General features: G+C 47.2%; 2 protein-coding genes, 1 non-coding gene and 2 pseudogenes across 4 annotated transcripts; 3 read left to right on the forward strand and 2 right to left on the reverse strand.

Annotated features, from left to right (window-relative positions):
- Positions 1–472: 472 nt before the first annotated feature.
- Positions 473–6,948, reverse strand: LOC142440236 (cyclin-Q-like; annotated as a pseudogene).
- Positions 6,949–16,074: 9,126 nt separating this feature from the next.
- LOC142440237 (large ribosomal subunit protein uL13-like) lies at positions 16,075–16,664 on the forward strand (annotated as a pseudogene).
- Positions 16,665–36,575: 19,911 nt separating this feature from the next.
- Positions 36,576–85,336, forward strand: ZNF346 (zinc finger protein 346). Its single transcript, XM_075542010.1, has 7 exons — positions 36,576–36,799; positions 55,665–55,768; positions 56,311–56,403; positions 58,572–58,716; positions 62,349–62,534; positions 78,102–78,195; positions 81,577–85,336. Exons 1-7 carry the CDS (start codon positions 36,625–36,627, stop codon positions 81,662–81,664), a joined length of 885 nt encoding a protein of 294 aa, XP_075398125.1. The 5' UTR covers positions 36,576–36,624; the 3' UTR covers positions 81,665–85,336.
- On the reverse strand, positions 45,963–46,069 carry LOC142441951 (U6 spliceosomal RNA). The gene has a single exon (XR_012783227.1). It is a non-coding gene; the product is annotated as a U6 spliceosomal RNA (small nuclear RNA).
- A 15,324-nt stretch (positions 85,337–100,660) lies between the features above and the next one.
- Positions 100,661–110,577, forward strand: FGFR4 (fibroblast growth factor receptor 4). Of its 2 annotated transcripts, XM_075542012.1 has the most exons (19): positions 100,661–100,795; positions 101,285–101,425; positions 103,050–103,180; positions 103,790–104,053; positions 104,138–104,209; positions 104,304–104,470; positions 104,952–105,075; positions 105,600–105,790; positions 105,895–106,033; positions 106,314–106,507; positions 106,602–106,747; positions 106,852–106,973; positions 108,038–108,148; positions 108,279–108,469; positions 108,825–108,947; positions 109,046–109,116; positions 109,377–109,514; positions 109,752–109,857; positions 109,963–110,577. In XM_075542012.1, the coding sequence occupies exons 3-19, from the start codon at positions 103,090–103,092 to the stop codon at positions 110,107–110,109; spliced, it is 2,397 nt and encodes a 798-aa protein (XP_075398127.1). In that variant the 5' UTR covers positions 100,661–100,795; positions 101,285–101,425; positions 103,050–103,089; the 3' UTR covers positions 110,110–110,577. The 2 variants fall into 2 exon arrangements, with proteins under 2 accessions (XP_075398127.1, XP_075398126.1); XM_075542011.1 differs by lacking the exon at positions 101,285–101,425.
- The last annotated feature ends 6,710 nt before the right edge of the window (positions 110,578–117,287 follow it).

Consider the following 117,287-nt stretch of genomic DNA (forward strand, 5'->3'; position numbering starts at 1 on the left):
TGGGCAGTCCAGTGGAAATTTCCTCCTCCTCCTCCTCCTCCTCCTCCTCCTCCTCCTCCTCCTCCTCCTCCTCCTCCTCCTCCTCCTCCTCTTCTTCTTCTTCTTCTTCTTCTTCTTCTTCTTCTTCTTCTTCTTCTTCCTGTGGTGGGGCGGGGGTAGTGCCTGCATCACTTTTCATTATACAAAATAGAATTTCCTCTTTGTAGAACAGAAGTGCCAGAGGGGCCTTTTCAAATAACTATTTCGATGTTCCTCCCTCTCTGAAGGCTTGCCTCAAGCCTTGCCAAGCCAGAGCCACACAAACATCCAGCACATGCCTGGGAGGGGCTGCCCAGCCTACGGGTCAAAATGCCACTTCCAGACTTACAATGCCACTGCTCCTAGCCAGTCCTCTGGGGATGAGCCTGCATGGCCTGGGGCAGAATTGTCCCAGCCCACCTGGCAAGTCCAGTCCACAGCCAACACTTCTGGCTCACTGTAGAAGCATTCTGAGATCAGACAAAAGGCTGTCAATGGTTGGCTTGGTTAGTTTATGACTAAACACCTGCCACCACAGCTTCTCAGCTTTGCCATCAGCTGGCCCCTCCATACCGCAGACCTGCAGGACCAGGTAGAGCACAGCCACCACTACGTGCTGCCCCCAGGAGCAGAGGCATAGCACCCTGGAGTAGCTGTCCTGCGACAGAGCCCAGGCGGCCATGGAGATGGGGGTCCGTGAGATGAGGGTCCGCTGCCAGCTGTAACCGTTCATCTAATTCTTGAGCAAGGTCAAGTAGTGGAGCAGGTATTTGTATTGGATGCTGGAAGGAGACCTGGAAGCGCAGGACCCAAGTATGAGCTGCTCACACTAGACATTGCATCTGGCTCCAGGGACACGCTTCCCAAGTTTAAGTACCTATTGGACACATTGATGATGTCCCGAATGCGCAGGTGCTGCTGCTCCACTCTACCAGCCAAGTAAATGGCAGACTTGGCGATGAGGCAGGGGTCGTAGGTGTTCAGGTACGATTCACAGAAAAACTTGTGGTAAATGGTACAAGCCGTGGCAATGGGAATGGACTGCAAGCACAGCCTGGCCCCTGCCTCCCTGATGAACCTTGCCACTTGTAAATGGACCCTCACCTGAGGCGTTGGTCACCCCTCTGAGAAGTCCCTGCAGCATCCTTGCTGTCCAACACGGGTTTACGCAATGCAATGTGTCGTTTGATCTCTTGACTTCCATGAGCATTGATTGTGTATCCAAGCAAGATAAAAACCCAGTTGTGAGGATTGTTTTTTTCTTTGCACTGAGTTGTCATCCACACTGAAGGCTGCAGTCCTTGATCTTCATCAGCAAGTGCTTCATGTCCGCTTCATTGTCAGCAAGCGAGGATTAGGGCAATGGAACCCTGCCTCATAAGTGTGCAGACCTTTATCTAATCAAGGCTTAAATGAATTTTTAGCAAAAACTTTGGATTTAACCTTTAGGAACAAAGTGGCATCTTGGCTGCAACTTAATCTCAAAAGCAAAAACAGCCTGTAACAAATGTGCAAAGTAAAATAGTCTGTAACAAATGTGCAAAGTAAATATAGTAAGCTATTAACACCTTTGGAATCTAAATAAAGTGTATATAGGAATTCTCTGTACTGTTTTTCCCCTCCCATCCCCTCTCTATACTATTCCAACAATTTTTTTTAATTTTATTCCAACAATTTTATAAGTCTGAAATCATCCTAAAATATGTAGCTGAAAGAAAATAAACAGAGTAAATTATTTAAATCTTATATACAAAACTTCATATCCCATAATACGTAACTCCAAATGTTTATCTTTATGTAACCTGTCTCATTGTCCGATGAAGTGATTTCCTAAGTGTTCTCACTTTGATCTTATTAAGTAACTGTTAATAAAATGCCACTTTCATTTGTCTCATATAATAGGGAAAGAGAAAAGGGTTCTACTGGTTAACAACGTAAACACTAATTTAGTTCAACTTTTAATTTCCAAGGCTGAGAAACAGAATCACAAGGAGGAAAAGTGACTAGGGACTTGCCTCAAAGTCACAGCGATAAGAGAGTAAGAAAAGGTCTTTGCATGAAAAAGAAAAGTCATTGCGTGAATAACGGGAACAAGGAAGCCAAAAATGTTCTAAAATTGTGTGGTAATGATTGTACAACTCTTCTTGATATGATTGAATTGTTGAATTGTGTGACTTGTGCATGAAGTACCAATAAAAGTGTTAAAACAAATTTTTTAAGAGTTACAGTCTCGCAAACCCTCAAGGGCAGTTTGACCCTGTCCTATACGGTTGCCATGAGCCAGAATTGACTTGATGGCAGTGAGTTTGAGAACAGTATCATTTTGAAAAGACGTTGTATAGATAGGGAATGGTGTGATACGGACTCTGTTCTCCTGAAGAGCCATCTTTCATTGAGGAAGCACATGATCCTCCTTTCCCTGTGCCCTCTGCACGTGTGCTGTCGCTGGGGCATCCGAAGGTCTTCACACGACCGACCACTTATGCAGCTGCTCCTCCCTGAGGATGGCCTAGGAGCGGAACTCTGGATGCACTCAGAATGCGCTGCTAGATGCCATCGAAGTTTCTCCAGAGGCCACTGCCGGATCAAAATTGCCTGCAGGGCACACTCCTACCAAATCATGTATCTTTAAGCTAAATGTGTAGGGTCTTCGTGGAAGGAGCTGATAAAGTATATGCAATCAAACCAAGAAAATCCCATTTCTATGTTTCTGGCCCAAACCAGACACTTAAAATCAAAAAGAAAAGTTGGGAATGTCAAACACACAGCATTGATTCACCAGAAAATGTGACCAGGAAATCACAGAAAGCAAACAAACCAGTTGCCGCCAATTCAATCCCAACTCATAGGGACCTCACGCATTTCAGATCGGACTGTGTTCAGTCCTTTTCAATAGCTGTGATCTTCCAGACACAGATGGTCCGGCCTCTCTGCTAAGCTGGCTTCAGGTGGACTCATCACAAATTTTAGTTAGTGGCTAAGTGCTTAATTAACATTTGTGCTAACCAGGGACTCCAGACAATCTAAAAACACTTGAAACAACAAAACAAACCAACAACAAAAACAAGCACTTGAAAATGTTTGCACTATCATAAGAAAACAAACCAACTAATGGTTACCAAGTCAATTCCAACGATAGGCCAGCGAAGAACTGCCCACTCTGGGTTTCTGAGATGGTAATTCTTTGCGGGAGTAGAAAGCGTCCTCTTTCTCCCATCACATTACAGAATACAAAATAAAAGTCCATAAATACACTTGTTAAATTAGGTAAAACAAGTAAAGCTGATAAAATGCAGTGCTAATACAATTGTTGGAAAATGAGAATATTTATGCATTTTTAGTACACTATAAACAAATGAAATCTTCCCAGGGAAAAATCTGGCAATAGCTGCCAGGAATCATAAAAATGATCACACTCTCAAACTAAGGAATGGCACTTTAGGGGAATACATCTTGAGGAGATCATTCAAAAGGGAAAACCTATCTGAACAAAAATGTTCAGAACCAAACAGTATATTATAGCTGAAAACTGGGGACAATCCAAATGCTCACCCATGGGAAAATGGCTCACTTGAAACACCCGATGATAGGGCAATACGCAATATGTGTCACCATGGATCCTATTAGTGAGAGGACTTGTACAAATATGCCAGCACTCTATCAAATAAGACGAATGAAGACAATAGAATCCCAAGAAACCTACATACAATCCTGATAGCTAATAAACAATTTTATGTAGTATCCGTCAACATTAGAGTTTGCTATTCGCCAATGACTCCTCCTGTATTTCTCTTATAAGGACTCTTGTTACATAAAACTCACTTCAATAATACAGACAATCTCATTTCAATATCCTTAACCTCACCTACCAAGCCACTTGACATATAAAGTAACATTCACAGGTTGCAGTCCCCACAATGCATCCATATTCTCCCTTTTCCTGCCTGTGTCCCCCATTTCCATTTGTCAAATTTCCCTTTCCCTTCCTGCTTTCTCACCTGTTGTTTTAGGCAAATGTTGCCCTTTTGGTCTCCTATAGTTGATTATTCCATGGAGCAAATTCTTCCTGATCTTAGTGCCGATTTGGCAGGTCTGGCTGTTGTTTCAGGAGTTCTGGTGGCACGGTGAGGTCCGTGTCAGACTGCTAACCACAGTCTTCTGTTTAAACCCACCCGTGGCTCCTTGGGAAAAAGAGGAGACCACTGCTCCCAGAAAGATGTGCAGGCTATAAAATCCTACACAGGTTCCCTATGCATCATAATAAAGGCAGGGTGCTTGGTTTGGGTTGGTCATCAATTGGCTGGTACTCTCTACTTTCACCAAAGATACATTTAGCATCAGCAGTGATGTGTCCCCTGTTCTACACCCTCTTCCAAATAAGGCTTGGATTTCTGGCAGCTCCCTTTCAATGTACTGTTGCAAACATTAATGACTTGTTTTTCTTTGTATGATGTCCTTGATGTCATCCCACAATTTGTCTGGTTTTTGGTCACTAATGTTCTATGCATCAAATCTATTGCAGATGGTCTCTAAAATTGAGTGATATACTCAAGGTATTACTTTGGCTCTCATGGATTTGTTTTAATTTTCTTCAGGAGCATTGTGATTACTCATTGGTAACTGCAAAGGCAGTGAGATAGCTAAATTTATTGTGCCAACCTGGCTGATAAACACATGTGGGGTTAATTGAAGGACAGAGAGATAGATGGCTCCGTGAGCCTCGCCTTTCTAATTCTTGGGTCTCTTGCTTTCTGATGGTTGGACCAGGGTGCAGCTGCCTTGGCCAGTTCCCTGCTTCAGCTGGCAAGGCTAGCTTCCTGAAAGACATCCCTGAGGAGAAGCCACATGGACCTACCCTGATGCAGCCCTGGGTGTTGCAGCAGCCGTGTGGCGACCCCTGTCAATGCTGAGATGCTTACACGCTCACTGATTTGGCTTTCCTCCTGCAATCAGCATCATTGTGTGTGTTTTGTGAGATTGAGGAGGACTTCGTAGATCAGTGTTGGACATATGGGCTAATGTTAGACTTATGGGCTTAAGCATCACTGGGTTGGATGCTTTCTTAATGTGCACTTACCCTTTATATAAAACTCTCTCTTATACATATGAGTTTCTGTGAATTTGTTTCCCTAGTTTACCCAGACTAACAAAGGCAGCAATTAAAAACCACCAGCTGCTCCTCAGGAAAAAGATGGACTTTCTACTCTCATAAGTAGTTATAGTTTTGGAAACTCACAAGGGCAATTCTACCCTGACCTATAGGGTCACTATGAGTCAGCTTCAACTTGATGGCAGTAAGTTTGGTTTTTCTTTTTTATTATTATTATTACTTTTATTAGGGGCTCTTACATCTCCCATCACAATGCATACATTGTGAATTATAATGTGCATTGTACATTCATCTATTGTGTCAAGCACATTTGCACATATGCTGCCATCAGCATTTTCCTTCTACTTGAGCCTTTGATATCAGTTCCTCATTTTCCCCCCTCCTCTCTCCCTTATGAACTCTTGATAAGTTATAGATTATTATTTTCATATATTACATCATCCTCTGTCACCCTTCACCCACTTTTCTGTTGTTCATCCCCTGGGAGGGAGTTATATGTCGATCCTGGTGATCAACTCCCCCTTTCTCCCTCCACCTTCCCCTTGTCCTCCTGGTATCTCTACTCTCATTGTTGGCCCTGAGAGGTTTATCTATCCTGGATTCCCTGTGTTTGGGGCTCTTATCTGTAGCAGTGTGCATGTTCTGGTCTAATCTGATTTGTAAAGTAGAATTGAGGTCATGATAAGTGGGGTTTTCAATTTGAACTTACATATGAGCAATTGATAGTCTATTCCACAGTTGGCCCTTGGCTTTATTCTGGCTGGTGATGTGCAACTTCTCCATCATCTTTTTCTACAAATGTAGTAGTTTTGGTTCCTGGGAATTCCATCAGGTGAGGTTTATGTGTATAGTTTTCATTTATTCTGTTAGAGAATTTGCAATAAATAAGTTGTTGGTCTTGCAAAACTCTATCATGTGCTCTGACACCAACTCCATAGTTCCAACTACCGAGCATTTTTCTTTGGTTCCAATTTTTGTATTCCAAAATTGATCAATTTCAAGCTGCAGACCTTGGTAAAAATCTTCAATTTCTTTATCTTTTGCAGTACTGGATGGTATGTAAATTTGAAGTATATTCTTATTACTTGTCCTTCCTCATCGGCATATGGCTATTTTACTATCACCGACAATGTTGTACTTGAGGGTAGATTTTGAAGTGCTTCTTTTTATAGTAAGTGTGAGTGTTTCTCTTCGTCGTTCCCAGCGTGGGAGACCTAATGACTGATTCAGCTCACTGATGCCGAGTACAGCCATCTTCAGGTGTCCTATTTCTTGTCTGATGACTTCCAACTTTCCTAGATTCATACATTCCATATTCTAATGATTAATGGGTTCTTCTAATTTTGGGGCCATGCCACGTCAGTAAATGAAGCCTCTCCACATGTTCTAAGACTGATTTTATTTTGAAGAAGGAATCCTGGTAACGCAATGGTTAAAGAACTCAGCTACGACCAGAAAGTCAGCAGTTCAAACCCACTTCCTCAAGAAAGAGATGTAGCAGCATATGCTCCCGCAAGATGTGCAGCTCTGGACAGGCCGCGGGGCAGTTCTACTCTGAGAGGGTCTTTACAAGTCAGCAGGGACTCACCAGCAGTGGGTGCGTCCACTTTGAGGCAGTAGCTTTTCCCCAATTGTATTTTGAATCTCTTCCAACTTGAGGGTTTCAACTGCCAGCAATATATCATACAAAAGTCCACTGCAATTTGTAAAGGTTTCACAGGGCAATTTCTTAGAAGCAGACAGACATACTCTTCTGCCCAGTTTGTCTTAATATGGAAGCTCTGCTGAAACTTGTCAATTGTGGGTGAACTTACCGGCATGTAGGTACCAGTGGTATAGCTGCCAGCAGGTACAACAAACCAAGTACAACAAACTAATGGAAGAGTGGTGGGAAGAACACTAGAAAGAGTGTGACGGAGGTAAATAAGTGAAAACTGACCATTTGAAGCAGGAATAATAATAACATCCTGTGGGAACTAAAATATGTTGAAATAAACTATATGAGAACAATAGCACGGAAGTTAGGACTTCGTTAAAATATTTTTAAGGTTCTAACATTGTTCGGGAAGTAGGAAAATTACTAAATTAGGTTAGACTGCAATAAGTCAAGGATGCATTTTATAATATCCAAGATAATCATCTAGACACTAATAACCTAATTGTTACATAATTAAATTAATAATTGATAAAATTAGAATGATTTAAAAAACTGTTTAACTCAAAAGAATGTAAGAAAAGAGGAATAAAGAGACAAAGAACAGATGGAACAACAGAACAATAAAAATAAACACATTCTATAGGGGATTAAATTAAATGACTCTTACTGCCTTAGAGTGAGATGACAATTCATAGCAACCCTAAAGGACAGGATAGAATTGCCTCTGTGAGTTTCTAAGACTCTAACTCTTTATGGGAGTAGAAAGCCCAGTCTTTCTCCTGAGGATCAGCTGGTGGTTTTGAATCTCTGGTCTTGCGTTTAGCAGCCCAATGAGTAACCACTACACCACCAGAGCTTTTTAAATTAAATGAAAATTGGCTAAATACTGAATATAAAAAGATTGTCAATGGGATTTTAAAAACGCATTTCCATGCTTTTTACCAGAGATAACATTTTAAATACAAAGTTATTGAGGTTAAGAAATCACATACTGCTAATACAAACAGAAGAAAGCTAGGGTAAATCAATTTCCAAAAGATAAACTTTAAGACATTATGTACTAATAGAAATAAATGGGCATTTCACACTGATAAAAGTGTTGACTTAGTTGGAAAATAAGATATTTTGATTATACATTTAGTAATTAAAGACCTCAAGCAAGAAGTAGCAGAACCTAAAAAAATGAATAGACAAATTCACAATCTTAGTTACAGATTTTTAAAAATCATTTTATTGGGGGCTCTTATACCTCTTATCACAATTCATGCATACATCATTGTGGCAAGCATATTTGTACATATGTTGTCATCATCATTTTCAAAACATTTTCTTTCTACTTGAGCTTACTTTGCCCCCTCCCGCACCCTCCCTCCCTCATGAACCCTTGATAATATGTAAAAAAAAATTTTCATGTCTTCTACTGACCACTGTCTCCCTTCACCCACTGTTGTCCATCCTCCTGGGAGGGGGTTATATGTAGATGATTGTGATCAATTCCCCCTTTCTCCCCCCACCTTCCCTCACCCTCTTGGTTTCACTACCCTCGTTACTGGTCCTGAGGGGGTTATGTGTCCTGGATTCCCTGTGTGTCCAGCTCGTATGTGCACTCATGTACGTGCTCTGGTCCAGCTGGGCTTGTAAGGTCATGGAAGGGGCAGGGGCAGCATTAAGGAATTAGAGGTGAGTTTTATGTTTCGTCGGTAAAATACTGCACCCTGGCTGGCTTGTCTCTTCTTTGTGGCCCTTCTGTAAGGGGATGCCCAATTGTCTACAGATGGGCTTTGCGTCTCCATTCACATTGATATGATTTTTTTTTGTTCTGGGTCTTTGGTGCCCGATACATGATCTCATCGACACCTCATGATCACAGTTGGTGTGCTTCTTCCATGTGGGCTTTGTTGCTTCTCAGCTAGATAGCCACTTGTTTATCTTTAAGCCTTTAAGACCCAAGATGCCATATGTTTTGAAAGCCAGACACCATCTGCTTTCTTCACCACATTTTCTTATGCACCCATTTTGTCTTCAGCAATCCTGTAAGGAAGGTGAGCATCACAGCTTGCTGGGTAACCAGGACAACGTGTTCTTGGGTTGAGGGAGTACTTGAGTAGAGGCCCAATGTCCATCTGCTACCTTAATCTTAGTTGCAGATTTTAACACCTCCTTCCTCAGCGACTGATCCAAACCAAAAACAAACCCGTTGTCACCAAATTAGTTCTGACACATAGTGACCAAGTATATTAGAGAGTAGAGATGCTCTGTGGGGTTTTCTTGTGTGTAATGTTTCATAAAAGTAGATTGCCAGGTCTGTCTTCTGCAGCATCTCTGGGTAGATTTGAATCACTGTACTAACCCCTTGGCTCATGGCTGTGTACACCACCCAGGGAGAACAGCATCTAGGTTTTGGAGGAGACATTTACACTTTTGTTGCTGGGTAAATGGGGAGGAGCAACTTCACATTGGGAAGAGACACTCAATAATTAAATAGATGCTGATGTGGAGAATAAACATCTGACTTACTTTCTATCCAACCCTCCATGACCCACACCATATGCTGTGTACTACAGTCCCTTAGACTGTCCTTTTGGGCAACACAACATCCCTGATAAACCACCCCAGAAGAACTCAACATGGAAACCCCACTGAACAAAAGAGGCTTTACCTCAAAATGACCTGCAGCCCCTGGACTCAAGAGCAGAGCTCCCTGGTGTGAGAAGCAGCAGATGGCTGTGGAACTGGAGGTTACTGAACCTTGGGTTAGCATTCCTTGCTTTGTGGGTGTCCAAGAAAAGGTGGCTCCAAACCACCATATATTTACTATTTTAATGTTCTCCTTGCTTTACCATGACATCTGATAGGCAAAGTTCTGCCTTTGAGAATGAATGTTAGTGGAAGTTTTCCCCTATCACAAACCCATGGTCAGTGTAAACAGAGGCTCAATCATTTAAGAGTGTGCAAATCAATAATTCATGGTTTGTGGTTTGGAGCTGGTCTCTACTTACATAACCTCCTTTTCTCAACAGTATGTTAATTTTTATGCCATTGGATAAATTAATAACTCCATCTCAATAGAACTACCGTATACCCCAGGAGGATGATTGATCATGTTCATTGTCATGGGATGATAATGAGGCCTCTAGAGTAAGCAAACATCCTCTTGGGACATAAGCTTCAATTGTAAATACCCAGTTGGTATGGAGTAGGCTATGGACAACAGTCAGAGCCCCAAGTTCATTAGCAGATCCTTACATAGATTAATCCTCTCATGGATTCCTTGACTGTGATAATCTTGATTAATTGATAATTAATCTAATGATTAATCTTTCCATCAAACAGATTATTATAAATTTGATTATGGCAGATTGAATTAGGTTATAATGTGGTACCTGGTCATTAGATCTCCCTCTTGACCCATTTTTAGTTTGTTCTAGTGTTCAATATTTCCTGCTTTTCTCTCAATAGAAGTGTTCTTTTTGGGGGGTGGGGAGGGTTATTTTTCAGTATATGAAAAACAGGATAGGATGGGGGGCTGTATAGAGACAATAATTGATGTATGATTTATTGGGGAGGGTGGGAAGTTGAAGGGAAATGAAGAGCAAATAATGAAGAGAGGAGCTGGGAGGATGCTCTCGAACCGCTGTGGTTGTGTATATACCACTCCTTTTTAAAATGACTGACCTATGGAAGTGTAGGATATGTGATATATCTCTCAATAAAATGACTGGGGGATTAAGATGAAACAGGAAAAGAAATAAAGGATAGAATAAAAAGGTCTAGCATACATCTATCTTATCCCATTTTACACCCATGAGATTAGCAGAAGATAAGAAGCCTGAGAATATCAAGTGTTGAAGAGAAAAAAAATCAATGAGAATTCTTATATTTGATGATGAGACTAAAAGTGGATACAACCACTTTGGAAAACAATATGCGGGAGGGGTGCGTTAAAATTGATATGGTAACGATTGTGCAATTCTTTATATGATTGGAAGACTGAACTGTTGAATTATATGATATGCAAAATACATGCCAATAAAACGGTTGTGAAAAAAAGAAAATATAGTATGCACTTACAAAGCATAACATTCGCATACCTATCAACATAACAACTCAATTCCTAGGTACGTACCCTAGAGAAAATCCTGCACATGTGCATCAAGAGATAAGAATAAGAATATTAACAGTAGTCCAGCTCATAATAACAAAAATTATAAACGTCTGAAATGCCCATCAATGTTGGAATATATTCATACCATAGAATATTATTACACAGTGAAAATGAACGGACTGCAGTGACTCGCAACAACATGGACATTAGAAACTTAATGGTGCGTGGAAAAGGGAAGTCATATAAAATTACAAACAGTATGATACGATGGCTATAAAGCTGAGGCGCAAACAAAATTAAACAATATACCATTTACAAAATTTTTAAATTCCTTTTATTGTAGAGGTATGCTGCTGGAGAGACCACATCTATTACAGAGTAGAATGGGCTATAATCTTAACAGAAGTAAATTGACATGCCTGTTTCTTCCAGGGTGCCGTGGATTCAAACGCCAGCTTTTCAGATACCAGCTACATACCACCCTAGGCAGGGCCTTTCCCATGTTATCTTCAAAGCAAGGATGTTACATACATCGATTGTATAAAGCACATCTGTATATTCTTTGCCCTCATCATTTTCAAAGCATTTGCTCTCCACTCAAGCCCTTTACATCAAGTCCTCTTTTTTCCCCTCTCTCCCTGCTCTCCCCTCTGCTCTCCCCTTCCTCATGAGTCCTTGATAATTTATAAATTATTATTTTGTCATATCTTGCCCTGTCTGGCATCTCCCTTCATCCCCTTCTCTGTTGTCCATCCCCCAAGGAGGAGGTCACATGTAGATCCTTGTAATCGGTTCCCTCTTTCCAACCCACTCTCTCTCTACCCTCCCAGTATCACCACTCACACCACTGGTCCTGAAGGTATCATCCGCCCTGGATTCCCTGTGCCTCCAGCTCCTATCTGCACCAGTGTACATCCTCTGTTCTATCTAGACTTCCAAGGTAGAATTCAGATCATGGTAGTTGGAGGGGAGGAAGCATTTAGGAACTGGAGGAAAGCTGTATTCTTCATCGGTGCTACATAGCACCCTAACTGACTCATATCCTCCCCTAGACCCCTCTGTAAGGGGTTCTCCAGTGGCCGACATATGGGCTTTGGGTCTCCACTCTGCACTTCCCCCTTCATTCACTGTGGTAAGATTTTTTTTTGATGATGCCTTATACCTGATCCCTTTGGCACCTCGTGATCGCACAGGCTGGTGTGCTTCTTCCATGTAGGCTTTGTTGCTTCTGAGCTAGATGGCCGCTTGTTTACCTTCAAGCCTTTAAGACCCCAGGCACTATCTCTTTGGATAGGCGGGCACCATCAGCTTCCTTCACCACATTTGCTTATGCACCAGTTTGTCCTCAGCGATCGTATCATGGAGGTGTGCAGCCAATGATATGATTTTTGTTCTTTGCTGCCTGATAACTGATCTCTTCGGAACCACGTGATCACACAGGCTGGGGTGTTCTTCCATGTGGGTTTTGTTGCTTCTGAGCTATATGGCCGCTTGTTTATCTTCAGGCCTTTAAGATCCCAGATGCTATCTCTTTTGATAGCCGGGCACCATCAGCTTTCTTTACCACATTTGCTTGTTTGCCCGCTTTGGCTTCAGCAGTTGTGTCAAGAGGGTGAGCATCATAGAATGCCAATTTAATAGAAGAAAGTATTCATGCATTGAGGGAGTGCTTGAGTAGAGGCCCAAGGTCCTTCTGCCACCTTAATACTAAACCTATAAATATATATAGGCACATAGATCTATTTTCCCAACCTCATATATATATTTGCATATGTACATGTCTTTGTTTAGACCTCTATAAATGCCCTTTGCCTCCTAGCTCTTTCCTCTATTTCCCTTGACTCTCCTCCTGTCCCACTATCATGCTCCCTCCCCACCTGGGTTACAGCTATACCTCTTAGTTACCTTACCCTTGATCATTCCCTTCCAGGCCTGCCACTCCCACCTCACCACCAATTTGGATCCCTTGTTGTTTCCTTTTCCCTGGGTTTGTTAACAACACTTCCTTACCCCCCATATCTCCCTATCCCAAGTCTCCCCGGAACTGTTGGTCCCATTGTTTTTCTTCCAGATAGTTCATCCAGCCTATCTTATTTAAACAGACCTGTGGAGATAATAACATGCACAAAAAGAGGACAGAGGAAAACAAAGCAACAGTATACAACAAGACAACAACAACAAACCACTGACAAAGAACAAAACAAAACACATAAAGAAAGAAAAGCTTGTAGTTAGTTCAAGGATTGTTTGTTGGCCCTCAGGAGTGTTTTCCAGTCCAGTCTGTTGGGCACCACACCCTGGCCCCAAAGTCCACTTTCAGCATTCCCTGGGGACCTTGCCACTCCATTCCCTTGCTGTTCCACTGCACTCCCCCAGTGCTTTGCCTCGGTGTGGTGGGATCAGGTTAGGCGCAATTCCCACACTGTGTCTCCGGCGCTGTCCCCTGCAGGGCCATGGGTCAATGAGGGGGCGTCATGTCTCATAGTGGACTGGCTGCTCTAATCAGGAACATCATCCTCACGGCCTGGTGGGCCAGGCTGTGCTCCACTCTTTCCTCCTCCCCCTTCATCTGCTCCTGTGTGCTCTGATCAGATATGTCCCTCTCCAGGAGCTGCAGATGCAATGCCATCATTTGAAACAAATTCTTCTGGGGGGATCATTCTATGTCTCCATGAACTTTTGAAGCCTCCCCACATCCCCATATGTCAAATGGACAAAGTGACTAGAGGCCGTGGGGACAGGACATCCAAAGGTAAAGAAGGGTAAAAAGGTGCCTGAGTGAAGAAACAAGCCACAGTGCTAAAGTTCAGTACGGCTAGAGCACAGGTACTTGGGAGCGTGTGTATCTAAGGAGGTGGTGGACAGGGAGTCATGCTCTAACAGAACTCTTACATCACAGTAGGGCACGTTACCTTTGTTCTGTACGCAATGGGAATGTGTAAAAGTAGTGTATATAAGTGCATAAGACATACAGTGCGGTCTACGTCAGGAACCGCTGCCATTAAGTGGAAGGAACTCTGGGGCTACAAATGGCTGAAAGGCTGACAGTTTGAACCCCACCAGCGGCTCTGCAGGACAAACACCTTGCCACCCAAGCAAACCCTGGGGAGTTGCACGTTGTCACACAGATTACTATTAGTCAGAATTTCCCTGAGAGCACCTAACAGCAAGAGGGATGTGTCTAGGAGTCCATGAAGATTATTTTGGTTAATCTTCATAACAACCCTATTTTGTGGCTATTTCCTCATGTTCAGATAAAGAGATAATCTTACAGAAGTTGAGCAATTTACTTCAGGTCACATTGGTCACGGTTGGAGAATGGAGCTGTTAGCTTTTTTCTCAGATTGCCGGGCTAGTCCCCACCAGTTTTCCTCATTTAGCTTCAGGGTGCAAGTCACCAGGGCCACCTATTGCAACTGGACTCTCATCCCATGTGGCTCTTCCCACAAGGATAATCTAGCAGAGCCCGAAGTCCTTGGAGGCCCATCATCACGATGGTAAAAAGTAGTAACTTTGTTTGCTCTAATGTGCTAACTAGACATGTTCCTTTTTTTCTTTTTAAAATCATTTTATTGGGGTCTCCAACAACTCATCACAATCCATCCATCCATCGTGTCAAGCACATTTGTACATTTGTTTTTTTAATTTTTTTATATCATTTTATTAGGAGCTCATACAACTCTTATCACAATCCATACTTACATCAATTGTGTAAAGCACATTTGTACATTCATTGCCCTCATAAGATTTGTACGTTTGTTGCCAGCATCATTCTCAAAACATTTTCTTACTACTTGAGCCCTTGGTATCAGTTCCTCATTTTCCCCTCACTTCCCTGCCCCTCCTCCCTCCTGAACCCTTGATGAATTATTATTTTGTCAAGTCGTACACTGTCTGATGGGACGTGTTCATTTTCTAAGTGAGCTGTGACGTAGGAAAAGTTGGTGAGCACTATGTGAATCGACTGCACTTGTCTGTCAATTTGGCGTGTTGTGTAGGGCTGGATGCTGGAAGCTACGTCACTGGCATTAAAACCATCAGGATCATCCAAGTGAACCAGCTGAAACGGAGCTTCTAAACTAAGACAGCGCTATGAAGAAGGACTCCGGGTGGCCACTGCAGAGCAATTAGCCGCTGAGACCGCAGTGATAGCAGCGCGACATTGTCTGGTACCGCAACGTCACGGATAGCGGCAGAACATTGTCAAAGTTAGTGCCAGAAGAGGAAACCCTCAAATCAAACTCCTGCCGTTAGGATGACTTCAACTTATAATGACATCCTAGGACAGGGTATAAAGCCTCCGTGGCTTTCCGAGACTCTCTAGGAGTGGAAAGCCTCATCTTTTTCCTGTGGAGCAGCTGGTGGTTTCAAACTGCTGAACTTGTGGTTAGCAGCCCAATCATACCAGAAAGATGTTTACTTGTGTTTTATTGATTATGCCAAGGCATTTGATTGTATAGACTGTAACAGATTATGGATAACCTTGAGAAGAATGGGAATTCCAAAACACTCCATTGTTTGCCTGAGCAACTTGTACCTGGATCCAGAGGTAGTTGAGCAAACAGGACAAAGGAATCCTACATGGTTTAAAATCAGGTTAGGTGCTGGTCAGGGTTATATCCTCTCACTAATTCAATCCGTATTCTGGACAAATAATCACAGAAGCTGGGTTATCTGGAGAAGAAGGTGGCCTCAGGATTGGAGGAAGGCTTATTAACAACCTAAGATATGCAGATGACACCGCCTTGCTTGCTGACTGTGACGAGGACTTGAAGCACTTTGTTACTGAAGATCAAGGATTGCAGTCTTTATGATGGATTACAGGTCAGTGTTGAGGAGACCAAATCCTCACTACTGGACCAGAAGGAAACATCGTGAAAAGCAGAGAAAAGATTGAAGATGTCAAGGATTTCGTCTTGCTTGGTGCTTATGGAGGCAGCAGTCAGGGATCAAATGGCACATTGCACTGGGCAAATGCGCTGCACAAGACCTCTTTACAGTGCTGAAAAGCAAGGTGGTTACTTCGAGGACTAAGATGAGCCTGGCCCAACCCATAGTATTTTTAACCATCTCCTGTGTATGTGAAAGTTGAACATGAATAAACAAGACAGAAGAAGAATCGTTGCATTTGAATGGCAAAGAATATTGAAAAACCATGGGCTCTTTCCCAGGCAGCTGCCAAAGATGGCGGAGGGGCAGGTCCTGGTGCTTGATGGCCGTGGCCATCTCCTGGGCTGTCTGGCGACCACTGTGGCCAAGCAAGTGCTGCTGGGCTGCAAGGTGGTGGCTCGCTGTGAGGGCATCACCATTTCTGGAAACTTCTACAGGAGCAAGTTGAAGTGCCTAGCCTTCCTCCGGAAGTGCATGAACGCCAACCCCTCCCGTGGCCCCTACCACTGCCGGGCCCCGAGCTGCATCTTCTGGCGAACCGTGCGAGGCATGCTGCCCACAAGAGCTGCCCTGGACCATGGGATCCCATCCCCTATGATAAGAAAAAGCAGACGGTGGTCTCTGCTGCCCTCAAGGTGGTGCGACTGAAGCCCACACGCAAGTTGGCCTACCTGGGCCGACTAGCCCATGAGGTGGGCTGGAGGAAGTTCCAGGCAGTGACAGCAGCCCTGGAGGAGAAGAGGAAGGGGAAGGCCAAGATCCATGACAGGAAGCAGCAGCAGCTCCTGAGGCTGCGGAAACAGGCCGAGAAGAACTTGGAGACAAAGATCAACAAGGACCCAGAGGTCCTAAAGACTCATGGACTCCGGGTCGGAGCCCAATAAACACTGAAAACAAAAACAGAAACCATGGGCTGCCAAAAGAACAAACAAATCTGTCTTGGATGAAATATAACCAGAATGCTTCGTGGAGGCCAGGGTGGGGGGTCTTTGTCTCATGTACTTTGTACTGAAGAAGGACGTCATGCTTGGAAAAGTAGCACATCAGCAAAAATGCGGACGGCCCTCAGTGTGGACTGGTACAGGGGCTGCCACATGGCTCAAACACAAGTGCGAGGAGGGCACAGGACCGGGCAGTGGTTCATTCTGTTGTTCATATGAGAACCAACTCGACCGCATCTAACACCACCAGCAACTTGAACCTAACTCGATATCCTTTCCCTCCTTCTCAAAATCCTCGGGAAATTCCAAGCTGCCGTCAGCAAACGCCCCTACACCTGTGACCAAACCTTAGAAAGTCTCTGAATGAAAAGCTCCGATCTTTTGAAGACACCGCTTCCCTATATCTCTGACCACACCCGCCGGAAGATGATCCCACCCACGCGGTAGACGAGGATTGCAGCAGAGGTGTTCCTCTCAGAAGCATTCTTCCGCCTTGCTCCTCAGGTGCGCCCTGCCATTGCCGATCCAACACCTATTCCTATCCTGTGTTCTCATTTTGCCCTGGCTAGGTGGCATCGAGTGGATTCCAACTGACAGTGCCTCTTGGGCAACAAGAAGAACCACTGTCCAGTCCGGTGCCACGCCGCCCTCACAACTGTTAGGTTTGAGCTCAGTGGAGAAGCCACTGTGCCAACCCATCAAGGGGCTTCCGCTTTTTGCTGACCCTCTACTTGACCAAGTCTGATGACCTTTTCCAGAGACTGTTCTCTCCTGGTAACATATATGTCCAGCGCATGTAAGACAAATCTTCACAATCCTTGCCGCTAAGGAACCTTCAGGCTGTTGTCTGTTCTTTTAGCAGTCTGTGGGAATTTCGACATTCTTTGCCAGCACCACAATTGAAATGCATCAGTTCTTCTTTGGTCTTCCTTAGTCGCTGTCCAACGTTCACATACAAATGAGATGACTGAAAATACCATGGCTGGCTTGGGTCAGATGCGCCTTAGGCCTCAGAGTAACCTTATTTTTCAACACTGTAAAGAGGTCTTGTGCAGCAGATTTACCTAATACAATTTATCAATTGATCTCTTGACTGCTGCTTCTGTGAGCACTGATTGTGGATCCAAGCAAGACCAAACCCTTATCGTCAATCTTTTCTCGGTTTATCACGTTATTATCTATTGGTCCTATTGTCAGGATGTGGGGTTTTTTTTACATTGAGTTGTCATCCACACTGAAGGCTACAATCCTTCATCTTCATCAGCGAGTATTCCAAAATCACCTCATTTTCAGAAGTCATCTGCATATTGAAAGTTGATTCCAAGCCTTCCTCCGATCCTGATACTGCATTCTTCTTCACAGATGTTGCTACTAGATGCTATCAAGTCCATTCTGACTCACAGAAAACCTGTGCACAACAGCAGGAAACACTGGCCCATCCTACACCGCACCGTCACCATTATCGCTGTGTTTGAGCCCGTTGTGCAGTCCTGTGTCGGTCCATCTCATTAAAGGTCTTCTTCTTTTTGTTGCTCCTCCTCTTTACCAAGCATGATATCCTTCTCCAAGGCTGGTTTCTCCCAATAATATGTCCAAAATATGTTAGAAGAAGCCACGCCATTCTCGTTTCCGATGAGCATTCTGGCTGTACTTCTTCCAAGGCAGGTTTGTTCTTTCTTTCTTTTGTTTTGGAGGCTCATAGTATTTTCAATATTCTTTGCCAGCACCATAATTCAAATGCATTGATTCTTCTTCAGTCTTCTTTTTTCAATGTCCACTTGTCACATGCATATTTTGTTATTGAAAATGCCATGCCTTTCATCAGGTATACCTCAGTCCTCAAAATAAAATCCTTACTCAACACTGGAAAGAGGTCTTGTGCAGCAGATTTGCTCCAGGCAAAATGTCATCTGATCTTCTGACTGCTGCTTCTCTAAGCATTGATTGTGGATCCAAGCAAGATAAAAGCCTTGACAACTTCACTCTTTTCTCCATTTATCATGATATAATCTATTGGTCAGATTGTGATGAGTTATGTTTTCTTTACATTGGATTGCATCATTGAACTCTAGTGACAGAAGACCTAACATAAAGTGGGGAGACATCAAGAACATCATACATGAGGAAAGCAACAGGTCATTAAGAAGACAGGAAAGAAAGGAAAATCAAAGTAGATGTTAGAAAAGACTCTGAAACTTGTTCTTGAACATAGCCAAAGCAAATAATGACGTAAAAGAACAGACTGGACCATGTCAAAGGGCGGCTCAACAAGACAAACTAAAGTATTGCAATGAGATGTGCAAAGGCCGAGGAAGAATACCCTCTGTGTATCAAGTTTTCATGAGAGAGCCTACAGGCGTCAAAGAATATGGACTACACAGGCGCTGTACCAAAGAGAACTGATTGACACTGAACCGTTTTAAGGGGTCGCATATGAGTAAGAGTGAATGGTACTGAGCTGCCCTGAAAGCATCAGTGAAAACAAGACTGTAGGAATGAACTGGATACCATCTGAAATGTTTCAACACACCGATTTAACACTGGAAATTGGGAAGGCAGCTACCCGGCTGACGAGAAGAGATCCACATTTGTGCCCATTCCAAAGAAAAGGTGTCCCTACAGAACACGGAAACTGTTCCCCTGGAGGCCTACAGGGCGCCACTGCTCCCGCTGCATGTCTCTAGTTAGTGACCCCCGAGAAGTTTCGGCACATTTGCAAATGCTCAACCCTAACATGTACGGACGGCAGACAATGACCTTTGCTATCATTACCATTAAGGATGTGTGGTGAAAATATGTCCATGTGGTGTTGTAAAAATGCAGACACCTACTTCACCAACACAGCAAGAGAGCTCACCGAGGAGGAGTGGCAGGGTGACCATCCTGCAGAATCCACACCAGTATAAGCTTCCAGACTGGTTCTCTGCACCTGGAGGAAACAAAGATGTGAGCCCCCAGAGGACTGCGCCATTTCTGGGTCTTATGGTCAAGGCCAACAACCTACCAAGACCACTGTTTGCCAAGGCTGGTGTGGATCCAGGAAAAAGAAAAAGTAAAGACTATCAACCTTTTCTATTGATGGTTTATATGCAAATAAGTGTGGAAACTATCAAACAACATTATTAATATCACGTGCGAGGGCAGTTTTGCTGAAGCAGTTGCAACTGTACATTGCAGAAGTTGCAATAGTCCATTGACAGGTAACTGCCAGAAATTCAACCCAAATTCACATCCTGCTATTAAACCGCGTCTGTGGCTACCTCGGGCAAGTCGAGACATGCTCCTAGAAGGGAAAAGTCGAAAGCCTCACACGGAGTAATCCAGAACCCATCCACCCATCCACAATGCAGGTTCGATGCCTCAGCCCGTCCACACTAGTCCTGATCATCACCTACATTATGGCAGCTAACACATATTCCTTGATATTTTTTTTAATCATTTCATTGGGACTCTTAGAGCTCTTATAATAATTCATTCATCCATTGTGTCAAGCACATTAGTACATATGTTGCCATCATCCTTTTCAAAACATTTTCTTTCTACTTGAGCCCTTGGTAACAGCTCCTCAATTTTTTCCCTTTCCCCCACCTTCCCATCTCTCATTAACCCTTGATTAATTATAAATTATTATTATTTTCATTTCTTACACCATCCACGGTCTCCCTTCACCCATGTTTCTGTTTGCCACCCTGGCCGGAGAGAGAGGGGTGGTTTAATATGTCAATCATTGTGATTGGTTCCCCTTTCTCTCCACACATTTCCTCTACCCTCATGGGATCGCTACTCCCATTATTGTTCCTGAGAGGTTTATCTGTCATGTATTCCATGTGTCAAGAGCTCTTATCTGTACCAGTGTACATTTTCCAGGCTAGCAGGATTTGGGATCATGATAGTGGGGGAAGGAAGCATTTAAAGAACTAGAGGAATGTTGCATGTTTTGTCAGTGCTATACTGCACACTGGCTGGCTCGTCCCTTCCTTGTGGCCCTTCTGTGTGGGGATGTCCAGTTGTCTAGATGGGCTTTGGGTCTCCACACACCGCCCCACCCCCATTCACATTGATATGATTGTTTATTTTGCTCTTCTGATGCCTGATACCCAATCCTGTCAATACCTCATGATCACACAGGCTGGTGTACTTCTTCCATATGGGCTTTGTTGCTTCTCAGCTAGATGGCCACTTATTTATCGTCAAGCCTTTAAGACCCCAAATGCTCTATCTTTTGATAGCTGGGCACTATCAGCTTTCTTCATCACACTTGCTTATGCACCCATTTTGTCTTCAGCAATCTTGTCAGGAAGATGAGTATCATGGAATGCCAGGTTATTAGAACATAATATTCTGATGCAAAGGGCTTAAGTGGAGAGCAAATGCTTTGAGAATGATTGAGGCAGGGAATGTATGGATGTGCTTTATACAATTGATGTATGTATATGTATGGATTGTGATAAGAGTTGTATGAGTCCCTAATAAAATGTAAAAAAATGATTAGGGCAAAGACTGTACAGATGTGCTTTATACAATTGATGTATGTATATGTATGGACTGTGATAAGAGTTGTATGAGCCCCTAATAAATTGTTTTTTTTTTAATTTTTTAAAAAGAACTGGGTAAAAAAAAAAACATAATATTCTTGCTTGGATTGAGGGAATACTTGAGTAGAGGCTCAATGTCCATCTGCTACCTTAATACTTAACATATAAATATATGTACATAGATCTATGTCCCTATCATTATATATAAATATATTTACAAATGTATATTCCTGTATTTATACCTCTATAAATGTCCTTTGCCTCCTAATTCTTTCCTCTATTTCCTTTTACTTTCCTCTTGTACCACTATCCTGTTCAACCTTCATTTGGCTTTCAGTAATTACTCTCAGCTACATTGCACTTGATCAAACCCCACTGGGCATTCTATACCCTCTTCACCATTGATTTTAGATCACTTGTTCCCTTGTCCCTGGATTTGTTGGCTCCTCCCTTCCTTTCCTCCACCTCCTCCTTTCCCCTGTCTCCAGGAACTGTCGGTCCCATTGTTTTCTCCTCTGGATTGTTTATCCTGCCTATCTTATATAGGTAAACATGAAAAAAAAATCCTATAAATAGTTCTAGGTCTGTCTGTTGACCTTTATGAATGTTTCCCAATTTGAGTCTGATGAGGTGCCAAGCCCTATCCCCCGAAGTCTATTTTTGGGATTCCTCAGGGACTTCATTGCTTTGCTCCCCTTGCTGCTCTGTTGCATGCCCTTTGTGTTTCTCCCGGGTGTGTATAGGGAGTGGGGTTGGGGATCCGATCAGGCACAATTCCCGCACTGTGTCTCCAGTGTTGTTCCTCATAGTGCTATGGGTCAGTGAGCGAACACCGTGTATCGTGGTGGGCCCGGCCCTATGGTCCTCTCTGTGCAATGGCTGCTCTGAGCAGGAATATTGTCCTTGGGGCTTGGTGGGCCAGGGTGTGATCTACTCTCTCTCCTTCACTCTTACTTTGCTCCCGTGTGCTCTGAGCAGACTCGCCCCTCGCCCAAAGCTGTATCTTTGGTACTGTCTGTAGCATATTTTTCTGGGGAGGGAGTCTATGTAGCTGGGATTGGGGCTGGCCCCAACAGTAATACCTATGCGAGGTGGACTCAGCTTTCCACCTCTGAGGATGCAGCATCATGCCAGTTTTCTATTGTGCTCTGTCAGTGGAAAACATTTTAGTTTGCCTTCAGACAGGTTTCTGCTTTACACGGGTTTTTAGTTTTTGTAAGTTTCACTGTATTGTTATCTAACCTCTTTGAGAATAGGAACTACATTTTAGAAAGCATGGTAACGTGAAATTTACACACACACACATATATGCATTTATGGTTATTCAATTGAAACTTTACTGAACTATAGCCAATTTCTGTCCCTTGGTGAAGCCATTTCCCTAGGATTGTTCATCTCCCATAGCAACAATACACAATAAAATGTGTTGGAAATACTTCTTGTTTCTTACCCCGAAGAAATATAAAGCCAACCCAATGAATACTTGCATCATCTGCCCTGCCAGGCCCAGCAAGGAGTCCAGGGCTGGGCCATTCTTTGTCAAAGCAGAACGCTGGTTAAAATGAGTGTTATTCAGACTCTCAGTGATCAATTTCAGGAGTCTGCGCCAGTGGCACAGGAGGGCTCTCAACGCCTGAGAGCACTCGTTGGAGAATACATACAAATTATTTTGAACTTCTAATTGGCCTGGGAGTGGAGGAAGGGAAATTATTTTTCAATAGTGCTTATAAGCTGTTAGGTTCTTGTTGTTGGGTTCCGACTCATAGTAGCCCTACGTACAACAAAACACTCCCCCGTCCTGCGCCATCCTACCAATTGTTCTTATGTTTGAGCCTACCAAATAATCCATTCCTAGAATTTGTTCCAGTATGTTTAAAAACAAAACCAAAAAAACACCATCATGGCTCCTGAGACTTAACAAAAAAGAGCTCTACCTCTTGGGATTTCTATGTGAATACTTTGTGCTCTTCAAATGCGGATACTTAGAACTCTTCTGTGAAATAATTGAGTAATGTATACTCACTGACATTCAGGCGGGTCGTTTAGCAAATGGGCATGAATTACAGATGAGAACCAATCTTCAATCAAGAGCTAGCTCGGTGGCCCTGCCTCCTCTGTCAACTGTGAACCCGTCCCTCACGGGAGAAGAAGTATGAGGACAGATGTAAATGCTATCTGGGAAGGGGCTTCGCAAACTGCAAGCTCTGCACAAACATCCGTCATCTGTTCTGCGGAAAGCTCTGAATCTGGCATGAGGCCTGACACAGGGGTGGTACTCAATATTTCTAGTATAAAGGAGTACGTACATTCCATTGACAGGCTGTGTGGTCTCACATAAGCAAATTGATGCGTCTCCCACTGGCCTCCTCTTTTTAAAAAAATGTTTTTAATCATACAACTCTTATCGCAATCCATACATACATCAATTGTGTAAAGCAAATTTGTACATTCATTGCCCTCATCATTCTCAAAACATTTGCTCTCCACCCAAGCCCCTGGCATCAGCTCCTCATTTCTTCCCTTCCCTCCCCCCTCTCCCCTCCCTCATGAACCCTTGATAATTTATAAATTATTATTGTGTCATATCTTGTCGACATCTCCCCTTACCCACTCTTCCATTGTCCTTCCCCCAGGGAGGAGGTCACATGTAAATCTGTGTAATCGGTTCCCCCTTTCCACCCCACCCTCCTCCTACCCTCCCAGTATTGCCACTCACACCACTGGTCCTGAAGGGATCATCTGCCCTGGATTACCTGAGTTTCGAGTTCCTATCTGTACCAGTGTACATCCTCTGGTCTAGCCAGATTTGTAAGGTAGAATTGGGATTATGATAGTGGGGGAGGAGGAAGCATTCAGGAACTAGAGGAAAGTTGTATGTTTCATCACTGCTACATCACACCCTGACTGGCTGGTCTCCTCCCCGAGACCCTCCTGTAAGGGGATGTCCAGTGGCCTACAAATGGGCTTTGGGTCTCTACTCCGCACCCACACCCCTCATTCACTATGATAACAGTTTTTGTTCTGATGATGCCTGATCCCTGATCTCTTCGACACCTCGTGGTCGCACATCATTGGCCTCCTCTCACAAAGCTTCTCCCCCTTTGTTCACTGGACTCCAGCCAGGCTGTTGTAGTTCCCGTGTCTTCATCACAAGTCTACTGCTGCCTCAGAACCTTTAGGCCTGCTGTTGTCTCTACCTAGGATTCTGTCCCAGCTCTTTGCAGGCAGTCCCCTGGGCTCAAATGTCTTCCTCCTCCCCCCCCCCCCCGCACCGCACCCCCCCCCAAGAATCTCCCCAATCACCCTATCTGATGTTCCACCCACATCATTCACCCAATTGTTATTCCTGTTTTATTTTCTCTCTAGTTTTACTTTACCCTTATTACTTTCTGAAATCATCTTGCCCATGAACTTGTTCAGTATACTCTCCTCTTCTCCACTCGAACAAAAAAAGCCTGCTAGAGCGTTCTTGAATGTTTTGTTTACTACTGTATTCTAATGCCCCAAATATCAATCCGTTACTAATGAATAACTGAATAAATGAATTTGAAGCAGCAGTTTATGTTTAAATGTTTGTTCATTCAACAAATATTGTATATGTGTTTACTATGGGCCAATTTAGCCATTTGAAAATACCTCTTTTCAACAATATACATTGTGACCATGGACTCACCAAGTGGAACATGCCAATGGAATAAAATAGACTGCAACTGTGATAAAAGACAATAGAGAAACTCAATATCATCAGTCAGAACGGGCTAGGGGCCAACTATAAAACAGGCTATCAATTACTCACACGCAAGTTCAAGTTAAAGCTGAAGATAATTAAAATAAGTCCCAAAGAACCAAAGTACAATTTTGAGTACATCCCATCTGAATTTAGAGACAATTTCAAGGATAGATTTGATGCACGGTACACTAATGACTGAAGACAAGAGGAGATTGGGGATGGCATCAAGGACATCGCATGATTATATGGAGAAAATTAAATACAGGGAAGAAACAGATAAAAAACAGATGTCGGAAGAAATTTGCTCTTGGACACAGAGTAGCTAAAGCCAGGAAGAGATGGTAAAGTAAAATAAATGAACAAATCTTAAAGGATGGCCAGAGAAGACAAAGTAAAGTATAATACTAAAACTGACAGACCTGGAGTTGGAAAACCAAAAGGTAAGTACACACTCAGCATTTCTCAAACGTAAAGAACTGAAGAAAAAATTCACGCCACTGTCGCATACTAACACGAGTCCTGATAACATAGTGGATGTGCTTTGGGTGCTAACCACAAGGTCAGCAGTTCAAAACGAGCAGCTGCTATGCAAGAGAAAGATGAGGCTTTCTATGTCCATAAAGAGGTACAGTCTTGGAAAACTACAGGGACAGCTCTACCTTGTCCTGTAGGGTCACTATGAGTCAGAATTGACAATTGCAGTGTGAGTGAATCACAGTACTGAAGAATTCTATGGACAAAAAAAATTGAACAACACACAAAGCATCAAAAAAAGATAGAAGTAACACAAAGTCACTGAACCAAAAATAATTAGTTGGCATTCAACCATTTCAGGACACAGTATTAATCAAGAACCAATGATTCTGAAGGAAGACGTTCCCGCTGCACTGAAGGCTCCAGGAATGATACACTACCAAGTGAGATACTTCAACAAATTGATGCAGCTGGAAGCATCCATTCATCCATCGCAGGAAATCTGAAAGATAGCCAGTCAACTGGAAGAGATCTATGTGTGTGCCTACTCCAAAGAAAGAGGCTCCAACAGAATGCAGAAATGATCGAACAACATCATTAATATCATACACAAGAAAAAGATTTGCTGAAGATAATGCAAAAGTGCTTGCAGCAACAAATCAACAGGTAACTGTCTGGAATCCAGGCTAATTCAAAAGAGGACGCTTAGTAAGCGATATCATTACTGGTGTCAGATGGATCTTGGCTTAAAGCACAGAATACCAGAAAGATGCTGTGTTAGACTGGGATAACTACAGAAACAAATCTAGTGGCATTCATATATATGTCTAAAAAAGAGCTTTGTATCAAGGAGCAATCATATATCAAGAAAGTGGCCCAGCCCAGTCCGAAAAGTTCATGTTCATAGTCCAATACTAGCCCATAGGTCCCTCTTCAGACTCATAGCCACAAGCAATGATGCAGATGCAGGAAGACCCCATGGGTGCAGAGTCAAGTGCATACAAGGTGGGTGGAAACATGGCAGGGCTCTGGCAGCTTCAAGGTCAGTGGCAGAGAGAGAGGGAGGTGACCAGGCCCTCCTTTCTTCTCTCTTTTTTAAAATAAAAACATTTTATTAGGGGCTCATAAAACTCTTATCACAATCCATACATACAGTGATTGTGTAAAGCACATTTGTACATTCATTGCCCTCATCATTCTCAAAACATTTGCTCTCCACCTAAGCCCCAAGCATCAGTTCCTCATTTTTCCCCTCCGGCCCCGCTCCCCTCTCATGAACCCTTGATAATTTATAAATTATTATTTTGTCATATCTTGCACCATTGATGTCTCCCCTTACCCACTCTTCCATTGTCCGTCCCCCAGGAAGGGGGTCACATGAGGATCTGTGTAATTGGTTCCCCCTTTCCAACATACCATCCCTCCATCCTCCCAGTATTGCCACTCACACCACTGGTCCTGAAGAGATCATCTGCCCTGGATTCCCTGTGTTTCCAGTTCCTATCTGTAGCAGTGTACATCATCTGGTTTAGCCAGATTTGTAAGGTAAAATTGGGATTATGATAGTGGGGGAGGAGGAAGCATTTAGGAACTAGAGGAAAGTTGTATGTTTTATCATTGCTACATTTCACCCTGACTGGCTGGTCTCCTCCCCGAGACCCTCCTGTAAGGGGATGTCCAGTGGCCTACAAATGGGCTTTGGGTCTCCACTCTATACTCCTCTCCTCATTCATAATGATGTTTTTTTTTTTGTTCTGATGATGCCTGATACCTGATCCCAATGACACCTCGTGATTGCACAGCTGTTGGGCTTCTTCCATGTGGGCTTTGTTGCTTCTGAGCTAGATGGCCGCTTGTTTGCTTACCTTCAAGCTTTTAAGACTCCAGACGCTATATCTTGTGATAGTCGGGCACCATCAGCTTTCTTCACATTTGCTTATGCACCCATTTGTCTTCAGCGATTGTATCAGGGAGGTGAGCATACAATGATATGTTTTTTTGTTCTTTGATGCCTGATAACTGATCCCTTCAGCACCTTGTGATCATGCAGGCTGGTGTGCCTCTTTCATGTGGGCTTTGTTGCTTCTGAGCTACATGGCCACTTGTTTACCTTCAAGCTTTTAATACCAAGATGCCATATCTTTTGATAGCCAGACACCATCAGCTTTCTTCACCACATTTGCTTATTCACCTGTTTTGTCTTCAGTAGTTGTGTCGGGGAAGGTGAGCATCATAGAATGCCAATTTAATAGAAGAAAGTATTCTTGCATTGAGGGAGTACTTGAGTGGAGGCCCAATGTCCATATGCTACCTTAATACTAAACCGATAAATATATGCACATAGACCTATTTACCCTTCCTCATATATAAATATGTTTACATTTATACATGTCTTTATCTAGACCTCTATATATGCCCTTTGCCCCCTAACTCTTTCCTCTATTTCCTTTGACTTTCCTCTTGTCCCACTATCATGCTCAGGCTTCATTTGGGTTTCAGTAATTCCTCTTGGTTACATTACCCTTGATCACACCCTACCAGGCCTCCTACACCCTCCTCACCACCGATTTGAATCACTTGTTGCTCCCTTGTCCCTGGGTTTGTTAACACAACTACTTTCCCCCCGCTTCCTCCTCTCCCATGTCCCCCCAGAACTGTCAGTCCTGTTGTTTTCTCCTCCAGACTGTTCATCCAGCCTATCTTTTTTAGACAGACCTGAGGAGATAATAACATGCACAAAAACAAGACAGAGCAAAACCGAGCAACAATATAAAACAACAAACCAATGACAAAAAACAAAAACACATCAAGAAAGAAAAGCTTATAGTTAGTTCAAGGACTGTTTGTTGGCCTTTAGGAGTGTTTTCCAGCCCAGTCTATTGGGGCACCAAACCCTGGCCCCAAAGTCTACCTTTGGCATTCCCTGGGGACGTCGCTGCTCTGTTCCCTTGCTGTTCTGTTGCACCCCCTTAGTGTTTTGCCTCGGTGTGGGATCAGATTGGATGCAATTCCTACACTATGTCTCCAGTGTTGTCCCCTGTAGGGCTATGGGTCAGTGAGGGACGTCGTGTCTCATAGTGGGCCCGGCCATGTGTTCCTCCCTGTAGACTGGCTGCTCTGAACGGGGATATCATCCTCAAAGCCTGGTGGGTCAGGATGTGCTCCACTCTCTCCTCCTCCCCCTTCATCTGCTCCCATGTGCTCCAATCAAACATGATCCTCTCCCAGAACTACAGATTCAGTTCTGTCCTCTGAAATAACTTCTTCTCGGGAGAGGGGCAGGTGTCCACATAGTTGAGATTGGGGCTGGCCCCTCAGACCTCTCCACTGGTTCCCTACTCTATGCCGGCATGTTGCATTCACATCTTGGAGGACTGGGTTGAAGTCTGGTCCCTCTTTCCCTGTGGAGATATAAACAATACCCTCCCCTTGGATGGGTTAGTGCCCTGTGCCCCCACTACCCATTTCTTTTTTTTTTCCTTTCCCCACCTCCTTTTTAGTTGGCTACCATATGTATCCCTGGATTGGGTCTGGCCCCTGCCATACTACCTGGTCCTCACCCCAGGAATGTTTATACACAGTAGCGTTTTCCCTATGCAGGCCCTTCTTTCTATGAGAAAGCCACACCCATAAAGTGTCACCATCAGGCTGTCACCTGTTTGACAGGTTGGATACCACCCCAGCACTTTTATGTATCTTCAAGTTGACATAAAATTATCTATCACAGACCACCTCTTGTCAACTTGACACCTTTACACAAATCTTTTTTTTTTAAGTTCATTTTATTGGGTATCTTTCAGTTTGTATTAAGCTTATTTGTACATAAGTTGCCAACATAATTTTCTAAACATTTACTTTCTATTTGAGCCTTTTGTATCAGCTCCTCTTTTTTCTCTCCAACCCTGACCCTTCCAACCTCGTAAACCCTTGATAAATTATAAATTATTATTGTTTTCATATCTTACACCAACCGCTGTCTCCCTTCAACCACATTTGTTTTTGCCCCCCTTTTGGGGGGGAAGTGGTTATGGGTCGATCCTTGCAATTGGTTCCCCCTTCCTGCCCCCACTTTTCCCCTACCCTCCTGGCATCGCTACTCACATTTCAGTTCCTAGCTGACCCGGATTCCATGTGTTGTGCGCTCTTATCTGTACCAGTACACATGCCCCAGTCTAGCCAGAACTGAAAGGCAGGACTGGGGTCATGATCGTGGGGGATGAGGAAGCCTCAAAGAATCAGAGGAAGATTGTGTGTTTCATTGTTACTATACTGCCCCCTGCTTGACTTATCCCTTCTGACCCTTCTGTGAGGGGATGTCCTATTGTCTACAGATGGGTTGGGATCTCTGCTCTGATCCCCTTTGTTCTCAACAATGTTTGTTTGTTTTTTCTTTGTCTTGTTTTGGGTCTTCTGACACCTGTAAAGAATAACATACCTATAAAGAAGAACATGGCATCAAGATGGGGGGAAGGCTCATTAGCAAGCTATTATATTCGGATTCCACCACCTTCCTTGCTGAAAGTGAAGATGTGAAGCACTGACAAGCAACATCATGATAAATGAAGAAAATATCATAGTTTTAAGGCATTTCATTTAATTGATTTACAATCTATTCTCATGACAGCAGCAATCAATAAATCATTGTACGAATTTGGACAAATCTGGTAGACATAGCCACATTAAACTGTTAAAAGTAAGTGTGTCATTTTGTGGAAAAGTTAAACTGACCCAAGTCATGGTATTTTTCAACCCCCTGAAAGTAAACAAAAGCTGAACAATGAATAAAGAAGACTGAAGAATTAGTGCTTTGGAATTATGGTGTTGGCAAGGAATATTAAGAATTCCATGGGTTACTAGAAGAACTGCCTCTTTTCTGTTCGCTTGTTGCACTGTGATGACGGCATGTGCACTGCTGTGCTGCTGGAAGCTATGTCACTGCTGCCTCTCCAGCGGGCCCCCAAAGTGAGCAGGTTTCAGCGGAGCTCCCGGACTGAGGCAGTTAGTTTATTGTGCCAACCTGGCCAATAAACACACGTAGGATTAAGTGAAAGGCAGAGGGATAAATGGTTCAGGGAGCCTCATCTTTCCAGTTTCGGTGAAACTGCCTTAGCGGTGCAGCTAAGGGTGAAGCTGCCTTAGTGGTTCCCTGCTCCAACTTGCAAGGCTGACTTCCTGCAAGATATTCCCAAGGAGAAGCCACATGGACCTACCCCGACGCAGCCCTGGGTGCTGGAGCAGCCATGTGGAGACTCCTGCCAGCACTGAGATGCTTACACATTCACTAATTCAGCTTTCCTCCTGCAGGCGGCATCATTGCATGTGTTTTGTGAGATGGAGGAGGACTTTGTGGATTGGTGTTGGACATATGGATTAATGGGTTCATGTTGAACTTGTGGGCTTGGGCAGCACTGGGTTGGGATGTTTTCTTGATGTGCACTTAACCTTTACATAAAACTCCCTCTTACACATGAGTTTCTGTGGATTTGTTTCTCTAAATTACCCAGACTAGCACACGAACTAAGAACAGACTACGAAGAAGGAATGCGCTGCCCACTTTGGAGGAAGTAGCCATCGAGAACCTTGTGCACAGCATCGAACATTGTCAGTGACTGAAGGCCAATGAATGGAGGTAGAACATTGTCAGAGATAGTGCCAAAAGATGACTGAGGAGAAGCTTCTTACTCAAAGTAGAGTCAACCATGCTGATGTGAATGGATTAAAAGCCTATTTGAGTAAAGTCTTCAGGATCTTCATTTGATGATGGAGTACAATTCAAGATGAAAGAAACAGTTGCAAAAATCTACTAGTAATCAAATTTGGTGTATGCGAAGTATGAATCTAGGAAATTTGGAAGGCATAAAAAACTAAATGCAACAAATAAAGATTGATACCCTAGGCATTAATGAGTTGAAATGAACTGAAAATGACCATTCTGAATCAGAAAATTATATAGTTTACTATGCCAGGAATAAAATAGTCATGAAGAATGGTGTATTCGTAGTCAAAAAGAGTATTTCAGGGTCTATCTTGAAGTACGTCATCTGTAATAGGATTATATCTATAAGCATCCAAGGAAATCCAATGAATACACTATTACTCAAAATTATACAACCAGCACAAAAAGTTAGTGGTGAAGAAATTGAAAAATTCTACTACCATCTTCATTTTGAAATTGTTCAAACATGCAATTAATATGCATTGATAACTTGCCAATTGGAATGCAAAAGTTGGGGAAAAAAGAGGAAGGAACAGTAGGTGGAAAATCTGGTCTTAGTGATAGAAATGAAGCTGGAGAGTTCATTTTAGAATTTTGCAAGACCAATAACTTGCTCATAGTGGATACTTGGTAAAGGAGAAGGGCAGTGAAAAAAAAAAAGGAAGGCCTTCAACAAGGTGGATTGACACACTGGCTGCGACAATTGACTCAAGCATAGGAACAATTGTGAGGATGGTGCAGGACAAGGCGCAGTTGCATTCTGTTGTGCACAGGGCCATTATTGGTCAGAACTGACTCAATGGCACCTAACAACAATAATCAGAAGAACAAACAAATCTGTCCTGGAAGAAATGCAGCTCAAATGCTAATTAGAAGCAAGCATGGCAAAACATCATCTCATTTTCCTTGGCTATCCCATCACAAAGAAATACATAATCTTGGTAGAGGGTCAGCAAATAAGAGGAAGATTGATTGACACCGGAGTCAGACTACTATGGTAGCTAACTAAAAAGGAGGGAAAAGGAAAAAAGACATGGGTAGCCAGGGGAACAGGGCACTAACCCACCCAAGGGGAAGGTGTTGTTTATATCTCCACAGGTAAAGAGGGAACAGACTTCATAGGTGCTCCAAGACAAGAACATAACACACCGGCATGAAGCAAGGAACCAATATAGGAGAGGCCTTAGGGGCTGACCCCACCACACTAAGGCGAAACACTAAGGGCGTGCAACAGAACAAACAGCAAGGGGAGCAGAGTAATGAAGTCCCCAGGGAACACCAAAAATAGACTGTGGGCCCAGGGCATGGTGCCCCATCAGACTCGCCTGGAAAACACTTGTAAAGGTCAACAAATAGACCTTGAACTACTTATAGGCTTTTTTGTTGGTGGTGGTGGAGTTATTGTTTTATTTTCTACTGTTGCTTTGTTTTGCTCAGTCTTGTGTTTGTGCAAATTATTATCTCTATATGTCTATCTAGATAAGATAGGTAGGATAAACAAGCCAGAGGAGAAAACAACAGGATGACAGTTTGGGGGGGGGACATGGGAGAGAGGGAGGCAGGGGAAAGGAAGTGGGTGTGAACAAACCCAGGGACAAGGGAACAACTAGTGACCAAAAATCAATGGTGAGAGGGTGTAGGAGGTCTGGTAGGGCTTGATCAAGGCAATGTAACCGAGAGGAATTACTAAAACCCAAATGAAGGTTGAACATGATGGTTGGACAAGAGGAGAGTTAAAAGAAATAGAAGAAAGAACTATGAGGCAAAGGGCATTTATAGATATCTAAATACAGGCATATACATATGCAAATATATGACAATGGGGAAATAGATCTATGTTACATATATTTATAGTTTTAGTATTAAGGAAGCAGATGGACATTGGGCCTCTGCTCAAGTACTCCCTCAACACAAGAACACTTTGTTCTAATAAGCTGGCATTCTGAGATGCTCACTTTGCCGACAAGATTGCTGAAGATAAATGGGTGCATAAGCAAATGTGGTGAAGAAAGCTGATGGTGTCTAGCTATCAAAAGATGTAGCGTCTGGGGTCTTAAAGGCTCCAAGATAAACAGCACCCATCTAGCTCAGAAGCAACAAAGCCCACATGGAAGAAGCACACCAGCCTGTGTGATCATGAGGTGTCAACAAGATCAGGCATCAAAGATCCAGAACAAAAAATCATATCAAAGGGATTAGGGCAGGGGGGGGGGAGTGTGGAGTGGACGCCCAAAGCCAATCTGTAGGCAATTGGACATCCTCTTGCAGAAGGGTGTCTGGGAGAAGTCAGGAAAATCAGGGTGCACCAATACAACTTTCCTCTGGTTCTTTAATGCTTCCTCACCCCCATTATCATGACCCTAATGCTACCTTACAAATCCGGCTAGACCAGAGCATGTACCTGGGTACAGATAAGAGCTGGAAACAGGGAATCCGGGACAGATAAACCCCTCAGGACCAATATTGAGAGTAACCATACCAGGAGGGTATGGGGAAGGTGGGGGAGAGAGGGGGTACCAATCACAATGACCTATCTATAACCTCCTATCAGGGGATAGACAACATAAAAGGGGCCAAAGGGAGACATCGGACAGTGCAAGACATGGAAAAATAATAATTTATAAATTATCAAGGGTACATCAGGGAGGGAGGGAGGAAGGGAGGGGGAGAGAAGGGAAAAATGAGGAGCTGATACCGAGGGCTCAAGTTGAAAGAAAATGTTTTGAAAATGATGGCAACAAATGTGCTTGACACAATGGATGGATGTATGGGTTGTGATGAGTTGTACGAGCTCCAATAAAATTATTAAAATAAATTTTTTTAATTTTAAAGAAATAATTGTTAAAAAAAAGATTGACACCGTGGCTGCAACAATGGGCTCAAACTGAGGAAAGAGAATGAGGATGGCGCTGGTCTTGGCATTCTGTTGTACACATGGTTGCTAAGACCCATCCCATTTGCGGCACCTAACTATAACAAAGCCATTAACCAAGCTCTATTTCAAGGTGCTGAAGATTCCCCTAAGAACAAAATAGAGAGAGCAAATGCCTTGAGAATGATTGGGGCAGGGAATGTATGGATGTGCTTTATACAATTGATGTATGTATATGTATGGATTGTGGTAAGAGTTGTATGAGTCCCTAATAAAATGTAAAAGAAGAAAAGAGAAAAAAAATGATTAGGGCAAAGACTGTACAGATGTGCTTTATACAATTGATGTATGTATATGTATGAACTGTGAAAAGAATTGTATCAGCCCCAATAAATTGTTAAAATAAATAAATAAATTAATTTTTTAAAAAAAGAACAAAATAGAAAAACATGTGTTCCTTCTTGGGGCTTGCCTTGTAAAGGAGAGACAAACAGTAAACAAAATAAAAGTAAAATATATACTATACTCAATTATGAAGTTACGGAGGGAAAAATAAAGCTGGACAAATAAGAGATAAAGTGTGAGTGGATGGGGTAAGAGTTGAGAAAGGGTAGCCAGGGAATACATTTTAGGTAGGGTAGTTGTTAGCTGTCATCAAGTCTACCGATTCCTGGATGTTCAGAGTTTTCACTGGCTGATTTTTAGAAGACCGCTAGACCTTTCTTCCTAGCACATCACAGTCTGGAAGCTCTGCTAATGCCTTTTCAGTAGCATAGCCACACACAAGCCTGCACAACAGCTGGGTATTGGCTACACAGGAGTTGCATCAGCCAACAATCTAACCAGGGTTTTCATGTTGTTGCCGTTGTGAACTGCCATTGAATTAGTTCCAACTCATATTGATACCTGTGTGTAACAAAACCCTTCCCAGTTCTGCACCATCCCAATTGTTGCAGCCACTGTGTCAATCCATCTAATGGAGGAGCTTCCTCCTTTTGCTGACTCTCTATTAAGCAACAAGTCCTTTTCCAGGGTCTACTTCCTAATAACATGTCCATTGCACTTCTCAGGAGCATTCTGCTTGTAGTTCTTCCATGACAGATTTGTTTGCTTTTCTCGAGTACATGGTACTTCTCATATTCTTTCCCAATACTGTAATTGAACGGTGTCAATTACTTGGTGATCTTTCTTGTTCAACCCCCAACTACATATGAGGAGATGAAAATATCATGGCTTGGGTGAAGCACAACTTAGTCTTCAAAGTGACATCTTTACTCTTTAACACTTTAAAGAGGTCTTATGCAGCAGATTTGACTTCTTTACTGCTGCTCAGATGAGGGAACCATATCTCACCTCCTCTGGTTTCCTCATGGCCACAAGACGGATCCCATGTGCCTCATGCTCCATACCTTCTTGAACCAAGTGTTGCTCCCACACCACTCTAAATTTATGCCGAATTCACTCGCTCACATTGCAACGGCCACACTGGACTCACCGATAATACAATTAAAAGGGTTTATGGAGGGAATTATCCAGTTACCACAAGCCAGGGATCAGCAAACAGTAAAGATATAGTACACAGAAACACTCTCCTCAGCCAGCAGCCACACTGTCTCACTGAGCCACGTGGTCCCTGGGCCTCTACCTCCATTGGTCGGAAAAGCAACCCACTACTCTTCTTCACAGTCTTGTGGCTAGTCCTGTTCTGTCTCATGGTTTCCTTGCCTCTGGTCATGGCTTGGCTCCTTTACTCCGTGCCATAGCCTCCAGTGCCAGTCTCTGGTGCCTTTGGTCCTAGCCTCCCCTCCCTCCCCCAGAGCAGACAGAGGTCTCAGAAAGCTCTTCAAGAGGATTCCTTAGGCCAGGACTGGTGCCTCCTGAAAACCAGAGGGCAGATTTGTGTTTGGAAGATCAAATTTTCCATTAGAAAAGCAGGCATCTAGATATAGAAGTCGGGCATTCTGCGGAAGGTCTGCAGTGTGGGCTGGTTTGTGGAACTCAAAATTTTATTAGCAGTCATTGAACTAAGAGATGAAACCTCAGTGCTAACATTTACTAATAGTATACTCTTCTAAACGAAAACTCAACTGCCATCAAGTCTATGCTGATTCACAGCAACCCAATAGGACAGGGTAGAACTGCCCCTGTTGGTTTCTAAGACTGTAACTGTTTACAGAAGTAGAACACCTTTCTTGTCGAGCAGCTGGTGGTTTCGAACCGCTGACCTGGCAGTTAGCCGACCAATACATAGAACTGATTAAGTCAATTTCTAGTCCCGGGCCTCAAGTTTCCCCACCAGTAAAATGGGGATTGCCTTCGTAAGAAAGGAAAATGTGTGTCAGGAAACGGTGTCAGAGGCGAGCCAGAAGCAAAGCGCCAAGCCAACCTTTGCTTCCCTAAGGATAACAAAAGCTACGAAGGACCAACACTGAGACGCGCCACCGTTCGCTCCGCAAAGCGTTCTGCGGCGCGCAAACCTCGCGAGATTCGTTGGCCGGGCAGGGGCGCCCTGGACCTACATCTCGCGAGACCAAAACGCGTGAGCTGCTCCCGACCGGTTAGGACTTGCGGGAAAGATGGACTATCCCGCATTGGGTACCGTGGAGGCCGCGGACGGCCGAGGGGCCGGGCCATACAACCGCATGGAGGAGCGGGAGGGCCGGGAGCCGGATGGGGTGCGCTTCGACCGCGAGAGGGCGCGCCGCCTGTGGGAAGCGGTGTCCGGGGCCCAACCTGTGGGGAGGGAGGAAGGTGAGTCCAGGGGCCTCAGAAGCCGGACGCCGCTCGCTCGCTCGCTCGCTCGCCTCGCGCTGTGTGGCGGGATCGCCGGGCGCACCGCGGACCAGCCTCGCGGGCCCACAGTCACACCCCCTGGCGCCCGGCCCGCCCCCTCCCTCGCGGGACGCGCCCAGGGACTCCGGGACGCGAACTCCCCTCCAGAACCGGGGCACTGGGGGTCATCGCCCCTCAAACCGGGCCTCGTCACCCCAAGTCTCGCCCCGCACGTAGATGGTCAGGGACGGGCTCGTCCAGCTTCTCAATCTCAGAACTCCCCTCGTCACCTAGCGGGGCGCCGCAGCCCCTTCTACCCCCTGCCACGGCCGGAGGCGCCCTCCCGCCCCTCGAGTGCCACGCCTTCCTCCCCCTCTAGTCCCACACTTCGGAGCACTCTGGAGGGTCCTTCCCTTCGCGTTCTTTCCGATTTGATGGCAGCTCTCGCCTAGGGCTCGGGCGGCTACGACTGGTCCCTTTTCCGAGATTAAGGCCCAAGAGCCTAGGAAACAGGACTTGGCACCAGCTTACTATGTTTCATACTTGTGACCAGCAGTGTACAGGGCACCTTAGAGGCTGCCTTGGCCAAAATGCCCTAACTTGTCAGGTGTTGGTCCCGCGCCTGGATCAGACAGGAGATGGAAAGAGGAGTCAGATGCGGTTGTGTGTGTGGGGCGGGGTGGGATGGGGTGCGGGGGAGGTGGTCTCATGCTGAGCAGGCTCATCTTACAAATTTTAATTTGTTGTCTGTGAACTGATGGCACTGAATTAAGAATACAAATTTGACCAGAGCCAAGGCAGGTATGTTTAAATGTGAGGTAGTGTGCAGACTTCTATCTCAGTGTATACTTAGTTGAACAAATTTGGGCTGAGTCCTAAATTAAGAGCTATTACTCATTCATTGTTTCCTGATTCAGCTTGATATATTCCAAGTTGCCCTCTCTCCCAGTTAGTTTGCTTTTATTTTGGCAAACATTCACTCCTGGCTGCTCTGTTCACCAGCACTGACTGGGCATCGGTTACATTGGTGATGCCCGTGCCCTGAGGAGGTTTCAGTCTAGCCCATGAAGCAGACCCCAAAACAGCATTATCCTGGGTGCGGAAGGTGTAAGAGTTGGGGGCCACAAACGGCAAATAGCCTTTGAACTGGAGGGAAGGTAAGTCGAGCACTGGACATTGAAGCCACAGCTCAGAAAAGAGAACTGAGCATGCGTGCGTGTATGTACAGTGTTAGGGCCTAGAGCTTCTCCCTGTTCACAGCTCTCTCTTCATTTACATGAGATCCAAGGAGACTCCGGCCACACCAGTTTCTACTTATTTGGGTGGTTTTATTTTCTTTTGTTTTTAAACAGCTTTTTTTGAGTTACAATTTACATATCATAAAGTTTACCATCTTAATGTAGAGCTCAAGGATTTTAGTAAAAGTACATGGAGTTGTGTAACCATTACCTCAATCCAGTGTGAGAATGTTTCCATCACTCATTTGCTATAAATCCCACTTCTACCCACTGTCTCAGGCAGCCACTGATCTCTTTTCATCTCTGATTTCATATGAATGGCAACAGACAATATGTAGGCTTTTGCATGTGGCATCTTTCACTAGCATGTTTTTGAGGTTCACCCAAGTTGTAACACCCATTAGTACTTAATTTCTTTTGACTACTGAGTAGAATTCAATTGTATGAATAGACCACCTCTTGTTATCCATTCAGCAAGGGGATGGACATTTGGGTTGTTTCCAGTTTGGTTACATGGCCCCAGGCTTTCGCCATGTGTGAATCTATGGTAATTGCAGATATGCTGCTGTGGACATCCATGCACACATTTTTGTGTGTGTATACATTTTCATTATACCCAAGTGGAATTGCTGGGTAACATGGATGCTCAACAGTTTGAGGAACTTCCAGGCCAGTCTAAAGTAAGGATGGTCCTGGGGACCCAGGAACCTGTAGCTAGTGTGCTTGAAGTTAGGGCAGTCTCAGCTGAGCCTTCCCCCTCAGTCTTTGCAATTTGGGAAACTCCATTTCCGTTGTCTAAACTCATTGTAGTCATGAATATAATAGGGCTAATAATATTAGGAAGAGATAAAATTAGTAATATTAAAATTATTCAGAATTGCTAATGACATCATCAGTGTGTGTGGGCTCCAATTTCTCTACATGGCTGAGCCCCGGTGGCAGTGTGGGTTACACGTTGGCCTGCTAACTCACCGGAGAAAGGCAAGGCTTTCTACTCCTGTAAGAGTTACAGTCTCGAAAACCTGCAGGGCAGTTCTCTGTCAATAGGGCCCCTATGAGTCCACATCAACTTGGCAGTGGATTTGGTTGGTTTTTTTTAATGGGTATGAGGAGATACATTGTGGTTTTTGTGTTTTTTTCACATTGTGGTTTTAATCTTTATGAAGAAGAATGGTGTTGAGCCTCTTTTCATGTGCTTCCCATTTGTATGCCATTTTTTGTCGGGGGGCATTTTTTTTGAAAATGTATTCAAAATTGTTTGCCCTTTTGTAAATAGTTTTGTCTTTATATTTTAGAGTTTTAAGAATTTGTTATGTACCTACAAATCCTTTACCTTGATACAGGATTTGCAGATATTTTCTCCCTTATTGTCACTTGTCCTTTTGTTTTCTAAATGGTGCTGTTTGAAGTACAATGCTTAAAATTTTGATGAAATTCCCTTTATCAATTTTTTTTTCTTTAGGGGTTTTACCATTGGTATCTTATCTAAGAATTTATCCTAACCCAAGTTCACAAAGGTTTTCTCTGAGGTGTTTAATTCTAAAAGTTTTAGGTATATGAACCATATTGAATTAAGTTTTATAGGAAGTATGAAGTAAGGATTTAATATTTTGAAGGCAGAGAAGGTATCTAAATGCACCATTGATTGAAAAAACAAACAAATCTGTTTGACATTGAATTGTCTTCATAGCGTAATGAACATCATTTGACTATAAATGAATTCTCCATTTCTGAACTCGCCATTCTTTTCCATTGACCTATATGCCAATTCTTGAGGGAACACTGCAGTCTGGGTTACGGGGCTTCACGTGATGTTATAGATTGGTTAGCAGTGGGCGGAGGGTGACTTCTTGAGATCAGCCAAAGCACTCCTTGCACAGCCACTGCCCATCTGACTGTGCAGGCTCAAGTGTTATTTCAGTGCAGTTCCAAACTGATGGACTAGAAAGAAGGCCTGGTAATCTACTTCTAAAAATCACCCAGTGGAAACTCTCTAGATTCCTAACTGATCATGCATCATGGGAGTTCTTTCTGTTTTAACATGAGATTGCCATGGCCACAGACATAAAAACAATGACATCCTCTTAAATCCTTTGCATTTCCACATTTTATATTCAACTTGTCAGTTTCTACTAGGGAAAACAAAAACAGCTTGTTTTTTTTTTAATCATTGTATGGGGGGTTTTTACAGGTCTTATAACATTCCACACATCAGTTGTATCGAGCATATTTGTATATATGTTGCTATCATTTTCTCAACATTTACTTAATATTTGAGACATTGGTTATCACTCCTCTTTTCCCCCCTCCCTCCCCCCACCCTCATGACCCCTTTATAAATTGTAAATATTATTGTTTTCATTTGTTACACCAACCGCTGTCTCCCTTCACCCATGTTTCTGTGGTTCGTCCCCCTGGCGGGGTGGGGTGGAGTGGATTATGCCGCCATCATTGAGATCAGTTTTCCTTCCCTACTGCCTCCACCTTTCTCCTACTCTCTTGGTATTGCTACTCCCATTTCTGTTCCTGGGGAGTTTTTCTGACCTGAATTCCATGTGTTGTGAGCTCTTATCTGTACCTGTGTACATGTACCAGTCTAGCTAGAACTGAACGGCAGGACTGGGGTCATGATAGTCGGGGGTAAGGACGCATTAAGGAACTAGAGGAATATTGTGTGGTTCATCGGAACTATACGGCGCCCTGGTTGACTCATCCCTTCCTTGTGACCCTTCTGTGAGAGGATGTTCTATTGTCTACAGATGGGTTTTGGGTCTCTGCTTTGATCCCCTCATTCTCAACAGTGTTTTTGTTTTTTTGGGGGGGTCTTCTGATGCCTGTTGTACCCGACCCTGTTGACACCTCATGGTCACACAGGCTTGTGTGCTTCTTCCATGTGGACTTGTTGCTTCTCTGCTAGATGGATGTGTGTTTAACTTCAAGCCTTTAAGATCCCAGGTGCTATGTTTTTTGATAGCCAGGCACCATCACCTTTCTTTACCACATTTGCTTATGCACCCATTTTATCTTCAGTGATTGTGTTGGGAAGGTGAGTATCAGAGAATGCCAGGTTTTTAGAACAAAGTGTTCTTGCATTGAGGGAGAGTTTGAACAGAGATCCAAAGTCCATCCACTTCCTCAATGTATTTCCATTTAAATATATGTACATAGGTCAATATCTCTATTTTTATGGATTAATATATTTACATAAGTGCACACACACACACACACACACACATATATATATATACCTCTATCCATAACTTTGCTTCTTAGATCTTTCCTCTGTTTCCTTTTACCTTCCTCCTTTCCCACCATCACACTCGCTCTTCTTCACCTTCTTAGTAACTCCTCTCAGCTAGATAGCTGTTGCTCCAACACCACCGGAATCTCTTCATCCTCCTCGTTGCTTTTAATTCCCTAGTTGTTCCCCTGCCTATGGTGTGCGTTAGAAAAACAGATTTTTATAGAGACAGCAATGAATTTTATAGGTCAAACTTGAGAGAAATTGCTTCTGTAGCATTATTGGGTTTTCTATTCCATAGATGTGAAATGTCTATCCCTTCATTTAAAACTATCAAGTGCTGGCCTGCTGATTACAAGTTCAGGAGTTCAAAACCATCAGAGCCATTGTTAGGATGAAATGAGAGGCTATCTGCTTCCATAAATAGTTACAGCCTCAGAAACCCTATATCGAATCACTGAGTTGCAATCAACTTGATCGCAGTGCATTTTGGTCTGCAGTTGTTTGTTTATATTTTTCTCATATGTTTATTCCTGTTTTATTTTCTTTTTGATGTTATTGTGAATAAGTTTAGTTAATTTCATTAACAGATTTTGTATTACTCATGAAATAGTTGATTTTATATATTAATCTAGTATCCTGAGGCCATACTGAACTTAATATTTTTCTAGTAGAGTTGTGTGTATTCTTTTCGATTTTCTACATATAAGATCATATTATCTGCAAATACAGTATTACTTCTACATTTCCAATCTGTATAGGTTTTTGATTCTGTAGTCCTTTTCTAGCCCTTACTACATCGGCTAGAATGTCCAGTACAATGTTGAATAGACAAGACTAGCGTAAATATTCTGTCTCAGGAAAAAGCATTCAGTTTTTCACTGTTAAGTATATTGCTTCTTAGGTTTTTTATACATGTCCTTCAGTTCCCAGTTTTGAGAGCATTTATGATGAGTAAGTGTTGAATCTTATCAAATGTTTTATGGTGATTATGTAGTTTTGTCCTTTATTAATATCCTATATTTTCATTCATTTTGTACTGTTAAGCCAATTGTGCATTCTCCCATTTGGTCATGTTGCTGCCTTACATGCTGCTGGTTTCATTCACAAATATTTTTCAAGGATTTTTTTTCTTCCAGTTGCCATCAAGTTGATTGCAACTCAGTGATTTTATATAGGGTTTCTGAGGCGGTAAATAACTATATAAGGCTGCACACAAAGGATATTGGTCTGCAGTCGGGGAGCAGTGGTGGTGAAAGAGAGAAAGGTGTCTTTGGTATCAGGGTAATATTTCTTTTCCTTTTTGTGTGTGTGTTTGGTTTTTAAATCATTTTATTAAGGGCTCATAGAACTCTATCATAAACCATACATACATCCATTGTGTCAAGCACATTTGTACATTTGTTGCCATCATCATTCTCAAAACATTTGCTTTCTACTTGAGCCCTTGGTATCAGCTCCTCATTTTTCCCCTCCCTCCCCGCCCCCTTCCCTCATGAACTCTTGATAATTAAAAAATTATTATTATTTTGTCATGTCTTTCACTGTTTGACCAGGACAATATTTCATAAAAGGAGTTTGTAAGTTTTCCCTCATCTTCTAGTATGTGAAAAGATTTGTGAAGGATTAGTGTCATTTCTTAAAAATACATGATGACAGTAAAGCTACTTGGGTATGGAGGGAGGATGTTTCAGTATTAATTTCTTATTATAGTATACTCAGATTTTTATGCTTTGTTCAGTCAGTTTTGATAATTTGTCTTAAGAATTTTATTCATCACCTCCAAGTTGTCTCATTTCTTCACTTAAAATTGTTCATAATATTCTCTTAGAGGATCCTAGACAGATGATCCCTTCAGGACCAGTGCTAAGAGTGGCGATACTGGGAGGGTGAGGTGGAAAGGGGGGACCAGTTACAAAGATGTACATATAACCTCTTCTCTGGGGGATGAACAACAGAAAAGTGGGTGAAGGGAGACGTTGGAGAGTGTAAGATATGACACAATAATAATTTATAAATTATCAAGGGTTCATGAGGGAGGGGGGAGGAGTAAAAAATGAGCTGATACCAGGGGCTCAAGTAGAAAGCAAATGTTTTAAGAATGATGATGGCAACAAATGTACAAATGTGCTTGACACAATGGGTGTATGTATGGATTGTGATAAGAGTTGTACAAGCCCCCAATAAAATGATTAAATAAATAAATAAGAATTTAGAAGAATATATATATGTGTGTGTGTGTGTGTGTATTCCTTTACAACAGTGGTTCTCAACCTTCCTAATGCCGTGACCCTTTAATACAGTTCCTGATGTTGTGGTGACCCCCAACCATAAAAGTATTTTCATTGCTACTTCATAACTAATTTTGTTACTGTTATGAATCATAATGTAAATATCTGATATGCAGGATGTATTACGTGACCCCTGTGAAAGGGTCGTTTGACCCCCTAACGGAATCGCGACCCACAGGTTGAGAACTGCCACCTTATAACCTTCCAAATGTTGGTTGTTGGTAGTTCTCTTTTATTCCTGATTTTGTTCATTTATTCTTTCTTGTTCATTATCTTGTTCAGTCTAGATAAGGGATTGTCAATTTTGTTGATCTTCAAGAGTTTCCTAAGGCGGAAATTTATGTTACTGTTTTAAAACTATCCTCCTCTTGTGGTATACTAAATTTAAAACTATAAATTAAACATTTAAAAAATTATTTTATTGGGGGCTTGTAAAACTCATCACAATCCAGACATCCATCCATTGTGTCAAGCACATTTGTTGCTATCATTATTGTCAAATCATTTTCTTTCTACTTGAGCCTTTGGTATCAGCTTCTCATTTTCCCCCACTCCATTCTCCCTCCCTCATGAACCCTTGATAATTTATAAATTATTAATATGTTTTCATGTCTTACACTAACCAATGTCTCCCTTCACCCACTTTTCTGTTGTCCATCCCCCTGGGAGGGAGTTATATGTAGATCATTGTGATCTGTTCCCCCATTCTTCCCCCACCTTCCCCTTCCTCTCCTGGTATGACTACTCTCAATATTGGTCCTGAGGGGTTTATCTTTCCTGGATTCCCTGTATTTCCAGCTCTGTACCCATGTACATGCTCTGGTCTAGCTGGATTTGGAAGGTAGAATTGGGGTCATGATAACATGATAGTAGGGGGAAGAAAGCATTAAAGAACTAGAGGAAAGTTGTATTTCATTGGTGCTATACTGCACCCTTACTGGCTCTTCTCCCTGCGACCCTTTTGTAACGGGATGTCCAATTGCCTACAGGTGGGCTTTGGGTCTCCACTCCGTACTCCCCCTTCATTCACAATAAGGTTTTTTGTTCTGGGTCTTTGTTGCCTGATACCTGATTCTGTGAACACCTCATGATCACCCAGGCTGGTGTGCTTCTTCCATGTGGGCTTTGTTGCTTCTAGCTAGATGGCCACTTGTTTATCTTCAAGTCTTTAAGACCCCAGATGCTATATCTTTTGATATAGCACCATCAGCTTTCTTCACCACATTTGCTTATACACATTTGCTTATACACCCACTAGATTGAACTCTTTTTTTTTACATTTTATTAGGGGCTCATACAACTCTTATCACAATCCACACATATACATACATCAATTCTATAAAACACATCCTACATTCTTTGCCCTAATCACTCTCAAAGCATTTGCTCTCCACTTAAGCCCTCTGCATCAGGTCCTCTTTTTTTTTCCCTCCCTCCCCACTCCCCCCTCCCTCATGAGCCCTTGATAATCCACAGATTGTTATTTTGTCATATCTTGCCCTATCTGGAGTCTCCCTTCCCCCCTTCTCTGCCGTCCCTCTCCCAGGGAGGAGGTCCCATGTGGATCCTTTTCATCAGTTCCCTCTTTCCAACCCACTCACCCTCCACTCTCCCAGCATCGTCCCTCGCACCCCTGGTCCTGAAGGTATCATCCACCCTGGATTCCCTGTACCTCCAGCTCCCATATGCACCAGTGTACATCCTCTGCCCTATCCAGTCCTGCAAGGTAGAATTCGGATCATGGTAGTTGGGGGGAGGAAGCATCCAGGATCTGGGGGAAAGCTGTGTTCTTCATCAGTACTACATCGCACCCTGACTGACCCGTCTCCTCTCCTAAACCCCTCTGTGAGGGGATCTCCATTGGCCGACACTTGGGCCTCGGGTCTCCACTCTGCACTTCCCCCTTCATTCACTATGGTTATATATATATATACATACATACACATATATTCTTTTTTTTTTTTTGCATGATGCCTTATACCTGGTCCCTTTGGCACCTCGTGATTGCACTGGCTGGTGTGCTTCTTCCATGTGGGCTTTATTGCTTCTAAGCTAGATGGCCGCTTGTTTACCTTCAAGCCTTTCAGACCCCAGACACTATCTTTTTCGATAGCCGGGCACCATCAGCTTTCTTCGCCACATTTGCTTATGCACCCGTTTGTCTTCGGCGATCGTATCATGGAGGTGTGCACCCAATGATATGATATTTTGTTCTTTGATGCCTGATAATTGATCCCTTTGGGACCACGTGATCACACAGGTTGGTGTGTTCTTCTATGTGGGTAGATTGAACTCTTGAAGCACTCCTTTAGCAGCATAACAATTTTTATAGGCTGTATATATATATATATATATATTCCAGAATAACTTTTTTTAATATGGAATGCTTCATGAATTTGTGTGTCATCCTTGAGCAGGGGCCATACTAATCTTCTCTGTATCGTTCCAATTTTGGTATATGTGCTGCCGAAGCGAGCACCAGAATAATTTCTAATTTGCCTTATAGTTCATTTTTTTACCCATGTTGCTTGGTTTCCAAATACTTGGATATTTCTCAAATTTATTCCAATATTGTAACTAAATTCCCATTGCGCTCATAAAACATACTTTATACGATTCATGCCTTTTAGATGTAATAAAATTAATTTTTATGGCCTATTGTATGGTATATCCAGAAGAATGTTCCAAATGTGCTAGAAAACTGTATTCTGCACTTGTTGGTGAAGTGTTCTGGGTCATTTGAGTCAAATTGACTGTTAGTATTTTCCTAGATCCTTGCTGATTTTCAATTATGAAAAACAAAGTATTGAATTTTAAACTATTATTAGTTTGTCTACTTTTCCTTTACATTCTGGGATTTTTTTTTCTTTATGCATTTTGAGGCTCTGCTATCAGGTGTATATTCTTAATTTTTGTATCTTCCTGATACTGACCCTTTTATCATTGCGATGGGAATGGCTGTAGCCAGCTGCAGTGGCATTAGCCAAACATAAAATCTGAGGAAACACACTGCCCCCACTTCAGACAACAGTAGCTTGAGATTCTACATTACTGCTCTCAAGTTCAGTGTATCTCTAGAACAACTCACAGAAATGAAAAAACACTATACATATGAGTATAATTTTAATATAGCTTTTCAATAAAAAGGTACAAATTAGAATCAGCCAAAGGAAAAGATACATAGGCTGGAGTCTGGGAGAGGTCTAACTACAGAGCTTCTGCCCTTGGAGTCATGGACAGCCATTATTTGCAGACAGAATATAGTGGTATCTTTTTATCCATTCTAACAGTCTGCACCTTTTGAATGGCGTGTTTAGACCATTCATGTTTAATTAATTAATTTGATTACTGATATAGCTGTATTTACAGATTACATTTTGGTATTTATCTCTTTTCTGATTTGTTCCTTTCTTCCTCCTTAACTGACTTCTTTTTGTGTTAATTAAAAATTGTTTATTTAAAGGAGCTCTAGAGATTACAGTATGCATCTTAATGCATCGCAGTCTATTTCAGATTAACACTAAATTAATGGTATAGTATTTGCAGGGACTTTATGACGTTTATGGGAAAATTCCATTGTCTTTTGATTCCATTTTCCACAAGCTTTTTGAGGTCACTTCATGAAAGCATTTCTCTGCTGTAGCCCCATTCCTTCCTTTCCCTTTGTGCCGTTGTTGTCCTATCCAGGGGGAAGATTCATTACCTTTAATCCCATTGCCCCACAAGCACCCCATACGTGTTCATCTGTGTGTTATGTAACGGCATACTTTCTACTTGATACAATATGTGTTTTAGTTAGTTCATGTATTTATCATCTCCCATGCTCTTTGTTTCTTCCTATGGATTCAGGTTACCATCGAATGTTACTCCCTTTCATACTGAAGGATTTCTTTTCATATTTCTTGTAAGGCTTGCCTGCTAGCAATCAATTCCAGCTTTGTTTCTTTTGAATGCCATCACTTTGCTTTCATTCTTGAAGGGTTCTTTTCTTTTTAATAGCAGCTCTTTTAAAGACTATTATTCAGTTCTTCTTTTATGTTCTGAGTTGTGCAGCCAGCCTTACTGTCGAATTTGGAGACATTTTGATCACCCCACAAAGAAACATGTACCCATCAGTAATCACTCCTGTATTCTGTTTCTAGCCTTTTGTTTGTTCTGGACATTTCATATAAATAGAATTATGTAATATATAGCCTTTGTCTTTTTATATTTAGCATAATGTTTTTATTTATTGATTTCCTAAACAATTTTATTAGGAGCTAATACAGATATATCAATCCATAGTTCACTCATATCAAGCATTGTTATACATTTGCTACCACAATCAGTTTTAGCATAATGTTTTAAGGATAGTTTTACTATATTTGGTATATGTTGATTGTCAAACTCAATTGATTTCAAATTTGTGTTCAAAATTAATTTTTCCAGGACTTTTTAAATCACTATAGAGCAGTGGTTCTCAACATTCTAATGCTGCGACCCTTTAATACAGTTCCTCATGTTGTGGTTGCCGCCCCTGACCATAAAATTATTTTCGTTGCTACTTCATAACTGTACTTTTAATAGTGTTATGAATCGGGCAACCCCTGTGAAAGGGGCATTCAACGCCCAAAGGGGTCACCACCCACAGGTTGAGAACCACTGCTCCGGAGGGTTACAGCCTTCTCACATATCACTATCTCGGTGACACCTTCCCCATGGAATTGTTTCTGTTTTATCCAAATTAACCAACTTTTCAACCTTTAATGGTCTAGGTTCTTGGTCTTGTGGTTAACGATTTCGCTCCATTAGCTGCTTTAATCATTTACCTCACACACACCCCTCCAAAACTGTTAATAATCTCAACTTAGCCATGTTATATTCAGCCATTGAGTCAGGCCAGTGGCGACCTGATTCAATTTTCACAATGCTTTCTATAACTCTATCACAGTTCTCATAGTTGCCCTCTTAGCTTTACTGTTGGCATCACTAATTTTCTTTGGAGCCATGGTTACAATGCTTCAGGCAAAAAGAACAAACTCAGTGACGACGATTTTAGCGCCCTAACACAAGCACTGTCTATTGTCAGAGAGCAACACTCAGATTAAAGCATCTCCTTCGTGTCCGAGCTCAGACGAAACAAGTGACTCATCTCAGCTTGGGTAGTTTTTTTCAAATTGGATTTTCAAGTTTGACTATCACACAAAGCACTAACACCAAGCAGGTTTATTTTTCAAACTTTGCTGTAAGAGTAGTGAAACGTTCAAACTTGGAGCTTTTTGACAAGTAGCACTGTATGTGAAATACAAAACTCCAAATTTAGTTCCATTGAGTCAATTTTGACTTATCAGGACCCTGGAGGACAGGGTATACTGCCTTTGTGAGTTACATATCTTTACAGGAGTGGAAAGCCTCCTCTTTCTTCCAGAGAGCTGGCTGCTGGTTTCAAACTGCTGGCCTGTAGTAATCCACTACAACAACAGGCTCCTATATATACACGGGAACTTCAAAAAGTTTGTGGAAAATGGAATGAAAGATAATGCCTTGGTTCTTCCTTGAGCTTAGGTATGACTTTAGAATCTTCAGTTCAGCCCTGTAGAAATTTACTGATTAACTAGAATATTTACTAATTAACTTAGCAGAAGATGAAATCTATTACCCTTTTAATTATGGCTTATTGGGTATGGCTAAAGGATCCTCTTTTGTCATCAACCTTTCTCAACCTTTGAGTAGAGGCAGGATGATCTCATAATTCCATGACCTTTCTTGATTAAATATGGTTAAAGGAGCCCCTGTAGTGTGTGTGACATGTTAAGTGGCTAACTGCAAGGTCAGAGGTTGGAACCAACCAGCTGCTCCTAGGGAGAAAAACGGGGCTTTTTATTCCAGAAAGAGTTAGTTTCAGAAATTCTCAAGAGCAGTCGTAACCAGGCCTATAGGGTCCCTCTGAGTCAGAATTGACAGGATAGCAGTGGGTTTGGTTTGGGGCTTGGGGTATGGCTATAGTTAGAAAATAGCAAACAAAATAGCCTAGGACAGACGGGCTGGATATTACCTGCCCATGTATGAAGCTGGTTATGTGGTATAATCCAAGGTCCAAGATAAAGTTCTGGTGCTATAGTGGGGTTACTAACTACAGGTAAGCAGTTTGAAACAACAAGCCACTCCACAGAAGAAAGAGGGTTTTTTAACACCTGTAAAGAGTTACAGTCCCTGTGTGACCATGAGGTGTCGATGGGATCAGGCATCCAAGACCCAGAATAAAACCAGATCCAAGGTGAATTGGGGGGTGGGGGTGGGCATGGAGTGAGACCCAATACCCATTTATAGATAATTAGATATCCCCTCACAGAGGGGTCATAGGGAAAAGAGGAGCCAGTCTGGGTGCAGTATAGTACTAATGAAACACAACTTTCCTCTAGCTCTTTGGTGCGTCCTTCACCCCACTATCATGACCTCAGTTCTACCTTACAAATTGGATTAGGCCAGAGCATGCACACTGCTACAGATAAGAGCCCATAATACAGGGAATCCAGGATAGAAAAACTCCTCAGGGCCAACAAGGAGAGTAGAAATACCAGGAGGATTAGAGGAGGGTGGGGGGAGAAAGGAGGAACCAATCACAAAGATCAACTAGAACCCCCTCCCAGGGGAATGAATAATGGAAAAGTGGGTGAAGGGCAATAGAGGATGATGTAAGAAATGGAAAAAATAAGGGTTCATGAGGGAGGGTGGGCGAGGAAAGAAATGGGGAGCTGATATCGGGCTCAAGTGGGAAGAGAATGCTTTGAAAATGATGATTGCAGCATATGTGCAAATGTGCTTAACACATTGAAGGAATGTATGGATTGCGATCAGAGATATAAGAGCCCCCAGTAAAAGAACTGTATTAAATAAAAGTATTTAAAAGAGTTACAGTCTCACAAACTCACAGGGCATTTCTATCCTGTCTTAGGATTCCTGTGCTTTGGCATCGATTCAATGGTAATGAGTTTGGTTTGGTTTATAGATTAACAGCATTACTAGGGGAATAAAGAGCTGTTTTAATCATCAGGGTCCTCCTTCCTTGACTGGAAGTCATCAAAGACCATTTAAGGCATCTTGTTGGTGGTCCGATTCATAGCAACCCTCTGTACATGAAGCATTGATGAAGCATTGCCTGGTCCTGCGCCATCCTCAGTTGCGATGATAGAATTTACCTTTGGAACCAGTGTCAGTCCTTCTTGTCGAGGGTCTCCCTATTGTTGCTGCCTTTTGTTTTACCAAGCATAATGTCCTTTTCCTGAAAACATGTCCAACATACGTAAGACGAAGTCTTGCCAGTCTCACTTTTAAGGATCATTCTTGCTGTACTTTTTCCAAGACTCAATTGCTCTTTTGTACTTTCAATATTCACCTCCAGCATCATAAATGATTCAAAAGGGGTTCAAGTGGCATGATCATTTTGTCTCTCAGCTACTAAAATCCTGAAGTTTATAGGTTGTCTTGCTGTCCTTCACTACTTCCTTCCATCTTTGATTGAAGATTAGCTCTGTCCTTCATGAAACGTAGATTTCGTCTCTCAATCTCAATACCGCACATCTAGTTGGCTATAGTGTGGATGCATACAGTGTGGATGCTAGATTCTTCTTGCCAGGCACCATCTCAGAAGATGTGGAAGGCAGACATGCAGTGAAAGTGTATATTTCTGTGCTCTTGGATTGTGTTGCTATCCAAAAAAGGTCATGAAATGTTGAGATCTTGAATCTGCATCGCAGCATTCATTCTTAGATTGAGAAACAAGATCAGTGACAGTAGAGGCCTCTTGCTTCCAGCAAGGCTTTGGTGGAGACCTTAGAAGCAGCAGCTCACCTGTTAGAAAAGTTAAAAATTGTTCCTGGAGGTCCTGTCTAGTGTCCATTCTTTTGGCTTGTCTAATGACTTTATAAATTTAAAAACTCAGAGCCATCGAGTTAATGCCAACTCAGCAACCTTATAGGACAGGGTAGAACTTCCCCCTGTGAGTTTCTGAGACTGTAACTGTACAGGAGTAAAAAGCCTCATCTTTTTCCTAGGAGCTGCTGGTGGTTTCGAACTGCTGACCTTGTGAATCGCAGCCCAGCTCGTAACCAGGACTCTTTAATGACTATAAGCACTTACATATCAATTCTGTTTCACAATGAAGAGATAGTTTCATGATGTGCAATATTCCACTTAGAATCTTGACAAATCATGTTCTTTTTTCAACACCCTGATAATTCTGTTTTTTTAATACTTTTATTGGTGGCTCTTACATCTCTTACCACAATCCATACATTCTTCCACGGTGTCAAGCACATTTGTACATATGCCGCCATCACCATTTTCAAAAGCATTCTCTTCCCACTTGAGCGTCTGATAACCATTCCCCATTTCTTCCCCCACCCTCTGCCTGCCCTCCCTTGCAAACCCTTTATAAGTTATAATTATTTTTATATCTTGCATTGTCCTCTGTCGCCCCTCACCCACTTTTCTGTTATTCACCCCCCTGGGAGGGGGTTCTAGTTGATCTTTGTCATCAGTTCCCCCTTTCTCCCCCCACCCTCCTCAAATCCTCCTGGTATTTCTACTCTCCTTGTTGGCCCTGAGGGGTTTTTCTATCCTGATTCCCTGTATTGCGGGCTCTTATCTGTAGCAGTGTGCATGTTCTGGTCTAATCTAATTTGTAAGGTAGAACTGAGGTCATGATAGTGGGGGGAGGGAAGCACCAAAGAGCTAGAGGAAAGTTGTGTTTCATCAGTGCTATTCTGCACCCTGACTGGCTCCTCTCTTCCCTATGACCCCTCTGTGAGGGGATGTCCAATTGTCTACAGATGGGCATTGGGTCTTCACTCCATGCCCCCCTCCCAATTCACCATGGGTATAGTTTTATTCTTGGTCTTATATGCCTGCTGCCTGATCCCATCGACACCTCATGATCACACAGGCTAGTGTGCTTCTTCCATGTGGGCTTTGTTGCTTCTCAGCTAGATGGCCACTTTTAAGACCCCAGACGCTATATCTTTTGATAGTCAGGCACCATCAGCTTTCTTCACCACATTTGCTTATGCACCCATGCAGATATATTAATAAGTGAAAAAACCAGGCAAAGCCAAATAAAATAACAAAGGAAGTCAAAACCAACAAACAATAACAACAAAAAATAAGCACAAAATAACAACAGAAAGCCACTGACAAAAATGGAAAGTCTATAAATAGCTCAAGGTCTGTTTGTTGCCATTACGAGTGTTTTTCAGTCAAGTCTGATGGAATGCCACACTCTGTCTCCAAAGTCTATATTTGGTATTCCCAGGGGTTTCATCACTCTGCTCCCCCGCTGCTCTGCTGCATGCCCTCAGTGCCTTGCCCCAGCGTGATGGGGCCAGACCGTGCACTGTTCCCCCGCTGTCTCCAGTGCTGTACCCCCACAGCGTCATGGTTCAGTGTGGGATGCCGTATCCCATGGTAGGCCCATGCATTTTCTACTCCAAGCAGGAATATCGTCCTTGGGGCTTGGTAGGCCAGAAATATCCTCTCCTCCCTCTCCATCCCTTTACATTTCTCCCATGTGCTCTAATCCGATGCGCCCCTCTCCCCAAGCTGTCGTCCTAGAGCTGTCCTCTGAAGTACCTTCTTCTGAGGGGGCAGGATGTCCACATAGTTGGGGTTGGGGCCGGCCCAGCAGACCTCTCTATTGATTCACTGGCACATGCCGGTATGCCTTGGCACATCGGGTTGAAGCCTGGTCTCTCTGGTGGAGATATAATCAGTGCCCTCCCCTTGGGTGGGGTAGTGCCCTGCTCTCCCTCTACCCATGTCGTTTTCCCCTTCTCTTTCCCCCTCTTATTTGGTTGGCTGCCGTATGTATCCCTGGAGTGGGTTTGGCCCCTGCCATAGTTGTTGGACCTCACCCCAGGTTTGTATGTATATAATAGCTTTTCCCCTAAGCCCTGTTTTATTGTTGTTGTTGAAGCTTACCTCAGTGGACTCATGTTGTACTTATCCTTTTGTGCTTCACTTCACTTAGCATGATTTCCTCCAGTTCTTCCCATGTAGCAATGTGCTTCATGCACATTGTATGTATGTACCAGTTTTTTGATCCATTCGTCTGTTGATGGAAATTTGGGTTGTTTCCAACTCCATGCAATTGTGAACTGTGCTGCAATGAACATTGGAGCACGGAAATTTGGGTTGTTTCCAACTCCATGCAATTGTGAACTGTGCTGCAATGAACATTGGAGCACAGATGTGTGGCCGTGGTTTGTTTCTTGCCTCTTCTGGGTATATGCCCAGTAGGGGGATGGCTGGATCATATGGTAGCTCCATCTCCATCTGTTTTAGATATCGCCAAGTCTATTTCTATAATGGCTGTACATACCTACAGGTCCACCAGCAGTGGATAAGAGTTCCTGTCTCACCACAGCCCCTCCAACACTTGTTGCTTTCTGATTTTTTTAATTGAGCTATCTTTGAGGGTGTTAGGTGGTATCTCATAATTGTTTTAATTTCTCTTATGGCTAATGATTGGGAACATTTTCTCATATGTTTATTGGCCATTCGGATTTCTACCCTTGTGAAACTTCTGTTCAGGTCCTTTGCCCACCTCCTTAGTGGGCAGTTATTTTTTTTCTTATTGTAAGCTTGCACAGTATTGTAGATTTTAGTAATAAGACCTTTGATGTGTCATTGCTAAAGATGGGCTCTTATTACTCTCTTGGTGAATTCTTTCGATGTACACAAGTGACTTTTCTTCAGTATATCCCACTTTTCTGTTTGTGTATTCTCAGGTTTGTCCCAATTCCCTCATTAATGGCCCTAATAGTTTGTGGTTTTACCTCAAAGTATGTGATCCACCTTGAGTTTATTCTTGTGTGTGGAGTGAGATAAGGGTCTTGCTTCATTTTTCTGCAGGTAGATAGCCATTTTTTCCAGCCAGCACCACGTATTGAAGAGGGCATCTGCTTCCCATTTGATATTTTTGGGGCCCTTATTAAAAGTCAGTTGCCTGCATACTATTATTTTTATTCCTCTGATAATTTTATACAGCTCAGCTTCCTCTAACCTCATAAACCTCTCATAGCATTTATGTGCCAAGAATTCAGTACTGACTCAGCTGAATAATTCTGACTCAGAGTCATTGATGATGTCGTCAGATAGCGACCAGAGCTGGAGCAGCAGGAGAATGGAGGAACCTGGGGGCTGGCCAGGCATCTCTCTCCCCATGTCACCTCGGCTTTTCCAGTGGTTTTCGTTCTTGGAATGGGCTTCCCTCAGCTTGAGAGCTCACGAAAGTCAAAATCGTTTACATGGCTTTAATAGCATATGGTTCTTGTAAATGCATTCTGCCTCCTTGCACCTGTAATCCTAGCTAGGGTGATGCATTCATTAAAGCACTCCACGTGGCGGTTCGAGCTGGCCAGCTCTCAGCAAAGCTGTGGCAGTCTGCTCCTGTGGCGACTGGAAACCTGAGGCAGTTCCCTCTGGCCTCTTAGATCCTTGTGAGTCAGAATCAACTCAGTGGTAGAGGGTTTGTTTTATTTTGTTTTTCGATGTCTTTGTTGCTTAGTAGGCAGACAGTGATTTGGCAGAGTTTGCTTTCAAACACTTGGACCCAGTAACGCCTCTGTCCTCTGCCATTAGATCTGTGTACGAATTGGGCAGCACATGCAGAGTTTGGGCCATGTTAATCTGCCCTGGCTTTGACTTTCCCCTGGATCTTTTTGCATCCTTGTGTTACAGCTTCATGATTGGCCAAGAGTGTGTGACTAGAAATTAGTGGTTGCACAGTTAAAAAAACAACAACTATAGTCTACATTGTTTCCATGAAAATACAGAATTTCCAAAGGCCACAGTTATTGAAAGTCCTGTGGAACACACACTTATGCACTGAAACGCACAGGTCACCTTGACTCAGAGGCAGTAACTCTTCAACAGTTGGTTTGGTTTTATAAGTCGTATGAGAAGAACATAACATGAACCATTATGGCCGTAAGGGTAGGTGACTGAATTGATTGACACAATAGTGTGGCAATGATTCTGTGCTGTGCTGTTAAGCAAGTGTTTATTAATTCAAAGATGTTTTATTTTCCCCTGTGTAGTGGAGCACATGATCCAGAAGAACCAGTGTCTCTTCACCAACACCCAGTGTAAGATTTGCTGCGCCTTGCTCATTTCGGAGTCCCAGAAGCTGGCACATTACCAGGTATACCTCTGGACTACCAGAACTGCTTTGCTTTCCAGACCCCAACTTCTCCCTCCCTGGCTTACACAGGGAAGGGTAATTCCTTCTGAGGCACTCAGTCATTACCCCCATGCATGCTGGCTTGTGACTGGAAGGTTGATGTAACTTCTCTGAGTCTCATCTCGTCCATCAAAATCAGAACCATTATACCTCTAGCTTACCTTGTGGCTTGGGATAGTAGGAAATAGGAGCTTTGGCTTTAAATAGACTTGTGTGTATTCATCTTGGGCAAGAAACCCCACACCATCTTCAGCCTCAGTTTTCTCATGTGAAAGATTGAGATGATGATCATTTCTTATAGATTTGTGATGCAGATTAAATTGGACAACATGTAAAGTGCCTGGCACAGAATAGGAACTCAGTTAATTAGGTGCCTTCCCCTACCCGCTTCTCCTCACAGTTGTTGTACAGAGGAACCAGACAAAAATCTAGTAGGTGTTTTGAGTGCCTTAGGTTTGAAATGGAATTTGGCTATCTTTGATCTTTTTCCTGGGTTCTTGCAGAGCAAAAAACATGCCAACAAAGTGAAGAGATACCTAGCAATCCATGGAATGGAGACATTAAAGGGGGAAACGAAGAAGCTAGACTCAGATCAGGTAATACAGCTGCCATGTTGAGACCGCTTGCTTCCTGGTGAAGCCAGCAGGCAGGTTGGTGTGGTGGAAAGAGCATGGCCTTTGGAGTCAGACCAACTTGGCTTCAAATCTTGGCCCTGCTGTGTGATGTGGACCTCAATTCTTCCTCCACAAAAAACGAGGAGGATAATACCTCTAAACTATAATGAGGGAGGGCTTGTAAAAAGCACCAACATGGAGCCTCCCACATACAAAGGGACTTTTTAAAGTTTGAGGCAATGTTTCAATATATTTCAGTTTTTCCATGAACTTTTTGAAGCACTCTTTTAGTGGGGGCTTAGTAAATGGAGTCCAGTGGTTTGTTGAGCAGGACAAGAAGCTGCCCCTTCACTGCTCCAAGAGACAAAGGGAAAGGAACCGAGGATGCTTGCTTTCATGAGATCCAAGGGTAGATGCCAGGTTTAGGACACGGTGTTTTGAATAAATAAGTGCAAAGAACACCTTTCCAAACACGTGTTCTGATTGAGATGGTTTTGACTCAAAAATGGTACGAGGTCATGCTAAATTGATTCCCTGCCCTCACGGAGTACAATTATATTTATTCCTTGAGAGGCTATACAAAAATCATGGGACGAGAAGCTAGCAGAATAGACCTTGCATCCTATTGATTGGGTGACTGTGTAACCTCCCTACAATGGAGCTAACAACCCTTAACCTCTTCAGGGTATTGAGTGGTGAACTTCCAGCTCCCAGTAGATGCTCAGCCAATAGGAGCTTACTTTCCAATGGCTGCCTCTTGTCAGAGTGGCCACAGGTTTGGAAGGGCCTTGCTCTCCTCTTCCACAGATTTTCTAGAGCCATCTTCTGGAGGGCCTTCTGATGAGTAGAACTCAGGAAGGTACGAGTCCCAGTTTTATCACTAGTCAGCTCAGGTGGTCACAGGAGACCACAGGAGGGGATTTTAAAAAGGTTGTGGAGGAGCTAATAACAATGAGTACAAGAACAAAAAGAAAATATTCTAAAATTGATTGTGGCGATGATTGTACAGCTCTTAAAATGAGTGAACTACTGAATTATATTGTATGACTTGTGAATTATATGCCAATAAAACTCTTAAAAAGGTCATAGAAAATGGAATTTATGTGATGATGGGATTTTTCCCATGGATTTTTTTAAACCCTGTATGTGGAAGGATTATGAAAAGTATAATCGTGCATATGTGAATATCACGGGGTTGTTTATATCAAGCCTTCACTCTCCTAACTGGTATAAGTAAATGATGACCTTACAACACTGATTATTAATTGGGGACAATTTTTACCCTTAGAACACTTTTGGCAACATCTGGCAGCATATTGTTGGTTGTTACAAGTTTGAAGCTGTGTTACTGACATCTAGTGGACAGAGACCAGCAATGCTGCTAAATATCTTGCACTGTGCAAGACAGTCCACAACCGGGAAGTACTCAGCTCAAAATGTCAATAGTGCCAAGATTAAGAAACCTTGTATTAGAGTGAATACCATCATCAGACATTTCACAGAGTTTTAGAAGCCCTCCATATGGGTTTGAAATACATTGTTTTCTAATCTAACTTAATTAACAAATAAACCGCAGTGTTCTGCTTGCTCAACAAACCCTGAGGTAGAGTCTCAGGCTCTATGTGCTAGGCTCAGACTGCAAGGGCTAGGAACTAGACAAGTCAAGTCAGTTTGGGCCCACACACAGCCCTTTCGGTCACAGAAAAGCCTCAGGAGGTATGACAGTGGCAGTTATAGGGTGATATGTGGTATGCTAGAGATCAATTTAGAGTACTCTAGAGGTATGGAGGAGATCCAAGATTTATTCTACCTGGAATCAAGCAATTAATTGGTAATTTGCTTGCTGAATGATTTTCTTGACTGAAACTCTCTAGAAGAGGTGATATTTAAGACAGGGCCTTGACGGCTAAGCAGGCATGTACCAGGCAGCAAGGAAGGGAAAGCATTCTAGACAGCAGGAGGTATCGGAGAACAAGACGAGTGACAAGTAGAGCTTGGGTGAAGGTAGTTGAAGATTACTCCAGAAAAGTAGGTGGAGTCAGCTTAACAAGGGGCCTTGAATGCCCATTCTCCTGTGGGCAGTGGGGAACCATGGAGGATTTTCTGGCTGGGCAGTGGCATGATCAGACTGTGTTCTCTCTCCCACCCAGAAGAGCAGCAGAAGCAAAGACAAGAACCAGTGCTGCCCCACCTGTAACATGACCTTTTCCTCCCCGGTCGTGGCCCAGTCGCACTACCTGGGGAAGACCCACGCAAAGAACTTAAAGCTGAAGCAGCAATCCACTAAGGTGGAAGGTACTGGCTTTCCTGAGTAGTGCTATCCGTGCCGGGTGCTCTCAACGAGGCTCATTGGAGAGGTTGAATTGCTTTTGAGAAACTTGAAAAAATATAAAACCTGACTCTGCTGCATTGAATTGTAGCCTCAACATTGTGCTCACCTAACCTCCCTTTCTTTGCTTACATCATTTTTCCGTAGCCCCGAGCTTTTTTGTCCTAATAATTATAACCCACAAGTGCCAAGTCCTCCGGGCCATGCACTTGAGAGCGTTCTCTCTTCTAACTTTCCCACTTAGATGTTTTTTTTTCTTCCCGGCAACCCCTTGCCCTTAGCACCATGTGTTCCCAGTTGAAAGCTAAATCCTTGTCTTTTTCCAGCGCTAAGGTTACGCTGGTTCCCTTTTATCCTCAATAACCACCTGTTCTCCTCAAGACATGAGACTTGCCTTTCAAAGCTAAATACTTCAGTGCTGCTGCTCTTGCCCGCAAGCAATGCGTGCAGCTGCGTGAATTCATCCTCGATGCAGCAACTGCTGCCACAGTCCCCTTAGCTTGTCACCATTGAGGCTCAGCACTCACTTTCAGCTCATAACTCCTGACTTTCTGGGGGTTTGAACCGTTACTGACTGCAATTAGTGATTTGAAATTTCTGCAAATGTAAGTTCTTTGATCTCTATCTAATTTTTCATAATTATTGCTTCTCTCTTTGCTTTGGATCAAGACATATACTACTTCTTATTCTTTTCTTATAAATTGGCACTCGGGAAGTAGGGGGGAAGACAAAAAAAAATTGGCACTCCAAAACATAAATGTTGTGAAAAATGTTTGAAGATAGGGTAAAACATGACTCATAATTATACCACTCCTCTTATCCAAATCTAGTTATGAGACAACAGAAATGGGCTTCGAAGTCAGAGAATCAGTTTTAAATGGTAGCACTGATATTTACCATCTTTGTAGCTTAACTTCTCTGTTTGAGTTTCTTCACCTATGAAATTTAGATAATATTCTTTACTTGGTAGGTTTGAGACCAGATGTATATAAACTCCTAGGAAATGCTCCGTAAATGACAGCCACTGCTACTATCACCATCATCATTGATGTCAGTTAATGGAATCCTTCCCCTGCCCGCTTCTCCACCCCACCCCCATAAAGCATGGTAGTAGTCAGACTGGCTTACCATAAGTTGTGATAGGGCTGCTTGCTTCTGTTAGCCATGATGGTTCAGAAAAGATGAAAGCATTAGGCCAAGGAAAACTAGTTTAATAACTTACCCTTGAACAAATGAGAAAGGAATATGCCCCGGAATGCCCTGTCCATGGACTATGTGCAATGCCAGACTCCAGACTCAGGTTGTTTTCTAGATTCACTTTTGGCCTCTCTCACATGTAGAAAAGTTTTTATATAATGCACATATCAGTTTCTATTTATTTTTTTAATTTTCTAGTTTAAGCCCATCCCATGTTATCATTAGCAGTTATGCCTATACTTCTGAAATTAAATATTATTTTTATAATGTAAAAGTGATAAAAGGCATGTGGTAGAAAACATATAATGTATATAAATAGAAAGAAAAATCACCCATGATTTTTAGATAACCACTATTAACCTTTTGGAATACTATTTCTCCTTTAGTCTCTTGGGGGTGTGTGTGTGTGTGTGTGTGTGTGTGTGTGTGTGTGTTCGTTTATTTTATATATACTTAGATTAAATCTATATATTACATTTGAGCACAGACTACCATAAATAACTTTATTGTTTTTCTAAAAATGGGTGCATGTTCATTATGAATAATTGTAATTCAAATCATGCTAGAGATTCAAAGAAGAAAGTCACATGTCACCCAGATTCTCCATAGAGGAACACAGTTAATATGCTTGTGACTCTGAAAATAAGAGTATACACATCTCCCTTTTAACGATATACTCATATTGCACATATAATTTATATTTATATTGTTTTTATTTAATAAAGCATTTCCCATGTTAAACATTGTTTCCAGAAACATTTATAATGACCATAACTTCTTATTAGACTCGTTAGACTCTAGTTAACTATTTCTCTGATAGTGAACATTTCCCCCACTTCTCTCTTCAGTGTTATAAAGAACCCGACACTGACTAGACACTTTTCACAGTTCAGGCTGTTTCCTGAGAGAAGTCTCCTACAACTCTCATTTACATTTGGATGATGCCTACTAGCTCAGTCTTGTACCTCAGACGCTTCTCTGCTGCATCTTTTAAAGTGCTTAGTCGGGACTTTTATCACTTAAATTCTGTTATTGCCCCCTTTCCTGATACAAAAAGAAAAATACTATTCATTGGGAAACGTTGGAAAAAACAGAAAAACACCCCGTAACTGTCGACATTTGGTCGTTGTTTTCCATGTATGCGTAACGTGTGGTTTTTGTTGTTACACAAAATGATGGCTATAAGAAACACTGCTCTACAACCTCCTTTTTTCACTCAGTACAGACGGGATATTTTCTAATAATGTCAAATATTCTGCAGCATGTACATTACTTTGCAAATAATTTGCTGAAACAAAAATCAGTGGCCAGGAAAATTGAGATGCCCTATGCCGGAAGCCCATTGGAACAAGAAAGTTCCTTCTGGCTCACTAGGAACTCTCCAGCGCTCCTCCACTGCAGTGACACAGAGATGAGAGAGCATCCGAACAGACTGTGCTCGCCCCTCCATCGGGGTGCGCTGCCCAGCCCCCCACCCCAGCTCCCGGAACTTGTGAGTCGCAGCCTCAGCCAGTGCGTTGCCCCTCAGGAGGCGAACGCATGCCCCACCATGAGCCAGACTCCTTGACCAGCGTCCAGGATGTTTTCTGAAGGTGGCAGCAGGAGCTGGAGCTTCCCAGATCTGCCTGCCACACTCTGCCATAGCAAAGACAGCATAGACCTTAGGGCCACACAGACCTGGGCTCACTCATTAGCAAGTCGTTTACGCAAGTCACTTCCTGTTGAGTTTTTCTCTACTGTGGCAAAATGATACCAGCCTCCTAAGGTGGTGATGAGGGCCAAGGGAGAGATACGGGTATGGAGCATATAAGTAAATGCTAATGCCACTCTTCACTCTCCCTCCCGTAACCTGGAAGGGGGTGTGCCCGCAAAGCTGGCCTTGGTGCCGAGACCTGTTCTAAGTGACTATGAACCGCAAGGCCTCAAGCTCTCTACGTGTTTGCATTGTTGCTCTGTCACTAGCATACTTGGAGGATAAGAATAAAACAGCCAAATTTTTCCACTTTCTGTCAAGTTCCAGGGGATTCTGAGAGACAACAAGGCTGCAAGTAGATATATCCCCACTCTGTTGTGCGTCCACAGCTTGATGGCAGATGCTCAGTCTCCTCAGGCTATGAGACAGTCAGGACTCGGGCTTACAGTAGGTAAAGCTGCTGACCAGAATAGCTGGGCTTTGGGGCCCCCCATATCTTCCCAGTTTCTCCACTTAGAGGGGGTGTTCACTGTGTGATTCACACAGGCAACATCTGCTGGCGTGACTAACTAATGGCACCAGCCTTCATTTCCATTCAGCATATTCAAAAACCAGACACCTTCAGGGTTTTTCATTGTTTCTGTCTGAATCTCACCACAGCTCTTTCGAAATGCCTTACAAACCCTTTTCTTGTGGCCTTCACCTTAGCCTTGCACCAGAACAGAGAGATGATCGATCCAGACAAGTTCTGCAGCCTCTGCCATGCGACTTTCAACGATCCTGTCATGGCTCAACAACATTATGTGGGCAAGAAACACAGGAAACAGGAGACCAAGCTCAAACTCATGGCACACTATGGGCGGCTCGCAGACCCAGCTGTCACTGACTCATCAGGTGAGAGGGCCCCATTTATACCCAAAGCAGACACCTAGGTGTGGTTGGAGCAGGGCTTGGCTCCCTGACCAACTAAGGCTGTGCTTTCCTCCTTAAATCTTCCAAAGCAGGCTTCTCAAACACAGGTGCCTGTAGGAGCCTGATGGGAAATCTAAATGCGAGCGTGCCAGGAAGGGGTGTGTCCCGACTACAGCATGTGTGACCCTTCTAATTGACGCTCGCTAGTGTTCTCTTACCTTTCAGTTCTTCCAGAGACTCTGGAAAGTCTGATTTGTATAAGCTCTGACTTTTAAATCTGTAACTAATTTTAAGAAATGTTTAATCCTATGTGAACCAAGCTCTTCTATAAGCCAAATTTGGGGTAGAAGCCACCACCAATTTGCAGCCTCTGATTAAGCTCTCTATGTGGCATCTGCATCCCTGGGAGAAGGCCTCAACCGCTCTGCCAGAAGAAAATTTGGAGTGCTTTCAGAGTACCTTTTCCCCAGCAGGAGGCCAGCTTGTCTCCCTCGCCCAGGGAATAGGCTACTCCCTGACCTCAGCATCCTAGTTAACATCACAGTAATAAGACTTCTCAAAAAGTTAGGAACCCTTCCGATCGCAGCAGCTGCTGGTGGTCTATAATATATGGAAGAGAGGGAGCATTATCATTTGCTGTTGCAATAAATATTGAGTGCCTACTCTGTTCCCTCACTAGGGATACAGTAGTGACCAAGACTTTCTCATGGAGCCCATGTGAATCTTGGTGTGGGTCCTCAGTGCCCCCTGGGCTGTGGAGTTGAGCACCCCATCACCCCCAGCATGTTAGGTGTGAACAGTATTATGTCACGACACTGCTGCCCATTCATCGTGCACTCCCCACGGCCATGGAGAGGATGGGTGCTCAGAAGCTATAGATAGTCCACATGAAACATGGCGGGAGAGCAGGAGGCAAGGCTTCTCAACTCCTCGGACAACACAGGCATCCTTGGGCTATGCTCACACAGATGTGGCAGATGGGAAGCCATGCTAGGAAGCAGGTGGGGAAGCCAGCAGGCTGGATCTCTCCAGTGTGTTTAGGGCTGCTCCCCTAATGCCACTAAAGGACCCCCACTTTATAATCTTTCCAAAAGGAAGGTGTGGCTGATGCTCATGTTCCCATGTAGTTAAAGTTGCTCAACTGCTAACTGAAAGGTCAGTGGTTCAAACCCATCAGCCATTCCATGGGAGAAAGAAAGGACTGCCTGCTTCTGTGAAGATATGCAGCCTTAGAGACCTTACGTGGTGGCTCTACTCTGTCCTGAGGGTCACTCTGTGTTAGAAGCAACTCGACAGCAGTGCATTTTCACATGCTGAGGAATGTGGAAACTACAGAGCCAGTTTCCTCCGAATACTGCTCTGTGATAGCCTTCAACTCTGCCCGGTGAGGGACAGAACAGCACTGCATCCTAACGGGGGATCAGGGTTCTTTTCCCGACAGCTTCTTCCCCTCCTTTACTGGAAACAGCCCTGGTCATTCCTTCTTTATCTCTTGTCCATTGGCATGCCTTAGTCACTGAGGATGTTTTGGCTGCTTATCTTAACTGTATCCATTCTGTTCTTTTATCTGAAGCCAAAGTTTCCTTCCTGTATCCTCCTACCACCTCCATTTGTCTGAAGCCAAATTACCCACATTTAATCCCAGGATTTAGCCTTCAGCCTTTTTTCTTGCTCAAGGCTGCTGACTGCTTTTTAGATCGGCCAAAATCTTTCATGAAAACCTAAGCAGGGAGGCAGTAGGATCACGTCCCCCATGATAGTAATATATACATTCTAATTTAATCCCCATACCATTCCTTTAAGTAGGTATGATTATACCATTTCACAAACAAGAAGTTGAGACTCAAAGTCATTGGAAGTCATTCTTCTTTGAGCATGATGTTAGTTACAGCAACAGACAGTCTCTACTAAGTCTCTTTTCTCCTTCTTAGAAGTTCTGAGTGTTCCTGGCAGAAGGCTTTCTCAGTACAGTAGACTACAGCCAGCAGAGGCATTAAGCCCACTCTTGAGCCCTTCTCAGAGAGGTAGACTATTAACCAGGGTGAATAAGCAGTGTTGGCAGACGAGGATAGTGCCTTAGGAGGGAAGAATTTAGGATTGTTTGGGTAGCCTCTATGAGCTAACTGCATTCGATGCCTGTTTCTTCATTGAGTGGATATACTTAGGTGCAGTGGTTTGGGCCCTAGGCTATGTGCTCTCACTGCCTCATTTTACCTTCACAACAACTCTGGGATACAGTTTGATTACCCTCATTTCACAGAGGAGAATATTAGGATCAGAGAGATGAAATGAATTTTCCCAGGGTTCCACACTCGGAAGGAATGTAGCTAAAACCATCCCTAAAAACCCAGGTTGATTTCTATGTTGGGACCAGAGAATAATTCCCACAGGGCTCATGACAAATATAGATCTCTTCAAATGTAGGAGGGAGAGGCAGGATATCCCAATCAGATCAAGCAAATCTTGGAATTTATGTTAAATGCCAGACCTCACATAGTTTCTCACCAATTTATCCAAAAAGATGAGTCCTATACACTGCATTATGATTTGGACAATGTTTCAGACTGGATTCTCTAAAATCACAATACCATAAGCATGTGTATGTATATAAATGAAGGTTTGAATCACACACACAAAGGGGGCTTCAAAAAGTTCAGAGGGAAATTACACTATCTTTCAGTTCTATTTTTCACAAACTCTTGGAAGCTCCCTCTGTGTGTATTTCATTTATTTATATATATCTACTAATAAATAGAGAGGTTTGTTTCGAGAAAACAACTCAACAGTTAGGAAAGCTGGCAAGTCCAAAACCCTTGAGTCACGTGTAGGCTGGAGGCTTCTCCTGACTCACCTGATTACAAAGGCTAATGAACCCAGTTGTGCGGGCCAGGCGGCAGGCTGCTGGTTCATGTCCCATGTACCAGAGGTCAGGATGGCAAGTCAAACAGGCCTGAGAGAGGGTAAGCTTTACAAGAACATCCGTTTATGAGAGCAAGTCATAAAGTATTGCTACTGGGGTTTTCGTTCATCTAGGCATGGGTTCATGCTAACAGCCGATAAACCGGCTTTGTTTAGAATGAACATGTATCTGCCGTCAGTGGATAACTGAAGACAAGTTCTTAGTCTTGTTAGGATGCCTCCCACCAAAAGGTCCAATCAAAGCAGTGGCTTCTGACGGGATCTGCTGAATTAGTCCAAGACAGAGAGGCCAGCTGAAAAGGCTATGGTAACAAAAAGGTAATCTTGGTCCTCACCAAGGACACAGGATAGTCATGGCAGCTTGTTAGAAAGAAGTTTTAAGAGAATTGAAAACAAATGATGAGAAAAGGACCAGGAAATTTGCACTGAGAGTTTTTTCTTCACACCAGTGCACCTACTCATTCATTCTTCAAGGTTAGCAGCAGCTGTCCTTAAAAAATGTCATTGGGAAACTCTACTCCATCAATCAACTGCCCTTCAGACTTCCTTTTCTTCTCAAAGCTTAAAGAACATTTACGAGCAATACAATTTGAGTCCTGTAGCAGTAGCATGCCCAAATTGCTGTCTGGATGGGTGTAAACTGTTGAGCACAGAACTCTCCAGGGGACGGTTAGAGATGGAGCACTGCTTTCAGAAATGTGTGGACTTAGATGGAGGATATGTCAGGAAGCAGCTTCACATTTTGTTTAAGAAAAGTTTCTATGATTTTGTAGCAATACTTTTTAACTTGCCCTCATATGCAATAAGGCTCTTCCTTGAGGAGATCTGGGGTTGTGGGTGTATAAATTAGCTCACATCTAGGAATTGAAGCGCTGTGACTGTTCTGGTGGTTCAAGTTGGACGGCCACTCACTTGCGCTAGAACTCTTAACACTTGTATAAATCAAGTAAGTAGATTTCCCATCTGTTTCACTCGTAGGGGTACCATGACTAGCCAGCACCATGAGCACCATAAATCTATTAAGTAAGACGGTTCTGATTATGGCTGTGACTGCTGACCATTGTGGTAATCAAACCCACCTTGTCTTGGTCAATTGAATGTGACTCTACCACCACAGGGTCCAGTCAGCCCCATTGTACTTTTGTCTTACTTAATTCATTTGGGTAGTTACCATTGTCAACTATAACCCAAAACACAAACTCTCACTGCCATCGAGTCAATGCTCGTAGCAACCCTACAGGACAGGGTACAACTGCCCCTGTGAAGTTCCAAGACTGTGACTGTTTATGGGAGCAGAAAGCCCAGTCCTGCTCTCAAGGAGTGATCGGTGGTGTGGAACAGTGGACCTTGAGGATCACAGCCCAATACATAACCAGTACACCACCAGTGCGCCTATTATCAAATTTAACGTACATAAAATAGCCATCACAGCAGTCTTCAAGGATTCTAAGGCTTCCTTCACAAGTTTTTCCCCCTGTTGTGGTTTATGGCATGATTTGTCCCCCCTGTTGTGGGTGTGTCTGTGGATCTAACTTGATAAATCCACTCTCGCGTGCTCAGGAACCTTTGGCTAGCTTCTGCAATTTACCAAGGCAGGTCTGACATTTCACCTTGACAGTCTCAGAAACCTACAGGGGAAGTTCTGCCCTGTCCTATCATGTCTCTGTGTGTCACCATCGACATGATAGCAGTGAGTGGATTCACTTAATTCATACTTTTTAGTAAGCCAGCCACATAAACCATTAACTCCTTTTCTAACCTCTGCAGCTGTTATTGAATGAAGAATCTGTGCATAGTTCCTAGTTTTTGCGTGAGCCCATACAATGAAGTCAAGACTAATCTAACTTTACTCCAAGTTTCTGTGTATTGGAAAAGTCAGCAGTTTTTTGGAGTGTAGCTTACCTCCTCCTGGGCCACTCTTTATATTCCACCTCTTTGAACTCACTGGAACTTCAGTCTAGTTGTAGATCTAGAAGTAAAAAAATGGTTGGTGGGAGTGTGTTCTGAGTATATTCAGCAATGTAGTGTAAGGAATCTGTCTTAGGCAATATCAGAAAAAAACTCTTCAGGCGTAGGTGGGTTAATCTTATCAGGCATGGGTAGGATGATAGTGATTTTATTGAGAAGGGTAGTTTAGGTATGAGAGAGCTGGTTCTTTTTTTTTGCCTTTGTCTCTTTTTTTTTTTAAATCATTTTATTGGGGCTCATACAACTCTTATCACAATCCATGCATAAATCAATTGTGTAAAGCACATTTATACATTCATTGCCCTCCCTCATCATTCTCAAAACATTTCTCTCCATGTAATCTGGATTCCCTGTGTTTCCAGTTCCTATCTGTACACTGTACATCCTCTGGTCTAGCTAGATTTGTTAGGTAGAATTGGGATCATGATAGTGGGTGAGGAGGAAGCATTTAGAAACTAGAGGAAAGTTGTATGTTTCATCGTTGCTACACTGCACCCTGACTGGCTCGTCTCCTCCCTGTAACTCTTCCATAAGAGGATGTCCAGTTGCCTACAGATGGGCTTTGGATCCCCACTCGGCACTCCTCATTCACAGTGATATAATTTTTTCTTCTTTGATGCCTGATCCCTGATCCCTTGGACACCTCATGATCACACAGGCTGGTGTGCTTCTTCCATGTGGGCTTCGTTGGAGAGTGATTCAATGAGTGCACTTGAGGTACTCAGGTTCTTCAGCTTCCTGATTGCTCATCTGTCCCCAATTCAAGTTTTAGGATCTCACTTCATGTCCCAATCAGTGCCCTCCCTTCAGACACCATTCAAGGTTGAGAATTCATTGGCATTACAACTCTTTTTTTTTTTTTTTTTTTTTGCTTTACTAAATTTTATTTTATTCTTGTTGAAACTATACACAGCAAACCATATACCAATTCCAACAGTTTCTACATGTACAATTTAGGGTATCAATGAGCCCGAATTCATTTAACAGCAGTAAGTTTTGGTATTGCCACCTCAAGCCATTGGTTATCCACACCCTTATTAATGAAGCCAGAGGTCACGTGCATCTTTAACATTAGCCAACCTTGAGAACCGGTTCACACGATTCATCCTGGAGACTTTGTGCCTCTAGAACCATTCTTCGTACCAGTGCTGTCTTTTAATTCCCTTTTTCCGTGAACTTTTTGAAGCCCTCTCATGTGTACAGAGAAAGTTATTTCAAAGAAATAGCTTGTGTGGTTGGAAAGTCCCATATTTGTGGATCCAGCCTGAGGCTGGAGGCTGCTTCTAGTTGACATGGTTCCAGGGCCTGACAGATTCAAAATCAGTAAGTCAGAGGGCAGCCTGCTGGCTCTTATCCCAAGAACTGGAGGCCAAAGGAAAATGAATTGAATGAAATATTGAGAAAGGGTGTGTGTGAAAATAGTGTGGAGGAGAAGACCGTATCTAAACACTTGTGGCTTCCCTGTTGCCATGAGACAGAGGCGAGTCTTTACCTATTCTCACACCAACTGCATTCTACGCCTATGCTGGGTTCTATAATTCATTGCTTTAGATCATCCAACAATGGTTGCAATAGTATATTGACTGGCCAGATTCAGAAGATGTGGAACAAGGGATATCATTGCTGATGCCGGGCAGATCTTGACTTGTAGCAGAGATTACCAGGAAAATGTTTACTTGGCTGTCATTGACTATGCAAAGGCATTCAACTGTGTGGAACCATGATAAGTTGTGGATGACCTTGAGAGGAATGGGAATTCCAGAACACTTCACTGTGATTATTCAGAACTTGTATATGGATCAAGAGGCAGTTGTACAAATAAAACAAGAGAGTACTGCGTGGTTTAAAATCAGAACAGCTGGGCATCTGCATTGTATCCTCTTGCCATACTTGTTCAATCTGTATGCTGAACAAATCATCAGAAAATCTGGGTTCCCTGGAGAAGTGTGTTGCATCAGGATCAGAGGAAGGTCTATTAATAGCCTGCGATATGCAGATAACACAACCTTGCTTGCTGAAAGTGAGGCAGATTTGAAGCACATGCTGAAGAAGATCAGGATTGTAGCCTGCAGTATGGATTGCAACTCAATATAAGGAAGTCTAAAAATCCTCACAACTGGCCCAGTAGGTAACATCATAATATATGGAGAAAAGGTTGAAGTTGTCAAAGATTTTATCTTGCTTAGATCCACAATCAATGCTCATGGAAGCAGTCAAGAGATTAAAAGATATATTGCACTAGATAAATCTGCTGTAGAAGACCTCTTTAGAGTATTGAAGAACAAGGATGTTACTCTTTGAGGACTAAAGTGCACCTGACTCAAGGCATGATACTCTCCATTGCCTCGTATGCTTGTGTGAGTTGGACACTGAATAAGGAAGACCGAAGAAGAATCAGTACATTTGACTTGTGCTGGAGAATATTGGAAAGTACCATGGACTGCTAAAATGACAAACTGGTCCGTCTTAGAAGAAGTAAGGCCAGAGCGCTCCTGAAAAGCAAGGATGGCAAGACTTCATCTTACACACATGGGTACTCAAAATAAACTGGGATTTTTTCCTTCCCCCCAAAAGCTATGTATTTAATTTTTTTATATATAAAACCATCACCTTCAAAATACTCTCCATTACACTTAATACATTTGTCAAATCTGCAATTCCATTCATGGAAACATTTTTCAAGCATCTGTTTGGATGGCTGACAGCACCTCCCTCATTATTTTATTCATCTCTTCATCTTCAAGTCACTGTCCTTTCATGTCCCTCTTCATTCGTGGAAACAAATAGAAGTCGCACGGAGCAAGGTCAGCTGAGTAGGGTCCATGGGGCAAGAGAGGCATTGCTGTTTTTTGCCCCAAAAACACTCACTGAGGTGGTTATATGAGCAGGTCCATTGTTGTGGTTGCAAAACCCGTCACTGTCTGCCACAAATTCGGCCTTTTTTGTCTCACACTGTTACACAATCTTTTCAGAAGCTCTAAATAGAAAGTTTAACAGTCTGACCTGGTGGAACCAACTCCAAATGCACTATGTGTCAACTTTTTCGTCCATTAGGGAAGTAGATGGACGTCCAGAATGAGGTTTGTCATCAATTGACACTTCCCTTTTTTTTGAAACGAGAAAACCACTCATACACTTGAATTTTTCCCATAATGCTGACCTTATAAGCTGTTCAACAGCACAACAGTTTCTGCACCATTTTTCCAAGCAGGAAAATTTTTCCCAAACATCACAAGGGTTTCTGCACCATTTTCCCCAAGCCGTTCTCTTTAATCAGCCATCAAAAAATGGTTCGAACAAAACTGCTTTTATGAAAAAAATGTACTGTGCCCAGAGAGAACTTTCCCAGGCGATGCCCCTGGGTGCACTAACACAGAGCGAGTTGCTTGATGCTCGCCCAGCAGAAAAAACGCATAGTGGGTTTTTTGGGTACCCCCTCATACTTTGGACGTACTGTCAAGAGAGACCAACCCCCGGAGTAGGACATAATGTTTGGTGAAGTGAAAGGGCTGTGAAAAAGAGGAAGGCCCTCAATGAGATGAACTCACGGAATGATTGCCTCAGTGGGCTCAGGCATAGAACAATTGTGAGGATGGCCCAGGACTATGCAGTGTTTTGTTCGGTTGTTCATGGAGTCGCTATAGAGTCTAGTCAACTTGATGACACTTAACATTAACTCATTGCAGTGGCCACATAGAATTCACAGACAAAACAATTATGGGAGTGGTTACGTGCTGGCCTGCTGACTTTAAGTCCAGCAGTTCAAAACTAGCATGCGCTCCATGGGAAACAAGATTAGGCTTTCTCTCCTATGGGACAGTCATACCCTGTTTGTAACCTGTAATGTCGCTGGGAGTTGGCCTCAACTCAATGGAAGTATTAGGGAAGTGAATAAGTTACTACAAATAAGGATCAGTAAACATCCAAGTGTCTCAACCTCAGCCAGCATCCAAGTGTCTCAACCATGTGGTCTCCAGGGACCACGAGGCCTGCCTGTCACTGTTTTAAGTCCCATAGTCTCACTGCTGCTCTTCTGTCTCATTGCTTCCTTGCCTTGGCTTCTCCTTTCTGCTTGTTCCTGTCCCATAGTCTCTGTGCCACAGTCTGGTGCTATTTGTCTTGGCCTCCACCGCTTCAGACAGAGATCTGAGAGGTGCTCTTTTTCTGTTGCTTTTGGCTTCCTCTCTATTTGAGATGTCTCTTCTACACAGAGGAATGGCTTAGATGGAGGTGTCATTTCTGTTTAGTAGACCATACTCCCAAGAAAACAAAAGTTGTGACGTTCACATCCTCATCTAAGGTCAGAACCTAATCCCACCTGAATCTTACCCATTAGTATAGCACAGAGAACTCTCTCCAGAATGGGAGTGTAGCCACAGGAATCTCACTGCCATCAAGTCATTGCCAACTCACAGCAACTCTATAGGACAGAATAGAACTGTCCCTGTGAGTTTCCAAGACTGTAGCTCTTCACTGGAATAGAAAGCTCCATCTTTCCCCCCAAGGATTAGCTTATGGTTTCCAACTTTGCAATTAGCAGCCCAATGCATAACCACTACACCACCAAGTCTCCAGCCAACCATAGATATCAAGTCCAGAATTATAATTAATATATCACATAATGAATCATGGCTAAAAGGGCCACTAATTGGACTACATCCTAGTGAGCTTTGCTAGAGCATTCTTATATCCGCTGGATGCAGGCCACTCCCCTAGGGAACTTTTCTTTCGACTAAGTGGCTGCTTATCCGCTGGATGCAGGCCACTCCCCTAGGGAACTTTTCTTTCGACTAAGTGGCTGCTTGTAATAGAAGAGAATTACATAATATCTGCCAAACCACTGAGAATCATATCCTTGTCAAACTATTTGTCACCTCAACTCTCACAGGCCCTTGAACATTGATCATCCCTCAGGGTTACCAGAACCCTCCGCTACCTCTACCTCATCCCTTCACTTTCCTCCCCTACGTAGCCCTTCCCCTTTACACAGAGAGCCATGTTTACTTTCTCTGCCCCATTCTGGCCACCCAGTATCTTCAGCCCCTGTACATAAGGACATGTTTTCAAGTCTTACTAATTTATGTTGTTAGGTGCCATCAGGTCAAAAGTTCCATCTCATTTGTTGATGTGGCACACTTCAAAATGAGAAGAAACAGTTGCCAACATCCATTAATAATCAGAGCATGGAATGTAGGAAATATGGGTCAAGAATTACTGGAAGTTGTCCCAGGGGGACATGGGAGAGGATGGGGTGGGCAGGGGAAGTAGGGAGCCACAGATGAGGGAACAACAAGAGATCTAAAAATGATGGCAAAGAGGCCTGATGGGGTTTGATTAAGTGTAATATATCTAAGAGGAATTACTGAGAACTGAGTGGAGAGTGATCATGATAGTGAGACAGGAGGAAGGTGAAAGAAAATAGAGGAAAGAAGCAGGAAGCAAAAGCAATTTTTTAGCGGTAGCTATAGGCATGTATATAGGTATAATTATAAATATATTAATTTATAATGAAAGGGATGGAGGCCAATGTAAATATATTTATATATTAAGTATTAAGACAGCAGATGGACTTTAGGCCTCTACTAAAGGCCTCCCTAAACACAAGAACACTTTGTTCTAATAACTGGCACTTTTTAATACTCACCTTCCCGACATGATCACTGAAGACAAAATGGGTACATAAGCAAATGTGGTGAAGAGAGCGGATGGTGCCCGGCTATCAAAAGATATAGCATCTGGAGTTTTAAAGGCTTGAAATTAAATAAGCAGCCATCTAGCAGGGAAGCAAGTAAGCCCACATGGAAGAAGCACACCAGCTTGTATGATCATGAGGTATTGAGAGAATCAGGTATCAGGTATCAAAAGATCCAAAACAATCATATTGGTGTAAGTGAGTAGCATTGGAATGAAGTTCCAAAAACCATCTGTAGACAATTGGACATCCCCCACAGAAGGGTTCGAGGAAGGGACACTTCAACCAGGCTGCAGTACAGCACTGACAAAACACACATCATTCCTCTAGTACCTGAATGCTTCCTTCTCCTATCTCCCCTACCATGACCCACCAGAGTATACACATTGGTACTGATAAGAGTTCTCGACACATGGAATTCAGAACATATAAAACCCTCAGGAATAGTAGTGGGAGAAGCAGTATCATGAGGGTGGGGGGGGATGGTGGGGTGGGCATGTGTGGAGAAAGGGGGAACCCATCATAAGGTTGGATATATAGCCCACTCCCTAGAGGGACAAATAACAGAAATATGGGTGAAGGGAGACAATGGACAATGTAAGACACAAAATAGCTACGAGAATATACCAAGAATTCACAGGGGAGGGAGAAAAAAGAGGAGCTGATCCCAAGGGCTCAAGTATAAAGAAAATGTTTTCAAAATGTTGATGGCAACATATGTACAAGTGTGCTTAATACAGTTGAATGATGGATTGTCCTAAGATTTGTAAGGACCCCCCAATAAAATGATTAATTTTAAAAAAGTATTATTAGAAGTTGTCAAAAATTAAATGGAACACTTGAAGATTAATATCCTAGGTATTTGTAAGCTGAAACAAACCTGTGTCGTCCTTTTTGAATCAGATTATTATATGAATTTTCTGTGCCAGGAATGGACAAAGTAAAAACAGTGGAGTACTTAATGTCAAAGAGAACATTTCAACATCAGTTCTAAAATACAATGGTGTCAGAATAATATCCATATGCCTACAAGAAAGAACAATTAATATTACTATTTCAAATTTATACACCAACTACTAATGCCAAAAGGTGAAGAAATTGAAGATTTTACCAACTTCTGCTGTCTGAAATTGATCAAACAATCAAGGTGTATTGGTAATTACTACTGGTGATTGAAAATTGGAACGAAGAAGAATTGGTATTTGGAAAATATGGCCTTAGCCTTGATAACTAATATATAGCTGCCAAGTGTGTTGAAATCCTTCTTACCTATCAGACAATGTATAAGAAAGCAAATAAGACAGGGATTGAGCATGTTCTCATGGAGCTTTAAGTCTTAACAGAGAAAACAGGCATTGAGCAGATAATTACAAATGTGACAAATCTTAGAAAAGGAGGTTAAAGGGGTGCTAGGGGCACATAAAATTAAAGGAGATAAGAGAAGATGGAGGGAGCAGGATTAAAGAAGGCTTCCCAGAGGGAAGAGCAAAATGAGGCCAGATACATGAGCAAGTGTCCACTCATAGCACTGTGTTAAGAACTCGGGCTTTATTCTAGCAACCTTGGAAAGCCATGGATAGTTTGGGCATTTGGGGGGAATCGTTCCAGCATGGAGAATAGTTTGGAATGACCTGAAAGGGTAATATACAGAGACGAACCTTGAGTGTCTTGTAGAGGCTCACGCCCTGCATGGACACCTAGACTAAGGTAGCAGTGAAGGCCAGGGGATTCAAGATGCGGGTAGGAAGGAGAGCTGTTGAGACCTGGTCATCATGTGGAAGACGGGGGGGGGGGGGGGGGGGTGTGGGGGGGAAGACAGTCGGGGATAGTGCCCAGGCTTACTAGGAAGATGGCCAAATTTTGTCACATTCAATTTGAGATGGCCACTAGACATCAGAACAGAAATGTTAAAAGGGCAAGTAGTTAATATAATTGATTTCTTCAAATTATAATATACTTTAAAATATTAATTGGCAGATGTTACATATATTTTTACAACTATGTGTGTAATTCTAAAGCTCAAAAGTTATTAGATGGAAAGATGTATGTTTCCATCATGTTAGGTTAAACTATAAATAAAATGTTTACTTTTGTAGGTCATAAACTGGTGCCAGTTTCATATGTTTTAATTTAATGAATGGTTATTAAAGTTGGGAATAAATGAGAGTCCTTAGATGATTTAGAGAGAAAAGCTAAGAGTCTAGGACATAGCCCTTTGGAATGTCAACATTTAATTGTGCTTAAAACAGAAGGCAGCAAGAGAGAGACTTAAAAGGAACAGCCAGAGAAGGTGAAAGTTCAAGAGTATGGCATGCTAAGAGCCAAGGACAGACGGTTTGAAGAAGGGAAGGAAGTGTAGTCTTATCAGATGCTGCTGAAAGATCAATACAATAGTGCACAGTAGAGAGCAGTTTGTCCATTGACTTCAGATGCCTAGAAACGACTTTTGACCTTGGAAAGATAATTCTGTGCATGTGCGTAGGCTGGGGGACTGTTGCAAAGGAGATGGAGAAACAAGTGTAGACGGTTCTTTCCAAAGGCTTGACCGAAGGGAAGGGAAGGTAAAGATAAAACCTGGAGAGGAAAGAGAAATAGAAGGAAAACAGACCAACTGACTGGGGAACAGTTTTTTTTCCCAACAAGCCAGATCTAGTGACTTACACTTCATAATATCATAAAGTAAACCAAAAGATCAGACATTTATAAGACAGTAGATGAAAATTCCTTCATGTGTGCATTAGATTCATTTTTTAGGAACAGGAGTAGATTCTACAATGGCCCCACGTGATGGTTTGAATCTGCTTTGCAGCTCAGCGATAGTGTGCTGAGGTCATGGACCTCGCAGAGGGCAGAGGGGAGCCCGGAGACCTGTGGTGCACGGAGAAGAATGGGCCTCACAGTCAGACCCAGGCGCAAATCCCCACTCTAGCCCAGATGTTGGTGATTCTCAACCATTGTTAGTCATCGTCCTCACACCAGCCCCAATCCCACTTCCACGTTCTGACATTTATACCCTATGGAGTTGAACCATGAGTGTCATCTGAAAAGGACCCTGAGTTCTGAAAGCAATGCTATTGTTGGTAAATCTTGAAAGGGACAGAATGTCTTCCCAGAGACACCTCAAGGTACAGGGAAAACAAGCATAGCTGGGAACATTGGCTGACTTATTCATCTTCTCAGTTACTGACGCTACTGTAAAGGCTGTTTCAAGATCCCCTCTACTGCCCCCTCTGACTCAGAGAGCTCCGAGAGTGGAGTAATGGCCACAGACACTCCTGTCCATTGCATACTATGTGGCAAAAGGACATACTTAAATCATTACAATTACCTTATGAGGTTCATCTAAGTAGCCCCATTTTATAGATGAGGAACGTATGTCTCAGAGAAGCCCCACTTTGACAGATGAGAAAACTAAGTCTTAAATAATTAGCCTGTAATCCCACAACCAAGTAATCGTAGACCTGGGTTTGTAACATAGGGGACCTCACTCACTTCAGGATGGCAGATGGCTTGTCAGGTGTCAGAGCCAGAGGACCCTGAAGGTCGTGTGGGGAAGTGGGAAGGCTTTTCTTACAGCTAGTACCTGCCATGCTAGAATAAACCCAACCCTTTCAGTCAGTCAAACCTGAATTTACCACTTACTAACTATATTCATGGGACATGTTACTGTCTCAGTTGCTAACCGAAAAATCAGTGCATCAGGCCCACCAGCTGTGCTGTGGAAGAAAGATGTGACAGTCTGCTTCCATAAAGATTACAGCCTTGGAAGCTCTGTGGGGCAGTTCTACTCTGACCTACAGGACTGCTTAAGTCAGAATGTACTTGATGGCAGTGGGTTCATATATATGTATATATGTGTGCACATACATATACAAGTATACACATAATATAACTCAGACACAAAATTCACTACCATCCAGTCAATTCCAACCCAAAGTAACTATAGGAAAGGGTAGAACTCCCTCTGTGGATTTCTGAAACTAACTTTGTACAGGAGTAGAAAGCCCCTTTCTCTCCTTCAGAGCAGCTGGTAATTTCACACTGCAGACCTTACAAGTAGCAGCCCAACACATAATGACTACCCCACAATGGCTCCTGATGTGTGTGTGTGTGTATCCTTATAATATATGAAGTACATAAACCAGAAATACCTGAAAGTCATCTTACAAGAAAAAAAGTAATATACAGGCAAAACAGCTACATCTAGGGAATGGCATATGTCAGGCATTTGGTAAAGGGCAGTAACTATTATGATTGTAAGTTGTGGTACAACTGGATCGCAGTTGAGAAAAACAGTATGACAGAGGGGATGGATCTAGCTAAAGTCACACAAACCTAGCCAGAGGCTCCTGACTCAACCATCTCTGCTAGACTTGGGAAAAGAGGCCACTTTGTTATTGGAGCAACCCTCGTGGTCAAGGTGCTGATTTTTACAGCAGGTAGTCTCATGAATCACAGTCATTACAAGTCCAGGGGGAGTGGCACCTTCCCAGAGACTCCTTTCAGTGGTGGGCATCCTTAATGGACTGCACATCACAGTCAAGGTAGAGAAGACAGTAAACCAAATGCCACCTCTTTGTTCTGTCATTATTCAGGGAAAGGACTGGGGGCCCTGGTGGTGTAGTGGTTACATGTTGGGCTGAGATCCGCATGGTTGGCAGCTCCTCGGGAGAAAGACTAAGCTTTTTACTCCCTTAAACAAGGACAGTCTCAGAAGCCCTCGGTGGGGTCACTATGAGTCAGCATTGGCTCAGTGGCAGTGAGTTTGGTGTTTGGGGAGCACTGGGATACACAGGAGAACAAGGAAGTTTCAATCCCCAAGTACAGTGTGCTCCTAAGCACTAAGGCTTTTGGGGGTCCCATCAGGACCTATCGCTTGTCCTTGCCCCACCCATCAGTTATCAGAAAGGCATCTGTAAGACTGTCCCTGGGCCTGCTGCCTAGATAACATCTTGGTTTTGTTGTTTCAGCTGGGAAGGGCTACCCCTGCAAGACGTGTAAAATAGTGCTGAACTCCATAGAGCAATACCAAGCTCATGTCAGCGGCTTCAAGCACAAGAACCAGTGAGTAACCATCTTTTGAAATCCAAGGGTCAGAAGCAGGAGCTCAGGGCCTCTGGATGAGAGCACGAGCCAGCTACTCCGATAAAATGGAACCGGCAGCCTTTTCCCTGTCAACAGGAGAGATACCAGTTAACAAAAAGAAATGTCTCCTCTCTTAAGTTCTTCTCACAGCAGGTTCTCTCCACCCTGTGGACTGCCTGGACTAAAGGGTTTACTGGAAAAGCAAAGATGAATTCCTTGATGGTCCCCTTAAGAGTGCCTAGATTTCCTGGCCTGTAGCAACCTTAGAGAGAAGCGTTTGTATCACTGGCCTAAAGAGCCCAGTCAGTCTCTCTGCCATTAGTGTTGTGGCAGGAGCTCCCTTGACGGGCATTTGCTAAATGTGCCAGGTTCTTTCTTTCATTGATCAAACATTCATACCATCTGAATGATGGTCAAGACAGACCCAAGCCCTGCTCCCAGGCCCTTACATTTGATGGGAGGTGACAGATACCAGCCAAGCAAACAATTAATAATGAGGATATGTGCTTTAAACAAAACATGAACAGTGGTGCTGGTCCCACAACTCTGGATCTTCTTGAAAATGACTAATACTCATTGAGTCTTATTATGTTGGAGGCCACACGCTAAGCGAATTCTCTCGGGTAATCCATGACAGAAGGCGTTCCTTCTGTCAAATCCCCATTTGACAGAAATGGGCAACCACCATGTGAAGTGGTGCACCGAGTCAGAGGCCTCCTGGCTCCACAGCCAGGCTCCTGCCTGCACATCCTGCTAAGAAAGGGTTGTGGTGCCATGTGAGGAAGAGGAGAGGGCCCAGTAGGAGGAGCCCCATGGTCCTGTTGAAGCTTCTCTGAAGGGAAATGTACTTTGTGATCAGTGGGCCAGGGCTTGGGAGTCTTCTTATCTGCTCCTTACAACATAAATTCCTAAGATCAAAACTAGCTCTGTTTTCCAGACGAAGAAACCATTTTCAGGGAATCAAACCTGTTAAAGTGGTTGCTTCGACTTGGGCCGTTGAGTCTACATTGCTCATTGAACCAAATGAATTACAGGTGGCAGAAACAGAATGTTGGGGCCAAAATTATCCTTGGTCCCTTCTAATCTGCCTATAGTCTTGAAGAAATAAATGGCGTGGGAACCACATCTGACCTTTTCAGCCCTCAAGGATGATTGCCACAAGGAGATGCCAGCTATGTTTCCAACCTGCCTACCAATTCTGACACCAAACTGTCCCTCCCACAGTTCTATCTACTTTTCAGCTGGGTTTCATGATTCATTGCAATGACCACACACAACTCACAGATAATGCTCACAGGTATGGGGTTTATTAGGGAAGTTAACAGGTTGCAATTCAGATGAGAAATGCTTAGGATATAGTTGTTAAGTCAGAACAATCTTATCTGTTGGGTGTAGATAGGCCTCACTCTGACCCACAGCCCCTTGGCTGGCCTCTACCCTGCCAGGAAGTGTTACAAAGTTCCATTATAGGGCTGCCAATAAATGCCCAAAGGGTATGCCACTCTACTATAAGCCTCAACACCAAAGGCACTCAGTTCCAGTTCTGGTCAGCAAATACAGCTTCCCCAATTAAGTGTCCAGAGGCACCCCACTCCATAAGCCAGCTTCCTGCCCCAGAGCACTAGGCGTCCCTTTCTCTCTGGGCGGGGAGTCTGTTACATTGTCTCATGCTCTGGCTCCTGATTCCCCTTTAGCTGCTCCGCTGCCACTCTTTCAGTGTCACGATGGTCTCCTGGATCAAGGAGATTCAATGCACACGGATCTCAAGATCCAAATGAGCAGCTCCCCTGCTTCTGAAATGACTGATTTTATATGCAGAGAATGGCAATTACAGTTACCTCTGTTAGCAATCATTCCCGGTGCAATTACATACATAATGCAGTCAGTATCCTAGAGACACCCCACTCTGTAGCTTCCTCCACTATCTTAGCCAAACTCATCAGGGATACAAAGATCATTAAGTGGGAATCACACAGACGGTGGCTAGATGCGCCATATTAAATAGTTCCCTGCATTGCAAGTCTTCTTTCCTACATGGTAGCAGACAGCTTCTTGTGTGTTTTTCATTTGGGGCCTTTGAGGAACGGACTTCAGCAGCCCAGCCTGGAGCGCTCACAGTGTCTCAGCATCCCTCCTGGCAGCTGGCTGGTGGTAATTTCTGCAGAGCACCCAGAGCCAGCCAGCCACTGCACCCTCAGTGCTCCTCGGCCTGCCTTGAGCTACCTAGACTGAAAACACCAGTGTTTTAACTGCTCTCGTCTCTCACTTTCCACTGTGGGACTTTGGATAAGTCAGTGAACCTCTCTGACTTATAATGATAATCATCTAGCTATAATGATAATAGTTACCGTTTGTTGAATGTGTAAATTTCACATTTCCTTCTCAATGGCAGCTCTGAACTAGAAGCCCTTGTAGTACAACCAAATGTCAGGTAGGATGAATAACTTGTCCGAGGCCACACACACAGTTGCTTGGAGATAGCTCCAGGATTCAGACCTGTTTGATTCCAAAGTCCATTCTTGTTTTGCTCTGCCTCTGCCAAATGGGACTAATTAGCTAATGGGAGGAGTGGGGCTTCAGTGAAGCCTGGGAGAGCCGGAACTTACCTGGACTGCCTAGTTTTCGGGACCTGGCAAGTTTTCCCCAGAACAAGTAATCCTCACCTTTGACATGGTGCCGTCTTAGCCCCTCTCTGTCGGTCTCTGTTAGTGGAAAAGGCTTGCATTATCTTTCTCTGGTAGGTTTCCACCTTACATGAGTTCCAGCCAACACAGGTTTTGCTGTATGTGTCAAAGATCTAGAAATACTAAGGTTCTAGACTACTAGAGGTGAACTGTCAGTGATTCCACGCGAACTCATTTAGCACCTGTGTGCACAAGGTTCTGTTTTGGTTGCTGGCACTATACTAGAAACCAAAGCCAAAATGCCCCTGATCCTCTGGGTCCTCCCTCGGGGACAGAGACAGATCCTATAAGACAATAGCAAGTAGTGGAGGTACCCAGAGAGTGGATAAAGTGTGTCAGGAGAGACACTGCAGGTTGGTGAGAAGGGGAATGTGGGACAGGATGAGGCCACGCCCTGAAGCTTCCACTTCCAGACTTACTTAGAGCAAGTAATGTAAACTTCTGAACTCTTGTTTGCTCCTCTGTGATGGGTGGGTCTAACCCCTGCTGCAAGGATGAGCTAGAATGAAGGGAACAACGCGCCCCGAACCATGCCTAGCATGTGCGAAGGGAAGGGAGCCGCCAGACTCCAAGCCCAGCCGGCGAGAGCCATAGTGTCATTGAACAAACCACTGGGAACACGTTCATAACCCCACCACACGCTGACTCTTGCCCTTTGTTCCTTCTTCAATTTCAGGTCACCCAAAGTAATGGCATTACCCTTGGGCCAGATTCCAGTGCAAGGGCAACCCATTCAGAAAGACTCCACCACCTTTGAAAATTAGAGATGCTTCAACCCAGCATTCCCTGTTCGACGAGCCATAAGCACGGCGTCCGTGACTGGGCTTCCTTTGGCTCCCATTGCCTCTCGCACCACAGAGTACGTATACCTGAGGCAGGATTGGACCACTGCAACCTGTGATTGACCCAGGCAGTTGGAGTCATCCACCCCAGTTTGCCCCTACTTGTGTTCCTCCTTTTGGCCTGAGCCCCTATAATCGGAATGGAGACTCACTGGGTGGTAAACTGGAGGATGACCATCCTCCTTCCCAGCCTTATAGGCCATAGTTGCAAGACTTCAGGGCCTAGTTTTGCTCTGAAGGTCACTTTGGGACAAATCTGCAGCTGAAGACATTAGCTCTCCTTGGCTCTGGGGAGAGGCAGGGAACCTAGGACATTCATGCCAGACTCTGGACAGGGTGGGAAATGCCAGGTGGAAGTGGCTACAACATAGTAACTTGTAGCGATGAAAACACTCTTCCTCCCCCAAAATGACAGCTTCTCTTGAGCCAGGACCAAATGCTGGCCAGTTGTGCAGGGTCTGCCCACTGTGCAGTCTCCCGGAGCAGGGACACACAGCCCTAACTGAGCACTGCGCTCTCTCCTGCCCCTTCTCCATGGTCCCTGAATGGTGCTAAGGAGCTGCAGCAGCTGGGGCCAACTGGAGCCAGAGAAGGCCTTAGATCCAGTGGACACAAGTGACAGTCTGACCCAGGGGCGTGTCCCCCACATGCAAGCTTTCATGATAATTCTGTGCCCTAAAAGGCAACTTGCCTTACGCCAGCCAGCCCATGGGTCACTGCAGCCCTTGGGCCCTACTGGCCCACTCCTAACCATGCGCAACACACTGCTTGCCTAGGAGCTGTGGTGCTAGCCTTTCTCTGCCAGGAGATATCTGGGTACCAAGGAGGCCAAAGGGGCTCCCAAGGAAAGGAATGGAGAGCTGGTCCAGGTTTCTCCAGCGAGGAAGCATCTTCTCGGGCCCCAAACTGAGATTCTTCAACTCTGGGTTTGGTGGGCTGGGGCTGGAAGTGGATTTCTCCTTGTTGCTTTGAAGCAGGCATTCTAGGGAGTGATACCATCCCTGACCCTCTTCATAGGGTCCAAAAAGCCCCTAGTTGCTCTTATAGCCTGCTCTCCCATGCCCCTTCCTTTTGCCTATGAAATGCCTTTGCATTGTGTGTGTGTGTGTGTGTGTGTGTGTGTGTGTGTGTGTGTGTGTACACGCATGCAAGCTTCTGTGCCTCGTGGTCACTGACGCATTCAAATAAAAAATTTCTCCCACTAGCCAGCCTGCAACTTTGCAGACCTGGGATTGGGGACCATAGTGCCACTGGATCCAGTGTGTCTGTTTTGACCTGTCACCATCATGTCACTCAGACCCCCAGGGCCCGCAGGTTTGACTTGGAGAGTTAGGACAGAAAAAGATCTAGAAGTCTTCCAGGTCCTTGAGACTTCGACACCATCCTCATCCATTCAGTCCCCTGCCCCTGTTGCACAGGGCCTCAAGGACAGCTTAGGAGGAGTTAAGCTGGGGATCAGCTTTCTGTTTTGAAAGGATCGCTGCAGTGTGGAGCGGGAATGCTGGGGGCGGGAAGGAGCTAGGGAGGCCGTGTGGAGCTGGGGCCCAGTAGCTCTCCAGGCCAATGACGTGGCCTCACTCCTCTGCATCCAGTGCCCAGGGCAGGTGTCGTGAAGTCTGGGCATGAATGGGCGAGGGTGCACAGACCAAGGTGGCTTTGCCTGCTGGCTCTTACACAGAAGTTTGTCCCGTCCGCCCAGCCTGAAGAGCCTTGTCCATGGACCAAAAAGGTGCTGAGGAAGGAGGTGACTACACTAGTCTCGGCCCCAGCAGCCCAGGTTGCAGACAGCCAGAGTTGAGGTCAGTACCCAGACAGCGAGGTCCCTTTTCCCACTTAATTGGGGACCCACGTGGTCAAGCATGACTGCCTCAGCCATTCCCCCGGAGTCCCTGTACAATACCCCAGATGACAGAATTGACCCCATTCTCCAGGTGAGAAAGGAAGGGGCAGGGTGAGTACATGCCAGGCCATGAACCAGACTTCTCAGGCTGAACTTGGGAATGCCAGCCCGCTGTGTGCCAGCCAGTTCTGAAGGTGGTGAGGTGGAGGTGGACACTTGTCCTTGGGGAACTCACATACAGGTGAATATAACTATGACAATGGGTTAGAGGGTTACGAAAGGGCTTCAGAAGGTTTGTGGAAAATGGAATTAAAAGATAATGGGGATTTAAACCATTGAATTGTATGGTATGTGAATTACATGTTCATGAAACTTAAAATTTCTGAAATAATTTTTCAATAATGCAAGGGAAAAAGAATTTGTCCATGAACCTTTGAACCCCTCATATTTATAGAGGGCTCTTGTAGGAATGCTCAGGATGTGGGAACTAATTTGGCAAGGATGTGAAACAGCTGGAGAAGTTGAGAAACTAGCATTTCAACACATTACATTGGATTTTCATGTCAACCTTTTGAGCTAAGTTGTAACTCCTATTTCACAGAGAAATACGCAGCCTCGAGGAATATAGTGATGATTTGCCAGGGTTGCTCCTCTTAGAAGAAGCAAAATGGAGATTAGAATCTGCTCTGTAGACTTCTAAGCCAGAGCCCTTCCACGCTAGGTCCAGAGTCATCCTTAGAAGACCCCTGGGGCCTGCTGCCCCACCCCCAGGCAGAGCCTTGGCCTCAGCCATGAGCAGCTCATAGGAGCAACGTCAACACCCACCAAGCAGGGAGGTGACACTCAATGCTTATTTTTCACTCCACGCTGCCTCCTATAGTACTCATAATTTTACCCAAGATTCCCAGGATAATATGTTCTGATTGTGATGAAGGAAACCAAATCATAGTGGTTAGCTAAAGAAGGGAATGAGTTGATTTGCATTATGAAAGCCCCAGTACGGGGATAACTTCTTCTTACTCTGCTTGCCTCGGGCTCTCCAAGAGAGGGCAAGATGGTTATTGGTGGCCACAGGCTTATTCCTGACAGACTGGCAGCCTCTGCCCGTTCCAACAAACGTTCTGGGGTCAGCTCTTGAATCAGCTTGGTCCTGCCAGAGGGAAGCAGTGCTGTGATGCGGGGCCTGGGTTAGCTGCTCACGTCCAAAGCCAGAGAGGTGCCTGCTCGCTACTGCATCCCCAAAAGAGAAAAAAAGGGGGGCAGGGGGTAGTGGCTGCTGGCAGACACAAATCACTATTGTCCACCAGACCTGAGGATATTTTCGTTTTGACATCTTCATGTTCTCCCTTGATTCTTTGAGATCCAGTAATGGCCATCAATTTTTAGGATACAACATGATGAACCTATACCATGTGCTTACTTGATGAAAACATATAGATGTGTACCCCACTGGGCAGCCTGCTCCACAGGAAAGTGCAAAACCCTAATCGTCCACACGAGCCTCCCAGGAACTCCCTTGTCCTTAGCCAACCTCTCCCCTCCTACTGCAGTTCTACCTGCTCTTGGACTTTAAAAAGTGGACTCAGTTCTCTGTGGTCTCATGTTATACCTGTAAGAGCTACCCATGTCATTGTGTGTATCAGAAGCTTACGTTTATCATGCTGCATAGTAGTGCATTGTATGACTACTCCACACTTTAGCCATTCTACTGTTGATGGATGATTGACTGGTTTCTGGCTATTATAAATAAAGCTGCTGTGAAAATTTCGGTACATGTTATCAGTGCACACATGTGCGCACGTGCACACACACACTTAGGAGTAGAATTGCTACATCATAGAGGAACTATATATTTACCTTGTCTGAAACTCCAAACCTGTTGGCATCAAGTCAGTTCTGACTCAGTGGTCTTATACAGCGGTTTACAGACTAAATCCCCATAGGAGCAGACAGCCTCATTCTCCCAAGAGACAATTGGGTTTGAAACACAGACCTTGTGGTTAGCAACCTTATGCTTATCCACCAAATGATTTCCCACTGTATAAGAGCTCCATTTACTCTGAATTGGTATTGCTGATCTCTTATTTTGGCTATTCTTGTGGCACTCAGGAATTTGAGCCAATGAATCCCGTCTTCAAATCAGGATCCCTCTTATTCTGAGCACCCATGTGACTGGGAAGGCATTGACTGTGGCGAGGCAGCCTCGTGCAGTAGCAAAGAAAACACACACAACCCCTCCGGGCCCCGGAACTAGGCAGCCAGGGGCCAGCCCCAGCTCTGCCACTGCTGGGCTAGGTGATCTTGATGAACTTCTCTGGGCCTCAGGGTGGAACAGTCGTATCTCCCTTTGGGCAGAGGTTCCTGGGAGCCCTGGTGGTGCAGTGATCCAGTACTCAGCTGCTGGTGAGAAAAGCCGGTGGTTTGGAGCCATCAGCCGCATGGGGAGAAAGATGTGTGACCGTCTGCTTTTTGAAACCCTACAGCCCTGGAAATGCCGTGGGGCCACCCTGCTCTCCTCCAGGGTCCCTCAGAGAGCACTGGCTCAGCAGCAGCAGGTTAGGGGACTCTGGAGAATGGAAAGATGGATGTGCAAAAATGGCTGTGCCTGGCACATGAGGAAGCTATGTGATTTATGCTAGTGGCCTGGAGAAAGCTCAGAGTGTCTGTGGGGAGGTGAAGCCCGAGACAGATGGGCCTGGCACAGCTCTATTAAATCTCAATGACTTAGGAAATAACAGAAACCTAATTCAATCTGATTGGTGGGGAGCGGGTACAGAGGGAGGCAAGACATTGGCCAGAAGTGATTCTTTCCATCCTTCAGCAAGAGGTCAGTTGCTGCTGGGGAATTCCAACATCCTTGGCCCCCAAGCCTTGAGGCTGATGAACCCCAAGGAATGGATGAAACAGGATCATGCATGTAAAACTCTTAGGCCACCACTGGACACAGTCAAGTGGGGAGCTAGGGATCCTGGGACCAGTCTGAGCACTGTCCTCAACTTCATCTGACCAGAGGCCTTGCTCTTCCTACCCAGGAAGTGTGAGCTGTAAGAACTCGCAGGCCCCGAGGAGGTAGTGCTGAGCCAGTAGGCGCATTCTTCTCAGGAGAATAAAGGCCCCTCACCACAGACCCGCCAGATGAGCTGTTCTGACCAGATCTTGTGATAGACAATGCCAAGTGTCAAATGCCACAAAAAACCAGTCTCCTTTGACCCTCTGTCCACCTTGTCCTCCATGCCCTGGGCCAGGCCTGCATTACAGAGACAGGACAGACACCTCCCTTGCCAGAGCTCACAGGCTCTGTGTCCATACGTGCTCCTTTCCAGAGAACTCCCAGCGTGGAGAGCCCCTGGGTTCCAAGAAGGGAGCAGCACGCAGGGGCCCCGGCCACTTGGTAGAGAATGCTGCCCTTTTGCAGAACCCTTGCCGTGTTTTGTAACACTGAAGGACACCTGGAACCGGGGTGGGGGCGTGCCTGTGGCCAAAGGAACCGGAGTGGCACCTTGATGAAGTGCGCACTGTGCTGCTAAGTGGAAGGCAGACAGTTGCAACCCACCAGCGACTCCATGGAAGGAAGATGTGGCCGTCTGATCTAAGGATTACAGCCGAGAAAACCGGTATTGCAGGACACATCTACTCTGTCACAGTGTCCCCATGAGCCGAAATGGATTCAACAGCACTTAGCAGTGGCAGCCTGGTGGGCACAAATGGTTAACATGCTCTATCAATCGAAAAGCTTGGCGATTCAAATCCACCCAGAGGCACGGTGGAAGGACGCCTATCTATCTATGAAAAGCAGCTATTGAAAACCTTATGAAGTGGAATTATACTTCGACTCACATTAGACAGAATCAATAGCAACTGGTGGTACTGAGCAAAATCACATATAAAGATCTCTTAATTATACATTTAATAACATGTTCAGAGCCATTGAGCTGCTTGCAACTCAGCAACCCATCTGAGAACAGAATTGTGTGGCCCTGTACCACCTTCACAGTCGTTGAGAAGGTTGAGTTCACTGTGGAAGCCACGGTCTCAGTCCATCTCTCTGCAGGCCTTCCTGTTCTCCCCTGGACCTCTATTTTACCCGCATGATGTCCTTCTCCACAGACTGGTTCCTCCTCATGACATGTCCAAAGTACAAGAGATGAAACATTCCAGCTCTACTTCTTCCAAGACAGATTTGTTGGTTCTTCTAAAAGTTTGTGCTGTGTTTTATACTCCTAATACAAAATAGTCAGCACCCCATTTAAAGGCATCAATTCTTCTCCAGTCTTCATTCATTATTCACTGAGCAGCTTTCACATGCACATTGATTTATTTAAAAGACCAAGGCTTGGTTGGGGTCAGGCACACCCTAGTCCTCGAGGTGACATCTTCGTTAGCTTGTTAAAGACATACAGTTTTTCCCAATGCAATGTGTTGTTTGATTTATTGACTTGCTTCCATGAACATTGATAGCAGACCAAGTAAAATGAAGTCCTTGACGACCTCAGTCTAATCTCCATTGATCATTTACTTTTTTCTATTGGTCCAGTTGTGAGGGTTTTTGTTTTCTTTAAGGTGCAATCTATACTGAATACTAGTCTTCATCGGTAAGTGCTTCAAGTCCTCTGCTTTCAGCAAGCGAGGTGTAGCGTCGGCATCTCACATGTGGTGAATGCGTCTGCCTCTACCCCGTGCTGGCTTCTTCATCTAGTCCAACTTCTCTGACGCTTTGCTGAGCATTCAGAGTGCCTAAGTATGCTGACGGCCACCTTTCCTGATGTTAACCCATTCCCATGCCTTTCCAACGACTGCCTCTTGATCCGTGTACTGGTTCTGCACGAGCCCGGTGAAGTGTTCTGGCATTTCCAGTCTGGCACCCATAGTATGTTGTGACCCACACATTTGAAATACGGGTGGCCCAGCTTCTGGCCTCACAGCTAGACGCCAGCACGGCAGACTTGACAGTTATTGGTGGGATCATGGAAGCAAGGGAGGATAGGGGGCACTTTCCCAGCTCTTGTAACCAGCAAAGGCTCGATTTCCCAATTTGTGTAAAGCGGGCGAAGTCTTGTAGCATTTACACACCAAGAAGTTGCAGTGGAGAGATGAGTCTCCCAATGCAGCCAGCCCTGAAGCTTTTGCTTACGGAGTCTCTCAGCAGCCCTGCATCCAGAATTCCCCGAGGCCCCCTGTCCTTCCTCAGCACCTTCCTTCCTTCCGGAGAGCACTGCCTCTTTGGGGGATATGTACTGTAGTCTGCTGCTTGGGAGCACGCACGCACACTGCATGGCTTACTTGTTGGCCTCTCTTTTGGAGAGAGGCATCGCTGTTTCACCCCTAGACCCTGTGGTTCTGAGGGACTAGCCCCAGTCCCCAATTCCAGGGCTAAGGCTCTGACCGAGGCCTGGGCAATCAGAATCTCGAGTTTGGAGCTGCTAGTGGCCGTCAATTCCATGCAGCCCAGACAGGAAAGCAGAGCTGAGAGTTGGGGTGTGCTGATTTCAAATGAGCACATCTGGATCCAACCATGCCTGAAGCGAATTGCTCCCGGAGGTTTAGTAATACAAGCCAGGAAGTCCCCTTTTCCTTGAATCAGCGTATGTTGAGCTCTGTCACTCAGGAGGGAAGGAGTTCCGCCTAATCCATGCAGCCGCTGCCCTTGTCAAGCAGAATGCTTCTGCTCACTCTGAGAGGACCCCTGAGCTCCATGGTGCAGTTGGCTGTGCCGCGCTCCTCGACCACCGCCCCTGGTAAGCTTTATTATAATGGCCTCTGCGTCCTCCTAGTTCACTTAGGCTGACAGCTCTTTGACCACTATCCGCAGGGCCCTGAACCTGTGCAGACAAATGAGATATGATCTGCCCTCTACGACCTCAGGGACCAGTGACTCCTTCCGATTGTGCTCAGTTGGAAAGGAAAGGACCAGTGCGAGCATCATTGGAGGGCAGAGCCTGTCCTGGAGGGGGTAGGGAAGGTCTCCCAGAAGAAGTGAAGTGACATGTAAGCCAAGTCAGGAAGGCAGAGTAGGAATGAGCCAGCAGGACAAAGGGGGAGGGGGGGAGGAAGACTGCTCAGACTGAGGAAACAGCATGCACCATAAGCCTGGGACAGGACAAGGCAATGCCCAGCATCTTGATGGAGGGGGAGTAAGCCACCAGGTAAGGAGAGCGATTGGCAGGAGCCAGGTCCTGCAGGCCACTTCACCCTCTCCGCCAGAGTTTTCAATAGTAAAGAACAGAAATACATTCCAGCTGCTTTCAGTGTCTGCAGTCACTGTGCTGGGCGACATCACCAGGTTCTGCCCAAGTGACACAGAGCTGGTGCAGGAGAGAGGTCACCATTGTCTGCCAACACCACACACTGGACACTGCTATCTATACCACTGGCCCAGACACCGGACATGCCTCCTCACCCCAGTAGCTAATTACTGTTGCTAGAACCCCCACCTGGCACCATTGGCTCTCTGGACCAAATGCCATTGCTTGGCAGAACCTCAGCCCTAGCTAAAAGCTCAGCGAAAAAGAGGAAGACCTTCCATGAGATGGTGACACAGTGGCTGCGACAATGGACACCAGACTTGACAGCACCTAACCACCACCACCATGGGCCTTAGCCAAACGTCCCTGGGTGGTCCAAATGGTTAAGATTGGCAGTTCAAATCCACCTGCAGGCAGTGTGGAAGTAAGGCCTGAAAGTAAGAGTGATCTGCTTCTGAGAAGTCAGCCTTGCCAATGCCCTGGTGCAGTTCTTAGCACCCACAGACAGGTCACCCAGCAACCAGCGGCAACTAGCCCCAGGCCCAAGCGACAAGAGACCTAGGGGAGGACACATAACATTTTCTGAGGACCTGATACCAAGGGCTCAAGTAGAAGGGAAATGTTTTCAAAATGATGAGGGCAACAAATAATAGTGCAAAAAGCCACCATTTTCCTGTTCTGCCCTATCCCCGAACCTGAAACGGCTCCAATGACAAACATTCTTTCTACTGGGCAAGGCCAGGGTCAGATTAGTCATCCTGGGGTTCTAAAAGGCACCACAATGTTTGTTGTTGTAAGAGCCTTCCCTTCAAGCACAGCTTCCCTACTGGCACAGCTGCCCAGTAGACAGGTACAACCATGAGTACCACAAGAAGGGGTCTGCAAAGGCTGCTTCCGCACACGGCGAGCAAGCCAGAATGGGCGTGGGCTCAATGTGCACAGAAATCCAATGCCAAGTAGCTTCATTTCAAAGCTCTGCGCAAGAAGCCCCGAGAACAGTTAGCAACTCTGACTACTTGACTATCGGGGGTTCTCAGAACCACAGGGAAATGGACAGGTGGTGGGGTTATTAAGTGCCACTGAGTCAATTCCAACCCATAGCCACCCTGTGCACAACAGAATGAAACCCTGCACGGTCCTGCACCAGCCTTGCAATTGTTCCCAGGCCTGAGCCCATTTTTGCAGCACGGTGTCGATCCATCTCCTTGAAGGCCTTCCTCTTTTCCCGCCGCCCTCCACGCTACCGAGCATACTGGACAGGTAAGTTGTACAGGTGCACATAAAGGGTCAGAGCGAGAGTGGAGATGGGTTGGGCTCAAGTGTGCTTTGATTTACAGGGCCATGCCATTTTTACTTCACTGCACTGGCACACAGGCTGTGTTTGGGGGTTTGTGCTCCCAGGAAACAGGCCGTTTTGCTGGAGGTGGCTAATAAGTTGGTTCCATGAGCTGAAAGGTTCTGCACGTGGATGGGAGTCCAAACTAAGTGAGTCTGGTTTGGGTGGTTAGCTTCTGAGTGTGGCTGCTGGGCTCTGAAAGACTGCTGGAGAGGAAGTGATATGCTGCAATGAATGAGCAGTAGAATGGGGCTGATTCTCCCCCCAGATGTGGTGGTTTTACAATCAAACACCTCATGGGCTTTCGGTTCTTGCTTTGGCGGTTTCGGGTCATGGTTTCATGGACCATCCCAGTTAATTGGCCTCGCAGTGTGTTTAGTGCCTCTGTTTGACCTGCTAGTCACTGCAGAGTGCTAGGGTCTTCAAAGATTGCAAGTGGCCATTCAAGGCACAAATAGTCTCTGTTCCGCTGAAGCAGGAGAGGAAGAAGAGTCAGGAATGGGAGCAAATGGAATGTGCGCTTGATTGCTCCCATCAATAGACCCCACCCCACCCCCGCCGCACCTTTGCCAGGAGACCAGAACTGGTTGGTGTTCAGGTACCATTACTTTGATCAAAGACTCGATAGAAGAATCCTGATCAAAGGTGGGGGAATGCAGGGCATAATCTCACATTCCTGTGGACTCTAGCCTTCCTGGTGCCATGAAGGTTGGATGAGCCCCTGAAACTATTCCCCTGAGATAATCTCCAAACTTTTAACCAGAAGGGTCCTTTGAAGTCTTCTTAAAACCAAACCGTGGTTTCGTTTAACTAGTGAAAAATGTTTGTCTTGAGCAGTATGCGCTTTTAAGAATTATCTCCATGGGATGAAAACGACAACAGCAACTTGAAGGATTAGATAGGAGCTTGAGGGGTGGTGAGTTTAAGATAGCGGAAGCAGAAGAACCGGACAGGTGGGTGAGAGTGCCCGTAAGAGTCCAAAAAGGTTATCAATGCCACTGCATGGAACTTGGAGCACCTGGTGAGTGTGCACACGTTTGCTGTGTATATTTACAAGAACTTTTAAAGTAGAATGTAATTCCCTCCCCTGAGTGTGGGCAGTAATTAGTCACTCACTTCTAAAATGAGGCAGGAATGACCAAGTGTGACTTTGGAGGACACTTCACACACCTCGTGGCAGCTCCTCACTCTTGCATCAATCACCTGCCGGGAGGGAAGCCACCTGACATGTCATGAAGACCCCCACGCAGCCCTACGGAGAGACTCACATGGGCAGAAACACAGGTCTCCGCCAGCACCTTCAAGGAGCTGAGTCCCCCTGCTTCTCACCATATGAATGAGCCTCTAGGTGGCTGCAGTCCCACCTGACATCCTAACTGCAACTTTGTAAGCGACCTTGAACCAGAGGCACACAGCCCTTGGGAGCTTTATCATTTGAAGCCACTAAATTTGAGGCTACTTTGTTATGCAGCAGTAGATCATTAACACAGACCTTTATCATAAAAGCGCTGGGAAGCCATGAAAGGGTTCCAGCCAAGAGAAGATGGCAGAATGCACTTGTTGACTGTCAACAGATGAGCACTAGGACCAAATGCCCAACAAGACAGGGAGGCCCAGAGGAAGAAGGAATCTCCTGGGTGGGAGAGGACATTCATGGGGACCCTTGTCTGTAGACTGTTGGGGGGGGGTGCCATGGAGTTCATTTCCCACTCAAAGAACTGACCCCAGGAGGCAGAGTAGAGCCCCACCCCCCACCGGGATTTTCTTTATGCAATCAGAACCCTGCTGGCACAGTGTTTACTGACGGCTGCCACCTACAAGGTCAGCAATTCAAAACTACCAGCTGCTCTTCAGGAGAAAGTAGAGGTTTTCTAGTCCCACAGAGCTACAGCCTGAAAGACCCACAGAGGTGGTTCCATCTTGTCCCATAAGGCCGCTAAGAGTCGGAATCAACTGAATGGCAGTTGATTTCATCTGTGGAAGCAGGTCTCTCTTCCACAGAGCTGGTGGTGGGTTTGAACTGCCAAGCTCTGGTTAAGAGGCAAACACTTACCTCTATACCACTGGCCCTCCATCTTTTATGTATAAAGGGTGGAAATATGAACAGGTCAAATTGCTTAGTAATAAGAGTTGTTTAAAAAAAAAAACTTGTTAGGGACCTGAACAGACATTTCACCAAAAAAGATACACAAATGCCCAACAAGTACATAAAAAGACAGTCAACATCATAAGCCATTAAGCCCACTGCCCTGGAGTCGATTCCCACTCAACAGCCTTTCAAGGAAGACCAGAACCACGCTATAGGGTTTCCAAGACTACAAATATGTTCAGGTGCGGAAAGCTTTTGTTCTCCCTTAGAGCCCCTGGAGAGTTTGAACCCTGACCTTATGGTTAGCAGTCCGATACTGAGCCCATTTTGCCACTTGGGCACCCCCTCCACCCCACCACTGCCATCGGTTCAGTTCTCACTCGTAGCAGCCCACTAGGGCACAGGATGACTCCTTTGGGTTTCTGTGACTCTAAGTCCCTACCGGAGCAGACAGTGTCCACGCTCTCCCATGAGGCAGCTGGTGGGTTTAGACCTTCAGCCGTGTGGTGAGCAGCCCAACATGGAACCACTTTGCCACCATGGCATTTAAAACAAAGCAAAATAAAACTCGCATCCCGTCTATTCTGCCTCTTTCGAACGGGGGAGCCCCGCGCCTGTGGGTTTCGGAGACTGTGGCTGTTTGCGAGAGTAGAAAGCCCACAGAGCAGCTGCTGACCTGAATCGCAGCCCAACACGGAACCACTATGCCACCAGGGGACCACCGAGGGCATTAGGTAGGTGTCGATGAAAGCGAAGGAGAGGCAAAAATCGGGAGAAGCACACTGAGAAAGCACTTCACTCCCAGGGGAAAGCTGAGAGAAAGCAGCAAGTGTTGGTGAAAACCAAACACCCCAACCCTCAGCCATGCGTTGATTCCAACTCACAGTGACCCGCTGGCGGGTTTCTGAGACCGTGAATCTTCATGGGGCAGCCTGCACTTTCTTCCTGAGGAGCAGCTGGTGAGCTTGAACTGCTGACCTTGTGGTGAGCAGCCCAATGCTTACCCCACAGCGCCACCAGGGCTCCTCGATGTTGGTGAGGCTGTGGAGAAGTTGGCACAGGATATGGCATTGTGGCACACAGTTGGGCAGTTCCTTCAAAAGCCTACTCTAGAACTACCATGTTGTTAGCTGCTGCCCAGTTGACCCCGCCTCACCGTAACCGTGTGTTCAACAGAACAGCGTGTGCCCGTCTCATCCTCACAGTTTGGGATGTTTGCGCCCACTACTGCAGCTATCTTTTCAGTCCATCGCTTGGAGGGTTCCCCCTCTTGTTGGGAACCCCTCGACTCTAACCCAAACCCTGCCCTTTGCTAGCCAGGAGCCTTCCTGCGGACGTGTGCAAGTGAACATAAAGAAGCCTCCCCACCCTCACTTCTCCAAGCCTCCAGGACCAATCGGTTAGTTGTTCTGGTATCTACAGCATATGCCATATTCCTCGCCAGCACACACTCAAATGCAAGTCCCCCCTTTTCATTGTCCAGCTTTTGGAGACGTGTGAGGTGATCAGAAAGACAGTGGATCAAATTATTATAATTTACCACGGGGCATGGCAATTACATAATCCACTGTTCACTTGAGGCGGGGGTAGAGTTGAGACTGTCAATCAGGTCTCAGCTTGATGACTTCTACATTACAGAAACAAATCCACAGAAATTCATGCATAAGGGAGAGTTTTATATAAAAGGTAAGTGCACATCAAGAAAACATCCCAACCCAGTGCTGCCCAAGCCCACAAGTCCAACATTAACCCATAAGGTCTACACCAATCCACAAAGTCCTCCTCCATCTCACAAAACACACGCAATGATGCTGACTGCAGGAGGAAAGCCGAGTCTGAATATGTAAGCATCTCAGCGCTGGCAGGGGTCTCCACACAGCTGCTCCAGCACCCAGGGCTGCATCGAGGTAGTTCCATGTGGATTCTCCTCAGGAATGTCTTGCAGGAAGTGAGCCTTGCCAGCTGAAGCAGGGAACTGGCTAAGGCAGCTGCACCCTGATCTGACCATCAGAAAGCAAGAGACCCAAGAACTAGAAAGACGAGGCTCACTGAGTCATTTATCCCTCTGCCCTTCAATTAACCCCACATGTGTTTATCAGCTAGGTTGGCACAATAAACTAACTACCTCAACTTCATTTGGAGGTGCAACAGGATAAATAGCTCACTGGAGGCCAAGCACATACTCTTGGCTACAGATTCCTGTTGACAATATGAATTTGTTTCTCTAGTCAACCCAGACTAACACCAGGGAGGGAGGTAAAGGAGCTGATACCAAGGGCTCAACAGAAACATGGGTGAAGGGAGAAAGTGGTCAGTGTAAGAGATGAAAACAATAATCATTTATAAGTTATCAAGTGTTCATGAGGGTCAGGGAAGCCCAGGGTGTGTGAGCCTGTAAATCCTCACAGAACCAGGCTGCCTCATCTGTCTCCTGGGCGATGACTGGTAGAATCAAACTGACGACCTTTTAGTCAGCAGCCCACCACCGCTCAGTCACCCCTACGAGAGTTAGTTTCCTGTGCGTTCCACGAAGTCTCTAGACTGGCTGTCACTGCCCTACTTGGGACATGTGTTCATCCTTGGCCCAATCCCTGGGGCTCGGCCTGGCATATTCGCATCCGCCAGTCTGGAGCGCACATGCATCCCCACAGAAGCCGAGGAAGTGAGCAGGATCCACCCAAACCCTGTGGACTTGGAGTTGGCCAAGGCAAACAATGAGCTTCTCACCCAAGGGAGGAAGGAGTTTCAGGGTCTTGTTCAGAGTGATCAGGAAGGCTTCGGCAGAGCCAGGCGTCCTGAAAGGCTGAGCGGCATGCATCTGGTGGGCTGGCTGCCAGGAGGAGGATGGGACGAGGACAGCAGGAGCAGCATGCACTGAGGCCCCACCATGTGAGCCGATTGGACACAAGCAGGATGGCCTTTCCCCGTCCAGTCTCCGCGTTGTGAAGAGTGACTGAAACCCTGTGGTGTTGAAGTCTTTATCACGTAGGTTTTCTGTCCTACGTGGTCCAGGTGGGCATCAGACAAGGAAGAGAAAGGTGGAAGCCCCTCTGGGACTTGTCACCACTTCCCGTCAGACCACTGACCACTACCCTTCCTGCTAGTCTCTAGCTACTTCCCAGCTGTCCTGCCCACCCCACTCCCTACCTCCTCCAAACATATGCCCGTCAAGACCCAGTGGGTGTGAGCTCTGCAGGCCCAATTCTGGAGAGAACTGGGCCTGGCAAACCCTGGGAGCCCCCAGAGTGCCTTGTCGTCACAGGACATAGGGCCCCCAGTGTGCGCGCCAGTGGACAAGGGGGTGGGAGAGCTGCTGAAACTCTTGGAAGCGCCAGGAATGGCCTATGCAGAGCCTGAGGTCCCCATAGTGCCCTTCATCCAGCTTGGTCCCAAGGGCCCCTGCGCTCTCCCAGGATGCCTACGTCATCACCGGGCGCCTTGCCTGGATCACTCTGCCCCGGGCTTTGTTGTCTCCAGGGTGGAAATGGGACAAAGACGTTTCAGAACCAAGGGTGGGTGGGCAGTGAGGAGACACTCAAATGAGTGCTGGGGAGGGGCCCTCACAGTCCCGCCCACCTTTGGCCCCAGGAGGGGGGTCTCAAGGTGGGCCTGGCTGAGAAGAGCTGTGTGGACATGGACCGTTGTGCCCTGCACATCACTGTTGGCCAGGCACCCTCGCCCTACAGCCTGTCAGAAGAGGGGTCCGATCACCCTTTCACAGGAAGTAAAGTTGAGGTTGGGGGATAAGTGATTTGTCCAAGGGCAGAGTCCACTAGTCTTCAAGATTCAAACCCTGGTCTGTCTGGCTCTGAGTCCAAACCCCTGTCTGTGGCCTCTCACCGTGCCCCCTGCCATCCCGCCCTCTCAAGCCGGAGGAAGAGTAGGGGTGCACGGTCAGTGGCAGGGAATAACCACTGTCGGTTCAGAGTCATGGGTGGGTGGACAGATCCTTCTGCGGACTTTTTTCTCCTATAGATATATTCTTGATTTTGACAACATAAAAGTTGTTTCTGAAGAAAGCTGAAGAGAAGGAATCAGGAGTGGGTGAGAGGATGGGGCTGAGGCGAGGCCCGGCCGGGGCTGGGCTGGAGTGGGGCCTGGGAAGGGGCCCGACTGGCCAGAGGCAGTCCTTCACACAACAGCCTCAGTGTTCCCTCGGCCCGGCTGCCATCCAAGAGCAACACCATTGGCACCAGCAACGTCTGCCCCCTCCCTCTTGACTCTGCTCCCGGGCAGGTGGGGGGAGGGCCTGCCCCCAGGAGCCCCTTCTGGCCCAGCTGGGCACTCCAGGAGCACAGTGTGCAAGCCCCTGCCTGGCACTTCATAGGTGCCCATCAGGGCTGACCCAATGGACAGAGGAAGTGCTGCCCAATCCCCGCCCCCTCACCTCCCTTCCACACCTCCCTTACCCCTTTAGGTGAGTGCCCACCTTTGCAGGCCACAGCTGAGGAAGGAAGCAGAAGTGGTCTGAAAGGATGGCATCCACACTCCGGCTCTGCAGAGGGTCACACTGGGCATTCCCTCTGCACCCCTCAAGGACAGGGTTCCAGTCGTGGCTCTGCTGTCCACTCACTGCACGCCCACAGACAAGTCACTCCACGTGCTCACATGTATGTTTTCTCACACAGAGCCAAGGATCCCACACCACGTGGCTTGGCGGAAGAATCAAAGAGTTTCATGTGTGTCCAAGACTTAGCGTGGTGCCGGGCACAGTGGGAGCTCAGACAAGGTGAGGGCTTCTCTTTCACTTCCTGCCCTGGCAGGACCCATTCCCAGCTGCTAACACATACACTTCCCCCAGCACTCCAGGGAAGAAGGCAGCCAGAGTGCTGTGTTCTAGAAGGAGGAAAGGAAGCAGAGGCAGACCAGAAGCAGAATCTCAGATCAGCCGAGCTGGCCTGAGTCATTCTGACGCAGAGGGACCCTGTAGGGAAGGGAAGAACTGCCCCTGGGGGATTCTGAGACTGTAACTCTTGAGGGATCACTGGCTCCCCAGCTGGGTGAGCGGAAGTGGAGGTGGTGTGTGTGTGTGTGTGTGTGTGTGTGTGTAAAGATGGTGCATTTACAGGAGAGTGAGAGTGAGGGAGAGAGAAAGCCAGGTTTGGGTGTCCCTCCCAACCTCCCTGCCACCTGCACCCCTGCCCCCCAACACACATACACACACACACACACTCCTGTCTGCTCCCTGACAGCGGGCAGAGGCAGGGTATGACTTGCTGATCCATCCCCAAGCTTTAGACCACGCATGCCACACGATAAACTCCAATTAGCACTTGGCAAATGAATGAGCGAGTGCCCTTGCAGAGTTTGGTTGTGCACGTGCGAGGGAGCGATGTGTGGGGAACACATTTAGTGTCCTGAAGACATGGGTTGCCAAGCTGGCAGGGACGGCAGCTATGAAAGCCTGTTGTCTGCCTTTGGCTCAGGGCAACCCAGGAAAGATCCTGGAGGCTGAGGGAAAGCGGGGTTGGGTCCAGCTGCTCCCCCTGCCACGTTCACAAAGAGGAACCAAGACCAGAGCCTCTCCAGCAGCCCTCGAGGTAGGCGGCAAGCTGCCCTCTGGCATGCCCAGGCCTGGCCCTCATCTTTCCTGGGCCCTCCAGCAAAGAGGGACTTGGAATGAGGAAAGCCAGGAAAACTGAGTTTTTTTAAAGATTCCAACTCTTTTCTGGTTTGCAGTGGCGGGAAGAAGCCTGGTGGCCGGGTGAAGCCCTGAGCGGGGCAGGATGAGCCCACTGACCACTCTTCAGCAGGAACACGGAGCCCTCTGGGAGCCCTGAGCGGCAGGGCAGCTAGCTTGCTCCAGGAGCTCAAACGGGCGCAGAAGCAGAAGGTCTGATTGGGAGGGAAGTTTATGTTTGGGAGGAGATCAATCTTTTCTTGTCTTTTTGAGAAGGGGAATAAAGAAATGGCCTTTTGGGTATGCGGAGGGAAATGACCATTGTGTGAGGAGTTGAGGGTGTAAAGAGTGACACTCCTCCCAGGGAACTGAAAAAGGACCGGCTTCCTTCCCGAAAGGCAGGGTCTCCACCAGCCCTAGAGATAACACCAGGGAGAGGGGTCTCAGGCCCAAGCCCACGGTTTCTGTCTTCTCAAGGAGCTTTTGGAGATGAGGATGCAGGGCTTCAAGTGAGGGGTGGGTGGGGGTCAGAGGTCAGTCAGGCTCCTTGTTTGGCCTTGTCTGATCTTGCTGCTCAGGGAAGGAAGGGCTTATAGGTGTGAGGCTGTACTGGAGCCAGGTGGGGTAGAGCGTGTGTGTGGGGGGGGGGGGGTGGTTTGAGGTGAGCCACTGGGGACACCACTGTGTGCCAGGCCTTGAGAGAGGGTGAAATCACATCTTCTCGAGCTTCCCCTTGTGTACACATCTAGTTACACAATTAATCCTCTCGAGACAGTGACAGTTCTGGCCATGCCAATGAAGACATAACCAACCTAAAAACCAAGCTCACTGTCATCCCGTTGATTCTGACTCATAGCCGCCCAATAGGACCGAGCAGAACTGCCCCTGTGGAGTTCAGAGACTGTAAATCCCTTTGGGAGTAAAACTGCCTGTCTCCCTCGAAGAAACAGCAGATCCAGCAGAATGAAAACTGACACTGCAGAGTAAGCGTTCGCGCCAGGCAGTATACTAAAGATTACACACACCAGCATGTCTACTCTTAGTACCAACCTCTCGATTACAGCACCATCCTTACACCCCTTGTGGCGCAGGGGAAGAAGGCTCACAGAGTTACAGCCCCCACAGGTTGTTTTCTGATCGCTGTCACTCCTGTGTCTCTTGATTCATGCAGCAAAGTCATCTCCTGGTGAGTCCAGGAAGCCTCCCTGAGGAGGTGTGTTTTGAGTTAAGACCTAAGAATGAAATGGGATTAATCATGAGGAGAAGGAGCATGGTAGGATGAGGGAACAGCACGTGCAAATGTCCCGGGGTGGGCTGTGAACAAGGAAGCTGTGGATGGACGCTTCCTCTGGAGACAAGGTAGGCTCAAATCTTATTATAGAGAGCTATGGGCAGCCAATAGGAATGTTAAGTCTCATTCTGGAGGTTGCTCACAGACCGAATTGGAGGGGTGGGAAGAGTCGTCTACCCACTGCCTGGCCACTGGTTGTGGGGTCCCCTACCCTAATGGGGTGAAAAGCCGGGGTGGGATGGGGTAGGGTGAGGCTAGACTTGGGAAGCCTGGGCAGGGGCCGGGATGGATGGAGCCGCCGGTGGACAGCTTGGGGTGCTGCTGTCGAGCTCGGGGCGGGGCCCGGTGGGCGGGACGCCAGGCTGCTCAAGGCTCCGCCTCCCAGAACCAGGAGGCGGGGCGTCGGGCGGCCGGCGGCCACGCCGCTGTCAGGCTGCGGCCGGGGCAGGTGGGGCAGCGCCCTGGGGGCGGGCCGGGGGCGGAGCCCGGGGTGGGCGGGGCCCTGGGCAGCCCGCGGCCACGCCGCTGTCGCGGGTGCATTCCTGGCTCTCCGGCCGGCCGCGGAGGAGCGCCCGCTCTGAGACAGCGGGCTGGGCCGGGTGTGGGAGCCAGGAGCAGAGCCGCGAAGACGTCAGGTGAGCCCGGAGCCTGCGCGGGAGCCAGACCCGGACGCTCCAAGTCCACCGGGACCCTGTGCGAGTCCGGGTTGCGCTCCCAGCCTCCAGGGGCCGTGCGGCCGCGGGGGCGGCCGGCTCCCAGCTCTGCGGGCCGGAGCGTCCGCGCAGCAGGGGGGCGGAGGGGGCGGTCAATCAGTAACCCGCAGCTCACACAGGGCCTTTTGTCCCGCTCTGTCCAAAGAGCACCCTGCCTGTGGAGCTAGTTACTCATTGCCCACCGGGCCGGGGGCGGGCCGACCATCTCGGCAGCTCCCCCTTGGGACCCACCCCTCCCCCAGGGTGGCTCAGAAGAACCTTCCTTAGGCGCTCTGGGCGTAGGGAGGAGGGCGCCGAGGTTCTGAGAGGTGCACTTACTGGCCCGGGGTCCCTCAGCATGTAAGTGTGGAAGCAGGAGCAAAGCCGCGGGGCTGCAGGATGCCAGGCAGACCCTGGACTCCTCTGGTCCAGGTAGAGCATTAGCCGACAGCGAGGCAGTGAGTCCTACTGGGAGCAGTGAGCCCGGGAAGCCTAGAGGTGGGATAAAGTCCCTGCGCCTCCTCACCCGACTCCCAGCCGAACTGTGGAACTGCCCTCTGTGCAGAGGGAACGGTACGTGACTGGCAGAGTGAGCAGCGGGGTGGCAGTGGGTGGACCGCTAGTGACATCTGAACCAGATGGAGAAGGGCAGAGTGAGTGTTGGGGCAAGTGAGTAAACTGCTCAGTGTGGGAAGCAGACGACTTTGGTGCTTCTCAGGGGACAGGTGAGCCAGAGAGATTGTCCTGACAGGGGAGGGAGGGAGGGAGGGAGGCTCCCTGGGAACCCGGATAAAGGTCTGAACCAGATCCCACAGTATCCAGGTAGCCATGAAGGTCTTGTAAGCTGCGGGGTGACAGGTCAAACTTGGGGGGGATGGGGAGGTGAAGGATACAGAGGGCAGGGAGATGTTGCAAGGTCCAAACAAGAGGTAGCCATGACATGGCCAGGGTGGAAGCAGCGGAGGTGAGCTGGATGAGAGAGGGATGGAGGAGACAGACCACCTGCAAGTGGGAGGGTGGGGAGGGTGGATGCGGTGGCAACTGGCTCTGTGAAGACACTCACCGAAGGATTTGTTTGAAGGAAGAGATCTTAGCTTTGAGTAGAACAGACTCAATGCACCGCGCCCCCCACCCACACACACACCCCTGTCCCCGAGCTGGGCGAAGAGCAGTGGCCGAGGAAAAAGGGTGTGATGGGCTTTCTGATCCCGAGATACCAGTACACCTGGCTGTGACCCAGCCCCGGGGAACAACCTCTGGGGACTACACTGCCCCGTTTCCTTGCCCCCGTTAAGGCTCTGCTCTGCCTGAGTGTTGTTTTTGAGGGTCAGTGACATTCTTGGTGAGATTTGGAGGCAAGTAACCTGAATGGGGAGGATATATATGTTATGCATATTTGAGGGTGGCAAAGAGTAGACTCAAGATGACAAGTAAGCAGCTACCTGTGTGGACCCAGGGGAGGTGAGCAGACATCCCCACATTCTGCATCCCCAGCGCTCTTCTCTGAGGGAGGAGGCTCAGGGACACGCAGGGTGTTACGCCAGCTTTAACTTGGCTCTGTCTAACATTGGAGCCTAAAATCTTTGGGGAACCTGATGATGCCCCTGCTAGAGTTGTGGGGGGCCAGCAAGCAGCAGTGCCCCCCCAGAGTGCAGCTCTGGTTCAGAGCAGGAACCCTTTGATGCTCAGCATGGGGTGTGCTGGATTGTGGCTAGTGAGAGGCCTGCCAGTGGAGGCATCCAAAGATGTTCATAGAAATGTCAGCCGTTCTCCGAAGAGTGGTGGGGGGGGTGTGTGTGTGTCAGATCAGACAACTTCCAAATGCTGGAGTTTGGCCTTGTATTATATTTCAGGTTTGTTTTGGCGCTCCAACAGTAAACTTTTTATTCGGCAGAAAGCAAATCATGTGTAATGAAAGGGAGCAGGAGATGGGTCCCCCACTCTACTTCCCTTCAAGCACAGAACCCCCGCCCAACCTTTCTGTGAACTTGCGCCAGGCACTCTGCGGAGTGGTGGTGGGGGGAGGCCGGGACCCAGGGGAGCAAGGAGCCTCAGGCCCAATGCCCCACACAACCTGCTGTAGGGAGGCCCTGGGCTCTGGCTGGGGGCTCGGCAAGTCGGGAGACTACTTCCTGTCTCAGTTTCCTCATCTGCAGAGGGGACTTGCCTGAGCGCTGCTCTTGCCCCTCCCTTTCAGGAAGGCCATCGCTGGAAAGCCTGGGCGGGCCCACAGGAAGATGTGGCTACTGTTGGCCCTGCTGGGGGTCCTGCTGGGGGCGCCCAGGGCCCCAGCCTTGTCCGTGGGGGCCTCTGAAGAAATGGAGCTGGGTATGACCCCGAGGTGGGACAGAGTGGCAGGGCGGGGACGACTGGGCCCCAGGCAGGGCTGCTGGCTGGGCGGGCCTGGAGAGGCTCCTGGCTTCAGATGACCCAGCCATGGAGACTCCGTGTCTGGCTCCCAGCAAGCATCCACCTGTCTCTGTGAGGAGGGCCTTGTAGGGCGGAGGGCCTGGAGCTGGGCAGCAGAGCCGGTGGTGAGCCCTTTGGCTGTGTGCGTGTGTGCGTGTTTGTGTGCGCGGTATGCACTGGGTGTGTGGCATGGGAGCATGTGCCATGTACGCAATGTGAGTATGACATACCCCAGAGGTGAGCCCTCTGTGGCACCTACTACGTGTGCCACGTGTGTGCCTTGGGCAGTGGCGTGTCCAGCATGCCTGGGTGTGCAGGGTGTGTGTGACATGTGCCCCTGGGTCGTGGCATATGCCCAGTGCCCAGCACCTCTAGCATGTGGCTGCGTGCGTGTGTGTCCAGGAGCCACAGTGTTTCCAGCATGTGACGTGAGGGGCTTGTGCCCCGTGTGTGCTGCATGCTCTCTGTGTGCAGGGGGCTGGCCATGGGGCACTGCAGGGCTCACTGACAACTGCCCTCTGCCCACAGAACCCTGCCTGGACCCCAGCCCGGAGCAACAGGAGCAGAAGCTGACCATGACCCTAGGGCAGCCTGTGCGGCTCTGCTGCGGGCAGGCTGAGCGTGGCGGCCACTGGTACAAGGAGGGCAGCCGCCTTGCACCCGTGGGCCGTGTCCGAGGCTGGAGAGGCCACTTGGAGATTGCCAGCTTCCTGCCCGAGGATGCTGGCCACTACCTCTGCCTGGCACGAGGCTCCATGCTTGTCCTGCACAATCTCACCTTGTCTGTGGCAGGTAATGTCTGCCGGGAGCTCAGGGCTGCCTGAGGCAGGAAGACCACACCTGGGCCTCTGACACCCCCCTCTGTCCCTGATGCAGACTCCAGCAGTGATGACGAAGACCCCCAGGCCCACAGGAGCCCCTCAAATGGGCATGTGTACCCCCAGCAAGGTCAGTCTGCAGCCTGAGGGTCCGGCCTCATCCGTGGGGAAGAGTGCAGCAGCAGGGGTTCACCTGAGATTGAGCTCTCCCTCCCCACCTCCAGCGCCCTACTGGACACACCCACAGCGCATGGAGAAGAAGTTGCATGCAGTACCTGCTGGAAACACGGTCAAGTTCCGCTGTCCGGCTGCTGGCAACCCCACGCCCACCATCCGCTGGCTCAAGGATGGCCAGGACTTCCAGGGGGAGCACCGCATTGGAGGCATCCGGGTGAGCCTCCATCTTCCCAGCCCACCTGCCTCCTTATCGCCCTCCCTTGCTCTGTCCCCACCTGTCTTGCTCAGTGAAAGCCGGAGAAGAGGCAGCTGCAGAGCCCTGGATGAGCCCGGGTCTCTGGATTTGGGTGGTTTGGGTGCAGGTTCCCAACTCTGCCACTCACTTGCAAGGGCGCCCATTCCCGGCCAGGGAGAAGCCGTGGTGGGCACTGATGGGTTGAACGGGAGACCCTGGCGCCCCACTCAGTGTGCTGGTAAGAAAACTGCAGCCCAGAGAGGTGAAAGGCGGGCTCAGCTAGGACAAGTGAAACAGGGCGAGAACTCCCAAGACTCAAACCCAGGGCTCGGGCGTTCTCAGAGCCTTCTCCCTACTAGTCCCGTGGTCGGTCGCTGGCACTGGCCTGGCTTCTGCAGGGTCTGCAGTGCCCGGGCTGGGGGATGGGCTGTGGCCCTCACAGACACTCCCCTGCCCATAGTTACGCCATCAACACTGGAGCCTGGTGATGGAGAGCGTGGTGCCCTCGGACCGGGGCACCTACACCTGCCTGGTGGAGAACTCTGTGGGCAGCCTGCGCTACAGCTACCTGCTGGACGTGCTGGGTGAGCGGACCGGCGGGGGTTCAGCCAGAGGGCAGCGGGGGGCTGGGGTGAGGGCTGGCCCACCACAGGCCCAGTCCTGGTCTCGGGAGAGTTTCATCTGGAGAGGGCAAGATGGGCTTAGGCTTAGATGGTTAAGGCAGCTCCAAGTGACTGGAGGGTGGGTGGGGGGTCAGAGGGAGACATGGAGCAGGGAGGGCCTGGGGAGCAGGAAAGTGGGGGAGGAATCCCAGGGCAGCGGCCAAGGAGAGGTCCACAGGTATAAAAATCGCCAAGCATTTGGCAGGAGTGTGTCCTTTATTTGGGGAGCCAAACCGGAGGGGGCTTGAATGCCTGGCCCATATGTTGGCCTAATTTACCACAAGCACCTGGGGAGCCGCCGGGGTGCAGCACGGGCTGACAAGGTCTGAGCGGCATGTCACCAAGGTCCCTCCCTGGAGCTGGGGCTGGGGGGAGACTGGAGGCAGTGAGCAGGGTACCTGTGTGGCTGCCACTGGTCAGGGTTGACGGCCCGGCCTGGCCCCCAGAGCGGTCCCCGCACCGGCCCATCCTGCAGGCGGGGCTCCCGGCCAACACGACGGCGGTAGCGGGCAGCGATGTAGAGTTGCTGTGTAAGGTGTACAGCGACGCCCAGCCCCACATCCAGTGGCTGAAGCACATCGTCGTCAACGGTAGCAGCTTCGGGGCCGACGGCTTCCCCTACGTGCAAGTCTTGAAGGTCCGGCCCTGGCGAGTGCTCAAGCCCAGCCCTGTTCCCATCCTGGGGTGGCCCTGGCCACAGTGTGGTCCTGCCGTCCCCCTGAGTCTGTCTCCCACCTCCAGACAGCGGACATCAATAGCTCAGAGGTGGAAGTGCTGTACCTGCGGAACGTGTCGGCTGAGGACGCTGGAGAGTACACCTGCCTGGCTGGCAACTCCATCGGCCTCTCCTACCAGTCAGCCTGGCTCACAGTGCTACCAGGTGAGCCCTGCCAGCCCCTGGAGTGCAGGGAGAGGCCAAAGTGACTTGCCAGCCAGCTGTGAGGGTGGAGGGCATGACCTGCCAGATGACGCTTCTTCCTTTCACACGGGCCTGGGACTCTGTGAGATTCTTGGGGGTGGGTGCTGGTATCTGGGATGGGTGGGTGCTGCTGTGCCCTTGGGTCCTTAAGTGTGTTGAAGCCATGAGGGTCTGAGAGGAAGATTTTAGGGCTGATCAGTCAGTTAGTGCATATGTCTGTGTGTGTCCACTGCGTGAGCAGAGGAGGACCCCACGTGGACGGCAGTGGTGCCCGAGGCCAGGTACACGGACATCATCTTGTACGTGTCCGGCTCACTGGCATTGGCTGTCATCCTGCTGCTGGCCGGGCTGTACCGTGGGCAGGCGCTCCATAGCCGACACCCTCGCCAGCCGGCCACCGTACAGAAGCTGTCCCGCTTCCCGTTGGCCCGTCAGGTACGTGCCCCATCCCCATGCCCCCATAATGAGCCTCGATCACCTGCAGGCCCCAGCCTGGTGCCAACACGCCAAACCCCGCCTCCCTTCACAGTTCTCCCTGGAATCAGGCTCCTCAGGCAAGTCCAGCTCGTCCCTGGTGCGGGGCGTCCGGCTCTCCTCCAGCGGACCTCCCCTGCTTGCTGGCCTCGTGAGTCTAGACCTACCTCTAGACCCGCTGTGGGAGTTCCCCCGGGACAGGTATGCCAGCTGGAGTGGGATGGGGATGTGGTGTCCTGCGGAGCCCGCCCTTGGCAGGCTGGGTGCCCAGGGTCTGGTCCCACTCAGCCAGCCTTCTTCTCCAGCCTGGTGCTCGGCAAGCCCCTGGGCGAGGGCTGCTTCGGGCAGGTGGTTCGGGCCGAAGCCTTTGGCATGGACCCCTCCCGGCCAGAGCAGGCCAGCACCGTGGCTGTCAAGATGCTCAAGGGTGAGTGTGGCGGCCGGCGAAGCCCTGCTGGGTGGGGGTGGCTAACCAGGAGCTCGAGGTGCTACCAGCCAGGCAGGGACCCAACCCTGCTCCTGACCCTCAGAGGCAAGCCACTTCTTGACATACAGGCCATTGTGGTGGCAATGATTTGGGGTGACTGGGGCTAGCCGGCCCCTCTTGGCCTTATGTCATCACCCTCCTAGTTGGTCTCAGAAGCCCTCCACCGTATGTCCGTGTTTTCCCACCCCAGTGATGCCCGTGGCTTCCCCAAGTCTACCCCCCAATGTCCACCATCCTAAAAGAAGAGCCCTTCTGTCTAAACTCTGTCCTGGCCCCCAAACAGCAGTGCTTAGGTGCTGCGCAGGACAACCGTGGGGCCTCCCGCCACTGCTGTCCCCAGTTCCCCTCCCCCTCCCACATACACACTGCCCTGCTCCCTCCTCTCCTTCCCTCTGGGGCACAGCTGGGGCCACCTGGTACTTTCTGGGAGGCAGGAATTGAGAAATATGCTTTGTGAGGTCTGGCATGTATGTCATTGGCCCAGGGCCACAGGTCAGCCCCGGGAGCCCAGCCTCTGGTCCTCAGCCCTCGCAAGCAGCCTGCTTCCCGGCCTCCCTCACTGTGGGTAGGGGCCTGTGGGTGGCTCCCTGCATACCCAGGTCAGACAGAGTTCTGGGTGCAAGCCTGCTAAACACCCCCAGGAGCTCACCCGGGTGCAGGGACTCACGCCAGCACCTCCTTCCTGTTCAGAGATTTTCCTGCTCTTCCCCCCCCCCCACCTCCCCTGCTCCTGCTCATAGGCCTACACCCTCTTAAAACAACCCCCTCCCTTGTTGCTTCCTGGTGCCTCCCTGGGGGACAGGGAATGACCCAAATGTCCACTTCTGCAGAGGCCACTAAAGTTCAGAGAGGTTCGGAGATTTGTTCAGGGACACACAGCCTAAGTAGGATTCAGCCCAGGCCTTCCTGAGCCCAATCCAGAGCTCCTGTCTCCTCCCCACCCTGCACTGCCTCCCTCGTGTGCTTGGAGGGCAGCGCCCTCAGCCCAGCGGCTGTCCTTGCAGACAATGCCTCCGACAAGGACCTGGCTGACCTGGTGTCTGAGATGGAGGTGATGAAGCTGATCGGCCGGCACAGGAACATCATCAACTTGCTGGGCGTGTGTACCCAGGAAGGTGGGGCCTGGGCCTGGGCACTTGGGCGTGTGTACCCAGGAAGGTGGGGCTGAGGGCCAGCCGAGGGCCTGGGCACTTGGGGCTTGAGCTCTGGCCTCAGGAGCCACCTCTCCCAACCCGGCCTCCGCAGGGCCCCTGTACGTGATCGTGGAGTGTGCCGCCAAGGGCAACCTGCGAGAGTTCCTGCGGGCCCGCCGCCCCCCCGGCCCCGACCTCAGCCCCGACGGGCCCAGGAGCAGCGAGGGACCCCTTTCCTTCCCTGCCCTGGTCTCTTGTGCCTATCAGGTGGCCCGTGGCATGCAGTACCTGGAGTCGAGGAAGGTGTGGGCAGTAGGCAGTGCTCTCAGCCCCTCCAGTCATGCCCGTTCTCTGATGGCCTGGCACTCAATCCCCCTCTCCTCACTCTCCCCCTGTTTCTGGCACCCCGTGTAAATGCCCCACGGCCTTCTAGTCCCTCCTGCACACACAGTTGGCACTGACCGGCTCCTTCCACATCTTTCATCACTCCAGCCTGTAGGCAGAGCTGGGCCGGAAGTTAGACAGTCTACCTGCTCCCTCTAGTCTACCTTGTCTGTCAGTGCCATGAATGGATGATCCCTGCCTCCCCAGTGGCTGTGAGTTGTATGTGCCTGGCCCCCACCCTGTGTCCCCTGCTCACCCCCCACCCACCCCCCAGTGCATCCACCGGGACCTGGCTGCCCGCAATGTGCTGGTGACCGAAGACAACGTGATGAAGATCGCTGACTTTGGGCTGGCCCGCGGTGTCCACCACATCGACTATTACAAGAAAACCAGCAATGTGAGCGAGGCAGGGTGGAACTGGGCGGGGCCAGCCCGGCACTGGTGGGCATTGGGACCAGTGGGACATGATACCAATGCCCCCTCCCATCCCTCCAGGGTCGCCTGCCCGTCAAATGGATGGCGCCCGAGGCTTTGTTTGACCGAGTCTACACCCACCAGAGTGATGTGTAAGTCCTAGAAGCTGTGGGTCTGGGGTCTCAAAGGCTAAAGCCTCTTGGTCCTACCCCTCAGGAAGGGGAGGGGGCCCTGTGCTCCAGGTTCCTCTGCCCTGGCTGGGAACCTGAGGGGGTCCAGATGTCAACAGCAGCCCCGGTGGCAGTCCCGGTTGCTGACCCCTGCCGTGGGTTGAGCCTGTGGGGGCTCCCTGAAGCCACCAGGAGGAGAGGGCAAAGTGGTGGACCCTGCTGAGCCCTGGCCCTGCCTCCAGGTGGTCGTTTGGGATCCTGCTGTGGGAGATCTTCACGCTCGGGGGCTCCCCCTACCCTGGCATCCCCGTGGAGGAGCTGTTTTCCCTGCTGCGGGAGGGCCACCGCATGGACCGACCCCCGCAATGCCCCCCAGAGCTGTAAGGATTCCCCCTGCCCCCTTCCTACTCTGGTCCTCATCCCCCACCCTGACTATAGCCTGGGGGTTGGACCCAGGGGAGGGGCCCCCTATCACTCTAAGGACAGGGGCCTCCTTCCTGAGCCAGCTTCCACGGCCTCTGACACCTGCATCCAAAGCCCTCGTCCTCTGCTAGGGACCCCTGCTCCTCCACTCCTCCTGGGCCTGCAGCCCCCTCTGCCCCTCCCGCCCCTCCCAGGTACGGGCTGATGCGTGAGTGCTGGCATGCAGCCCCCTCCCAGAGGCCCACCTTCAAGCAGCTGGTGGAGGCGCTGGACAAAGTGCTGCTGGCCGTTTCTGAGGAGGTACCACGCCTGGCCTGCCCAGCCTGCTCCCCGCTGGGCTTCTGACCTGACCACAGGGATGGGACAGGACGGGCAGCAGCAGCTGACTAGCCCTGTTCCCCACAGTACCTTGACCTCCGCCTGACCTTTGGGCCTTATTCTCCCTCTGGAGGGGACACCAGCAGTACCTGCTCCTCCAACGACTCTGTCTTCAGCCACGACCCCCTGCTGCTGGGGTCCAGCGCCTTCCCCTTCCCCGGCGTGCAGACGTGAGCAGGGTGCAAGGCTGTGCAGACAGGTTGGTGGCAGCCCAGAGCTCCCAGATCAGCCATACTTGCTGCAGTCCTCCACCTGAGCAGTCCCTGACCTCCAGTACTACCCCAGGTCTGCGGCCTGCATTGGGGAGGTCTGGCCATGGTCCTTGGGCCCCCTGGACAAGGCTCCCTGCTCTGGCCTTGCCCTCCCAGCCCAGAGATCAGCCTCCACCCTCTAGACCCTACCCTTGTCCTGGGAATTATGCTCCCAGGTTCCTCATGGCCCAGGGGCCGGCCTGGGTCCTGCTCAGCTTCCAGACCTCTGCACTCAGCCCATCTTGAGGGCTCCGCTGGGCCTGGCTGCAGCGTTGTCCTAGACCGCTGCTCCCCTAAGCCCTTCCAAATGAGGGGCTCGGAGCCTCTGTAACAATGCCCCAGCCTGCCCTCTGTCCACGAGGCCGGAAGCCTGCCAAAAACACAGAAGCAAATGGTCTTTTATAAATTATTTTTTTGAAATAGACCTCTGTAAACTTGGTGTGTTACCTGGGGGTGGGAGGATGGCGGAGGAATCCCCAAACCTGGAGACCTCCTGGCTGAGCCACACAGACCCAGGGCTCCCGCCAGACCTCGGGGCACCTCTGCCTGATACTGCTGCTCTGAGGTGGGCACAGAGCCAGAGCAGGCCCCTGTGCTGGCCGGCCTGGCATGCCAGGACCCGCCTGTGCCCGTGGCGATGTCAGTGTGAGCGTGTGTGACCGTCCCCAGGGAGGACCCCCAGTGTCTTCTGCACATGCATGTGCATGTGAGTGTATATGCATGTGTGTGCACCAAGGTTGCCCCCTGGGAGCTGGAGGCCCCCTCCCCCATCTGCTCACCATTAACCAAGCTGACCGTTAACACAGCGTGAAAGACTGAAACCGAGCCTGGAGGCTGCTGCCCGCTCCCACGCTCCACTGCACAGGCTGGGGCCTTGTGGGGGCCGTGCCCGCCCTGCCCCACCCTGGCCAGTCTCCCAGGCAGCAGCTGGGAACCGCCTGGCTGGGCTGCAGCTGTCCCTGCCCCCCGGTCCTCTGCTGGGGAGGCCGTCATGGCCCTCTTCTCCGAAGCCCTCTCGGGATCAGCTTCCCAGGGTTCTGAGCCTGGCCCCATCCCAGCCCTACCCTGGCAGTTGCTGCTGCTCCCTAGCCCCTGATCGATCCCCAGGCTGGGCCGTGGGGCAACTCTGCTGGCCATTCCTGACACAGACCATGCATAGCACTCTCCTTCCCTGTCCCTACCAGCCCTGGGACAGGCCTGCTGATCAGAACAGATCCCATGGAGGCCACCTGGGGTGCGTCCACATGCTGAGGTGCACAGGGCCCTTAGCGTGGGACAGGGTTTCGCTGCCCTTCTCTGAGTCACCCCCATTCTCTCTCTGGCTCACAGTGTCCCCCACTGAGCTACCCTTCTCATCCTTCCCACACCACGTTCCTTCTGGGGGGCGGGGGTCCATCTCAGAGAAAGCACCAGAGCAGAACCAGGGACTCACTCAGCCACTTCCTCCCCGTCAGAAGCTCCATTCCTAGCAGGATGGACAGAGCCCTGGACTGGTAACCAGGTTCAAATACTGCCACTTCCTGAGGTCACCAGGGCACTGGAGGCCCATGCTGTAGCTGCCTGGATGGCCACTGTCTCCCCGGGCATAAGGAGTCCCTCGGTGTGCAAACAGGAACACACTCGCCTCCTGACTGAAAGGTTGGAGGTTCAAATTCACCCAGAGGTGCTTTGGAAGAAAGGCCTTGGTGATCTACTGCTGTAAGATCGCAGCCATTGAAAACCCCACGGGGAGTACTTGTAGTCTGACAAACAGAGCTGCCAACTCCCAAGGCGTCAGGATGAAGTGATCGGGGCTTGGGTCTCTGTAGGGTCTCTCCGCTCCAAGGTGTATCTCCTTCCCCTTTGCCCCTTTGGCTTAGCCTTTGCCTGCACTATGGAAACACCCAAGTTGCTGACTGAGCTCTACTCCCCCAACCTAGAGTCTCCCCGGTCGATCGACAAGGGAGACAGAAGCCTTGTTCCCCACTTAAAGAAGGGAAGGGTGGTCCGTGGGCAAGAGGGGGAGGGGTGAGAATCCCCACTTATTTCGAACTTTCCCACCATGAGCTCACTGATGCACCAGGCTCAGCCACCCACAGGCTCTCCCTTACCTCATCATTCCCAGATAAAGGCCATAATGCCTGTGTAACAATAGAGAAACAGGATGTGGTGGGTTAGAAGCATGGGGCTTGAAGGAGCGGGCCGACCCCTCAGCTCCCTGGCCTGTACCGGAGCCCAGAGCCAGTTTGCTCAGAGTGGCAGGGGCAGCCGCTGTCTGGTGGGTCCCGGGAGGCAGAAAGGGCTCAGCTGCCCTAGCCTGTGCCCCCTCCCTGCCCAGCATCCCTGGCAGGCACATGCTTGCTGGAGTCAGTCCGCATTCCTGATGTCCCATGTCAGACTGAGACAGATGCTGCTGATTCCCCCCAGCAGCAGTGCCGCCCCCCCTCTCCCATCCCAGTCTGGCAGCCACTGGGGTCTGGCCTCCTCCTCCGCCCTCGTGAGCCTGAAGAAGAAGAACCAGGTTGTTCACATCCTGGCCATCCCTGGCTGGCTGGCTGTGTATTATCAGTTGGGGCGGCAGTGGGGGCTGCAGGCAGCCAGCCAGGATGCAAGCACAGGAAACCACACGCTGGGCATCGGCATCTGGCGGCAGGGCGCAGGGCTGCCCCCAACACTATGACCAGAGTTACCCTCTCTGAACTTCCGGGTCCAATTCTGTGACCCGAGACTGATGATGCTGTCTCTTGAGGACTCTACGTGCACAGGAGCGTTGAGCAGAGGAGCGAGTGGCCCTCGTTGGGTGGCTGCACAGGTCCCATGGGCCCATTCCCTCCTCAGGGCAGCCCTCGAGGAAGGCATTCTTGTCCCCATTTCCCAGATGAGGGCCTGGAATCTCCGGAGGAAGGGACTGGTGCAGGGTTACACAGGATACATGGCAGAGGTGGTTTCAGCCCCACAGTGCAGGCAGCCCCGCTCGCAGGACCCCGAGAGCTCTGGGTTTGCGTGACGCAGGGGCATTGCTAACCGTCGGCCAGGCACAGGGGTAGACGGACGTCCCGATGCCCAAGCCCAGACATGCCCAGGTGGCATGTTTGGCTCTAGCCTGTGCCCTGCCATCTCAGGCTCCTCACAGGTCTGATCCTTTCATCCCCCTGCCTCTCACCAGGCCAGGCCCTGCACACCCAAAAACCCCACATCTAGAATCAGACTCCCTGGTTCAGAGACTCTGCCGCTGTAAGTCTAAAAATGCAGCCTCCTAGCTCAGACTGGGAACACCAGTGGGCAAGCATCTTTGCAAATACGGAGTTTACGCATCACTCGGACTCACCGCCGGGACTCTGTTCTGTCACAGCCACCCTAGAGGAGGGTAGAGCTGCGCCGGTGGGTTTCCGAGACTGTAACTCTTTACAGAAGTAGAAAGCCTCATCTTTCCCCCGAGGAGTAGCTGGTGGTTTCGAACAGCTGACCTTGCTGTTAGCAGCCCGATGCATGACCCACTGCACCACTAGGGCTCCAGTTTCATACATAGATTCTTGTTGGGTTTTTTTTAATCGGTAGTTCTGAAATTTTCATATATATCATAGTTAGTCCCATATATATCAATGTTCAATTTAGTAGATCTGCGATGAAGCCAAAGGGACCCTGGTGGCAATGTTGGCTAAGTGTTGGGCTGCTAGCCACAAGGTCACTGGTTTGAAACCACCAGTCGCTGCTCGTCAGGAGAAAGATGAGGCTGTCTGTTCCCGTAAAGGGTTACAGCCCCGGAACCCTGTCCAGGGTCCCTGTGAGTTGGCATCCACTGGCTGGCAGGGGGCAGGATGCAGTCTGGGAATCTGCCATTCTCAGCAGCTCTGTGTTGTGTGGAGGTGGCCAGCCTGGGGACCCCACTCTGAGAACCACACTTGTAAACTAGGTTCAAACAGGCACGTGTTTAAAAAAAAAAAAGGAGTCGTACATACAAAGAGTTTTCACTAGAAGTCACCCCTGCTCTTGTCCCTCCCCAGGGAAAAGTGTCCCATCTCCTGATCCCTCTGGTAGAGCGCGCCCTGGTCATGGCCACCCCACGTGGAGTTCTTGATCTGGTTTAGCTGCAATGCCCGTACTGCCCTAGCCCTGAAGCCCCGGCGCGCAGCCCCTGGCAGGGGTGGGGTGCAGCAAAGCTGTTTGGGAAGGAAGGAGGAAAGGAGACCCAGCGCCAGCTCTAGACACACTCAGGTGTGCACACCCAGGCCTCTACTGCCCAGCCCTTCCCACATTCTCAGGCCCCTGGGAGCCCCAGCCCCAGCCCTCCACCTGCTGCAGGATTTGGCCTAAGCCAGCAGAATGTATGAGGCAGCTGCAGCCCTCTCTGGGGAGAGCAGCCTCCTCTCTGGAGGAAATCCCCCTTTATTCTTTCGCTCCCGAAATCTGACCTCCAGCAGCACCTGGGCCCTCCGGCTGGGGCCTGTCCCCAGAAGTGGCTTCGGAAAGGGGCGTGAAATCACCGACAGCTGAACTCCTTCAGCCTCTCCCCACATCCTATCCAGCTGGGTCCCAGCTTACATTCCACAGGGCCCGCCCCTGCTGGGTTCCTGGCCTGACCACCCTACCTGGGCTGGGTGGGGGGGACAGGACAGGGCTGACCCCCCATCAGGGGTCCTTTCAGTGGCTTCCATCTCTGGGAGGTCAACCCTGACGTCACAGCACAAGCTGAAGATCCCACCTGGATGCACAGGGGTGGGGTGTGCCTCTGTGCCATTTGGCCAGGGGCCCTGTGGCTCCATCTTTGAGCATCACACTGGGCAGAGCAGGGTGCCTGTTGATGGGTGCCTTCCGGTCGGTGCTGGCCCTGTGTGAAAAGGAGCAATCACCCGCCGTCCTCACAACACTCGGTGCATCCAGCTCAGTGCATGTCTTCTTCTCTTTGGCTGTCCGTCGACTTTGACACGCGCGCTCTTCCTTGCCAGGGCCTGATGGCTCCCGAGACCAGGCCCAAAGTCAGGGCAGGGACGTCTCACCGTCCTCTCTCCTAAGGAGCGTGCTGGCCGTACTTCTCCGAGACAGATTTGCTTGTTCTTCTGGCAGTCCGGGCTACATTAAGGGTGCCCTGAGGCTTGTCGGATTATAAAGGGTGATCATGAGGCACCCAGCCAAGGGCTCCCGAAAGAAAAGCGACCCTTCTTTTACAAGCTGCGGCCTCTAGGAAATCAGAGGGCCCGTTCGATTTCACGAAGGGCCGTCAGGAAGGCTGGCTGGCCAGCAGGGGAGGACAGATCATACTGGACAACAGGACTCAGGCACTTTCACTACGGGACAGCTCTCAGATCCTGCTGCACAAGACCTCTTTAAAGTGTGAAAACGCAAAGACAGCACTTTGAGAAGGACCCAGGCCTGCCAGAGCAGAAATACATCTGGCTCGGAAGAAGTACAGCCCCAATGCGCCTTCACAGTGAGGGTGGCAAGACTTCATCGCAATTCTTCAGACATATACTATCAGGAGAGACCAGTGCCTGATGGGAAAGAGACCGCACGTTTGCTCAAGCAGAGTTAGTGAAGACGGGGAGCCCCTCAGCAAGATGGGTGCGCGCCGTGGCTGCAACAATGGGCCCAAATGAAACAGCACCTGTGAGGGTGCTGCAGAAGCGGGCAGTGTTTGATATGAGTTGGCACCTGCCCACAGCCACGGCTCAGATGCTGGTCACCTGACCGTGGTCCAGAGACCTGAGTAGAGCTCCTCCCATACAACTGGGTGCCCGCCTCCTGATGTGAGCATGGGTCCCGTCTTGGCAACCCGGCAAGCAGTCGTGTGTTCTCAGTGTGCATACTGGAGAGCAGGACCAGCACACAGGACTTCCTGTCCTGGCGGGAAGCAGCCCTGCTGGTGGAGTGGTTACATGTGGGGCGGCAAACCATGAGGTGAGTAGTTCAAGACCACCAGCTGCTCCTCAGGAGAAAGATCAGGCTTTTTACTCCCCTAACCAGTCATGGTCTTGGAAATTCACAGAGGCAGTTCTGCCCCCTTCCCTGTAGGGTCCCTGTGAATCAGAATCAACATGATGACAGTGGGTTTGAGCTTTGAGATACATGTATGTCTTAAATGCTTGAAATGTGGTTCATGCAACCGAGGAATAGATATTTTATTTTCATTCATTTAAATATTCACTTAGAAGAGCCTTGGGTTGGCCCGCCCAGCTCCAGAGCCTTCCACAAAGCGGCTGCTCTAAGGGCACCATGATGCGTTGGGAGAACACTAGGCTCCCTGCCCGGGTCCACTCCCCAGCGCACCTCCAGCACAGCCACCATTCGTCAGCCAGCGGAGGCGTGCGGGTTGCCATGAGGCTAAACTGGTTTTCCAGACTGTGAGAGACTAGGAAAAAAGGCCCGGCCAGCAGTTCCAAAACCCAGAAAGTGACAGCTCCATGCATCACTGCAGCCTGGTCCATAAGTGACCGTGGAGACGGAGGGCACATGGCTGGTGGCGCTTGCTTCCGTGGTGCATGGGCTCATGGTGAGTGAGGGGCCAATGTGGCAGCACCTAACACCACCAACATAGCATGCAAGGCCATGTGCATGGTGTGCAGTCGTGAGGGATGCAGTAGCTGGGGAGCTGCATGCCTGTGGGGCCAGTGGACACTTGTGGGGAGAGGAACCAGGTGGCTGAGGGGTCGTCGGGGGGGCAGACTTTCCACCGTACATACTTTGTCTCTTTTGACTTTTTGTAGCTGGTACAGGAAAAATGGACACTCCCCCAGCCCCTAAAAATAGAAGAGAAATAGCATGCCAGGGGAGAAGAGTAGACCCTTGGGAGAGCCGGCTTCCAGGACCGCCAAGCTGAAACCTCAGCACCTTGCAGACCAGTCTCAGAGCTTCAAGAGCCCAGCAGCCACATTCTGAGGGCAGCCACTCTCCCACCCACCCACTGTACCCACCTGTCAGGCCCTGGAACCAGACCCGGCCAGAGACTGACCTCTCCCACACCTTGCCTCCCCATCTCCCTGCCAGCTGTCCAGCCCTAATAGCCAAATGACCTTCCTTCTCTCAACCACCCCAAGCTCATGCTCACCCCAGGGCCTTTGCACTTGGAAGTCTTGTTTCTGGATTTGCTTCTCTGGCTGGCACTCAGGTAAATGGTCACTTCCTAAG

Source organism: Tenrec ecaudatus, chromosome 2 (genome assembly GCF_050624435.1).
Source record: "Tenrec ecaudatus isolate mTenEca1 chromosome 2, mTenEca1.hap1, whole genome shotgun sequence".
In the NCBI taxonomy this organism is placed as follows: Eukaryota; Metazoa; Chordata; class Mammalia; order Afrosoricida; family Tenrecidae; genus Tenrec; species Tenrec ecaudatus.

What these genes read in the sequence shown, in the direction of transcription:
- FGFR4 (XM_075542012.1), top strand. Translation starts at nt 103,090, where the DNA reads ATGTGGCTACTGTTGGCCCTGCTGGGGGTCCTGCTGGGGGCGCCCAGG. An exon ending in ACCGCATTGGAGGCATCCGG is followed by an intron (nt 104,471 to 104,951) that starts GTGAGCCTCCAT and finishes CCCTGCCCATAG; the next exon opens with TTACGCCATCAACACTGGAG. An exon ending in TGCTGGCCGTTTCTGAGGAG is followed by an intron (nt 109,858 to 109,962) that starts GTACCACGCCTG and finishes TGTTCCCCACAG; the next exon opens with TACCTTGACCTCCGCCTGAC.
- ZNF346 (XM_075542010.1), top strand. Translation starts at nt 36,625, where the DNA reads ATGGACTATCCCGCATTGGGTACCGTGGAGGCCGCGGACGGCCGAGGG. An exon ending in AGAAGCTAGACTCAGATCAG is followed by an intron (nt 56,404 to 58,571) that starts GTAATACAGCTG and finishes TCTCCCACCCAG; the next exon opens with AAGAGCAGCAGAAGCAAAGA. An exon ending in GGCTTCAAGCACAAGAACCA is followed by an intron (nt 78,196 to 81,576) that starts GTGAGTAACCAT and finishes CTTCAATTTCAG; the next exon opens with GTCACCCAAAGTAATGGCAT.